Source organism: Medicago truncatula, chromosome 4 (assembly GCF_003473485.1).
Source record: "Medicago truncatula cultivar Jemalong A17 chromosome 4, MtrunA17r5.0-ANR, whole genome shotgun sequence".
Classification (NCBI taxonomy): Eukaryota; Viridiplantae; Streptophyta; class Magnoliopsida; order Fabales; family Fabaceae; genus Medicago; species Medicago truncatula.
In genome coordinates, this window is record NC_053045.1 from 50696822 (window position 1) to 50841000 (window position 144179).

At 33.0% G+C, this 144179-nt stretch overlaps 15 protein-coding genes across 16 annotated transcripts; 5 read left to right on the forward strand and 10 right to left on the reverse strand.

Annotated features, from left to right (window-relative positions):
- Positions 1–4374: 4374 nt before the first annotated feature.
- Positions 4375–9227, reverse strand: LOC11426368 (subtilisin-like protease SBT5.3). The gene is made up of 11 exons (XM_039833880.1): positions 9122–9227; positions 8820–8929; positions 8639–8736; positions 8330–8491; positions 6869–6983; positions 6176–6710; positions 5990–6087; positions 5603–5848; positions 5388–5502; positions 5085–5298; positions 4375–4999 (listed from the first exon to the last, which is right to left on the reverse strand). The coding sequence occupies exons 1-11, from the start codon at positions 9212–9214 to the stop codon at positions 4452–4454; spliced, it is 2334 nt and encodes a 777-aa protein (XP_039689814.1). The 5' UTR covers positions 9215–9227; the 3' UTR covers positions 4375–4451.
- A 5347-nt stretch (positions 9228–14574) lies between these two features.
- Positions 14575–18997, reverse strand: LOC112421166 (subtilisin-like protease SBT5.4). The gene is made up of 11 exons (XM_039832800.1): positions 18917–18997; positions 18648–18757; positions 18453–18550; positions 18169–18330; positions 17345–17459; positions 16590–17118; positions 16250–16347; positions 15865–16110; positions 15642–15756; positions 15341–15554; positions 14575–15255 (listed from the first exon to the last, which is right to left on the reverse strand). Exons 1-11 carry the CDS (start codon positions 18995–18997, stop codon positions 14708–14710), a joined length of 2316 nt encoding a protein of 771 aa, XP_039688734.1. The 3' UTR covers positions 14575–14707.
- A 2462-nt stretch (positions 18998–21459) lies between these two features.
- Positions 21460–26388, reverse strand: LOC25493667 (subtilisin-like protease SBT5.4). Its single transcript, XM_024781566.2, has 11 exons — positions 26169–26388; positions 25945–26054; positions 25763–25860; positions 25488–25649; positions 24131–24245; positions 23461–24001; positions 23145–23242; positions 22798–23043; positions 22561–22675; positions 22260–22473; positions 21460–22183 (listed from the first exon to the last, which is right to left on the reverse strand). The coding sequence occupies exons 1-11, from the start codon at positions 26262–26264 to the stop codon at positions 21636–21638; spliced, it is 2343 nt and encodes a 780-aa protein (XP_024637334.1). The 5' UTR covers positions 26265–26388; the 3' UTR covers positions 21460–21635.
- Positions 26389–34577: 8189 nt separating this feature from the next.
- Positions 34578–39696, forward strand: LOC11426370 (probable inactive purple acid phosphatase 27). Its single transcript, NM_001421256.1, has 12 exons — positions 34578–34820; positions 34924–35015; positions 35466–35535; positions 35626–35748; positions 35886–35978; positions 36195–36324; positions 36987–37068; positions 37155–37287; positions 37839–38044; positions 38139–38264; positions 38356–38665; positions 39269–39696. The coding sequence occupies exons 1-12, from the start codon at positions 34608–34610 to the stop codon at positions 39572–39574; spliced, it is 1884 nt and encodes a 627-aa protein (NP_001408185.1). The 5' UTR covers positions 34578–34607; the 3' UTR covers positions 39575–39696.
- An 8194-nt stretch (positions 39697–47890) lies between these two features.
- On the forward strand, positions 47891–50499 carry LOC11413559 (exocyst complex component EXO70B1). Its single transcript, XM_003608787.4, has one exon. It carries the CDS (start codon positions 48130–48132, stop codon positions 50209–50211), a length of 2082 nt encoding a protein of 693 aa, XP_003608835.1. The 5' UTR covers positions 47891–48129; the 3' UTR covers positions 50212–50499.
- Positions 50500–52147: 1648 nt separating this feature from the next.
- On the reverse strand, positions 52148–54856 carry LOC11407941 (SNF1-related protein kinase regulatory subunit gamma-1). Its single transcript, XM_003608788.4, has 6 exons — positions 54649–54856; positions 54195–54367; positions 53796–53975; positions 53421–53696; positions 53038–53201; positions 52148–52777 (listed from the first exon to the last, which is right to left on the reverse strand). The coding sequence occupies exons 1-6, from the start codon at positions 54854–54856 to the stop codon at positions 52480–52482; spliced, it is 1299 nt and encodes a 432-aa protein (XP_003608836.1). The 3' UTR covers positions 52148–52479.
- A 13341-nt stretch (positions 54857–68197) lies between these two features.
- On the forward strand, positions 68198–71769 carry LOC11407454 (uncharacterized). Its single transcript, XM_003608793.4, has 6 exons — positions 68198–68510; positions 68995–69040; positions 69795–69879; positions 70062–70126; positions 70757–70860; positions 71497–71769. The coding sequence occupies exons 1-6, from the start codon at positions 68409–68411 to the stop codon at positions 71539–71541; spliced, it is 447 nt and encodes a 148-aa protein (XP_003608841.1). The 5' UTR covers positions 68198–68408; the 3' UTR covers positions 71542–71769.
- A 3630-nt stretch (positions 71770–75399) lies between these two features.
- Positions 75400–79434, reverse strand: LOC11405569 (SWI/SNF complex component SNF12 homolog). The gene is made up of 2 exons (XM_003608795.4): positions 77755–79434; positions 75400–75862 (listed from the first exon to the last, which is right to left on the reverse strand). The coding sequence occupies exons 1-2, from the start codon at positions 79278–79280 to the stop codon at positions 75802–75804; spliced, it is 1587 nt and encodes a 528-aa protein (XP_003608843.1). The 5' UTR covers positions 79281–79434; the 3' UTR covers positions 75400–75801.
- A 2611-nt stretch (positions 79435–82045) lies between these two features.
- LOC11405570 (conserved oligomeric Golgi complex subunit 2) lies at positions 82046–89230 on the forward strand. Its single transcript, XM_003608796.4, has 12 exons — positions 82046–82617; positions 83451–83657; positions 84131–84467; positions 84736–84897; positions 85226–85325; positions 85412–85627; positions 85710–85818; positions 86112–86312; positions 86471–86575; positions 88317–88439; positions 88537–88671; positions 88807–89230. The coding sequence occupies exons 1-12, from the start codon at positions 82162–82164 to the stop codon at positions 88918–88920; spliced, it is 2265 nt and encodes a 754-aa protein (XP_003608844.1). The 5' UTR covers positions 82046–82161; the 3' UTR covers positions 88921–89230.
- Positions 89231–90282: 1052 nt separating this feature from the next.
- LOC11407137 (uridine kinase-like protein 1, chloroplastic) lies at positions 90283–95806 on the reverse strand. The gene is made up of 14 exons (XM_024782005.2): positions 95505–95806; positions 95309–95400; positions 95130–95199; positions 94928–95046; positions 94193–94289; positions 93112–93191; positions 92254–92448; positions 92078–92161; positions 91938–91998; positions 91719–91779; positions 91246–91336; positions 91069–91141; positions 90696–90778; positions 90283–90612 (listed from the first exon to the last, which is right to left on the reverse strand). The coding sequence occupies exons 1-14, from the start codon at positions 95611–95613 to the stop codon at positions 90463–90465; spliced, it is 1365 nt and encodes a 454-aa protein (XP_024637773.1). The 5' UTR covers positions 95614–95806; the 3' UTR covers positions 90283–90462.
- A 1483-nt stretch (positions 95807–97289) lies between these two features.
- LOC11412028 (putative calcium-binding protein CML19) lies at positions 97290–98051 on the reverse strand. Its single transcript, XM_003608799.4, has one exon. The coding sequence runs from the start codon at positions 97782–97784 to the stop codon at positions 97362–97364; it is 423 nt and encodes a 140-aa protein (XP_003608847.1). The 5' UTR covers positions 97785–98051; the 3' UTR covers positions 97290–97361.
- A 5936-nt stretch (positions 98052–103987) lies between these two features.
- LOC11413560 (putative calcium-binding protein CML19) lies at positions 103988–104937 on the reverse strand. Its single transcript, XM_003608801.4, has one exon. It carries the CDS (start codon positions 104588–104590, stop codon positions 104168–104170), a length of 423 nt encoding a protein of 140 aa, XP_003608849.3. The 5' UTR covers positions 104591–104937; the 3' UTR covers positions 103988–104167.
- Positions 104938–106982: 2045 nt separating this feature from the next.
- Positions 106983–107934, reverse strand: LOC25493669 (putative calcium-binding protein CML19). The gene has a single exon (XM_013602239.3). The coding sequence runs from the start codon at positions 107575–107577 to the stop codon at positions 107155–107157; it is 423 nt and encodes a 140-aa protein (XP_013457693.1). The 5' UTR covers positions 107578–107934; the 3' UTR covers positions 106983–107154.
- A 12467-nt stretch (positions 107935–120401) lies between these two features.
- LOC11426371 (putative F-box/LRR-repeat protein At4g15060) lies at positions 120402–122688 on the forward strand. Of its 2 annotated transcripts, none has more exons than XM_024782262.2 (4): positions 120402–120728; positions 120987–121893; positions 121978–122112; positions 122294–122672. In XM_024782262.2, exons 2-4 carry the CDS (start codon positions 120991–120993, stop codon positions 122378–122380), a joined length of 1125 nt encoding a protein of 374 aa, XP_024638030.1. In that variant the 5' UTR covers positions 120402–120728; positions 120987–120990; the 3' UTR covers positions 122381–122672. The 2 variants fall into 2 exon arrangements, with proteins under 2 accessions (XP_024638030.1, XP_003608851.1); XM_003608803.3 differs by having other exon boundaries at positions 120403–120728; positions 122263–122688.
- An 18-nt stretch (positions 122689–122706) lies between these two features.
- On the reverse strand, positions 122707–127319 carry LOC11426372 (argininosuccinate synthase, chloroplastic). The gene is made up of 10 exons (XM_003608804.4): positions 127132–127319; positions 126917–126969; positions 126768–126807; positions 126028–126169; positions 125748–125796; positions 125398–125580; positions 125014–125088; positions 124742–124927; positions 123825–123913; positions 122707–123453 (listed from the first exon to the last, which is right to left on the reverse strand). The coding sequence occupies exons 1-10, from the start codon at positions 127196–127198 to the stop codon at positions 122901–122903; spliced, it is 1437 nt and encodes a 478-aa protein (XP_003608852.1). The 5' UTR covers positions 127199–127319; the 3' UTR covers positions 122707–122900.
- Between the last annotated feature and the right edge of the window lie 16860 nt (positions 127320–144179).

Here is a 144179-nt window from a genome sequence, read left to right on the forward strand (position 1 = left end):
ATGAAAAGCTATTTGAAATAGCTTTTTCTTGTAGGGATTTTTTCAAAATTTTAGTATAAAAAAATATTAACAAAATGATGAAATACTTAGAATTATATTTTAAGATAAGTTATTCAAACGAAATTTTTAGTTGAAACTTTCCTTAAAAATTTCTTTGCTAAAAAAATTATAGCAAAAATATATTACACAATAAAAATCTATAAAAAAAAAAATTAAAACAAACGGGCCCAAAATCTCTAAAAAATAATCTCTAAATTAATGTCAAAATCACTTTTATTTTAATCCGTAACAAACGAACTCTAAAACTTAAATATAGTTTGAATTAGAGTAATTTTGATATTATTCAAACAGTATGATCACGACCACAAGGTGTGCCACATTACAAGACTAGCTATGAACAACAAAGTACGACTCTTCTTCCATCTGTTTTTGCTAATTCCCGTCAAAATAGTAGAGCGTCGTTAACTCACGCAGGTGTATTCTCAGCGTGAGTTAACTCACGCATGTGTATTTCTCAGCGAAAGTGAGCAAAACCAGATGGGAGAAGAGCAATTCTCTGAACAACAAGGTACAAGCCCAACAAGGATAAACTCATATCAGAAATACAACACCCCTAAAATTAGCCACACTAGGTAACAAGCAAAGAAAATTGCCTTACTCCCTTTCCATTTTGCTCATTCCCATCTCAAACTTTCAAACATAACCCCACAATAAGTTAATTCACGTTTGGTAGACCCATCAACCAGCGTGACTTAACTCATGTTAATATCTAACGTGAGTTAACTCACGCTAACCCCCATCATGAGTTATCTTGTGTTAGCTTCATGTCTGATAACAAAACAACAATTCTCAGAATTGTTGTTTTTTTAAACACCTAAACACCACATTCATTTTCATCCATTCATTCAATCATTTTCATCTATTCATTTGACCATTTTCAAAATCAATTCTAACTTAAAATATGCAAAATCAAAAGCAGTTCAAAAACTATTCAAATGTTAGGAAAAAAACACAAATGCTCATATGTCATAGAAATGTCATTACTTTACATCAAGAGACAAAATGCCATAAAAAAATTAATAATATACAATAGAAATAAACACTAAAAAACCATCAACTATTACCCCCTCCTCTAGACTATGGCTATCCCCCCCACCCCGCCCCACTCCCCCTCCTCCGAACAATCAGTAGCTCAGCCACCGGGTGCATCTCATCTTGGATCATCATCATCATACTGTGATGGTATGGATGTGGGTCGAGATAACGCAACGCCTCCTTGGTAATGTCGTAAATGTTCCGAATAACTTGGAGTGGCTCAGGAAGCTCTCTCGCATAATCCTCCTGAATAATGACCTCCTGATTAGGAGGTCTAGTAGGTGGCTCCTTAATAACCTCTGTTAGATGGCTCGTCACCAGATGAGAGACACGGTAGAACCAAGTTGCGTACCCTGATCTAGTCTTTCACGAATCTCTTTCCACCCGACCCCGATCAGCCAACTGTATAACATGGATCATATAATCTCTGAAGGCCTGGATTATCTCCTTTGGATCAAGAGGTGCTACGTCCATAGGAGGTCTGGAATGCCCTGCACACGCACATACTGTCTCATCACCCTCTTTGACAAGTGACGACCACTTTGTTTTAGTGTTAGCCATGATCTAACTCGAGTACCAAAATATATCATGAAAAGGTATGACATCCCGGTGATCAACGTACGACCTCCATATGACATCCTCCTTCACCATTCGATCTAGGAGGCCTCGATAGTGACTCGTGGAAGCATGACCCATTGTCAGAAAATTGGTTGGCATGCGAAAAATGATGCTCATAATTCGCATTAGCATTCCACATATATATTTTGGTGAAGTGCTCCATAACTCATGCCTACAAATACAAACAAACAATCATATCAACACATGTATATACAAACAAATATTTCATCATCACATACATATACAAACACAATCATATCAACACATTTATAATATACTATATAAAAGATTAATTACTATCTTAAATAGAGACATGTATCTTGCAATGGAACCCTTTGCAGGGTCTGTAGTCTCCGAAAGCTGGGTGTAGAGATGAGCCAGTGCCATCCCGCCCCAGAACTACTCGTGTACCCCGTACAAATCCTGCATCCCCTCCAATCATATCAAACTAACGTGTTTGTTGCTCTTGTTGGCGAAAATGGTGACACCAACCGAGAACAACAAAAAGGCCCTCAAACAATACTCTCTAGTCTGACGAAGCTCCTCCTCCTCAGCCGGGTCCTCCAACTCATTGCACTTACTAGAGTGTCTCTCGTAGAACTTCTTCAGTGAAGGAATACTCGCATTTCCACCTCCTTGTGCGACTATCTCCCCTTGTAGCCTCGTCATTAGTAACACCCAACAACTTCACCATCAGCTGAATGCCTAACTCGTAACCAAGTCGCCAAACGACATCTACTTCCCTTTAATGGGGACGTGTAGAAGACACGTCACACCATTGAGTGTGACAGTCATCTCCCTAACAAGTAGATGGAAGTTGTTGGTCTCCTCGTGCCATCTCTCTGACAATGCGGTGATGATGCCAGAGTTGATGCTAGAAAACCTAGTCTGAAGAAGTGGGGCAAGACCGAATCCATTAATTCGATCCCAAAACTAATATGCACCCTCTCCTGGGACTTCCAACTTGTTAGCCTTAAGCTTCTTTCCGTGCAAGGAAGGGGTCGGCTTATACGTCCTCCGAAATTGAAATACAAAAAAGAAAACAAACAACAAACCGTTAAAAAAGAAACATTTGAATAATTAAAAAATAAACATAACATAACGATTAAATCGTAAATAAGATATTCAAACAAATTTGGGCTCGTGGCGAGGATTGCTCAACGATCATCAAAGAAACTTGGTTCACCAATACCAATCAATTCATACCATTATGAGCAGACTATGAATGCTTTATCTAATTGGGGCAATACGAAGTTTGGTCACATTCCTAAAAAAAAAATAAAGAGCTCCAAAATGATATTGAAGGTCTCTATCGAGTATGAAACCCCTAATTTCATATGGATACGATCAATAGTGTTAGCAAGGAGCTAGATGATACCTTGAAATTGCAAAGAAACGTGGTGGCATGCAAAGAAACGTGGTGGCACCAAAAATCCATAAATCTTTGGATCTAACATGGAGACAAAAATAAATACGTAAATAAAATTATTCCGAGAAAAAGAGAAACATTGAAGCTATCAAAAATTACCATTTGGGTATTATCACTGAAAACCCTGGGATATTGAACAAATTTTTATTAATTATTTTAAAGTCGTCTATTATAGAGAACATCGAGGAAACAATGGCTGTGGTGAAAGATAAAGTTCCTAACATGCAGAATATCCTCCAAGCTCATTTAACTAGTCAAATGTAAAGTTTGGCTTCACCAGGTCTAGATGGCTTTCCAACAATGATTTACCGTAATTATTGGGAGATTATTGGTAATTATGTTTCTAATCTTGTCCTTGATGTTCTGAATAACAATAGGGACCCTGGTGAAATGAATAAGACTTACATATGTCTTAATTCGTAGATTAAACATCTTAAGTTCTTTTTGGTGGGAGAGTAAAGACTTTGAGGGTAAAGTTCATTGGATTATGAGGGATCACTTATGCAAGCCAAAATCTGACGGGGAAATAGGGTTCATGAATCTTAGGGGCTTTAATGAAGTCCTCCTTAGATGGCAGCTCATGGTATTGGTGTATGTTGGTTCCATTATGGCCAAATTTTTAAATGATAAATACTATCCTATGTCATTGAACTAAGATCCTTAATGAGTTTTAGTTATTGTTGAGTCAATTGAGAGCATTCGAGTTTCATCAGTGAAACAACTATTGACTAGATACTAACTACCAACAAAACTTTAAATTTCTGTTAATAAAAATAACTTCAATAGACATATGCTTATGCTCTAACGGTAATGACTGTTAGAATCATGGTTGGAAAGTTTTTTTCTTCAATTCCTTTGTGTCTAATTATTTTATATTGTTTCTATTAACATGTTGCTAAATACTTATACCAACATAGTCTTTATACAAAAAAATTCAATGTTATTAAAACATATTATTAATCTCTTTTCCGTATAATCTTGCGGTATTAATTTCTAATGTGTTTGTTTTTTGACAAATCACAATATTTTTCTAATGTTAATACGTTATAGGAATTTTTTTTTTTTTTTGAAAAGGAATAAATTGTTAGAGATTGGTTGAACATTATTTTAATTCATATTGTTTTATCTTATTCATATTTGATTCCATTCATCATAAATTACCATTCAAACAACATTGAAATATTCACTTCACAAACTTTAAAGAACTTGTACACAACAAAACATGTCCCTTTATTGAAAACGGGAGAAAAATATTGACACTGTCTTAAACAATTTGTAGAAAATGCAGCAGTAACCTAAATAAATACCACTAATGTGGATACTTTATTGCAATAGGAGTCCCAACTTGATGTTTTCCATCGGTCCAAACCAATTTTCCAAAGACGTAATCAGTCTTATACGTAGTTCCTTTCTTCAAGGTTAATGTAACCTTGAACTCTCTTTTTTCACCCTTTTTCTTAAAATTTAGTCTCCTAGGCTCCACTGAAACTAGAAATTCTGCGGGTGCTTGGATATGCACTCTATACTTGCTTGGAGACCCGACATTGGTTACAGTACGAGTAACGTTCAAAGGCTGTCCAATTTTAAAGTCAGGAATTGTGATGGCTGGATAATTGAAATCAATTAAATTGAAGGATTTGGGACAAGTGTAAGGTCTTCCATAGAACAATTTAAGTTGCGAGCTGTTGTATCCACGACCACATAAAAAGTTCAAATAATCAGTTATATTTAGGTCATACACAAGTCCAGGATCTGCTGCAAGATTAGGTCGAACGTGCCCTGCACCATATGCATGAGGAGTTGCTTCTTCTTGTGATGAATCCAACACATGGCCTCCGATGTTGTCTTTTGTTGTTGCTGCAAAAGGTTTGAAATTTTATGATTAATAAGCATAGAAAATTGAGTTACACAATCTTATATGTGTATAAGTAATATACTTTACCTGTAGTCATGATTGCTGACTTGATAGCAGCTGGACTCCAATCAGGATGGATAGATTTAAGCAGCCCAACAAGTCCGGCAACATGAGGACATGCCATCGAAGTGCCTGACATAATATTAAAATGAGTTCTTCGCTTATCAGATTCACTTGGTGAAGGAGGTATAGCTTCGCTATAAGCTGCAATTATTTTGATTCCTGGTGCAGTGATGTCAGGCTGAAATAGAAAATAAAATTTACAATTACATGGTCACCTACAATTTTTTTTATAATATTGCTTAAAGATTGATTAATAATTATCGCAACCTTAAGGATTGAAGGGGCAAGGATATTTGGTCCTCTTGATGAAAATGCAGCTATAGATGGAGATGCCTTTACACCCAATTGTGTTTTAACTCTAGTAATGTAAGCTACAGGAGACCTACATAATGTATGTATGAAATTAAGTATATGAGTAATGAAAACTATAAAATCAAATCATGGAAAAAGTTATGGAGCCCATATCATGGGAGAAAAATTACTTGGTGTAATTGACATATTTTAAAATGACGTTTCCATCTTTAAAGTTAACATGTGAAGCGGGAAGCACATGAGCGTCAGGTATAATTTCACCGCCTGAAAAATCGTCATTAGCCAAAATCATTCCAACAGCACCTACACGAGAAGCTTCCACACCCTTGTCAACTCTACTATTGTTACCTAGAAGACATACCAATATTTTTCCCTTTGCTTTATGAGAATCAAGAGACCCATTAATGCAAAGGAGGCTGCATAAAATAAAATAATCATTTGAAAACTATCTCTGAAGAGATTGAAAATTTGTTACTTTAGGTTACAAGATCAAGCCGATGGACAACTACACAAAATTTATTTGAGAAGGTGTCAACTTAAAATGAAAGTATTCTTACGCTTCTCCCGCTGACACATGATCAAATTTGGCATCAGCAGCACTAATCAATGGGTACAACTTATGAGGCGGTAATTCATGCTCTGAAAGGCTCTCTCCCTAACAATGACAATTTCAAACAATTAATTAAACTTACTAAATTAAAGAATTAAAATAACAAAGGAAATTAGAGATATAAACAATATACCTTGAATATTTTCTTGTTACCAAGAATAACATAACTTGTGAAATCTCTATCTATTGTGCTTGCAGCAACTGTGAGCGTCCAAGGTTCCAGGTTTGCTACAGTGTTAGGAGAAGGTCCTGAATTTCCTCCAGCAGCCACAACAATGATGTTGTTGGCAACTGCATGGAAAGACCCTATGGAAATACTGCTATTGTGAAATTCAACAGGAATATTTCTACCCAAAGACACTGAAAGCACGTCGACACCATCACTTATTGCAGCTTCAAAACCAGCCAAAATATCTGCATCTTGACATCCATCGTCCCAACAAACCTTATAGGCTGCAACTCGTGCTTTTGGTGATCCACCACTTGCTGTTCCATTTCCATTGCCAAATACACTTGCATTGGCAACGAAATTTCCTCCAGCAGTTGATAAAGTATGTGAACCATGACCTTCAAAGTCACGTGCACTATTGAATGTTTCATTTGGGTTTCTAATAGGAATTGGCACTGCCAGATAGCCTTTGTTAAAATATCTTGCTCCAATAAGCTTCCTACAAAGATGTAATAAAAATTCAAAGTATGAGCATATAGAATAATATAAAAGTATGAGCATAGAAAATTATGAATGATGTAATACCATTTTAAGGACTTAAAGCTACTAGATAAAATACAATTAAATATATGGGGAATTATTTCGAGAGTAAAAGACCTGTTGCAGTGAAAGTGATCGGGATTTCTTTTACCAACTTGACAAGTTCCATGCCACTTTTTAAGGATTGGACCATATCCTTCATCGCTAAAACTCTTAGATTCTGGCCAAACACCTATCATAAGTCACAACATCAATAAAAAAGTGGGAAAATACTTGGGTGACATAGAGTTGGGTGACATTGGTGACATTGACCAATCACAATGCCACAATGCTTATGTTTCTCTCTCTTTCACAAGCATTGGGACATTGTGATTGGCCAATGTCACCAATGTCACCCAACTCTATGTCACCCAAGTGCTACCCAAAAAAGTGGGTTGATAAACATGGATTCCACCTGTGGTACTATAATGGTATATACCATTGCCCAATTAGAATGTGCCACGTGGCATATTCATTAAAAAAATATATTAAATAAAATATTTATAAAGTAACATCGGTAGGTGGCACATTTTAATTGGCCAATGGTATATATCATTGGTACCTTAATGGTACACAAGTGGAATCCGATAAACAATGGTTATAAAAATCTAAAAAAAATATTGAAAAAAAATTATATAATGAAATATTCAATCATGTTTCAACAAAGATATTTGTCGAGGTTAATTATGATTTTTTTTTTTTTTAAATAATTAACCAAAACAGTAGAATTTAATCTACGGAAAATGCTTAACATCGCGACAAAAATTTCACGAATATCACACGAGAAAAGCTCAAAAGCGGTGATTTCCTTGTTTTATCTCTTTTTGGTGATACCATTTATCTCTCCCCTTGTTTCCTGTTGTTCCACTCAATCTCCGGATTCTCTTCATTGTATTATTTTATTGGTTCTCTTCAATTACCAAAGTTTAGAGACGTGACAAAGTTGCCTTTGCTTATTGTCTTTTTCTGAGCATACAGTGTTTGCTTCAGCCTTCATGTGTCTTCATATGTAGTTGGTCGCCAAGTTTTGAGTGGAAAAAAAAAGGTAGAGAGTAATAACTGTGAAATGGAAAGCGGCAAAAGCTTATAAAACATAATTCGTGGGATATTCGCGAGACTTTTTGTCGCTACATATAGCATAGCCCTTAATCTACGTACATTTGTGTAAAGTTTTTTTATACACATATCAAATCACTATGTGATGTCAAATTTATATATTTGTTTCTAAAATATCTGTACACAGTACACATGTATCCATTAGATTACCCTTCAAACACATGATCATTTAGAGCAATTTAATTGATTGCACATGTAAAAATGTTTTACACCATTTGTGCATAGATTTTTTTTAAAAAAAATTAAAATAAATGAAAATAATTGAAGTAGCTAAGATAATAAAGTTTCACGTAAATCAAATAGTTCAATTAAAGTTTTACAAGAATCTTATCATAAAAAATAAAAATAAAAAAAAAGTGTCTTTTGAATTAGATCGCATGGGACAAACATAAATAAATTAATACTTTATTTATATTTCTATACCGGTGTCTAAATTTCCAATAATAACGTCTTCACCCAATGATCTCTTCCACAATGAATCTTTTGGAAATCCACCACCTCGCTCTAACCCAAGAAAATCCCACGATCGGGTTGTGTATAGTTCATATTTTTCATTTAAGAAAATCGATACAACATTCGGATGCTCTGCATTCACCAATAAAATAACACCAATTAGTTGACAAAAAAGAAAAAAAAAACCAATTAGAAAAATTATATAACAATGTATAACAATATTCATATATATCATACAAAATGGAAGATAAATGTAAGAATTAAATCAAAACTACATACTTGAAAGCTGAGCTGCTTCATCTTCATCAAGTATTGCAGCAAATCCATTAATGTATCTATTATAAGAGTAAAATATTGCTTCTTTCGCCTTTTCGGTGCTGTGTAACAAAAAAAATATATCATCATTTCATAATTTAATTGACCACATAATTTTATGCATTTTGGAGATTGAATTTTATACCTTCCAAGGTAAGATCCAAGTAAATCATAGTGAGAGTTTGTGGCAGATTCAATATCAAATGATGAAGGATTTGGACCATGAGAATGTGATCCTAAGTATACAATATAGGACTAACAAAAAAAAAAAAAAAAAAAAACATGATTGATTATTAGACCAAATAGTTAAACATTAAAATATAAAAATTAGATTATGATGAGCACCATAAGTTGTCTACAGTGACAGAAATTTTGTGACCATTTTTAATTTAAAAAACAAAACTTTAGTGAGCAATGAATAATGAAAATTTGAGAAAATAAGCTTGCCTGTTTAATTGCAAGGGTAGGTTCCTGCAGTAAAACAAAAAGAAGAAGTGACATTAACACATGAGAAATGGATGAAGACATTGTTTCTCTCATGAATGATGTTTGTTTTTCAAAATAAATTTTAGGGATATACAAAGTGTATGTGCTCTCCTTCGCTTATATACTATTTTCTGTGATTAATTTTTACCAAATTCCCAATGTGAACAACCATTATTTGTAATGAAGTCAACTATTGTGGTTAGGGATGGCAATGGGTACCCAATGGGTAGGGTACTACACTGCCCGTCCCCATACCCTCATTTATAAAAAATACCCGTACCCGTGCCCGTACCCTCGTGGGTAACAACTTTAGTCCCCTTCCCCATACCCTATGGATACCTAAGTGCACATACCCGCACCCATTACCCGCACTTTAACTATGAAAAAACAAAAAAAACATCACAAATCAAATAAAACTACGATCCCAAGTTTTTAAAATTAACTCATAAAATAATATGAATCGTGGTATTTAGTCAAATAAAAAACATCCAAAATATCCCTAAAAAATTATACACCGGCATGATGGAGTTGTTATTGTATTAAGCAGTTGTTTGGTTTAAATTTAGATTTAGGCTTAAATAGCTAAATTAATTAATTAATTATACATAAAAAATAAATAAATAATTTATGATACTATATAAATATGTATATGCGGGGTTGCGGGTCTGGGCAGTATAATACCCTTACCCGTGCCCATACCCATTTAATTTTGTGGGTATTACCCGTACCCGTGCCCAGATCCATAAAAGCGGGGTTTTACCCTACCCATTGTGGGTATTTTTTGCGGGTATCCATTGGATCTGGGTCTAATTGCCATCCCTAATTGTGGTTAAGTTCATTCTTCATCTTTTAGGCATTTATGTTAACAAAATAAATTTAATTTAATTAATATCGAAAATTGCATTTTTGTTTTCATGGTAAGAAACAGGTACTATTATTTCCAAACAAGGAATTTTCATGGTAGGAAACCGGTACTATTATTTTCGAATAAGGAAGGTAATAAATAGATTTTTATTTATTTGAATAGGAAGGTAATAAGTAGAATTTTTTTTTTTAGTGTCTTAGATTCGAATCCCGAACCTTGCATATATTATGCATTGTCCTTATCAACTGAGCTAAGTTCACAGGGAATAATGTGTGTTATAAGGAAAAAAAGTAGTTTGTATTTTGTCCGTGGAACACAATGTCATAAGTAGCTTTTTTTTTTTCTTCTATTTCACAAGGTTTTTTTTTGTTTTTTTATACACTTGTGGCATTGTGGTTGATCAAAGTCACCAACCACAATGTCACTCAAGTGTTTTCCGGAATAGAGTGACTTATTGGTAATTTTACGGGTTAGTTGAAGCACTTGGAGATTTATGAGTAGTGTTTTACCAAAAAAATAGACACAAGAAATAAAGTGCCACATCATTTTAAAACGTCACTTTGTCAACCACATCATTTTCTTGTAGATGGTAATGCAACCCTTTTCTTTTATCTGGGATTGGGGCCATAAGAATACCGTAAACAAGATTAAAGTTCAAAAGTTGAGGTATTTGAAAGAAAAAAGGTTGAATAAAAGCAACCGCATGAAAGTGAACTACACCCAAAAACTTATATTTAATATAAAAAATTAAGCAAAGGACAACCAAAAACTAAGACAACAATTTATCATAATGATTGGAGCTCCGAGGGAGCCTGTAATGACTTGAATCATCACATTTGGCTTAGAGAAACCCCATAAGTGAGATTGACACCACATCTTCATCCAAAACCTTAAGACTTTAGGTATATTTGTCATTTAACTTATATGTTGCTCAATATATAGTCTTGCATCCAATGTAGAAGTTTTACTCACAAATGACACATTAACATCTCTCCCTTAAGTGTGAGATTCTCCGTGTCTATGATATGGTGAGATAGAAAAATAAGATAAGAGGAACAACATGGTAAAAAATGTGAGTTGGTGGCTATTTCATAGAGAGGTGGGTGTCTTTGTTTCTTTCTTTAGTGAGAAGATAGAAAGTAAATTAGAAAAAGAAAGAAGATGAAAAATGAATTTGAATAAGAGATGAATGATAAGAAGAAAAACTAAGAAGAGTGTGTTTTATCATTGACAATATAATTAATAGAATGAGTTGCTGATAATTTATGATTTTGTGAAGGAGATGGAAATTACTGGAAAATCATGCTACCAAAATAATAGACTCAACCAAAAAAATGTCGCATCAAATTAAAATGTCTAATACACATGTATGTTGTCAACTCAACACAAACAAGTCTACATTTTTCTACTGTCATGTCATACGAAAGACTAAAAGTGAAGAAATTTGAAATAACAAATATGCATTAAAGCGAATGACATCCTAAAGCTAAAATTTAAGATAAAAGAATTAAACAAATGACACTAAAAAACTAACAAAACAAATCATTATAATGTTGTGACTTATATGGAAGCCTACATTGATTTGTATCATCATATTAGTCAAATAGCAACAACACAAGTGAGATCGACATCACCTTTTCACCCAAAGTCCTAAGACATTAGGTATATGATAATCTCCCTCATATGTTTTTCAACATCTACTCTTGCATATCCAATGTTAAACTTTTACTCACAATTGACACATTAACATCTCTCTATTAAGAGACTCTCCGTGTCTGTGATCCACCACCAAGAAGCACCCCCTCCCTCCTCATAACGTTGAACCGAGATATAATACCACCGTTGGGCCTTATAGAGGAGTGAACATTGCTATGATTTGACACATTGCATAAAGTGAAACCACACAAGTGAGAATGATACCACATCTTCATTGAAAAATTGAAGACTTAAATATGAGTTTTATTAATTTATTTGTTGTTCAACCTCCACTTTTTTATTTAATATTCAACTTTAACCGACAATTCATACATCATCAGAACATTTTCTTCCTCGAATATATCGAAATTCTAGCCCGTGCTTGGCACGGGTGTCCATACTAGTTGTTACAAAAGAAGAGTTTCTTCCGTGGATGAATTAATTAACAACAATTTGAAATTTATGCTTATTTTCCCTAAACGTCGAAAATAAAGGAAAAAAACTCAACACAAACCGTTTTAGTTTTTTTTTCTTTTTTCAAGTGGTCTAGTGGCTATAATTCATCTTTTTGAAGGTGAATAAGTGGGGTGTCCAGGGTTCGAACCCGGCCCCTGCATATAATAATGCATGTCCCTACAAACTGAGCTATGCTCACATTGACAGTTTTTTTCTCCAAATTAGTTAAAAACATCGAAGAGTTTTATTGAGTTGTCGAGAACTCTTTCTCTCTGCTCCCTTTCTTGACTTGTGTTGACGAGTTTTTCTTCTCTTCATCTCCTTTTTTCTGTCCCTTCGGAATTAAGAGTGTTCTTAAGACCATAGTCCATTTTTCGGTATAATGTCCCTTCGAAAATTAAGAACGATCTTAAAAATAAATTCTTCTTCGATTCTTCAAGAAGTTAGATGTTAGAATGGTGGTAGCGCCATATTTGAGTGATTGAAATACCATATTGACATTTGGAGATGTTAAAAGTTAGAATGGTGGTAACACCATATTTAAATGGTCTCAGTACCATAATAGAATGGTCACAGTACGATATAATAGTGGGGTCAGTATCAAATTAAAGTGGCTTTAATAGCCATATTTGAGGGTGTAATTCTCGAACGGTTTTCTACAGTGCAGTAGTTAATCGCACAGTTGTTTTTGGACTAGTTTTATTCTGGAGGCGACGTGGTTGATAGTCTGTCTTGCACAATTTTGGGCAGTGCCACGAAACATCTTAAAGAGAGCGACCTGGTCGTGACTCAACCTAGTAACAACTTCGATGAAAAAAATTTCAAAATAGATTTAGAAATCCAAAATACAACCGTTTGGAAATCCAAAAACAATAGGATATAAATCATTTTACCTGATATAATTGGTTACAATTATAGTGTGTTTGTGCCAAGAAGATTAATATCTAAAACTACCCTCAGCACTTTTTACATTTTTCGTTGTGTGAAGAATTGTAACAAGAAGACAAATTTTGCGGTATTAAAATTTGATATGGCCAAGGCGTATGATAAGGTGAAATGGGAGTTTTTTCATTCATTAAACTTTTCTAGTGATCGGTTTTCCAATAAAATTGACAAAAACTATCATAAAGTGTGTTTGTTCTAGTTCCTTCTCCATTCTTTTCATCAACGAGATATCATTTCAAAGTTTTGCCCCTCAAAGCGGTCTTAGACATTGAGAACCTCTTTCCTCTTGCATTTTTTATAAAAACAGTGATCCAAGCTATCCCTACCCGAAGGGTTTTGCCATAAAATGGTGGATATAGTATGAAATTTTGGTGGGAGAGTAAAGACTTTGAGACTAAAGTTTATTGGATTATGTGGAATCATTTATGCAAGCCCAAATATGATGGGGAAATAGGGTTTATGAAACTTAGGTTTTGTTTGGGAGTTTGGAGGCGAGAAATGAAGACTCTCGAGGGTTGGAAATATATGGGAAAATTGTAAAATCTTTCACATTTTTTGAAAGAGTAAATTTTTAGAGAATGATAATTAACGTTTATGATTAATATATTTTTAATTTTAAGAATATTATAACTACTTAGATTAAATTTGAAAAATTCATGTAAACCCTCCAAGATCCCTCAAAACCCTCCTCTAGTACAATTTTTGAGTTCCCCCAAATGAGGAGGGTATAGAATTATGAAGATAAATGAAACCCCAAAGCCTTCCCCTCTCAATTTCCACTTACTCCTTCCTTTTTTTACAAACTCCTCCCCTCCCTTCCCCTCCAAACGTGCAAACAAAGCCTTAGATGCTTTAATGAAGTCCTCTTTACAAAACAAGGATGGCAGCTCATGGTGTATGTTGATTCCCTTCTGGCCAAATTTTTAAAAGATAAATTCTATCCAATTGAGAGCATTCGAGTTTGATCAGTTAAACGGTTATTGACCAGATATTAACTACCAACCAAACTTCAAATTGTATGGAACTTTATTTACTGGTACTAGATGAGGCAAACACCATATCGATAGACATATGCTTGTATTCAATTTGTTTATGCTCTAACGGTAATAACTGTCAGAATCATGGTTGGAAAGTTTTTTTCTTCAATTCCTTACGTGTCTCTAATTATTTGATACTGTTTCTATTAACATGTTGCTAAATACTAACAGCAACATAGTCTTTATACAAAAAAATTCAATGTTATTAAAACATATTATTTAATCTCTTTCCCATATAATCTAGCAGTATTTTTCTAATGCGTTTTTTTTTTTCTTTTATAAATCACAAATTTTTCTAATGTTAATACGTTATAGGAATAAATTGTTGACAGAGTGGTTAAACATTATCTTATTTCATGTTGTTTTATCTTATTCATTTGATTCCATTCATCATAAATTACCATTCAAACAACATTGAAATATTCACTTCACAAACTTTGAAGAACTTGTACACAACACAACATGTCCCTTTATTGAAAACGGGAGAAAAATATTGACACTGTCTTAAACAATTTGTAGAAAATGCAGCAGTAACCTAAATAAATACCACTAATGTGGATACTTTATTGCAATAGGAGTCCCAACTTGATGTTTTCCATCGTTCCAAACCAATTTTCCAAAGACGTAATCAGTCTTATACGTAGTTCCTTTCTTCAAGGTTAATGTAACCTTGAACTCTCTTTTTTCACCCTTTTTCTTGAAGTTTAGTCTCCTAGGGTTCACTGAAACTAGAAGTTCTGCGGGTGCTTGGATAAGCACTCTATACTTGCTTGGAGACCCGACATTGGTTACAGTGCGAGTAACGTTCAAAGGCTGTCCAATTTTAATGTCAGGAACTGTGATGGCTGGATAATTGAAATCAATTAAATTGAAGGATTTGGGACAAGTGTAAGATCTTCCATAGAACAATTTAAGTTGGGAGCTGTTGTATCCACGACCACATAAAAAGTTCAAATAATCAGTTATATTTAGGTCATACACAAGTCCAGGATCTGCTGCAAGATTAGGTCGAACGTGCCCTGCACCATATGCATTAGGAGTTGCTTCTTCTTGTGATGAATCCAACACATGACCTCCGATGTTGTTTTTTGTCGTTGCTGCAAAAGGTTTGAAATTTTATGATTAACAAACACAGAAAATTGAGTTACACAATCTTATATGTGTATAAGTAATATACTTTACCTGTAGTCATGATTGCTGACTTGATAGCAGCTGGACTCCAATCAGGATGGATAGATTTAAGCAGCCCAACAAGTCCGGCAACATGAGGACATGACATCGAAGTGCCTGACATAGTAATAAAAGGAGTTCTTCGCTTATCATATGAATTTTCTGTAGGAGATATAGCTTCACTATAAGCTGCAATTATGTTGACTCCTGGTGCAGTGATGTCAGGCTGAAATAGAAAATAAATTATACAGTTACATGTCACCTACAAATTTTTTATCATATTGTTTAAAGATTGATTAATAATTATCGCAACCTTAAGGATTGAAGGGTCGAGTCTATTTGGTCCTCTTGATGAAAATGCAGCTATAGATGGAGATGCCTTTACACCCAATTGTGTTTTAACTCTAGTAATGTAAGCTACAGGAGACCTACATAATGTATGTATGAAATTAAAATTCTATGTATACGAATAATAAAAACTATAAAATCAAAATATGGAAAAAGTTATGAACCCCGTATCATAGGAGAAAAATTACTTTGTGTTATTGACGTATTTAAAAATTAAATCTCCATCTTTAAAGCTAACATGTGAAGCGGGAAGCACATGAGCGTCATCTATAATCTCACCGCCTGAACCCTTATCATTAGCCAAAATCATTCCAATAGCACCTACACGAGAAGCTTCCACACCCTTGTCAACTCTATTACTGTCACCTCGAAGACATACCAATATTTTTCCCTTTGCCTTATGTGGATCAAGAGCTCCATGATTGCAAAAAAGACTAAAAAAATGAAATAGTCATTTTAAAACAGTCTCTGAGGAGATTGAAAATTTATTACTTAAGTTACAAGATCAAACTTATAGATTACTATAAAAAAAAGATATTTGAGAAGGTCAACATAAAGCAAAAGCATTCTTACGCATCCTCTGCAGACACATGATCAAATTTGACATCAGCAGCACTTATCAATGGGTACAACTTATGAGGTGGTAATTCAAGCTCTGAAAGGCTAGCTCCCTAACAATAAAAATTTCAAACAAGTAATTAACCTTACTAAAAATATTAAAATAACAAAGGAAGTTAGAGATATAAAAAAATTGTTCCCCAAATTTTACATTTCTAATGCTTAGCGATATAATCAAAAATACAAATTTTGTCTTTTCCATATCTGAATTTCCTTACTTATTTTAACTTTTTCTATCATATATATGATGATCGTTTTCAAATAAAATATAAGGTGTAAGTAATAAACAATATACCTTGAGTATTTTTTTGTTACCAAGAATAACATAACTTGTGAAATCTCTATCAATTGTGCTTGCAGCAACTGTGAGCGTCCAAGGTTCCAAGTTGGATACAGTACTAGGAACAGGTCCTGAATTACCTCCAGAAGCCACAACAATGATGTTGTTGGCAACTGCATGAAAAGATCCTATGGAAATACTGTTTTGGGAATATTCTTGGGCTAAACCACCACTACCCAAAGACACCGAAAGCACATCAACACCATCACTTATGGCAGCTTCAAAACCAGCCAAAATGTCTGCATCATAACATCCATCCCAACAAACCTTATAGGCTGCAACTCGTGCTTTTGGTGATCCACCACTTGCTGTTCCATTTCCATTGCCAAATACACTTGCATTAGCAACGAAATTTCCTCCAGCAGTTGATAAAGTGTGTGAACCATGACCTTCACTATCCCGTGCACTATGAAGCGATACATTTTTGGCTCTATAAGGATTTGCCAGAAAGCCTTTAAAAAAATATCTTGCTCCAATAAGCTTTCTACAAAATTGTAATAAAATTCAAAATAGGAGCATATAGAAATATATCAAAGACAATTAAATTGGTTTTATTATGTATTATAATCCAAATCATGGTTATATACTAAGCTCAATTTAAACTTGTATATCTTCTGAAGCTTAAACGTTTACCATCATAATTTGTAAAGATTAGTTTTTAAAAAACCATAGCAAATTCTAAATGATTTAATGTCGTTACAAGGAAAGACCTGTTGCAGTGAAAGTTATCTGGATTTCCTTTAGTAACTTGACAGATTCCACGCCACTTTTTTGGGATCAGTCCAAATCCTTCGTCACTAAAACTCTTGGATTCTGGCCAAACACCTGTTAAAAGTCAAAACATCAATAAAAAGAGGGTTACTAAACATTGGTTTTAAAAATTAAGAAAACAAATATACTATATAATTAAGCAATCAATCATATTTCAACCGAAGATAATTTTAGATTTCAACTCAAGATATTTTTAGAGGTTAATAATGAAAAAAAAAAACAAAGATATTAAGCATTCAATCATATTTGTAAATTTAAAAAAAAAAAACTGAAGATATTTGTAGAGGTTAATTATGAAATATATTTTTTTTAAATAATTAACCAAAACGGTATAGTTTAATTTGTATACATCAATGTAAAGTTTTTTTTTACGCATATCTCAAGTCAAATAACTCTATGATGTCATGTTTATATTTTTTTTAGAGGATTTCACGTTTATATATTAGTTCCTAGAATATCTCTACACATATTCTTTTAGAATAATTTGAATGGTTGCATATGCAATTTTTTTTTACAGCATTTGTGTATAAAAACTAATCTTTTAAATTAAAGTATATGAAAAATATTAAAATAACTATAATTATAGACCAAAAAAATCAAGTTAAAGTTGGCTGCCTAAAATTCATAATTTATGTGTTGATTCATGTTGTTTAATTTGGTCATGAAATCAAAATCATGATCGTCTAATGCATTAAGTGCAATTGATAATTGATAGGGTTTGATATACTAGACAAACAAATTAACTTCATTCATCTATTATTACCGGTGTCTAAATTTCCGATAATAATGTCTTTGCCAAGTGATTTCTTCCACAATGAATCCTTTGAAAATTCACCACCTCTCTCTAAACCAAGGAAACCCCATGACCGAGTTGTGTGTAGTTCATATTTTTTGTTTAAGAAAACTGATACTACATTTGGATGCTCTGCATTTACCAAAAATATAGCACCAATTAGAAAAATTAAATAACAGTGTATACAAATATTCACACACACACACACACACACATATATATATATATATAAGAATTAAATCAAAACTACATACTTGAAAGCTGAGCTGCTTCTTCTTCATCAAGTATTGCAGCAAATCCATTAATATATCTATTATAAGAGTAAAATATTGCTTCTTTGGCCTTCTCGGTGCTGTGTAGTAAAATTAAAAAAAAAAATATTAAATATCATCATTTCATGATTCAATTAACCGCATAATTTTATGGATTTTGGAGATTGAATTTTATACCTTCCAACGTAAGATGCAAGAATATCATAGTGGGAGTTCGTTGCAAGTTCAAAATCAAATGATGAAGGATTTGGACCGAAAGAATGTGATCCTAAGTATACAATATAGGACTAACGAAAAAAAAAACACATGATTGATTAGTAAACCAAATATTTAAACATTAAAATATGAAAATTAGATTATGATGAGCATGAAATTTAATAATATCATAAGTTGTCTACAATGAGAATGAGCAACGAATAATGAAAACAAGAGACAATAAGCTTTGCCTGTTTAATTGCAAGGGTAGGTTCATGCAGCAAAACAAAAAGAAGAAGTGATATTAACACATGAGAAATGGATGAAGACATTGCTTCTCTCATGAATGATGTTTGTTATGCAAAATAAAATCTCAAGGATATACAAAGGGTATGTGTTTTCCCTCACTTATATAACTAAGTTATGTGATTGTTTTTTTATTCAAATTCCTTTTGTGAGCAGCCATTATGAGTTTGTTATGGAGTCAACTATTGTGGTTAAGTTCATTCTTCATTTCCTTCAACATTTATGTTAAATAAATATTTTTTTGTTCAAGGTAAATAAATCAATTTAATTAAATTAATATCAGAAATTGCTTTTTTGTTTTTAAGGTAAAAAATCGGGTACAATTATTTTCAAACAACGACGACAAGGCAACATTGATAATATGTTAATTATATTCTTAAAATAAAATCAAATCGTGTTATTTATTGCAACATGTATGTGTCTTATCAGATTTTAATTCTTTGATTCTTTAGATAAAATGTAGTAGAAGAAGTGATATTAACACATGACAAATGGATGAAGACATTGCTTCTCTCATGAATGATGTTTGTAATGGAGTCAACTATTGTGATTAAGTTCATTCTTCATTTTTTAGGCATTTATGTTAAATAAATAAATTTAATCTACTTAATATCAGAAATTGATTTTTTGTTTTTAAGGTAAACAATCGGGTACACTTATTTTTGGTCAAGAGGTACAATTATTTTCAAACAACGAAACAAGGCAACCGTGTTATTATTTTTAAGGTAAACAACGAAACAACAAGACAATAAAACATGAGATTTTATTTTTTAGGTAAATAATCTCATTTTTATTTTATTTGTATTCTCAAAAATAAAATCAAATCGTGTTATTTATTGGATACCATGTACGTGTATTATCGGATTTTAATTATTTGATTCTTTATCTTTCAAAAAAATTTATTTGATTCTTTAGATAAAAAGTCGTAGTAAAGAAATTTTGATATTAAACGTTTGATCTTGACCAAAGTATATATAAAGGTGACAACTAAGGTACCCATGGAAGAATGGTGGGTAATTTACCCCAACCAATACACATTAGCCACATTAGCACATTTTTAAGTGGTATCATGAACTATCTTGACCCCACCAACAAATTGCTCATTTTCATTGGTTGGTGGGTAAATTATCCACCATTCTTCAAAGGTAATCTAGAAAAAACCATATATAAATCATTTCTGGCTAACCATTTTTTTTATAACAAACAAAAATGAGATATATTACATAAGGGAAAAATTCTACTCTCTGACAGAAGATGTGCAAAGAAGATCATAACAAGTAACAACCAAGTATTCTCAATAATTACAAAAAAGACCATCAACCAATGCCCAAACTGACAAGAAGTTGCTGCCACCACAAATGGTAACCAAAAGTAAAACAAATATTTTTAGCTTTCAGCCAATTCAAAGAAGTAACTTTGACATTTTCCAGAAGCTGCATAATAGATTTAACTTTATTAGAAAACAATATGCGATTCATTTCATTCCAAAGCACATAAACACCGCAGAGCCAAATAAGTTGCAAAAACGACCGACGCGGTTTGAAACCTCCCGAAGAGTAAGCAAACTGAAGAAAATTATCCAACATATGTTGGGGATCCACTGATTCAAACAAATCCAAGTGTTGACATGTTGCCACAACACACTGAAAACACGACAATGAATTAAAATGTGATGTGTTGTTTCATTGTTACCACATCTGGACACGCACAATTGAGAATCAGGATGTCATGACGCACCAAATTATCCTATATAGGCCACCTGTTGTGGAGGAGACACCACACACAAATTGAAACCTTCAGATGAACATATTTATGTCAAACTGCATCAACAACTTCATCGCGACTATGCATCTCCTGCATTTGATACACATCGCAGACCATAACCATCAGCCACATTTGGGCGCCACTGCCAAACATCTGTGATAGAAGCAACATTAGAAAGTAAAGACATACAATCCCCCACTAGATCCTCCTCCCAAACTAACAACCGACGCCGCCACCCCAAGCTTCACCTCCATCCCTCCAACCTAAGGAAAATATTTCCGCCACCGTCTTATCCTTGTGGCTAACCGTTAATACTTACGAATGTAGATTTAATTAATTGTAATTTTGATCTCTTAAGTTTTATTTAATCGTGAAATTAATCTTCCACTTTTAAAATTTACCGGTATGAATCATTTTCTCAATTCTTAGATTAAAAAATACAAGCTGATAATGTGTAAGTAGAATTGTCAAATGGTCTCTTGACTATAATACTCAAATGCATAAATGGTCCATATCAAACAGACTAGTTAGTCGTTTGTCACGAAGAAAGTAAAAAATACTCTCATTTTTTGGTTTATTCATTTACTATTTTACTTCATTGTTTACGCCACTTTGATAGTAACAAAAAATACTCTTCCATGTGTTTAAGAAGAAATCGAGCAGAGCACAGTGACACACCATAATCTAATCTCAAACGTGAATAATCAACCCAAATATAATCTAAAATTTCATTTTTCTTTTTCCCATTTGAATAGGCAGTATGATGCATTTACAAGAGTATTTCAACCACAAACATGTAAGCCGAACGAACATTTATATTGATATTGATTTAATCATCAATTTATCAAGTTTCAAAGAGCTTGCACATCTCAAAACTGCCAGGAAAATAAGAAGGAAACCTCAGTTTTGTAGCTTAATTACAATAGAACTCCTGACATGATGCTTGCAATCGGACCAATCCAAACTCCCAAATAAATAATCAGTACTATTATTAGTTAGAGTCTTCAAACTGAAAGTCACTCTAAACTCTTTCTTTTCACCCTTTTCCTTGAAGTTTAGTACCTTAGGCTCTACGGAGACTAAAACTTCATGAGGTGCTTGAATGTGAACTTTATATGTGCTTGGAGACCCAACGTTGGTGAGAGTACGAGTAACATTTAGAAAATCTCTAATCTTCAAGTTGGGAATTGAGATTGAAGGATAATTGAAATCTAATAAATTGAAAGATTTTGGACAAATATATCGCTTGCCGTAGAATATAGTAAGGCGAGAACCTTTGTAGCCACGGTTGCACAAATAGTTCGTATAGTCGGTGATATTTAGGTCATAAACAAGTCCAGGGTCCACGGCATGATTAGGTTGGACTTGCCCCGCACCATATGCAAATGGATTTGCGTTTATGCGTGTTGAATCCAATATAGGCTTTCCTGTATTATCTTTTATTCTCGCTGCAAAATATTTGAATTTGTTTTAGTATTATAAAGATTAAAATTAAAATTAAGATTGTATAAAGTTATGCTTTACCTGTGGTCATGATCGCGGACTTAATAGCAGCTGGACTCCAATCAGGATGAAGAGATTTGATTATACCAACAATGCCAGAAACATGAGGGGTTGACATTGAAGTTCCCGACAAAGTAATGAAAGGAGATCTGCGTTTATCAGATTTTTGTTGAGAGGGAGAAGCAGCTTCACTATAAGCAGCGACTATGTCGACTCCCGGTCCTGTGATGTCGGGCTGAAACATAAAACCAAAATTACTTGACACAATCACTACGAAGTCATTTAGATATCTTTGATAAACTAATTCAAAGAAATAATAAACCTTGAGGATTGATGGGTCAATGATATTAGGTCCTCTTGATGAAAATGAAGCCATAATTGGAGATGGACTTTGCCCTAATTTTGTTTCCACTTTAGAAATTGAAGCCTTAGGAGACCTGCATCATATATGTATAACATATAAAATAAATTGTTCTGTAGGAATCTTATCCAAATTTTATTCTGTATATATGAACTATGAAGAAGCATATTAATAAAAAAATAAAAAATAAAAAATTACTTGGTGTTGTTGAGGTAACTAAAAATGTAGCTTCCATCATCATAGCCAAGGTGTGAAGCAGGAAGCACATGAGGATCAGAAAGAACATCATTCCCTGATTCAATGTTATTAGCCAAAATCATTCCAACAGCACCTGCCCTAGCAGCTTGCACACCCTTGTCAGTTCTATCATTGTCGCCTCGAAGACAAACAACTATTTTTCCTTTAGCCTTTTTTGAATCCAGAGTTCCTTTCTTGCAAAGAAGGCTACAACAGTGGAATAGATTGCAATTAAGAGATAATTAATATACAATTAACAAAACTTAAAACTCAAACAACTTAGTAGAAAAGTAAGTAAGTATTCTTACGCATCATCTGAAGATGCACGATCAGCTTTGGCATCAACTGCACTTATTAATGGGTAGAACTTATGAGGTGGCAAGTGGGACTCTGAAAGGCTAGCTCCCTATCAATTAAAAGAATGAGAATGATGTAATGATATTTGATTTGATGTATGGTTTAAGCTCGCGGGGACAAACAAAAAAAATTAAGACAAATGAATAACAATGACCAAAAACAGACAATAATATAATCTCGCAAGGACTTCAAAATTTTATATATTCCTTGTGACCAAAAACATATTTAAATCATTATCTAGTAAAGAAAGTTTTCTTAATAATATACCTTGAGTATTTTCTTGTTACCAAGAGTAACATAACTAGTGAATTCTCTATCCGTTGTACTTGCAGCAACTGTGATCGACCACGGTTCCAAGTTGGATGCAGTTTTGGGTTTAGGTCCTGTATTTCCAGCAGAACTAACTACAACAATGCCATTAGCAACTGCATGGAAAGACCCTATAGCAATACTGCTTTCATAAAATTCTACGGGATCACCACCCACAGACGCCGAAATCACATCAACACCGTCAAGTATGGCAGCTTCGAAACCAGCCAAAATGTCTGCTTCATAGCATCCACCGCCCACAGCAAGCGGTGGCCAACATACCTTATAGGCCGCAACTCGTGCGTTAGGTGATCCACCACTTGCTGTTCCTAGGCCATTGCCAAATACACTTGCATTTGCAACAAAATTTCCTCCCGCGGTTGATAAAGTATGTGAACCATGACCATCAAAGTCGCGTGCACTATGGAATGTTACATTTGTGGATTTACCAGCATCTGCCAAATAGCCTTTGTAAAAATATCTTGCTCCAATTAGCTTCCTATATATCATGAACAAATAATATAAAAATGGAGTTAGAGTGAAAAATTAGGTATTATGTGTAAACTATATATGTACTTTTAACAAAAAGATGCTCATTAGATAAATACGAGTATATAACAAGATTAACCTGTTGCATTTAAATTTATCAGTATTATCTATGTCAACATCGCAAATTCCACGCCATCTGGTTGGAACTGGACCCACTCCTTCATCGCTAAAGCTCTTTGATTCAGGCCAAACACCTATCATAAGTCATACAATATTCCATTAGAGTTTTTTTTTTTGGTAGTTACATATTAAAGAAATGGAAGAAAAAAAACAAGCCTAAGGGCTTGTAGAGTTTGCTAGCAAAAGCACAAGAAGACCATAGTAGGATCTCCATGACCATCACTAAAAGAGAACCTACTAATCCTGTCACCCTTCAATAGTACCATTTGAGCAACTATCATTCACATTTAGCTTCACAAAACCACATATATAGCATCATGCAGTAAACAAAAACTAGCATTTCGATGGGAGAAAATTTTTTAGGCTACTCAATAATAGAAAACAAATTTGTTTCTCATGCAAGCAAAAAAATATAGAAAACAAAATAAAATAAAATATTTGTAACAAAAAAAGAATAAAAAGGAAAATTAAAGCATTAATGTAGATAGCTGGACATTCTCGGACTTATTTGCAATTTGCTCTATCAATTAATTATAATTAACTTTTCTATTATTAGTACCAAAAAATTAGTTGCAGGAATAATGTTTTTTTTTTGTAAGAACGGAAAAATATCAATTCCAATAAATTTATTTGAATTAAAGAATCTTTCCATTTTCTTGATGGGTTTTATTTACTGTGTAAAATGTGATACTCTAGATCTCTACAAGTCATGAGAGTAGTCACACAAACACCCAAATAATTTTGGGAGAAAAGCTCAAAACAGTAATTTGTAGTTGAAAGTAATTGATAATTTTTTTGACAAAAAATTTATTCAACTTTTAATCAATTTAAAAGTGCTATAATTTTTTTTTTTAATGATTAAAAGTGCTATATATTATATACAGTATAATCTTATTATTTTATATTTTAATTCATTTCTAATCTCTAATCCAATTGCATACATTTTTTGTTGGTTCCAGATATATCTATGAATAATTTTAGCTACATATCTTTAAAAATTGGTAAATGGATGCTAACTTATACAATTGTAATTCTCCTTATAAAAAAAAATAAAAAATAAAAAAAAAAAAAAAAAAAAACTTATACAATTGTAATTTAACCCTTCTTTTACAAAAGGAATTAAGCTTTTTACCCATTATACATCATGAAGTGGTGGGTGAAAACATGTATTAAATAATTGAAACGTGTATAACAATAATAACATCTATCAAATGGTTTTAATTTGTCAAAAAAAACATCTATCAAATGGTTCAAATCATGTCTCATAAGGCACATTGCATTCAAATGAAAGAATAAATAAATTCAAAATTAATTACCAGTGTCTAAATTCCCAATAATGATATCTTCTCCTTTGGATTTGCTCCACAATGAACCCTTTGGAATAACACCGTTTCTTTCTAATCCGAGGAAATCCCATGAGTGAGTTGTGTGAAGTTTTCGTGGTTTGTTTAAGAAAATTGATGCCACATTTGGATGCTCTACACCAATAATACAAATGGTTAATTAAAATAACTATATTATTTTTTTAAGGAAACTATATGTTAAAATGTCCATATATATAAATCATATGCAAATCTATTAAAATACGTACTTGCAACCATTGCAGCTTCATCTTCATCAAGCACTGCGGCGAATCCATTAAAATATTTACTATAAGAATAAAAGATTGCTTCTTTGGCCTTGTCAGTGCTGTTTAAGAAAAAATAATCCTAAAATTAATTCATATTGATTTTACTACCAAAGAATTTCATGGAAATCGGTTAATTTTTTTACCTTCCAACGTATGATCCAAGCAAATTATAATGAGAGTTTGTCACAGATTCAATATCAAGAGCTGTAAGACCTGTCCCATAAGATTGTGGTCCTAAGTACACAATGTAGGACTAAGAAAAGAAAACAACATAAATAAATTTTATGTTAAGAAAAAAAAATAATAACACTAAAGAAAAAACAATTTTTAATGTTATAAACTTAACAAAATATATTATGAAACTTACTTTTTTGCTTGCTTGGGTGGGTTTTTGGAGCAGAAAGCAAAGGAGAAGTAACAATAAGGTATGATCAATGGATGAAGAAGACATTGGTTTTCTCATTTGAAATTATTGTCTTAGAAACAAGTTTCAGAAAAATATAAGCATTCCTTTGCTTTTATAACTTTTTTGTAACTGTTGTAAAACTAAATTCACCCTCTCTGTTACTTTGTTAATAACAATTCAGCATAAGCGTTGTGGAAAGGCCTGTAATTTTGTCCAATCACGTTTTTCAAAGGTGCATTAAATAGATTAATTGAATAAATTATGGCGAAATATGTTTTAGAAAAATTAATAGAATTATTATTGGCAAATATATATGGACTATGATAGAATAATTTCGGAAGTAAGATGCAGATTTCATTAACTCTCAGATTTCATTGATTTATTCATCAATATTGTTAACTAATAACAGGAGTTGATATTTAATTCGAACGCTAATTTTGGCACAAATGTTGCCTTTTATTTATACAATGAACGAGCAAAATTCATGTGTATTATTCACATGAGTGTGATTTTTACTCGATGGATAGTTAGATCATCTACGTCCCCTTTTAGCATTTGGTTTGCAAAACAATAAGAGAACACTACGAGATAGAATAGTACAAAACAGCAGAGGATAATTATTTATGGCATTGAGTAATTTTTTGTTTTATATGATTTTTGGAGGAAAAAATGTTATTTTGGTATTTTAGATAACTTATACGTGGGACAAAAAGTTTTTTTTTTTAAGGACGTGGGACAAAAAGTTGTGTTGTGGTTTGGTGAAGGACAAAAATATGAGTTTTTGTCTTGTCTCTTGCCTCAAGTTTGTCATGTACCTGAAACAATTTTACAAATCAAACACTTGAAAACTAAAGTTGTTATGTCATGTCATTCATTTTTTAATGAATCAAACGCACCTTAAATGTTAGACAATCTATTGTGACATCAATAAATCAATAAAGTGTCATAGTGAGCATAACTCAGTTGATATGGACAATACATAAAATATGTAAGGTTCGGTGTTCAAATTTCAGCCACCAAAAAAAAAATACAAATCAATAAAGTGGGTATTTATAGACATGCTGGTTTTACAGACACCCTTCATCTCTCTTATTCGTGAGTCACACATGCGTAATTAATTATAATTTTTTTCACTAATTATTTATGATATTATTTTAATTTTAAAAATAAATTAAATAATAGTTGTCAATGTTATATTTAATCGATCAACGTTGAGTTTTTAATGAAATGCCATTTTTTACTATAACAAATAATTTATCCAAATTTCTTCAAAAAAAAAAAAATTATCCAAATCTTGAGGAGTTGGTTGTTATTTTGGAGATCAATAGGCTAATACCAATAACAAATATCCTTTTAGTTATCTCTTGAGCAATGGGTTGATTTGAGATTTTTTTGAATTGTAACAAAATAGTGAAAAAAAATGTTACAGCGAAGTTGCACAAAATTGCTATAGTGAAAAAATTGCACGTTTTCTCAATTTTCTCTGATTCTCTCTCACGTGTTTTTTTCCTTATAGCTTGTTTGATTTTTTTTAAAACCCTAATTAACCAGTGTTATATAACACTAAGGGCGTGTTTGTTTCAAGTTTACCAAATTTATTCCTAGAAATAACATTCCTTGGAGTATAAAGATGGGAATTTTATTCCAAGGAATTTAGGAAAAATATGTTTGGTTAGCTTTATAATATTCCTAGGAACCATAAAAATAGGGATTATAATAGGTAAACTATTTATGAATTTATTCCCATCTCCATGGGAACTTTATTCCCACCCTTTTCCTTGGGAAATTTTTTTTATCCCCAGGAACATTTTATACCCGGGAATAAAATTTAGTAAACTTGTAACAAACATAGGCATATACATTCCAATCATTTTATTCCCAGAAATCAACAATTATAACTTGAAACAAACACACCCTAAAAGCTCAATGGTACACATGTGGGATTCGTAATTGGCCTAGAAAGAACCGGCAAAAACCGCCAAAACTCGGTGACCCGGTTGGTCTTCTAGTCAAACCGGTCAAACTCTTTTCTTTTTTCTCTTTTTTTTTTTGTTTTTTGAAAGGTATTTCTTTTTTCTCTTAATTTTACTAATTTAATACTTTCTAATGCTCATTAAATGACTTGTCACGGTTTTCCTCTATTGTCCAGCAAGAGGTTTGTAAGAGTAAATTTAGGATGTGAGGAAGCATTACCACTCGACCATAAATTTATGATTGTAAGAGTAAAGGATGAGAGTTTAACCATGTACATGGAGTTGGATGTGAGGAAGTCTTACCTAGGCATGGCAATGGGGCGGGGTAGGGACGGGTTTTACCTTCCACGTCCCCATATCCAATTCTCATATACTTATATGTTATCCTACCCATACCCAATGGGGATGAGAAATTCAATCTCATCCCCGTCCCGACGGGTTCGGGTATCCCAACCTCATCCTCATCCCCGTATCGAATAATTTTTTTTAATAAAAAATAGAAATTTTTTTGCATCCCCAAAAGCAACGTTGTAATACATTATCCAACAATATGTTCATTTTAACATTTGTTAGAAGGAATGATTTAGTTGATCCTTTAAATATCAATGGTAGTTTTTATTAACATGACAATTATCAAACAAAATAACATGACATATCAACATAAAGTAATTTTTTACATTTTGGACGGGTATGAGTTCGGGTAAGACTCTTACCACATAACCTTTTTTTTTTTTTTTTACAAAACCACATAACCATAATATTTGTTGCGTAACAATCTCAAATATAATATGCATAATATATGTAAGTGTATTATATTTACATATTACATATTATTTTTTAAAGAACATATATTATTTTATTTTTTTAGAAAAAGATGTTTATAGCATTTCATTAAAAATAATATTGTTTATATAATGTGGGGGATTAAAATAAATAATGGGACTAGCTGATAAGGTAGCCACTCCGACCAAAACGTGAGCAACCTCATTTACTTGTCGTCGAGTAAACTCAACTCAAAAATTTGTTAAATGGTTGTTGAAAAGAGATCGACAAGGGGAGATGATATGCTCGAATTCAGAAACATCATCTTTATGAGCATAATAGTGATCATAATATACATGTTATATTACCATAGATGTAATTGTTTTTATTTATTTGCAAATTAAATGATTTCTGACATTTTATAATTGTTAATTTTTAAATATCAAATCACATAGTCGTAAATACAAATTTTATAGAGACCGAGTTATATGATCGAATTATTCAACTCAATCTAATTTAATTATATGGTTCGAACAATGACTCAGTGGTTCAACCAATAACTCAGTAACTCAGTATCTTTACTGAATCGATCACCGAACTGATTTTTAAAACTATGCAAACAGATGAATAACAAGCCACCAAATTTGCTTTCTACGTTTCATACATTCATATATGTTCCATATCAAAGTCAATCAAAATGGATTTAACCGTTTCTCATGTTCACAACTACAAGTCAAAACCATCAACTAAAACATCACTTCAAACTTCTAAATTCCCTTAAAGTGTGTTTGGATGGGGGAATGTTTTGAGGGAATTCAAATACTTTGAGGTGAATTCCATTGTTTGGATAATAATTTAAATAATTTTCAAAATAATGGAAATTTATGAAGTATTTTTTTGTTCAAGTTAAATTTAGAGAATTTCAAATGACACCTAAGAGTGTGTTTGGATGAGGTAATTGAGAAATTTTAAAGAATTTAGAATTCTAGGAAATTTAAATGATTCAATTAAATTACTTTCATTTCTAAATACTTTTGTTTGGATGGAGTAATAAAAAAAATTAATTGTCATTATTTTTGGGCAACTTTTATAAATTTTTTTTTTGGGCCAAATTTGAAAATTGAAATTAGGGGTCAAAATGTAAATTTCAAAAAGTTGAGGGGTCAAATTATAATTTTTGAAAAAATTGAGGGACCAATTTGCAATTTTTGGGGTCAATTTGAAATTTTTGGAAAATTTGAGGACCAAAATGCAAAATATAAAAAATAACAACAATGAAGAAATTTAAAATTCTTAGCTTTTAGGTGTCATTTGAAATTCTCTAAATTTAACTTAAACAAAATACTTCATAAATTTCTATCATTTTGAAAATGCTTCAAATTATTATCCAAACAATGGAATTCACCCCAATAAATGCTTCAAAGTTAAGAATTTCAAAATTCTTCATTGTTATATATTTTCAAATTTTGCATTTTGGTCCTCAAATTTTCAATTTGACCCCAATAAATTTTTAAAATATTGAAAATTGACCCCTCAATTTAAAAAAAAAATATAATTTGGCCCCTCAAAATTTTTGAAATTTACAAATTGACCCCTAATTTTAATTTTTAAATTTGGCCCAACAAATTTAAAATTTATATAATTTGCCCAAAAATGACGGCAATGAAATTTTTTATTTCTCCATCCAAACAAAAATATTGAAAAATGAAAGTAATTGAATTGAATCATTTAAATTGCTTAGGATTCTAAATTCTTTAAAATTTTCCAATTACCTCATCCAAACACACGTGTTAAGAGTGTGTTTGGATGGAAGAATGTTTTTAGGTTATGTAATGTTTTGAGTAAATTCAAATACTTTTAGGTGAATTTCATTGTTTGGATGATAATTTGAAGAATTTTCAAAATGATGGAAATTTATGAAGTATTTTGTTCAAATTAAATTTAGATAATTTCAAATGACACATAAATTTCCATTGTTATAATTTTTCAAATTTTGCATTCTAGTCCTCAAATTTTTCAATTTGACCCCAATAAATTTCCAAAAATTGCAAATTGACCCCTCAAATTTTTCAAAAATTATAATTTGACCCTCAAAAAAATTTATATTTGAAAATTAACCCCTAATTTCAATTTTCAAATTTGGCACAAAAAAAATTATAAAAGTTGCCCAAAAACGATGACAATGAATTGTTTTTTATTACTTCATCCGAACAAAAGTAATTTAATTGAATCATTTGAATTGTTCTCAATTACCTCATCCAAACATACTTTTAAGCTTTGTTTGGGAGTTTGAATGGGAAGGGGATGGAAGGCTTTGGAGGGTTGAAAATATAGAAAAAGTGGTAAAAGCTTTCACATTTTTTTAAAGAATGATTTGATAGAGAATGATAAATTAATGTTTATAATGAATATATTTTTAACTTTAATGATATTATAACTATATAAATTAAATTTGAAGAATTCATGTAAACCTTTCAAAACTTCCTCCAATACAATTTTTGAGTTTCTAAAATGATGAAGATTTTGTATTATGAAAAAAAAAAAAAAAAGAAAAAAAAAAAAAGAACATCTAAAACCTTCTCCTCGTTTTGTCATTTATTTCTTCCACTTACTCCTTTCTTTTTCCAAACAACTCTACTCTCTTTTCCTCAAAACTCGCAAACAAATCAACGCTACCTCAAGAGTTTGTTTTGGTGTCTTCTTCATAACGTTGGAAGTGTTGAAGTTGCATTATAGGAGTTGTGGACAAAGCCACGTGCTTAAAACACAACGTGTAGTCTTACTTTAAAATGTATGAGTAGCTCGCAAATGAATCTTACCTTAAAATTGTGTTTGAGTATATATCTTTTTTTTTTTTTTTTTTTGAACAAACAAAAATGGAATTATAATAATCACCAAAAGCAACTCTTCTAGCACAAGGTGTGCCAAAAGAACTACTCTACAAATAAAGAGTCATACAAACCACCAAACAAACCATTACGTGATGCCCAAACATTGTAAGGGACTTGAGCACCACATCTCAGAACCAAACCTAAAAACAACCTTATTGGCTTTCAACCAGGCTAAAGACATATATTTGACTTTGTCTAACAACCTGGGAATAGAAGTTACAACATTATTGAAAAGCCTATTATTACGTTCGTTCCGTACCATCCAAACGCACAAAAGCCAAATAAGCTGAAGAAAGTCTCTAGTAGCTTTCCCTCCACCTGTCAAATTCACAAACTGAAGAAAATGATCAAGAAGAACATTGGTGTCAACCCCTAGAATTCCTAGCCAATGGCGCACCAGAGGCCATAACGATGAAAAAGCATCACAAGATAGAAACAAATGTTGCGCTGTTTCACTCATGCCACAATCTGAAACACACAATGAAGCTTCTGAGTCAAGCACCCGTCTTTGAACCAAATTAGCTTTAGTAGGCAATCTATCACGAAGTAGCCTCCAAGCAAATAAAGAAACCTTCAACGGCACCTGGTTATGCCAAATCAAAGATGTTGCAGGATCCCTCGGAGGAACGTCTCTAGAAGTCAGCATATGATATGAACCGCGAACAGAGTAACCCACAATAGGATCTGGCAACCAAACCCACCTATCTGAAACAGAATCTTGCAAAGAAACATCAGTCAATAAGGCCCTACACTCCTCTAACTCCTCCTCCTCCCAAGCCCACAACCTCCTCCTCCACTTCCACGCCTCCCCACCCCGCTCTACACCAAGAGAAAACAAATCTGCCACCGAAATGAATTTATTCACAGAGAGATCGAACAACCTAGGAAACCGCTCACAAAAAGACACCGACCCTAACCATTTATCAAACCAAAACAAAGTGTCTGAACCATTCCCCAACTTCTTAGACACACACTCTCCAAACCAACCTCCACCTATAACACCTCCCCCGTCTCTAATCCGCCCTATCTCCCTCCACCAAGAAGAACAACTCCGGCCCCCAACCTCCAACCTCCCGCCTACTTCGCCATAACGGGCGACTAAGACTCGATACCAAAAGCCACTCCTATCAATTAGCATCCTCCAACACCACTTTCCTAATAAAGCCAAATTGAATTCTTTCAACCGTCTCACCCCCAAACCTCCAAACTCCCTATGAAGGCACACATCATGCCAACCTATCCAAGATATTTTCCTATGATCCTCACTCCCCCCCCCCCCCCCAAAAAAAAAAAATTTAATAAATAAAGAATCAATGGAAGAGATTATACCTGATGGAGCTTTGAAGAAGGAAAGCGCATAGACAGACAGAGAGGTCAAAACAGACTTCAACAAAACCAGACGGCCGCCAAAAGATAGAAAACGACTATTCCACCCAGACAACCTAGCTTTAATGCGATTCACAAAAGGTTCCCAAAAACTCAAACGCAGAGAATTTCCCCCAATAGGCATGCCCAAGTACAAAAACGGCACCTTACCCACTTTGCAGCTTAAAACAGACGCCGCCTCACTTAACCAAGAGGGAGCGATATTCACACCAACCAAACTACTCTTATGAAAATTCACCTTCAAACCAGACATGGCCTCAAAAATAACAAGAGCAGCCCTAAGAGCACGGATGTGATTGATTTGGTAAGACCAATACAATTCCACTCCTTTTTTTCCTCATAAATCCACACACCTTTTCTTATCTTATATGATGTAGTATGTGTGTGTGTATTGGTTTATGATTGAAACTTGTTAGACTAAAAATTTATGGCTAAATTGTATTTTCGGTTTCTTAATTAAAATTCGATTTATTTTAATCCGTTAATTTATCTTTGTTACACATTTTGGTCTTTTCCGTTAGTTTTAATTCAAAAACGTTAGATTTTCTTCATCTTTTTCATCTTCATATCATCTCCATCAACCTTCAACAACAAAAATTCCAGAAAAATTCCAAAAAAAAAAAAAACAAACACATTACAAAGATAACTGATTCTTGAGTGTATATATGTATGTGCACGCGCGCACGTTTAACACAGTACGAATTGAGATGTTGCAAATTATAAAATAAAAAAGATAAAAAAAAATAAAAAAAGAGAGACGAAAGAATTTAAATTAGGAGAATCCATTCCTTATCTAATAGATATGCATAGAAATTCATAAAATGAGATGCTGCGGTTGATAAAAAAAAATGAGAAAATTCAAATCGAGAGAATTCATTCCTCATCTAAAATATTTATAATTATGCGTTATAAAAACACAACGTTTTTTTTTTTTAGATGAAGTGTAAACCACTGAAATTAAACTTACATACAACTTTGTACCAAAAAAAAAAAATGACTTACACACAACTGTGAGCCTGAGTTCGAACTCAAGTTATGACATCCGACCTTACAATTTCGGCATTTATCAATTGAACCATAACTTCTAAACCACAACTTGTGTATTTATTAAAGGTTAAAAACATTATTTCATCTAAAAGTTGTTCGTCCTAAATAGATTGATTATTTCTTTAAATAAATTGAGAGAACACCCTTAAAAAATAAAACATAAATTGGAGTTTCTTCATCAAATCGTAAGTCGTAATAATTGATTATTTTGAGTTTCACAACACAGAAACAATCATAGTAAGAAGAAAGTCGAAGTGGAATATACTATATAATTATAGGCATCTTTTAACTCACATATTAATTCGATCCCAGCCAAACTAACCTCTCTTGAGTTCAACGAAATGAAACAAGAGAGCATAAGGCACAGGCACAACATGATTATTCTAGTAGCAACCTTAGCATGGTTGTTACTCAACTCAAACATCGTTTTGTGTTCTGCTCATGCTAATGGATTTGGTGAACAACCACTCTCCAAAATCGCCATTCACAAAACCATTGTGTCACTTCACAGTAATGCTTCACTTACAGCCACTCCTTCTATCCTCGGCGTTAAGGTAACAATAACATAACATCCTTACTTGAACTTGGTAACATTTTCAACTGTTGACTTTCGTTGTTTTTTTTTAGTTGACTCGTTGTTGTGTGCTTTGATTTCAGGGTGAGGATACTCAATGGATGACCGTTCATATTGATTTTCCTGATCCGTCTGTTGATGATTGGGTTGGAGTTTTCTCTCCTGCAAATTTCAAGTAATGCATATCTATCTAGTGTTGAAGTATGCACATGTAATTAATGCTAAAAGATAAAGTAAATCGGTATTTTCATTCTCGAAATTGTAAGGATCGAGGCAATTTAGTCGATCAAATTTGTGAATTATGTAGCAATTTAGTCTCTTAAATTGAAGACAGTCAATTTGGTACCTCCGTCAAAATATCTCTTTAGTAAAACATCCATCAAAATTCAAAACCAATGAAAGACCTGCATATTGACTTGAATAGTCTCTTGCAAACATAAAACTTTTAGTAACATTCTGGTGAATTTGAAAAATGAATAAATTGACTAACATTGTTCAATTTAAGGGACTGAAATGATATTTTGCCAATTTGAAGAACTAAATTTACTGACTCTAACAATTTCTATGACGAAAATGCTGATTTACTCCTAATAGAACTAAATGACATTTATTTTCACGATGGCAGTTCATCATCCTGTCCACCTGTAAATGATCCAAAAGAACAGATTCCGTTCATATGCTCGGCCCCAATAAAGGTATATGTTGTTAATCAGTCTCTGTATATCTTTGATTTAGCTTTCTAAGTTGTGCGTTACTCATTTAATTCATTTGAATCTTTGTACCAGTACAAGTTCTCAAATTACTCAAACTCACGCTATACCAAGACAGGAAAAGCCTCTTTGAGATTTCAGTTGATCAATCAACGTGCAGATTTCTCCTTTGCGCTATTTTCAGGCGGAACATCGAATGTATGTTCGGGACTCTTACATTTGTTTACATATTTGTTATAATATGCTACTTGATGTCAAACTAGCCTATCTTCATTCAGAATATGCGTGTGATGATATCGTTTGCTAACTATTAATCATATGACTAAGCACTGCAGCCTAAACTTGTGGCGGTTTCCAATTTCATATCATTTGCCAATCCTAAAGCGCCTTTATATCCTCGCCTTGCTCAAGGGAAATCTTGGGATGAAGTAAGTTTGTTTCTATACTTTGAGGTCCTTGATATTATGCTCACCAAAATAATTGTATTCCTTACTATGAGGCCGTTCTGTTATATGAATCATCAATTTAAAATTAACCAATTTCCCAAGACAGATAATCTATGTTACTTCGTTTTTTGAACATTCTACCATGTCTATTAGAGCCATGCAAGTGGGTTCAGGTATTATTGTTATTGTCTTGTGCAGATGACAGTTACATGGACAAGTGGATATGACATTAAGGAAGCTACACCGTTTGTTGAATGGGGTCCTCAGGGAAAAACGCCTGTGCAAAGTCCTGCTGGAACATTGACATTTGGTCGCAACAGCATGTGTGGTATGGTTTATTAATTCTCTTAGCATGGCGTCACATTGGATTATTATTGCATATACAGCCTAATCCAGTTAGTATTTAATATATTTGGTATTTTTGTTGCATGACATGATCAACTGAATTTCGGTGTGACATTCTGCAATTTTATGAACTTGCTAAGAGTCATCATGATCATCAATTGATCTAAAACTGAATAAACTGATATCAGGAGGTTTATATACATTTTCCCTGCTCTCTAAGGCCCCTATAATGTTCCCTATAGCTTATATATGAAGGAGCAAAAACTTTGTTCAGAAAATTATACTAGAGTGACTCCTTATGAAACAGAATGTGCAAAGGCATAAGAAACAAAGAATCAAAAATCTAACTTGTTACAGAAATAGGCTTGAGGCTTCACTAAACAGAAGTCATCCCATGGCAGTAATGCTTTTCCCATCGTCATCAAATCTTGTTTCTCTTTATTTTTCTTTTTTGTGTTTAATGTGTTTTGACGATGTTTTATCATAAACTATTTCTTCATTGTTCCCCTGGATTCAAATGCTGGAATGTTGATCATATATTTTCTATATGTTAGAAACTCTGTATTCCTAGAAACTGAGAGTAGGCTCCATTTCATTTGTAGCTATACTTCATAATATGGTTCTTTTGCAACCCTCACTCTGCAGGTTCACCTGCACGAACTGTTGGTTGGCGTGACCCTGGTTTCATACACACAAGTTTTCTCAAAAATCTGTGGCCAAATTTAGTGTATGCATTCAGAAATCCATTTATGTTCATAACACAATGGGGAACTTCAGAGTCTGTTCTATAGCTTTCTTAAATACATTTTTCAGGTATGCATACCGATTAGGTCATCTTTTGCCTGATGGTTCGTACATTTGGAGCAAGAAATATTCATTTAAGTCATCGCCTTATCCTGGACAGGACTCACTGCAACGTGTTGTCATATTTGGTGACATGGGGAAGGTAACATTAATCGTTTCAAAACACAATTTATATAGTAGAGAAGGAAGATTGTCTGAAATTGTCTTTGAGAAAGAATCTAATATGCTACCAAGTGCAATCTTTTGCCAAATTTATGATTCGGCAAAGTAAGGATTTTTACCACTGAATATCTCAACCTTTTGGTGTAGGATAATCAAATATCACTTCGGACAAAAGATTGCACCTGTTAGCATATTAGATACTAGAATCTTTGGGCATAGAATAGCTCTATGTATATTTTTGATTATTCTACCCGAAAAATGTATTCAGAATCTCTTCAATATATAATTTTGAAGATCAATTGGCTCAACGATACTATCAACTGATTGATCGATATTGGCTTACAATATTAACATGCCCATTATATATATCATCCACTGAATAAAAGAATATTAGAAAATAAATAAAAATGATAAAAATAACGTGATTGCGATAATTCAATAAGTAACTGTGCATCTCAAAAAGTCATAAAGATAAGCTTTAAATAAATTTACAATGATTTCAATAAATTTCTTTTGCTTAATGTGTTTCAGGCCGAGCGTGATGGTTCAAATGAGTATAGCAACTACCAACCTGGGTCACTTAACACCACTGACCGGCTTATCGAGGATTTAAAAAATATAGACGTTGTTTTCCACATAGGAGATATAACATATGCAAACGGATACATCTCACAGTGGGACCAATTCACAGCTCAAGTGGAACCAATTGCATCAACAGTACCATATATGATTGCCAGGTTTGTTTTTATTGTCCATAACTTGTAACATCGGCATGTGAATTAGATTAAGTTGTTACTTGCATATTGAATAATGATTGCAATCATCCTGCAGTGGTAATCATGAACGTGATTGGCCCAACTCAGGATCCTTTTATGACGTTACAGATTCAGGCGGCGAGTGTGGAGTTTTGGCTGAGACCATGTTTTATGTTCCAGCTGAAAACAGAGCAAAGTTTTGGTAAATTCAGTTTCATGAAAGATTCGAATAAGTATGTGGTTCTAATATTGTATATCCAAGTTGTAGTATGAACAAGATTCTGATCTTTCAGGTATGCAACGGATTATGGCATGTTTCGCTTCTGCATAGCTGACACTGAACATGATTGGCGAGAAGGATCTGAACAGTACAAATTCATCGAGCATTGTCTTGCAACAGTGGACAGACAAAAACAACCCTGGTTGATCTTTGCTGCGCATCGTGTGCTTGGATATTCCTCTGACTTTTGGTATGGAATGGAAGGGTCATTTGCAGAGCCAATGGGAAGGGAAAGTTTGCAGAGACTTTGGCAGAAATACAAAGTAGATATTGCATTTTATGGCCATGTCCATAACTACGAAAGGACATGCCCCGTTTATCAGGTAAGGACAATAGTCAAATATGCAATCAATTTTTTATTTTATTTTTAAAGTTCAACCAACTTGCATGTTTGGTAGGTCCACAATTTATCTTATGGTGTGTTTTTCTCTGTCTTGTAATTGTTGAAGTGATCTATGGATTGATGCTAGTTCATCTTGCATAAACTATTATAATTCCTTCGAGTAAATGAACATTTTGATCCTCGCAATTGTGATGGTCGATCAATTTAGTTCCTGAAATTTACGAAATAGCAAATTAGTCCCTCAAGTTAAAGAAATTCAATTAATTTAGTCCTTTTCACTAAAATATTTGTTTATAAACATCAATAAAAACCAAAGAAAGACCTACATATTGATTTAAAGTGTCTTGTTACATCAAGACAAACATAGAAGATAGAACCTTCAAAATGAATAAATTGACTGATGTTGAAATTAAGGGACTAATTTTGTTATTTCACAAATTTGAGAGACTGGATTGATTGGCACTTACAATTTGAAGGACTGAATTGCCTATTTACTCTAATTCCTTCTGTTTCATTGGTGAGTTTTTATTTTAATTACTCCCATGCTAGTGCTAACTTTCTGATGAACCAAATACATATGCAGAATCAATGTGTGAATAAAGAAAAGTCACATTATTCCGGCATTGTGAATGGAACAATTCATGTTGTTGTTGGAGGAGCAGGAAGCCACTTGTCCAATTTCAGCCAAGTAACTCCAAGTTGGAGTCTTTACAGAGACTATGACTTCGGATTTGTCAAGTTGACAGCATTCAATCATTCATCCCTCCTCTTTGAATACAAGAAAAGTAGCGATGGAAATGTTTATGACTCTTTTACCGTTTCAAGGGATTACAAAGATGTCTTGGCATGTGTACATGACAGTTGTGAAGCCACTACTTTAGCATCTTGAACTGATGCATAGGTCTTTATACACTCTAAATTATAGTACTACTATATAGAGTTCTCAATTTCTCATTCTTTGACAAATAAAGAGGATGTCTACCCGACAGAAACAACGCCTCTATTGTTATACTCATAAAAGTTTATACAGTTTTCCTTTTTCTCTCGGTTTATTTTCAAAAATTATAGCCAATAAATAACATTTTATTATAGATGAAACATTTACAATTTGTGATTATGAGTTACACCTATTGCAAGGAGGAAGCTTATCCTGTACATTTCATATTATAGTACATGTTAGATTATTTAGTTGCAATAGTAGAGACCAACTAGTATGAAGTAATATAAACAATGGTTAGCTGTATGGGATCATGATCTTGTGATTATCTAATAATAACGCGTTAAGGCTTACAACTTTCAAGGGCAAATAGCTGCAGGATTAAACACATTCACATGTGAATATAAGCAATCAATTACTACTACACAATGCACATAAGAAAATGACACCTACCAAGAGAAACAACCATGATAAATTATGTCAAACGTCACAGTGATGTAAATAGTTTGAGAATTTGTGCAGGGCTTGATATAGAACTATCTCATCGATGTGAGGGAGTTTTCGATATCAATAAAGTGAGGTTCCTAGGAAATACCGATTTGGAAACCAAGTTTTTGGCTTTTAGTAGCTAACCTAACCAAAAAAAACCAAACATGTGAAAAGTGACAACTATAGGGAAGTTCTGGAAATAGTGTGGAATATGATGTTGCCTGTTTGCCAAATATGCAACCTTATCCATAATTACAAATTTACAATTTTTAAATCATGTTAGAATTGAAAACTATTCATTGACTTTGTTAAAAATACTAATCTATAGACTATGTTGAGATTTGACTGTTGCAGTTTAGAAAATCCATTTAAATCATGGCATTATGTTAAAAGAGTCTCACATTTGATGAGATGGTTTGAACATGTGTTTATATGTGGGGGCAATCTCACTTCACAAGTCACTAACCAGTTTTGTAGGGTTGTGTTAGGCCCAACCACAAATTCTAAAACCGTATAAAATTTTGATTCAAGATTCATTCTGCTATTAGGTTTTTGTATCATTTATATTCACGCGTCTCAATAATGTTGGGCGTGAGAGGGTTTATTAAAGTCGTATTCCATAATTAGAAAGCCTTTTTAGGGGGTGTATTGGATCATGATTCTAAGGGATTTTAAAAGACTTTTTTTATCATGAAAAAGTCTTGTGGTATTCAATCAAGACTCTTAATCATTTAAAAAAAGTCTAGTGGTATTCAAAATCATTCAAATTTCGAAGGATTGTTTAATAAATCATATTTTGATGGATTTTGTGGAATTTTCTAGTGAAATTTTATCATAAAAAAGTCTTTCATGAAAACATGAGATTTCTTATGATTGTTTTTTCTTTTAAGATTTTACTATCTCTCCCTCTCTCTCCTCCCTTCTCTCTCTCCCTCTCTCTTCCTCTCCCCTCTCTCTCTCACTCTCTCCCTCCTTCCCCCCCCCCCCCCCCCTAAAAAAATAAAGTAAAATAAATAAATAAAAGTGTCTTTATTGAGATTTTGTGAAAGAGAATGTGTTATGATCATTCTTTCCAATTATTTCTTAAAAGTCATAAAATCTCTTGAAATCCACAAAATCATTTCAAATCCTTTAAAATTTTATAAATTAAATCCATTGAAATCCTTAATAGTCTTTTAAAATCATCAAAGTCATAAAAATTCTGCAAAATCTTTTAAAATCTTCAAGACTTTTTTAAACAAAAATTGTCCTTTAAAATTCTAATCCAATACACCCTCCTTAGTTAGTGATTATTTTGAAAATTGAGATATTCATTCATCGCTTCATGGTAGTTGATAGTAGTAGTATGTTTGATAGCCAACGGCCAGGACAATGACCTCAAGAATGCACGTCTTATCTAGGGGAAGAGATGTCATGCCCTTGGACTGCTTCGAATGGGAACTCCTTCGTTATGATTACTAGCGTAAATGACCCTTTTTCTGTTTACAGTAGTATCAGGAAGAAAAAAAAAAACTTTATCAACTTTTTTTAGTTCTAGGCTTCTAGCCAAAGAAAAAGATGTTTAGAAAGCTTATAGAATAACCTTTTCTATTTATAGCAGTTTTACATCACATTTTTTTTCTGTTTATATCAACAATAAAACGTCAATAAGTTTTTCTTTTTTTTTAACTAGAACTTCAGCAATTTTCGGATTTTTATGATTTTATTTATATTGTTTTTATTTATGTATGGTCAAGAATTCATTGTTATTTTTAATTTTGTTGGGTTTGAAGGGGTGAATTTAGTCTCACATCGTTTAGAAATATAACATGTATAATGTTTATAAAGCATGCACATTCATCACCTTATAAACTAGTTTTGTGATATTATTTTAGAACCAATCACAAATTTTAAGATGGTATTCAAGACTATCCTCCTAGATTTGCCGTTGGGATTCCCACATCACCCACGCTTCAGGTCCATTGGTCCAAGCTTCCATTGGTCTCAACTATGATAGGGTGTGTTGTAGATTCCACCTTTACTGCGGTCCGCCCCTAGTCGCCTAATACGGGCATTTGGGCTGGAGACTACCTTTGTTGCAGCCTCCAACACCTTCATTGGGTTGGATTTGAAGGGGTAGATTTAGTTCGGCGTCTCTTAGATATTGTAAGGATGAGTTAGATCCAATATAAAATCTAAAATTTATTTATATTTATATACGCAAATGATAGTATATTAGTGGTTATATCAGTTTTTGGCGTTCAAACCATGTACCATTGTACGAGAATTTATTATTTGAATGTTCTTCCTATATGTTTCTTTTATCTCCACCTTTAAAACTCAATTCTTTTTCCTAAAATCTCTTTCTATATTTTTTTGCAATGAATCGTAGAATTTCAATTAACTCTCTTATCAAATCATATTCATTCTCCATTGTACTTCTGTTATAAAACGCATTCGGTGTGTTATTTAGGTCACATATCAAACTAGGGTGCGGTTATGGTGCATAAGGACTGCATAAATTCAGAAATGGTTTATGTGAGTTATACTCCAAAATGATTAGATGTACTTAATGGTTTTCAACACCCTGCATAAAGATTTCCAGCACCCTGCATAAAATTATGTCAAAATCATTTTGCTGTGAAAATGGTTTCTATGAGTTGTACACCAAAACTATTTCTTGATTTATGCAGGATGCATAAGGATTTCCTTATGCACCATAGCTGCATCCATCAAACTATTCATGTGAGAAGCGTATATGTTAATTGTTGATATTACAGTTATTTTAATTTTTTTAAATATTTAATTTACAATAATTTTTTTGTGAAAAGAATTTAATTTAAAATCATATAACGGCAACTTTTAGAAATTCGAATATGATTTCCACTTTCTAGCTTTTTTTGTTCCTTTTGGTGAATATATATAATTCTTTGCTAGTGTTAGTGTGAAACAATTTACTGGTTTTTTTAATTGAGAAACAACTTACCGGTTGATTAGAATAAAATTGCAATTAATGCGGAATATAAAAACGAGATAGACATTCACCAGCAAGTTGATTGATTAATGAGAAGTTTAATAAAGAGATCGAATGAAAAGCCTTCAATCAATCAGTGGTCAACTCTATATAAACATAATATGATTAAAATTTAAATCTGCATGTTTCGTTCATTCGTTGGGTGGTCAATCTGTTTGACTGAATCAACTTGCCCCAAAATTAGTTGGGGTGTCATGTCAATGAAAGAGGTTTCAATTCACACTTCAAAATTTAGAATATGATTTCGAAGTTTCTAAACTGGAATTGATTCCAAGAATTAAATCTATTAAAATATAATTTAGAGAAATAAGCTTATAGCATTTTAATAATTAAAATGTGTCTTCCTTCAAAAAATAATTAAAATGTGTATTTTTCCTTAAAAAAAATAATTAAAATGTGTCTTTTAAAAAAAGTAATCGAAATGTGTCTAACATAATCTATATATCAATCAGGATCTCAAAACTAACTCTTGTATAAAAAAAAAAATCTCAAAACTAACTGATAGTGTGATTGCCTTAAATTAACTTACAAGTTGCTTCATTTGCTTGTCTCTGAACAAACTAAGCACTTGAGTTTATATAATACCGTGTGAAAATAGTTTTATATTTTTGAATAATCATCCCAAACTCGATGATATCATGTTTAGAGGATGACAAGATATTGAATTTGTTTTTGGCATCAAGCTCAAAGTCTATAGGTCCTAAATTCATCGCATCAATCCATTATAAAGTAGTTAAAAGTCTTAGAGCTTCATCAACATGTACCTTGCAATTTTGTTCAAACAATTCAGTTTTAGCCAACATAAATTTCAATACCAACTTTATTGGTTGGTCAGTAATGTGATTTTGTTGAAATTTTAAATCGTGCAACTTTTATCAAAATCTTGAATATTAAAGCATTTTAAGGGGAGATTGTTTTACACCACAATAAAAAAAATGTTTTTAGATGGTATAAGAAATGCATTTTGTTTAGGGGTGTTTACGGTCCAACTGACCCAATCAATCCGGTCACCCAAACCAATTTGTATTTTACCTAAACTCGTTCAAGTTCAGGTCCAACCTAAACCGATTCATTCAAACTCAAAGTAGTTTGAGTCGGACAGTAAATTCAAGTGTTAGAATTTAAATTTTGATTGAATTTGTTGTTGCTTGGTTGTTTAGTTTGATTTCCATTATTATTTGTTCTATTTTTTGTTGTTGCGTTAAGTCTTTTGGTAAAGATTTTCAACCAATTAACTTCTCAAACAAATATTGTCTTTTAAAACTTCAGTCAAATACACCCCCTTACAATTCTTTATTTATGCTTTTTTTTAACCAATTCTTTAAGAATTTACAAAGATACTTTAAAACATGTAATCTAAAAAATAAAAAGATATATCATGGTTAGCGGCTTAGCATGTTCACTTTATTAGGAATAGGCTAATTGTTGTGTTGTGCCGGGTTGTTTTGTGGTGAAGGCTTTAGCCTTGTATGTAGTCTTTTTTATTTGTATCGACTTTGAGGTTTTTATTCCTTGGCACGCCTTGTGCTAGGAAGACCTTCGTTGTGGTAATATAATTCATTTTAGTCTCTTAAAAAAAAAGATTTAATTTAGTTTATTATTTTCATTGAAATAACAAAAAATTCATAAACGTAAATTGGATGAAATTTTGATTGATTATGGATGGTAGCATTTAAAATGTTGGAAAAAACTTTGTGCTGGTATAAATTAATTTTAGGGTTAAATAATTTTTTAATCACTAAAAAATTATCAGATTTTCTTTTTCGTCCTCGTAAAAATAATTTTTTGTCACCATTCTGAACGCCCAGCATCCTTTTCCTTTTATTCAATTCAGAACCAACTTCATCTTGTGATTCACTACTGCGAACATGTTGGAAAGAAACAGTAGGCAGGACAAGCACCAAAGGTCGGTTGGGCAGCAGGTTGGATGACGAGTTGCATGTTGAAGAAGAAGGTAGAAAGTGCATTTGACAAGATAAGCTAGCACATGTACCTTGTTTTGCTTTGGCAGCGTTATGGGCAGCAAGAAGATCATGTTTGATAGTTGTTATATGGCTCTGGACAACAAGCATCATGTCGTTGAAATTCGGCACAGTTTCGGTACCTACATTTGTTGTGTTTCGAGCAGCAGAGGCACCATCAACAGTGTTGTTTTGACGCGGCATAGTGGCAGGGATAGGGTCCTGCAGCCAACGGTTAGTTGCAGCATTACCTATCCTTTGTGAAGCGGGGTTGAGATAGACACCTTAGTTTCGAACACCATAATCAGATTCCAATTCAAACAGCTTCGGGCACACTTTTTCCGTATGTCCGAGTAAACCACACCTGTGACAAAAGACACCCAATTTTTCACACTTCAAATTAACAGTCACAAAGGAACCATTACTAGCACGGACACGCCATTTTTTTTCAAGGGGACATTAACATCAATGGCAACTTTGATATGCATATAAGCGCTATGGATTGTATTACGACCATCATAAGCTTTTAGGGTACCTAAAAAACATCCTAGACCTTGACCTACTTTAGGTTGGATAAAACCAAGTGGCAGACCGTGGACTTGAACCCAAAAATTGATATGATTCAAGGGAACAAAGCTGGGAACGACGCCAGGAGCAATTCGGTCCATAACAATATGAAAGTTATCATACAACCACGAACCTTCATCTAGAATGCGAGCCGCATCAACCTTATGGTGGAACTGAAACAAATAACGATCAACAACGAATTTCGTAATCGTAACATGTTTGTCTGGCTTCCAAGCGCGCAACATACGCTCACTGAAATAGGCAGACTGGATTTCACGATCAGCAAGGACTCGACCAATCAAACAGTGTTCAAGGATGGCAGAGGAAAACAAGGAGACTCAATTTAGAAACAACATAACGCATACAGACGCATGAAGGTTAGGGTTTGGATGCGATGATCATAAGTAGAGAAAATAGACGATATATAAAGGCTACCAGGAAACATCTAGATCATGGATCAGATGTAGATCAACTTCTCACAAGGTGGATCTGGCCCAAGGTGCGGCGGTAGCCCAAGAAAGGGGAGGCACTGGAAACCCTAGCTTTGGAAACCCTAGAAGACCATACGAAGCATGATTTTTTATTTCTTTTTGGTTAGACGAAACATGATTTTGAATTGTACACTACTAGCAAATATCATAAGGGTGCTCCTATTTTTAGTTACTTTAACATATTGCACATGTTAGACAAACTATTTTATTATATTAATTTACAAAAAATAAATAAATTATAGAATCACTATTTTATAATCCTCTTTTTTTTTTCATAAATGAGAAAATATATAAATAATATTTTTTATTCAAAACAAAATCCAAAAAATTAATTTATTTCCTTTTTTTGGTGAAATTTAATTTGATTCCATATGCACATCAAAAAAATTATTTTATTTAATAATACAATCAAAGTAAGACCTGTATATCTTTTTTTTTTTTTGTTTAGGAAAAAGTAAGACCTGAATATTTGTCACCCATTTTAAAGCAAAATCTTGGAAGAATATTCCGGCGCGTGACTCGTAAGGTAACTTTGTCTTACTATCCAAATGACAAACCAAAACGCACATCATCTAAGAGCGACTCTGAAATAGGATAATTTCCAAATAAATTTAATTTGAATACATACATATAACTGGTAAAATTTAAAAAGGAAATTCCACCAAAAGAAGTTTAAAAAACATGATCCTTCAAAAAAAAAAAGTTTTAAAAAATGATATTAGATGATTGGTGGATTCTAGGGTGAGGGTCCAATTAAGTCCCTCACCGATGGATCACTTTTTATTCATCATCAGATTTGATGAAAGGTTCGGATTTTTTAAAAATAAAAATAGAACTTTGAAAGATTGCTACACACAATCATGCCCCCCATATCTTCCACAATACTCATAGGAGATCTGGATACTTCATATGCAGCTGTCGCGTAAGTTAAGCATACAGAGAAGATATTGTTCCGGCTTGAAAATGAAATTGAACCTTCGTAAATTGAACTTTGTGTTCGTGTCCTTGATGCCTTGGCATGTGGCAACAATGGAAAACATATACATACATAATTTCTTTTAATGATTTCAGTGAATTAGAAATAAAATAAAGTGAGCAGCAAGCAATTATTCTCTTTTCTTTTGATTTCATTTCATTGCAACATCTTTTTCAATTCTATTTTTTTTTTCTTAAACAAAATTGAATGGAAAAATAAAGGTGTGTCGATGAACCAAGAAGTTATTTCTTTGCATTGGTCCAAACGATATTTTAAGATCTTTCATTTGGGAAATACCTTGATTCATCTTCTCCATGGCTGCCATCATAACCAATTAAGCACCCCAAAAAATGTTAAATGCAAGGGCAACATTGGTGGACATGGACGTTTGGTAGCAGAGAAAGGAGAGGAGGAGGGTATTGAAAAAGATGTGTGATCTAGTGTATACAATGTATAATATGATGTATATGTTTGATTAATCTAATAGTTCTTATTTGTTATTATAAGTGATCCATCGGTGAGGGACTTAATTGAATCCTCATCCTAGAATTCATCTAGATGATTTGATTAATTTATTTTTCATTTAAAAATTTATTTGAAATTGTGACTAGAATTGTTTTTTTGTCTAGATGCTTCTACAATAACAAAAATTAATTAATTATAAATAAAATAATTTTTTAAAACAGATTTTACTTTTTTAGAGGTAAAACTGATTTAGTTGTAAGATAGGCTTCAAATTCCAAGCAAGGTAGCCGGCCAAGCCAACACAAAACAACACAACACAACACAACAGCTTCTTTCTCTTCCTAAAGTTTTTTTCTTTCATCCCATTTCCAAACAACACCTAACCACCCCAATCATCTCCTACAAAAAAATATATAAATTAAAATTATAAATAAAAAAATTCTGACATATCCGAGAATAATTCTCACAAACATTTCTTCCATTCTATTCTATTTTCATTTCTTACACATTCATTCATCACACACAATTCTTCTTCTTCTTCTTCTATGACCCAAAATCCAATACAAAACCCTAATTCGATTCTTCCCATGGCCGCCACCACCAACCACGGCGGCGGCGGCGGAGCCACCGGTGCCGGTGGAGACGATCGAGTTCTCGCAACAGCACAACAGATCCTCAAAAGCCTAAAAGCTCCCAAAGAAGATCGTGAAGACATGCTCTTAATCTTCTCCACCTTCGACAACCGTCTCTCCGGTATCACCGACCTTATCAACGGCGACGATTCCAAATCTTCCAAATCCGACGACGACGACGACGACGACGAAGACCTTGACCGATTCGAAGCTGCGGAGAAAGTCATACTTGACGATTCTTCCTTATCCACCGAGTCTTCTCGTCAATCCACTTCGCTTTTCGATCCTCCGAATGATCCTGAAGTCTATTTCAACGCTGTTGATGAGATTATTCAATGGATGGAACACTTCACGATCTCGCCGCCGATTAATTCCGCTGTAAAAACCGGTAAGATTATATTGGATCGTGCTGATAACGCGATCCAAGTTGCTATGTCGAGGCTCGAGGACGAGCTTCGACATGTGCTGATTTGTAATACTGTTCCGCCTGATGCTGTTAGCCGGTGTAGTACTAATCGGAGGAGTTCGTTGTCTTTCAGTTCGCACGATGGTGCGGGTGGGTTTGATGATAATTCTGGGAGTTTTGGTGATGCGGGTGATCCTGGTTCTCATAGGTTTCATGAACGTGGTGTTAGTCTTGGTGATGATTTGTTTGTTGATTTAGTTCGTCCGGAATCAATTTTGAATTTGAAAGATATTATTGATCGGATGGTTAGGTCTGGTTATGAGAGGGAGTGTTTGCAGGTTTATAGTAGTGTTCGTCGTGACGCGTTGGTTGAGTGTTTGGCGATTCTGGGAGTTGAGAAATTGAGTATTGAAGAGGTGCAGAAGTTTGAGTGGAAGAGTTTGGATGAGAGGATGAAGAATTGGGTGCAAGCTGCTAAGGTTGTTGTTAGGGTTTTGTTGAGTGGAGAGAAGAGGCTATGTGATAGTCTTTTCGGTGAATTGGAGGATGTGAAGGAGATGTGTTTCAATGAAACAGCTAAAGGTTGTGTTATGATGTTGTTGAATTTTGGTGAAGCTGTTGCCATTTGTAAGAGGTCGCCGGAGAAGCTGTTTAGGATTTTGGATATGTATGAAGTTCTGAGAGATGCTTTGCCTGAATTGGAGGATATGGTTACGGATGAGTTTGTGATTACTGAGGCGAAGGGTGTGCTTAGAGGACTTGGGGAGGCTGTGAAAGGGACGTTTGCTGAATTTGAGAGTTGTATTCGGAATGAGACTTCCAGAAGGCCGGTTATAACTGGGGATGTTCATCCTTTGCCTCGTTATGTTATGAATTACCTGAAACTGCTTGCGGATTATAGCAATGCTATGGATTCGCTTTTGGAAATCAGTGAAGAGGCTCTTTACCACTTTAAAAATGATTTGGGTGGTGATGAGTCCCAGTTAGAAGCTTTGTCCCCTCTTGGACGACAGATATTGTTGTTGATGTCTGAACTTGAGCACAATCTTGAGGAAAAATCAAAACTTTATGAAGACCATGCATTGCAGCAGGTGTTTTTGATGAACAATCTACATTACCTGGTGCGTAAAGTGAAGGACTCAGATCTTATAGAGGTTTTGGGGGATAATTGGGTTCGTAAGCGCCGCGGTCAGGTACGGCAGTATGCTACGGGGTACCTTAGAGCCTGTTGGAGCAAGGCCTTGGCTTGTTTGAGGGATGAAGGGGTTGGAGGGAGCTCTAATAATGCATCAAGGATGGCTTTGAAGGAAAGGTTTAAGAATTTCAACGCGTGTTTTGAAGAAATATACAGGGTTCAGACAGCTTGGAAGGTACCTGATGACCAGCTTCGTGAAGAGATGCGGATAAATATATCAGAGAAGGTGATACCTGCATACCGCTCGTTTATGGGGAGATTTAGCGGTCAGCTGGAGGGAAGACATGCAGGCAAATACATTAAGTATGTACCAGAGGATCTAGAGACTTATTTATTAGATTTATTTGAAGGATCCCCTGCTGTATTACATCACATAAGGAGAAAGAGTACATAGAATAATTATAAGATAATATGCTTTTGAGTTTTGACAGGTGAACTCATTTTATCAGGATTAGTTGAAAAAGTTTGTGTCATGCATATCTATCTTGTACCTGGATAGCTGTTTATTTTACAGGGTCTTAATGTTAGAATTGGATTTTGCGCCTGCGAATACTGTAATATCTTTGTATATATTCTTAAGTCCAGTGTCTTGCACAACTTATTTATGCTGTTATCGGCAATCATTATACTTGTTGAAATAGTTCTCTCATACAGTCACACTAATAGCTGCTGCCTTGAACTATGATCCGATTCTCATGTAAATTACATATCTGCAATTTGCATTATTTTCACTTTTCTATATGAATGAACTTGTGCTTTTCTTACCTGACCCGACAGATACCATGTTGTCTGTGTATATCTTATGTTTAGATGATAATAATTGAAGTGAGGAAATAAGACATAGGTGTACCAGAAACTGGATCCACTCAAAACATTAAAATTTGCTCATTTGAAAAGGCTTAGATGTTAGTCAAAATGATGTTGATTGTCCAAGAATCATTGAAATAGATCAACAGTTATTATGGCATTCGAATTATTCGTCATATTGATTGTCGGAAGCTGTGTGCCCATGCAAAAAAGATGTTATTGTTTATACGTTTTCTGATCTTGCAATCTTCTAGCATCTACCATCCCCTTTGTTAGATGCCACTTCTGTGCGTCTTTTGCTGCAATAGTTCGTGTGCCTTTTGTTGTTTTGTAATTAGTAGTTCCAGCTATGTGGATATGCTAATTTGCTGTGGCTTACCATGCAATAATTCTGCAAGACGAACAAACTTATGATGATTTGCGTTTATTTTGGTCCCTCGAATTCAGCTCTCTAACAAGCATACTCCATACTCTTTTGTCATATGTATGTGTTGAGAAACCATGATCGGTGATCAGACAGACACATGCTGAAACTATATCAATTGTAAATGTTATTTGTTATTATTTATATGATTTTTGGGTATTGTTCATACAACATTAGTGAATTGGAATGAAAGTCTTCCATTTCGATTTGACTCGATTTTTAATTATTGAAATTCTTATCATGTTTGCTGGCAACAGATATTTTGATTCAGGTATTACTTTGCACTTACACTGTCCATAAATGACCAAAACAGAAATGCTAATTGTCTCTTGAACATCTTTACACTTTAGGCTTGGCCAGCCTAAACTGGAAGAGTTGCTTTATTTGAGCATGTGATGAAACTTCACTTTTGGCTAAGCACGCTAAGTAACTGGTTTTCAATGTGAGTACGCCGTACGCTAGTGTAGTTTTCCTATATTTTCCCTTTGTTTTCAACCTTTTCATTTTCTTTGTTTTTGTCAACTTCCTACGTCAAACTAACAAGTGCAAAACACAAGTTCCAATTGGGATACGTTCCAAGCCGACCCCCGAGAATAATGGGTCTCTTTTTTGTCGTGTTGGGACTTGGGATATTATCTTTTGTCTGTTTCCATAGCCACCAACAAAGACTACCATTCAACTTAAGCCTTTTCATGCACCAGGTACTATTTCAAAATTTATACCATTACTTGTGAGCATTTTCCGTTAGTAGTATATAAAAGGAACTCGAAAGTTAACTAATACTACCTCCGGTCCTATATATAAGAGAAATTTAGGTCAACAAAAGTGAATGTATTTGGACTGAATTTTTAACTAGATACATCAACTTTTGTTGACCTAAAATTCTCTTATAAATAGGACCGGAGGGAGTAACTTTTGGTCGGAATTTTGCTGGACAAAATTACCTTAATAAATTAAATTCTCTGCAAATTTAAATCTTAATAGTATGTCAAAATTATAGAAAATCTGAAAATTAACTATGTTGAATATTTTAAAGTGAAAAACACATAAATTTATTAAACTGAAGTAAACATATTTTATAATACATAAAAAAACAAAATACAAAAGAAAAATGTGGATAGACACGTGTCGCTCTAGTCATAATAAGGTGAACAGAAACACGAATCGAAGACAACGAAAACAACCCAAAATTTGACAGAACTTACGGTTACACCAGAATTTACAGTACATAAAAGTCCCATTCTAAAATTAGTTAAAACAGGTGCAAGTAACTTGCAAACTGCCTACACATTACAAAGACCTAGGTACACATCTTCAACCTGAAGATAAATACATATTTTTTACTTTTCCTCTGAAGAATTATTTCAAAAACAAAAACAAAAACAAAAAATCTCTGCAAGAGCAAGTTATTCTTTCTTGATGCCTTGTCTGTTAAACCCTGCTGTTAGCAGGTAGAGGGAGAACACCATCAAAGAAATCACCAAAATAGCCGTGGGGTTCATGTACTAGCCTTGAGATGATATCTCTTAGTGTGATTAGTCCTTCAAGGTTCCCATCATCATCCACAACATAGACCCTGTGAATTTGCTCTTTGTCAAGCAATTGAATCAACTCTTTCACTGTACAGTCCCTTTTGCATGTAATGAATTCACTTGACATTGGGAATGCGTTTTTATTCTTCTCTAAGTAGCTTCTAACGGAGGTCAGGAAGTCCTTCACTGTAATAGTTCTGTCAAAATGTGAACATCCAATGAGTATGTAGTAATGAAACAGATAGAACAACTAAAGAAAGAAAGATAGAAGATATCAGCAATGCGGTCTAAACACAGTTTTAATAAAAGGTCCGCGTCCACAGTTCAGGTCGTGACACAAGGTTTTTGATGTCTCTGACCGTGATTGAGGTCGCATCAGCCATATTTGACAACATTTCTCAGCAATATCAAGGACTGTGGCGCAACTGCGAATCACAATTTAAAACCTCTGACATACCTATAATCATGATAGATTTCTGGAGCAGTTAGCAAGAATTGAACATCTCGCAAGCTTATATTACCAACTGCCGTGGTGCCACCTCTTTTGATTACAGGCACCCCTCCAACCCTCTTTTTCCTCATCTCTTTAAATGCTTGAAGGACTGGTTCATCCTCATAAACCTGAAAAGAATGAAACGATCCATTGTCAAGTTCATCAAGATCGACAAGTTTACTTTACTTGAAAGGGGAAATGAAATAACTATTTTGAAGCATTTTCCATATATGCACACACATTTAAGAAATGCAAGATAGCATTTTACTCTGTATGCACTAGAGTTATGCAGAATTCATACTTGACAAGGTTCAATGCAATGAGAGCTTATATGATATAGTACACACCTTGATGATCTGTTTTGGTGTCACAAGGGGAAGACCAACATCAGATAGTTCCTTGGTTCCCCAACTTTCGAACCATTGAAGTCCGGCACATTCTGCCAACATATGAATCACGGCGGGTTGTGTGATGATGTTATCAATTGTACCAGAACCCAAGTCTACCACAGGAACACTCTTCATTTTGTACTTAGAAAGCAACAAGAGCATGGTTAGAAATGAGTTTGATCTCTCCAAAGCAAGAAACGGAGCCCATCGAAATGTTCCTGAAATATCTTGAACCTGTTTGCGAAAAAGTTAGCTACTTAAATAACTAAATACAAACTCATTAGTAGCTGGAAGAAGAATCACTTGAAAGAAATTTAGACATCGCAAAACAACCTTCGTGTTCTTATAAAGTTCAGAAGAAGTAAGATCCTCAAAAAAGTTTCCAGAAGTTGTCGCTGCAGATCCGAGGCCTAAGGCTTCGAGTTCTCGGGCAAAAGTATTTCCGTTTGCTGCGGCTGCAATAGCACTTGCGCTAGTTGGAGTGGATGGACTCCTGGGGGATGGAGGCTCAGACTGTCAACAACATTATCACATTAGCTTAGTGTGAAATTGAAGCATCTAAGAAAATCACTTAAATAGAACAGGTATCATATCATTTTTAGATATGAAAACACTGTAAATATAAGTACAAAAATTGATTGTAAATTTTAGATTCATATGTCTTTTGATCTTTTCCTCATTTTTATTCTGAAAGTGAAATAATTGAATTGACAAGTGACATATGTATCTAACCTGATGCAAAATCCATACAACAATTCCAGCAAACTCAACTATTCCGATGTATCTATCAATCCAAGTAGCATCTTCAGGTGCATCAACATCCACAACAGGTGCACTCAGAATATTGTGACGTGCTAGTATTTTCACAGCTTCAGCCAAGGTAGCATCTGATTTTATTTCAATTTCTATACAAGCAAACATAAAATTCACACTTTTAGAACAAACCCAATAAAAACACACCACAAAAAAATTATAACACACACACACAATAACACATCAATTGGTCACACATGCATGTTTGGTACCATAGTTGGTTGGTTTGTCAGAATCACGGTGAACCACCATGATTCTGATATACTATCGTGATACCAAACATGCACATAAATTTTCATCTGGGTGTGATCAAAATCACTTTTTCTTTTATTCAATCAAAATCAGACACATACATACATAGACACTAAACTACCTTGGTTTTTAGCAGGCAAAGGAAAAGCAGAAACAGGTATGCTTTCAAAACAAGCATTAAGTTTGTCATTAGGACTTAATTGTGCCTCTTGAACATCCCATAGATCTTCAACTCTCATCCCAAGTTTGGCTTCAGGGCTCCTTGGCATCTCTCTCATTGTAGCCATTGCCATTACTCCCTCTTCTTTTCTCTCTCTGTGTAACTGCATGATGAATTGATGATGATGACAATATTATAAGATCTCTATGTTTTTGTCTTTTTCTCTTTACTACTCCCAACACATTGTTCCATAATAATAAACTGAAAAATGGGATCTAAAATCTACTAAAACATTTGAAACTAGTGTCCTACACTACACCTGAATTATTCACCTTTGATTTTCATATTTTGGTTATATTAAGGAAGCGTGTACGGTTATGATGATGTAACATGTTGTGTTTGATTTTACTACAGTGGTCAACGTGAATGGTTACGTGCTCCATACTATTCGGTATACTTATCCAAATTTGTAATTTCATTATGGAAACACATTCTTATCCGGTTTTTACTATGGGCCACAAGGGTGTGCTACACTAATATGAGCCGGAGAGTGTTTTGCGCAGCACATAGAATTGATTTCATCATGCTACTTGTATGTAATAAACTATTCATGATTATTGATTTTGATAAAGCAATTATGCTAAAAAATATTTGTTATTCTAAAAGATGATAATTATTGGTTGCTTTTTATATCTTACACCTCATTGATTACATGTATCAACTCTGAGTTTTTTAATGACATTTTTTATTTTAAGGGAGTCACGTCCCACTTACATAATCCTTAATATTTAAGTGAGTTGGGTGGAGTAAAAATGAAAATAAACCTTAGGTCTTATATTAGTTTAATTAATTATATTATATTAATATAATAATTCTTTTGTCACTTTGGCACTTTCACTAAACTGAGCTTAATGACTCAGATGTTCACTTAAACTGATTCGGGAATATTTGGGATAGGAATTATATAATTAACCTGAATTTGACCGTAAAATTGAAAGGTACAAATTGTTTTAGATACAAAATTAATTTAAAGGCACAAGACCAATCAATCTGGAAATAGGGCCCTTTGTTAGGTTATGCTTGTATTTGTTTGAGCTGAGTACATACATAATTATTGATATCGAGTCACTGATAACGCTCACTCTCACTGTGATGTGGAGATGGAGATGGCGTGTCAATCTATTATATTGAAGATAGAAATAATATCATTATCTAGTTTAGACAGTCAAGTAACATTATTTTTAATTTTTAATTCAAATTGAGACAGGTCAGGATAGGAACAATACGTGACTCTGCCTTTGACCACCACTCCTTCCATGATTATTCATATTGTTTTGCTTTTTTTCTTTTACCCACAATAACTCATACCAAAAAATTAACTCATACTATAATTTTGGCACATTAGTTAAACTATCGACGACATAATAAATGTAAGAGTCTTATTAACCAGTGACCTTATGACACTAATTAAGGAAGTTAATTATAGAATTTTTTTATTGGAAACAACAACTTTTTTTTTATTTTCAAAAAGTTGAATATTCACTTTTTCACAATCTTTTTAATTTTATATTCTTAACTAATATTTAAGAACATTGGTTAACATTTTCCTAAATTTAATATATGATAGACTCAAATTAAAGATATGGTGACAGGTATACAATTTTGACACCTTCTTTACACTTGGGCAATACAATTTACTTGTTTTTTTTTTAATAAAACTTGTCTTAACATTTGGAAAATATCGTAATAGTGATCTACATCAAAACGTAATATTAACAAGGGTTAATGGTGTTTTATCCCCTTGTAATATTACACCCCTGTAAAAAAAAAAAAATTGGAATACCTCCCTAATAGGTCATAAAAAAACGACTTTATTTTTTTTTTGCATAATTTTTTCGTTTTTTTATGACCTATTAGGGGGTATTCCAAAAAAAAATAAAATTTACAGGGGGTAAACCAAAAAAAATATTTTACAGGAGGGAAAACCAAAAATGACTTATATTACAGGGGGGTAAAACACCATTAACCCTATTAACAAATTCAGATTGATTATTAGTCTATCAGCAATGATGTCTACCACTTACTTACAATCTAGCTCAATTTGCATATTTGATAGTCCCAATTGATCAAGCTAAAAGATGGCACCACACAGTCTAATGCCTCTGCTTTTATCGGGGAGGAAACCATCCTACCATTTCGTTAAAGCTTTAATAAAATGGCCTCGAGAATTCCAATTCACATACTAATACCGAAGCACCGTTGATCAGCAAAAAAAGCTTTGTCAACATTACACTTAATAAGATTTGGATTGTTTTTTATTATAACAATGAACTTCGATGATTCGGATGCACTTTCCATCATTACATATTTTTCATAACGCGAACTGACTGCCATTGAATAAGAGCATCTCATGCAAGCTGGACGACCTCGGTAATAGGATTAAGTTCACCCACCCACACTTTGTTGTTGCATCGTCGCCACAAACACCACAACATCATGACAATATCGTGACTACTAATATTGTTTAGGAAAGATACAAAATTTACTCTTTTTTTTTCTTAATAAGTGTTACATGGATACAGTTAGCGTGACTTTTTTTTATGAACCAAGTGTCAAATCTGCGCACAGCTACATATATTTATATCTCAAATCGGGTACAAAACTCTCTCTAAAAGTGATTGAAGACTACTACATTTTAAGTATTAAAATCGAATCAAAGATCGGTTGTTAAACTGAAAGAAATATCTTACCATTTCAATCAACCTTACTTAGAATCAGGATAATTTTGTCGATTTCTTTTCATGTTTTCCAAGTCATGAGATCTTAGCATCTCTTCCTTCAAACAACGTGAGCCATTGTGGGAAATCAACGCATTCTATGAGAATGCCACTTTCCGAACTACCATATCGTTGTATGAATCAGATGGACGTAGTTTATAGGCTAAATCTTGTTTATGGAAAGATCTTGCTTGCTAAATATCTAAATCTTCTTTGTGGAGAGATCTTGCTTTTTAAATAGAATTATAGTGTGGTTGTTAGAACTTGGTTAGCCAAGTTAGATTGACTTAAGCACAACAAGATCTAACAATCATTTATCGATGTTATCAATGAAGGAACAAGAGTTGAAATTGATAATGTGAATATTGAAAGATCTTAATTCACTAAAATTTTCGGCAACCTACCGATAAATGGAAAATGAAGGTAAGTCGTTGGAATATAAGGTTAAACAAAACATGATAATAGCCAAAGACTTTTTTGGGATGTACTAATGGGTATTCGAGCTTAGTGGTCATTATCAATAAGGTTAGCAATGGGAATAAGTAATCTTGTTAATGAGGCAATTCTTTCTTACTAGAGATAGAAAACAGTAGTGAATATCTTATCCTCAGACATGCATTTTCGAGGTAAAAGGAAGGAATAAGATTTGGATTGTTCCTTACAACAATGAACTCCGATGATTTTGATACACTTTCCATCATTACATATTTTTAAAACAAACATCAAATCATTTTCCAATCATCTTGCATCCTTTATGAAATACAAAAAATACTTTATTTATTTGCACACTTAGGAGAATAAAAAGGCTACCTTGATATTCACAAGCATATGTAGGGTCTATACTTTACTACAACATAAAAATCGTGCACTTATGTTAATATCAATTATACTACCTCCGGTCCTATTTATAAGAAAAAGTTAACTTTTTAGATTCATTCAATAATTGATGTACCTAATTTAGAAATAGACCAAATACATCAACTATTTAATGAATCAAAAAAATAAATTGTTTCTTATATATAGGACCGGAGGGAGTATAAAATAAAAGTTAGGCAGGTTAACATGTCAACCTGTAAATTTGTGGATTTAAGTCGTATAACTCACGCTTTAAATGGTTCAACCACACGGGCAAAAATAGAAATGGACCGAATTAAATTGGAATTATTATTTTTAGCAAAAAAATTGGAATTAAATTGTATATGAAACAATTGGTTCACTTAATGAAAAAAGATTCGGATAGTAACACAACAATATTTTTAAGTTTTTGTTTTGAATTAAAAAAAGTTAAATCAATATTTTCAAGATACAATTCCTTGAGTCGAGGTATCCGGGTAACTACGATCGAAACCTGATCCTTATTTTTAAGAATCAATATTTTCAAGATAAGCAAGCAAATAAGCAACATCTTTACCTTATATTACTACGATCGAAACTTGATCCTTATTAACAACTCAATTTGCCACCCTCAACGTGGAAATTTGTTAGACTTGTCCAAGCACATAGACGAATTGTTCGGAGTTGCGTTTTTACAAATGCGTTTATGAGTCTCTCCGTCTTGTCCATGCAAAAAGACGAACCGTTTAAAGTTGCGTTTATGAGTCTCTATTTTGTGAGAGTAATTGTTTATGAGTGACCACGTCGTATTTAAGGGTAACCAAACCTTTTTCTTTTTTTAATTAATGGATTGGGTGAGGTTATGGTTCTGGTGAATAAGTTTTTATGCGTTACCCCTAAACATGATGGAGATGAACTCTTAAAGTTAGAAGACAACCTAAATCATCCTTATTTGAGTTGTTTCATGTTTGTCATTGTCTCTTTGAAACATAAAAAGTTCATAAGTAAAGTTGGTGTAAATTAACAAATATTCTTTTAATAAAGTTACAAAACTAGCCCTCATTATTAGTTTTTAGCAATAAAGATGAATGATTTTTGTTCAAATGAAAAGGTGCATATTTGCTGCATATCCCTTCGAGTTTTTAGGTGAGTGTAAATTAGCAAAATTCACACACACACAAATACAAATATAAATATATATATATAGACACACACATATAGAAACACTGTATTTTCACAATGTTGTTTGTGTTACATACATAAAATTAACACATATGGATCCTACATCCATTGTCACTCAGCTTGGGGTGGCCTTATTGGAGATCATCACTGTCAATTTGTGAAAAGGTTTTTGGTGTATCTTGGAACATGAGATGTCTTACTTGAATTATGCATCTAACTCATTTTTTATTTTTTTTTGCTAAACCAGGAGCGTAGAACGACATCAAGGGGAAGCAGCGACACCCAACTAGGTTGGCACCCCGCAGAACTCCCATCCTATGCCGGCCAGCTCAAAAATATTATTAAAAAAGGGAAAAAAGATGTACAAGACGGGGTCTAGGCCAAAACCCTCAAAGAAAGCACAGCAAAAAAAAGGAAAATAAAATATGAAGAAAAACCAACACCATCTAAGGAAACCGGATGTTAGGCAAGGCATGGCGGTCCCTAAAGAAATGCGGAAGCAAAGCATGCGGCAACACCGAGTACCACACTGAATCATGAAGAGAGTGACCCATATTAGCTAGCAAGTCGGCGCAACAGTTACCTTCCCTGAAAATGTGAGAACAAATGACCTGAATTCCCTGATTGCAAGCATTATGCAAACGGTTTCTGAGGAGCACTAGAACAAGAGACCTGATCTTAAAAACCGCTAAAGCACTGGTGGAATCATTTTCTAACCAGATGTTTCTCCAACCGTTACTGGCTGCATATTCCATAGCTAGAATATAGCCATAAAAACAGAGGAGTTTCCAATATTAGCAGCGAATGCTCCAAGGAAAGCGCCCGAATGGTCACGAAACAAACCACCACAGGCGCCTAAGGACCCAACCACCGAGCCATCCATGTTAACTTTGAACCAAGGAGCTGAAGGAGCCTTCCAAGTGACCGTAATAATATCTCTAAAATGGCGGTTATGGGGACTGATAAAGAACGAATCAAGAACAGTGGTATCCGAAGTAACACATTTACCAACGGAGAGATTACCACTCATAGAGGTGGCTGCCTGAACACGCAGCTTCACCGCCTGAAGAGAAGAAGCATTCGAACTCAACTCGTGTTGTTAATATGATTCACAATCGGTTTACTGCTATCCTTCATCTTCAATGTCTATGTCAGGAGGTTCTTTATTTTATCCACCTCTTAGGTTGGATTATTCAGGTTAATCACATTCATCTGAAAGCAAACTCGTGTGTAGCTCTTGCTCTTAGAGGCCAAGATGTTGATTTTTCACTTGTTATAAATAGATCTTATTCCTTAAGGGGTATTGGTTCCTTTATAGTCATGTCTTATTGTGTTCTTTTCTAGTTCCTTTATCAGTTTTTTTTTTTTTAATGTTATGTTTTAATGGATAGAATGAAACAATGGCAACTTCTACGTTGCACGAGCGTCTGATATCGTGAACCGTACGTGAGCAAGTGAACGGTCAGAGTATTAGAAGGCCGCAAGTATTATTATGCATCACAGACATCTTGCATTTTGATCTTTTCCCTCAGTTTCTCGCTGTCTTCCATACGTTTCTCTCTTCCATGCATTTCCACTTTCTCCAAGCAGCAGTCAATCTGACTTTCTTTTAAAGTTGAATGCCAACAAGATTAAACTTCACGATCTCATCAAATTGAGACTTCTCAAAAACTAGAACCGTTGCAATGGCTAGTAAAGCAAATAAAATAGGAATACAAATTTGAACCTACGCTTCTTGCCATTACAATTACAAGCCCTAGTTCTGGGTGTTCAACCATGGAGAATGATTTTTCTGGCTTGGTTTTTCACTTTAATTAGGATGTTATTATATCACTTTGATGAATTACAATGACTTCAGGTGAATAAAATTTTCAAGTTTGATCACAAAAAAAAATATTAGAAAAAGAAAACCAAACGTTTTTAATGGTTGATTTCCATGTGAAATTATGTCATGCACCACTCTATGATTAATTAATTATCTATCAAGTATATAAATTAAAATGGTGTTTCTTTATTGAGGTGGCATGACAGCATTGTTTTTAATACTTGGTATATAAATTTCAATTCGATCATTCACTAGTTCTAGCCACATGAAATATTCTACGTCCTGAAAAAACAGACATGGTATAGTTTCCTAGTTCTAACCCAAAACATTCAATATACCACTACGAAGACCGCAGTTGATGTTACACAAGAAATTAGTCAAGTGTTCTCGGCTCATTTTACCATTGTATAATAGGAGATGAGAATTGATTGATGCAAATATGGTTAAGGGACTGTTGTAACCAGCCAAGCGTGATCAAAATCTTGAGTCAATGTACACGACTCCGGGTACTCAATTCCAAAAATGAAGGATGAAAAGGTGCATACTTGCTTCTTACACCTTCAAGTTTTTAAGGTGAGTGTAAATTAGCAAAATTCACACACACACACACATATATATATATATATATATATATATATATATATATATATATGGATTTGCTAGAACACACCCACTAGTTTTTATGTGGGAGTGTTTTAGCAAGTTATAACTAAAAAGTTAATAAATACACCTTAAGGTGTATGTTGCTATAACACACCTTCTAACAAAAATAAGTGGGTGTGTTCTAGCAAATCCTATAGGCATTTGCTAGGATACACCCACTTAGTTTTTAGAAGGAGTATTTTAGCAAGTGAATAACTAAAAAGTGGTTAAATACACCTTAAGGTGTAGCTTTGCTAAAACACTTCCACATAAAAATTAGTGGGTGTGTTCTAGGCTACTTCTAGCAAACCCCATATATATATATATATAAATATAAATATTAATGTTTGTGTTATATGTATATTATTTATTAAAAGTTCATATAACTAATAAATCTTAAAAGAAAAATAAATTACTCATATTATAACCAGTAATTTATTAAATAAACCATCACATCTATCTCAAATATAAAATAAATAAATTCTAACTATTTAAGTTGAAAAATACCTCTAAAATAAGATAAAAAAAATTATCACGAGTGTGTGTTTAGAATGAAAATGATGAGCGCATGCATGAAAACAAAATCATTGCCTTCTAAATTTATAAATTGATTAAAATATGTAATTTTATCAAATTATTATTTAAAATTTATCTATCAATTTATTGTTTAAAAATGAATAAACTATCTATTAAATTTGACAAAAGTTGTGCTAAATTAAATATAATTTAAAATGAAATTTAATGAAGGAGAAGACTGAGAAACAAACAAATGGTTAGAATTAAGGATAAAACTTATGTAAATTTCTTTTTGTGTTTTTCGTATATTCTTAGCTCGAAATACATTTTTTGTGACTATAGCAAACTTGTGTGTTTTTCGTATGGTTCATAACTCAATACATTTTTCGTGACAATAACAAAAAATTAATTTTATGTGAAGAACCATAAAAAAAAGCATTTAAGAAATGCACATAAGTCTTGTCCTTTAAAATGAAAGTTTTTTTTAATGAAAATAAATTTTATGTGAAGAACCATCACATGCAATATGTAATGAGGGGTTTACACTCAAATCTCGATGGAATGTGTTAAATAAGGTTTTTTCTAACTTGCTTTGGGAAAGAGGTGGGTAAATTACCCATCTTGAGGTGGCATCACTATAACATGGACAACTGTAATCCACAATAAAAAATGGACTAGGAGATGGATTTGATATATTGACCTGGTATACTTTTGTTATTAGCAGATTGACCCATTAATTAACTAAAAAAAAATAAAAAATTCCAGATTATTTTCTTCTTCTGCATAACTGCTTTCTTCTCCAATATCAAATAACCGCTTTCTTCTTCTACCTTTTCTTTCAATTTTTCAACCCAACCATTACTTCCTTCAATCCATTTGTAATTTGGGAAAAAATTGATTCATCAACATCAAATTCATCCATCATATTTACTCTCCACTCATACCGTTTCTTCTCTCTCACCTTTGGGGAAAATGCCCTAAGAAACTTATCTCAGTCACGAAACTCCATAATCTCTCACGGTTCCATAATCTCAACTTATTCCTCGCGGATTTGCAAGTAAGTAAGTTTTCTTGTTTTAATTGCTATTTAAATGGTTCAAATTGTTTTGTTTGATTTGGGGGTTTAGGGTTCTCCATGTTTTAATGAAGGAAAAAGCTATTTAAAGCGAAAACTTTCTTCACGATTGTACAGCGACATGTATTGTAGTCTTTCTCACCGTTGGATGTTTATATGGCACAATACAAAAGTGGTTGTAACAATAAATGAGTGGGTGAATACAAATTAGAAAAGACTACAATACATGTCGCTGTACAATCGTGAAGAAAGTTTTCGCTTTAAATAGCTTTTTCCTTCATTAAAACATGGAGAACCCTAAACCCCAAAATCAAACAAAACAATTTGAACCATTTAAATAGCAATTAAAACAAGAAAACTTACTTACTTGCAAATCCGCGAGGAATAAGTTGAGATTATGGAATCGTGAGAGATTATGGAGTTTCGTGACAGAGATGAGTTTCTTAGGGCATTTTCCCCAAAGATGAGAGAGAAGAAACGGTATGAGTGGAGAGTAAATACGATGGATGAATTTAATGTTGATGAATTAATTTTTTCCCAAATTACAAATGGATTGAAGGAAGTAATGGTTAGGTTGAAAAATTAAAAGATGAAAACGCAGAAGCAGAATGTAGTCTAGACAATTGTTTTGAGAAGATAAAACTTAATTAATGCTTGGGTAAATCTGCAAAATAACAAAAATATATGGTTACAATTTATAAAACTAAATAATAAGTATTTCAAATACAATGAGTATACATGGCTGCTTTTTATTATTATTAACTTACATGGGTAATTTTAAATTACTCATGTGTTTGTAAAGGTAGGCTAGACCTCACCGTTAAATAAACATTGTCAATCATTTTGCGGTAACTACGAACTAACCGATGCTGACAAAAAAATGGAGGGATCAAGACCTACATCATCATGGATGATGCACATAAAGTGTTTATACAATTACATCAATATCCTTTCGCATTGAATCAAAACCAATTACAAGTTAAAAAAATATAAATTAGTGGGTTAAATTTGAGTTCTTAAAAAACAACCGCCATTAAAATAAAAATTACTAAAATCAATAATCAATCTCTTAAATTCCCCCACCCATAAAGTTTTTCTAGTCTCACACCATGTAATTCTAGTTACATCCAAATTTACTTCTCACCCTATATAATTCTAGCTACATCCAAATCAATTTAGGAGTTTTACAATAATATCAAAATTGTCTTCTCCATGTAAATTTCTAAGAACCATTTTTCCATGGTCATTCTGAATCTTCACCCCTCTTTCACCCACAAACCACTATAGATGCGCAACTAATATCTGCCAAGATTAAATATTGAATCAACATTTTTTTCATTAATTTTTACTCTATTCATAAAGGTTAGTGAATTTCAAGAATTTATTTATTAAAGAGTCTATATTTAGGTTTTGTTCATTGTCGTGTTTTTTTTTTTTGTGAGCGACATGAAGTGTAGATGTGCATTTAGATTAAGTAAGGTAGCGTTATTTAAGATTACATAGCTCACTACTTTGATGTTAGTGTAAATTTAAATTACGTATTAACTGTCAAGGTAAACAAAGTTTAAGTTAACATAGACACTATTACTTACTATGAGAATTATTGTAAATTCAATTTACGTATGTACAACTTATGTAGATGACACTCATGAACTCCTTATACATGTACACACATAAACTAAGTTTACTTAATTTCTGTAAACTTAGTTTACATTAACTATGTAAACATGTTTTACATAGTTTGGAAAACTACTATCTTTCTCTCAATTTCACATTTTTCCACCTTATCTTTCAATCAATTTTACATTTTTTCCTCTCTAGTTAATGGACCTTGAAGAAGAATAAAGTGATGCCGTTGCTAACAACAAAGTGAAACTTGAAAACCCACGATTAGTAGATTCTACGGTTGTATTTACCATTGATAAAATGTTTTCTATTGAAGAAGACATGTGAAATGGAAAGCGATGAAAGAGATGAATGAGACGACGACGTTCGGAGAGGGATCAATACGCGTGTTGTTTTTGGCTTTGACATGATTTGGGAGATGATTACGTGATTTGAGGATGATGAATACATGAACCGGTTTCTGTGAGACGTACGATGAAAAAGTTTTGAATTAAATTGAAATTTTTATTTCAATTAAAGAGTATATTGATCATTTCGAAGCATAACTTGAATTTTTAAGGTGTAAGTAATATCTATCCCCGTTAAATATGTTTTTACAACATTATAAATTAATTCAACCGTTAATTTTATGAGATATTATAAATTCAATAAACTACTTCATCTGTCCCATATTAAGTGACACGGTAGACTCTACCATACATATCAATGTATATTTTTTTATCTTTAATATCTTGAATTCTTTATTAGAAAAAAATATGAAAATTTAATATTTTAAAAATATTCATCAAGACGAATCTAACAACCTCTTATATGAAATTGTCCATCTTTGTATATTAGTAGAAAAATATGGTCAAAATATGTTAGGTCAATAATGCACATTATCAAATAAGTTATCTATTGCGGGACGAAAAGAGTAAGATATTTGCTATGTCAACCGAGGAAGAATCCTCTCCATTTGGCAAAATAAATGGAGAATGCAATTTGGAGAGAAATAGACACATAAAATATATAGTAGGTCATACCATTAAGTGGGTCCCATCATCATTAATTGTTTTTGACTTTTTTTATAGATTTTTTTGTGTCTTCATCTCTCTAAATGGAAGAAACGGAGAGGATCATAAATGGAGATGGTCTTAACTCATGTCAACTAAGAGTTGGGATGCTCTCCATTTTCTCCATTTGTAGAGATAAGGACATAGATAAATTATAAAAAAAAGGCTTATTAGATCCATTGGTCCCTCAATTAATTTTCATTTTTCATTTTCGTCCCATAATTAATAAAAAGTACTTTTTGGTCTCTTAGGTTTTCCTCCGTTTGCCAAATAAATCCTTCGTTGTTAAGTTTAACCACAAATGTCTATGGTGGATCAATTTTAAGAGTAGTCCACCATAGACTTCATTAATTTTTTAAATTTTAACTGTTTGATCTTTAAATAAAACACCTACCATTAGATTAAATGGACCATGATTATCTTACAATGATCCAACAACAACTACCATTGGATTAAAAAAAGGCTACCATTGAATTATGATTAAATAAATGGACCATGGTTTTATATAAAAAAATAAAATAAAATAAAATACAAAGGTCCGCTCCTTCTTCTTCTTTTCACACATAAGCTCCTTCTTCTTCTCCCTTAAAACCACCACCGTCGCCGCCCCTTCTCGGCGTCGCACTGTCCACCATGTGCACCGTTCGGAAAAAGTAAGACCATTTTCTTTATCCTCTCGACGAGGGCTTTCCATTGGTCCAACTAATTTCATGAAAGGAACAACTTTTCCGTCGACCCTTTTTTTCCTCCGCCGCGGGAAGGGGCTTTTCCGGCCACCATACTTTGTATTTCTTCTTCCTGTTATTGGGCATTTGCGAATTCCACTTCTATCTCTCTCAACCGGTGCGCCACCCAGTACAACAACCACCAACCTCCTCTCTCCGATCCGCCGTAAACCTCCTCTCTCCAGATCTCGTTCTTCTCTTCGTGGGTTCTTTTCAAAGTTATGGATTCCATGGAAAAATGAATGTTACGTGGAAGAAGAAGAAGAATATTGAGATGAAGGAATGAGTAATGTTACAATTATGGAAATTCATGTGATGTTGATTTTTTATTTTTATTTTTGATTTCTGGAAATTCATGTGATGTTGAAATTCTGGAAATTCTGGATTTTTTTATTTTTTATTTGCAGATGGTGGTGGGTTTGTTCTTGTTGTTGCAATTGTAATGATAAAGATTGATTGTTGTTTAAAAACTGGAAATGCAGACATTCAAAAGAAGAGAGAGAAACTAGAAGGAGTAAGGAAAGATCAAAATGCAGTGTTTGTGGTACATGATAATATATGTGTTTTGATTTTTGATGTTGCAGTTCTGGAAATTTGTTTCTGAAAATCATGTGATGTTGTTTCTGGAAATTTGTTTAAGATGATGGTGAAAAGAAGGTGAAGAAAGGGAGAAATAATTAGATGTTGTTGACTCACCGTAAGATAAAATACACCTGTATAATTGAATGGTCATCTTTTTTTAAAAACATAACAACGGTTTAAATTAAAAAATTTAATAAGGTCTATGGTGGACTACTCTTAAGATTGGTTCACCATAGACATCTGGGGGTTAAACTTAACACCAAGGATTTATTTGGCAAACGGAGGAAAATGTGAGGGACTTAAAAGTACGTTTTATTAATTGTGGGACCAAAATGAAAAGTTGAAATTATTTAAGGGACTATTGGATCAAATAAGTATAAAAAAACATAATTAATTAAGGAGAATCTTAACCGGTGCCCCGGGACATTGGTTAAGTAAGATTAAATTTTATTGAAAAGTGATGTAATTATTAGTTTGTCAAAAATAACAGTTTATATTTCTAAGACAATTTTTCTACTTTTGAATTCTTTAACCCGTATCTTTAGGCACGGACATTGATTAACAACATCCATTAATTAAATTAATTAACGGTGGTGGGACTCACATATTGATATGAGTTCCACTATCTATGTTTTACTAGTATGTATATCTCTCCAAATTACAATTTTCATTTATTTTAAGCAAATGAAGAGTCCCTTAACTCTCGTCAACTAAAGCAATAATCAAGGTTCTTGAAGAGAGGAGTCCACACCATTTCTTCTTCCATATATAAATAGACTTGAGAGGGAAAAAGTTCAGTCTTCTGCCTTCTCTTCTCTTCTCTTCTCTTCTATGCGCCGAACTGAACCTAACCAAACCAACAGTTGAAACCTCTCCTCCCTGGCGATGGATTCAACTTCTTCTTCTTCTTCTCCCGGCGCTTCTCAATTCCTCGCTAATCTTCCCCTTCGCGGCACCTTCACTTCCACCGCCATTTCTTCCAATCCGGTACATTCCCCCTTTCTTTCAATCTCATTTTATCGATCTTCCATTTCTATTGAATTTACTGTTATAAGTTTTATGTGAAATCCCCTTTCATTCACGTGTATGGAATTTCGTAACCCTAGCTTGCTAGTTTAGTTGCTAATGTGTATGCGATTGTAGATTTCATTTCTGAAGTGCCAAAATTTATTACTTTACTTCAAAGAGGGCTTAAGAAAGTGTCAAAATTTATTAGATTTCGTTTGTGAATTGTCAAATAATTTCCACCGATTGATCTATCCTGGTAATGGCATAGGCAATAGAATAGATCAATAGAGTCCTTGTTTTTGTCTCGTAAACATTGTTTCTTTTGGAATGAATGGCTAGTGATTCTTTTACTGATGTACATTCATGTTTTTTATTTTAAGCTGTTAATTGAAGTAGTAGCCTTTAATGTTTTAATGAGGTTATATGAGAGTTTATGTTTGCATTTTACCTTATGCTTTTGCAGGATCGGATGCGGGTTTATGTATGCGATCATGAGACCACACCGCCAGGTCTTATTTACTATCTTTCAAGTATTTTTGACATGTTTTTGCGACTTATAAAGCCTATATAGTTGCTTTGGTGCTCATATATTACCCTGCCCTCAAGCAGCGACTTTGGGGAAGAAACAAAAAAAAAAAAAAAAAAACGTTTTTTCCTTTTTATCATTGTGGGAAGTTTACCTAAAGTTTCATTCTTGTCACCAGAGTTAGAAGAATGATTTTTTTCCGGCTCATAAGGAACAAAATATTTGACCAAATTCAAATCATGTTAATATGAATGTTACTTACAGAAGCATGACTAATTGACTGTTGACTGCAATTTTTTCAAGGAAATAATTTACACATTGGCACTTTGATACATTGCATTGAAGTTTAGTTAGTATTTATGTTGCTACAACGTTTCACACTATTTTAGTGGTCTTAATCTGGATTAGTGCAGGGTGATTCAGTATTCTTTAAACTGTAAAATTTGTGTTTCAAAACATGTTTTGTCAAAGCTATCAAGCATTCTAAATCTTTATCTCCTTAGCTCCCCTAACTTGAAGGGTTGAAAGATTCATTTTTTAAATGGATCATGTTATTGAATATTTTGTTTGTGTTTTGTAGATATTGTGGAATTGGTTTTTTAACACTACAAACTCCTTCCACCCACTTGGTCATAATGCCATGACATATATTTTTCTGAACTATTGTTTCATCCCATAAATTCTTGCTATAAGTAGATAATTGTTGTGAAGTGATTTTGACTCCCTTATTTATCCAGAAGGGCAACATATTAAGACTAATCAACAGAACATACTGATCAGAGCACTCAAATTGAAGAATGTATCTGACAGTTCAAAAAAGAGGTATCATTCCCACACCCCACCTTTTGTGGAAGAGTCAAGTGTATGGTATAATTGTTGGGTTTTTCACTATTTTGTACTGCCTGGTAGTTTTTTAATGCAAAGTAGTTATGGCATGTCTTGAATTCATTTATGTCTATATTTTATCCTGGTCTAGTTTTATTAATTTTTGAACTTTTTGTCAGAACTGCTGAAAAGGTTTTGGGAGCTTCAGCCAAGAAACTAAATAATCAAACCACCCCTCAACAAGGTGTGTTCAGATGATCTTTATGATGCATTAGCCATTAGGATCGAGCTCATACCTCTTTTTTTGCTGGGGACAAGAGTAGTTATTTGTTTTCTTGAGATTGCTATTTCGTCTTCCTAATTCTTAAATGTGTCTAGCATCACTTGTCTCATGGTTCCTCTTGATGCTTTGATGTTTAAACACGTCATTAATCTTATGTCTGTATTTTGCATATACATCAATAACAGAATTCAGCCAACCTCTTTTTTTCTCGAGTGTGGATTAAAAGATAAAAAATCATGTTTGGTACTATGTATCCAGATTCCAGACTGCGTTCTCAAGATGCCTCTGTTTTTGGTATAAATTTTCTTATTAAATTAAACAGGGTTTCCATGTTTGATTGATTTATATGATCACAAGTCACTAGTTGAATCTAGAGTGAACCAATAACAGTTGCATTGGACATTAATAACCTTTTCAAGGCCAGTGAGCTTGTATCTAACTTAGCTAGGGCCGATTCTTTGAGACTTTAGTCCAGTGATGATATTTTCCCTAAGATCTGTAGTAAGATGGCTGGACATTTTTGACCACTTTTATTCTGTAGTATTATCTCAGTATTTCTCATCTTGCCTTACTTGGTTTTTAAACATGCAGAGGGATCAAATGGTCAAACATCCAGTAGGAACTTCCAGAGCTTGACTGTAGAGAGGCTCCGAGCTCTTTTGAGAGCTAAAGGTCTTCCAACCAAAGGAAAGAAGGCAAGTAGCCCTACAGTTAAACATACATTTGTACATAAGTTGCATTGAGACAGCATACACATGCACGCATATGGTTGATCATTCACGAGTTGGTTGGTAGTTTTTTTTGTTTGCTTTTGTTTCATGATAGTTCATATATATCCTAAGAGAATCTAGAGAAATGATATTTTGACATCAATTTGGATGGTTCAAATATGTGGTTAATTACATTTAGTGGATGTTTAATTAATATAACAAGGTATCACAACCTCATTGATCATCCACTAAACATAATTAACCATGATTTTCAATGTCATTAACCGGGTGTTCAAATATACATTTATCTATTAATCATGCAAATTGTGTTCAAATATACACGTGGGAATTTTGGTTAATGGTGTTCAAAATCATAGGTTAGTTTTAAAAGATGTGGCACCTGCATTATATTCATTATTATCCAGTGAATGTAATTAACCATCTAACTGATCATCCACATTGATGTCAAATACTCAAATTTATGTTTCAAATAACAATTATTCATGATATAATGGTTGTGAACTGGTTTATCATTTATCAATGACTGATTATTGTCAATGTCCCTGCTCGTGCAACTTTTATACACATTTTCCATTCTAATTAGTGAAATAAAATGTATAGGAGGAGCTTATTACACGTCTAAAAGATGCTGATGGGCAAGCATAGCATGGAGAGTGGAATTCCTGGTCATTCAGTGTCCAATGTAAGAGTAGTTTTTATCCGAAGAAGCACCAATGTAAGAGTAGTTAGTTTATATTTTTATGAAACTTAGGATCTGGGACTGGAACTAATATACATACAAAGCTAGTGTAAACTGGAGCAAAATTTGAATATTATCGTTTTGACGGCCATTTTGCAAAGTTTGAATATTATTTTTTTGGCGTTGTTGTTTCATGAGTGTCAGTATTATGTATTGTGATATTTTTTGTTATAAATTAAAGCTTTGATTTTAGTTCTTAATCAGGAAAGGAAATGACTTCTCAAATACTTTCAAGTCAAGTAGAATCACAGTGCAATTTTATTCAACATTGTTCGATCAAAAGTCATGGATACAAGTAAAATCCTCTCTTACTAATCAATAAAAACAAATTTTGATTGGATGATGGACGAAAGATATATTAAGGAAGGGACAAAAATAACGGATTAAGAATGGGAGGGATGACACTAATGGGTTAAGAGTTGGGTTTGACTTGTGTCCACGAAGGAGAAAGGGAGATAGCCAAATGGAAGGAATTTAACAACATTTTGAAATCCTATAAATCTGTAAAATATTTTGAAATCCTAGAAGTCTTCTTTATTAAAAAGTTATTTAAATCCAAGCTAAAATCCTCAGGATTTTTTTTTTCTTCTCAAAATGATGTCTGATTATCTCAATCCAATACAATGGACACTTTACTCTCAAAACTTTATTTTACCTCTTCCGTTTGCATCTTGGTATTTTCTATTTACTCTCAAAACTTCATTTTTACCATTTCAGTTTGCATCTTCTCACTTTCTCTTCCACTTCTTGTTAAGTCCGACATCATGTTACATGTATCCTTTTCCATCAATTATCATTGTATCGATATTTGTTTGATAATTACGTATGTTAGTTAATTGTTGAATAAGTCACTCAAACTGCACACATTTAAAATAAAAAATAAAAAAATCATCGGAATTTGGACCTGATCAAATTGTATACACACAAAAAAAGTTCATCAAAGAGTTACTATCCCATCGGTTGAGTAATTTGAGAGACTTATAGAATGGTCACCACTACATATCTGTCAATATTGTGATCAAAGGACTTTCATTGAGTTGAGATTTTTTTATAGGAAAATGCTAACCGGTGCTCTGGAGTACTGGTTAAGGATATGAAAAAGGAAATTATATCATAGTTAATGTATTGAAATTATGTAATTAATTTATAATAAAGTCAAAAACAGTTTCTCTTTTATGGTATGTTTAACTAGCAGAACCCTTTATATATATATATATATATATATATATATATATATATATATATATATATATATATATATATATATATAAGCATTGGGTTGAGTTGATTAAGAGTCCGTTTGTTAAAGGTTTTTTTCTAAAAAAAATCACTTTAAACAAAGAGAAATGATATTTGTACAACTATTTTGTAACAACTTTTGTGACAACTTTCTCTCTCATACTCACATATGTTTTTACTTTATCTCTCTATTGCTTTGATTTTCGTGCAAAAACCTACTTTTCCTTTGTAAATTTATGGTTGTCAAATAAGTTGTCTATCAAATGGTTGTTCAAATAACACACCTCATTTCAAATGAGAAATTGTTTTCCTAAACAAATATTTTTGATAATTGCAAAAAAAAAAAATATTTTTAAGAATCTAAATAAGCCCACACAAATTGGCATCAAAGTGAATCGAACATGAGACCTTAAGGAAGAACACACTCCCAGATCCTTCATCACGGTAAACAACAACTTATTTTTATTTATAAAACTTGAAAAATGAACCTCTAAATTATTGAATGATTAAGAGCCCTTTTGTTATAGCTTTTTTAAGAAAAAAAAAATATTTTTTTAAGAAAATAATCACTTTTAAAAGTTTTGCACCCGTTTGTTACATAATCTAAAAAAAACTTCAAATGAGAAGCTGTTAAGAGCAACTTCCTAAAAAAAAAAAAATTTTAGAGGAGAGAGAAAATATGATCTAAAAGATCGAACTAATTTTGTAAAAAAAAAAAAAAAATCCTTTTATGTAGTTGTATCTAAACAAACTAGATTATTTGTTTAAAAAAAAATTATTTTTATCACGGTAAACAAACACAAAATAGATTCTGATTTTTCATAAAATCTCTAAATTATTTTACGTCAAAATCACTTTTATTTTAATCCGTAACAAAAATCATTTTTTTATAATCTGTAACATACGGTCCTGATTGTCCATTTTGGTTTATTCTATAGGAATCAAAATTTACTCCATTATATCATAATAATTGACATATTTATTTTTTCGCACGAATTAAAAAATACTATGAATGAAATAAAGGTAATATTAATTTTATCAAATGCATGGACGAGTTCAAAATATTAAAATCAATTCATCACTTAAGATAATTGAGCTAATTTTTTAGCTTTGGCTTTCATGCTTGGCTTGAATGGAACACGACAACCAAGAACATTGGAGCAATCAACGCCAATTGGCCTACACTCTTTGGTGTTTCGGTTTAGGCTCTCTAGATAAAGATCTTAATAACCTTGTGTTCTTTAGAGAGACTGAGCTTTGTAGCCACGCTACTTCTAAGGTTATCAATATGGCTTATCAAATCGAGAAGGAGGCAGTTTTCCTCTTGCATCTCACGAAGAGAATACATCTAGACACAATTCTCAATGTATAAAATCTCCTTCTGACTTTGTTAAAATTAACACATATGGATCCTACGTCCATTGTCACTCAGCTTGGGGTGGCCTTATTGGAGATCATCACTGTCAATTTGTGAAAAGGTTTTTGGTGTATCTTGGAACATGAGATGTCTTACTTGCTGAATTATGCATCTAACTCATGTCATCCTATAATCAGACTCAACTAGTGTTGTTAATATGATTCACAATCGGTTTACTGCTATCCTTCATCTTCAATGTCTACGTCAGGAGGTTCTTTATTTTATCCACCTTTTAGGTTGGACTATTCAGGTTAATTACATTCATCTAAAAGCAAACTCATGTGTAGCTCTTGCTCTTAGAGGCCAAGATGTTGATTTTTCACTTGTTATAAATAGATCTTATTCCTTAAGGGGTACTGGTTCGTTCTGTATAGTCGTGTCTTATTGTGTTCTTTTCTAGTTCCTTTATCAGTTTTTTATTTTTATTTTTTATGTTATGTTTTAATGGATAGAATGAAACAATGGCAACTTCTACGTTGCACGAGCGTCTGATATCGTGAACCGTATGCGAGCAAGTGAACGGTCAGAGTATTAGAAGGTCGCAAGTATTATTATGCATCACAGACAGCTTGCCCTCAGTTTCTCGCTGTCTTCCATACGTTTCTCTCTTCCATGCATTTCCACTTTCTCCAAGCAGCAGTCAATCTGACTTTCTTTTAAAGTTGAATGCCAACAAGATTAAACTTCACGATCTCATCAAATTGAGACTTCTCAAAAACTAGAACCGTTGCAATGGCTAGTAAAACAAATAAAATAGGAATACAAATTTGAACCTACGCTTCTTGCCATTACAATTACAAGCCCTGGTTCTGGGTGTTCAACCATGGAGAATGATTTTTCTGGCTTGGTTTTTCACTTTAATTAGGATGTTATTATATCACTTTGATGAATTACAATGACTTCAGGTGAATAAAATTTTCAAGTTTGATCACAAAAAAAGTATTAGAAAAAGAAAACCAAACGTTTTTAATGGTTGATTTCCATGTGAAATTATGTCATGCACCACTCTATGATTAATTAATTATCTATCAAGTATATAAATTAAAATGGTGTTTCTTTATTGAGGTGGCATGACAGCATTGTTTTTAATACTTGGTATATAAATTTCAATTCGATCATTCACTAGTTCTAGCCACATGAAATATTCTACGTCCTGAAAAAACAGACATGGTATAGTTCCTAGTTCTAACCCAAAACATTCAATATACCACTACGAAGACCGCAGTTGATGTTACACAAGAAATTAGCCAAGAGTTCTCGGCTCATTTTACCATTGTATAATAGGAGATAAGAATAGATGAGAATCGATTGATACAAATATGGTTCAGGGACTGTTGTAACCAGCCAAGCGTGATCAGAATCTTGAGTCAATGTACACAACTCCGGGTACTCAATTCCAAAAATGAAGGATGGAATAGAAAATTTAGCAAGGCTGGAACAAAACTGATTGATGTCAGAAAATTAACCAAATTAACCACTCAACTTTTGACGCAATTTTCCATCAAATGCTTCAAGGAGCATCAGTTCGGGCACTTTTCCGGCTCAGATAGCGAATTACAGCATCCTCAACCCTGCAAATATTCATAAAAGAACACAAACCAATCAGGAACACTTTTTGATATACATCATCGCCAATGGTACAGCAACAAAAAAACATGTTTACTTATAGAATGCACACACAATTAGGGCCCTAAACCTTCAGTCCTTAATACTGCATCTAGACGAAATCACTTGCTGTCTTTTGCCCCAAGTTAGACTTGAAACACATTGCTGTCTGAATAATGTTCGCATAATTTCAGAGTGCAATCAGAACTTCACAGAAGCCGTAATATACAGTTTTAGGGAAAAACTTCTCTAAAGGGAGTTTGCTCCAAAATAACTAACTACGGATGTATGCGCCTTTAAGATTAGTGATTAAGAGAGAAATGTGCTCTACAAAAATGAAGGACCTATTAGTATTCAACAAGGCCCTTGTCCATTTACTGTTAGACGCCACTTAAGAACACAGAACAAACCAGTGTTTTAAAACACGGACCGCCCGGTCCAACTGGTTTAAACGGACACATAGCCAGTCCGATCCGACTATTTGATCGGTTATGCATCGGACTCGGTTCTGACGTCATTAACTTGAACCGGTTGACTCACAAGTTTTAAGTGATTGCAGAATTTAGAATTTACGTTATTTTCTCTGACATTCAATGCACATACATTTCTAGGCGAATTAAATGTGCAGCACATCTTTTCTGCCTGTAAATTAATCCTGCTTCTAAAATTCACCAAAAATACCATGACAGGGTTCGAACCCTGCTTCTTTTGCAAAATTTTGCAGCCTTTACCACTACACAAGTCCAACATGATAAATAGCAAACAAAAATATATATAACACAATAAAAGGGAACGGGAGCATATCATGTGAGAACTCTTGTTTATCATGAGAAACGAGAACTTTCAATGATAGTCGTTGGATGTGAATCAACGATTCAGATTAAAAAAAAAAACTAATTAAAGGACCGCGTGGCCCACTAATAGTTGGGAGTCCGTCAACTCCTCCGCAGGCGTTGTGCGGTGTCTTTTCACCACACCTCTCACATCATAAAAGCTCATTTGGAAGAGGGAAATGGTGAGCTGGCAAGTTCGTTAGAGAGTGGAGGGGGAATACACATGAGACAGAGTATAAGAAATGCTTAGGAGGGAAAGAGAAAATGATTCTGCATCATTCAGTTAGGAACCCTATGGTTTAGGCTGAGAGAGAAATGTCTCTTCTCTGAGGAGCTCTTGCTCTGGGATTATAGGGACCTAGTATCTGGAATAATAGTTGGAATCAGAAAACGTTAAAACAATAAGGTTAGAGTCGAATTGTCCAAATAAGGAAGAAACTATGTGGTCTGCAGAGTGCCGACAAAATGGGTACGCAGTTGGGCGGAACCAAAGGGAGGATGATGTTCATTTAGCTATTAGTTGGTCACGCGACCCTTTAATTATTTTTTGTAATCTGAGCCCTAGATTCACATGCTACGACTATTATTAAGAATTCTTGTTTCTAATAATAAACAAGAGTTCTCATCTGATACACTCCCTACAAATAAATGTACAATTTTATTATATTTTAATCTATGCGGTCTGGCTAGTGACCCATTGGTCTGACCTGTAACCCAATTCAAGGCCTCGACCGAGTAGGCGGCTGTTACGGGCTTTAAAACATGGATACTGCAAAGCAGCATTAAATATGCTTATGAAGTCATTTAAAGTGTTGCATTCATCCCTAAAATTAGTTCCCAATACAGGCAAAGCTGCTTCTTCAAAGTGCAAACTTTAAATGACACTTCTCTCGTCAACTCTCAATATTTAGCAAATAAACACAAACATTAAAGTCATAGCTAACCAAGATGTAAATTAAAATACCATTCTTGCATGCCTTTTTAGTCAAAACATAACAAATTATTTTTAGTAGCAAAATGCTTACCATGGTTTATTGTAGAATTCAGAACGTTTTTCATTTTCGGCATTATGGCTGGCATCTCCGGCAACAAGCTTTAGATCCTTGCTCTGCGAAGCTATCAATGCATTAATAAACTCTGCTGGAGACTGACTAAAGCCAAGAAGGAAAGACCGTCTCTTAAGATGCTCATGGATCTTCTTTACCGAAGCGCTAATCACTTCATCAAAAGCATCAATTTCTTTGTGCCTCTCCATACTTGTTAAGAATGCAGACATGTCTTTCTCTAGCGAAAGAGGTACATCAACCTGCACATCATAACATGTAGTTCCAGCAGGAGAATTTCCAGAAAGCTTGATTTTATGCTCCAGGTGTATATGCTGTGGTTGTGATAAATGCTGTGATATCTTCTGTGAAGCCATCGAGAATTTCATCTTTTCTTCCCCGAACACTTTTTGGAGAGAAGCATCACACATGAAGAACGAAGGGTCATTTGGACTCTGCAGCTTCCTGAACTTCACATAGTTCCAAAGAGCAGCCATTATCCTAGGACGGGTATCAAACTCAATCCCTAAAACTTTAGCCAACGGTGTCGAAACCATAAACTTCTCCGGCGAGTAATTCACTCCTAACCTAATAACTGCAGTAAACTCTTTGTCCCCTTTCCTCTTCACCTCAAAACCATCTTGCTGCACAGGCGAACGAGCACTATCCCACACAATAACATGCTTATCCGGGTAAAACCCCTGATCCAAATACACCGTAATCTTCTTAAAGAAAGCCGAAAACTTCGGATATACAATACTTCCCCTTTTCGAAATCCCTCCCACCACGGGATCCTTACCACCTTCTTCCAATATCCTCCCAGTTATCCTCAGCGACCAAGACGGCAGCTCAACACCACCAACCTTCCCAGATTCCTTCGTCTGATTCGAAAACGTATTATACACATAAACCCTAAGCGTCTTCCTAACCGAAGTTGGATTTTTAACAGCCTCCTGCACATCAACCTTTTTCCTATTCAAAGCAGCATCTATCTGCGCCTCAAGCTCAATTAACCTTGTATAAATCGCAGACTCGGGCACAATCTTAGCCACCTTTTCCGGTATTAAATTCTCCGGTAAAGTCCTCTTTTTTCTCAAAGGAGCAGGTGTTAACTCCATAGTCTTGAATGCAGATGTCTGGTTACCACTAGGTGAGCCTTGTGGACGTGAATTTGCTTTGTGATGTGAACGCTTCACAGATGAAGTAGTACTTGCAGTTGCAGGAGAAGCCACATTTTGCTGCTGCTGCTGCTGTTGATGTTGCTGATGGTGCTGTTGTAGGGTTTGAGGATGAGAACGAGGGTTTACAAATTGTGATTGTTGTTGTGAAATTACATGGGGTTGGGGTTGGGGTTGAGAAAGCTGAAAATGACCGGGGAATTGAGAAGGATTTTGCATTTGAGGGTGAGATTGAGTGAGAAGATGAATTGGTTGTGGGTTTACAGGAATCGATGAAAACGACGGTGGCGCCGGTGGTGGATTCTTGGGTGGATTATTGCTATTGTTCATCGTTGAAATTGAATGAAAAACCCTAATTTACAAAAACGACGATACCGCGAAAGTGAAAATGTTGCTTACTGTTGGGATTCACTTGGTAGTTTGCGCTGATGCTCTCTTGCTGTTATTTCACTTCGTCACCTGCTCTTTTCGTTTTCAATTTCTTTTTCACTTTATTCACTTCATAGTATTTTTTATATTCTTCTACATAGGTTAATTTTTAAGTTTTTTTCTTACGGATTGGTTAATTTTTTTTAAAGTTGTTTATCAAAAATAAATATTTAAAATAACTATGTTTTTTTTTTAGGGAAAATAAATATTTTTTTGAAGATTTTAATCAGTATATTGTAAAAGTTACGATTATTTCACTCATATATTAAATGATATTTTATTCGTGGTGGTCGGAGTTCGAATCTCATACATTGCCTATATTATATATTGAATGATATATTCTCACATTAGTTGATGAATATGACAGTTTGTGTATTTCTATATTTATTAATTGACGTGATAACACATAAGTATATGTACATTAGTAAAACATTTTAATCGATATACATATATTTTACATATGTATTTAATTATGTGTTATCACATTAATAAATATGTTTTCATATCAATTGACGATGCAACATATTATTATATACGTATGTAAAAAAATCTATGTAAAATAATTATACATTGATTGCTTTTGATATACACAAATAAAATTTGTGACGAGCACAGTGCATATATTTAATGGATCTTTAAATACTTCATCCCTTAAAAAATATTGTTACATTTCTCAATATTATCAATGTAATTGTTATTTTTTTTATATAATTAATGGAAAATCTTTTACCAGTTAACTTATGAAAAAACAGGTTGATCATTTTCTTTTAAAGATCTTAAGCATTCAAAAATTTGTTTGGATGGGGACACCCCATCTTGTACGTCCTACATATTATGACGGAGATTAACCATATGCAGACAACGGTAAAAGCTTCACAACTATAACCTTAAAATTGACTTTTAAATTGTGGAGAATGTTTGTAAAAATGAAATAGTAATTAATAATGGATGACCTATGAAATTCACATACAGTACATAATATGAGTACGATACAACACAGACACATGTTGATACACAATTTTTAAAACTTATGATACGATACGACTAAAATATATTAACAAGTTTATTTTTTGTTGATCTCTAAATAAGTTTTTTATATTTTTTTTAAACAATCAAAAATGGAATTATATAAATCACCAAAAGCAACTCTTCTAGCACAAAGTGTGCCAAAAGAGCTACTCTACAAACTTAGAGTCATACAAACCATCAAAACAAACCATTACGTGATGCCCAAGCATTGTAAGGGATTTGAACACTACATATCTGAACCAAACCTAAAAACAATCTTATTGGCTTTCAACCAGGCTAAAGACATATATTTAACTTTATCTAACAACCTGAGAATAGAAGTTACAAATTATTGAAAAGCTTGTTATTACGTTCGTTCCATAAAACTCAAACGCACAAGAGCCAAATGAGCTGAAGAAAATTTCTAATAGCTTTACCTCCACCTGTCAAGTTCACAAACTGAAGAAAATGATCAAGAAGAACATTGGTATCAACACCAAAAATACCCAACCAATGGCGCACCAGAGGCCATAAAGATGAAAAAGCGTCACAAGATAAACAAGTTTTTTATACTAAAACTTTTATACACGTATAATATCTGAGAGGAATATGCATTGAACATTTTTCATTAATATATAATTATAAATATCATAATTTACTAAAAGGAAAGTATTTGTGATCAAAATATAGGTGCATTCCTTATGCAAGCATATCAATAAAAAAAAAACCACTAAAAGAACTCAAAATAAAATTGGTTTAAAGATGAAGAATTGCACCATTCACAAAAACGTACCGTTTAAGTCTAATTCTTGAATGAGAAAATTTTGCATATTTCATTTTCACAAACTTTGTCTCACTTTTTTTATCCTCATCTTTCTAAAATATGTAATGTGACATATCTTATGTATTTTCGTATATCTATAAAATATCTGATATATATTCTTTAAATGAAAAATTTTAGGCTAAAATATGATTTTGGTCCCTGCAAATATGTCTCGTTTTGGTTTTAGTACCTGTAAATTTTTTTTGTTGTTTTTAGTCCCTGCAAAATATTTTGCAGGGACCTTTTTAAAAATTAAAAGATTTTGCAGGGACTATTTTTCTAATAAATGAGTTCAGTCATCATGTGTCACATGTGCAAATCATCACAAAAATGGGGCCAGAGACCAAAATCAAAACGAGACATATGTGCAGGGACCTAAAACAACAATTTTTTTTTACAAGGACTAAAATCAAAACAAGACATATTTGCAGGGACCAAAACCATATTTTAGCCAAAAATTTAATTATAATGCTTATGAGTACATATAATCTTAATTTTAAGAACGGTAAATTTGAACATATCAACTTAAAATTAAACGTTCACATAAACGTCGGTAAATTTAAACATACCAACTTAAAATTAAACGTTCACATAAATATTCTTTTAGTGAGATTGATAAAAATAAGTTCATACACAGATATTTTCTTACCTAAATACCAATTTGTAACAAACAAAAAAAAAACTTCAATGATTAAATTGTTTTTGACAAATAGACCAAAAAAAAAATTGTTTTTGATAAAATGATTAAATTAAATTGTTAAAAAAAAAAAATCTAAAGTACTTGTCAAAAAAAAAAAAAAAATCTAAAGTACTCTAATCAACAAAACATAACGTAATTGATAAGTATCTCCGTGCGAACAGTTACAGTTATGTTATAAGATTTTCCAGTTCTAAGTATAAACAAATCAATTTTCTGAGCAAATCTCAACAAAATTTCTTAGAATTCTAACAATGGCGGATCCAATCCCAGCGCATCACAGATCCACCACAAACCTCTTCTCCGACCCACTCGACTCCCATCCTCTCTGGTTCAAACCTACCTCCTTCCTCTCCCCTGACTTCGATTCCGAATCCTACATTTCCGAACTCCGAACCTTCGTCCCATTCGACACTCTCCGATCGGAACTCAACAACTATCTCTCGTCGCTAAATCACGAGCTCATTGATCTAATCAATCGCGATTATGCTGATTTCGTTAATTTGAGTACGAAGCTTGTTGATGTGGATGCGGCGGTGGTGCGGATGCGGGCGCCGCTTGTTGAGTTGAGGGAGAAGATTGAACAGTTTAGAGGTTCTGTTGACGTTTCGCTTGTTGCTATAAAGAATGGTTTGAAGCAACGATCTGAAGCTGCTTCTGCCAGAGAGACTTTGGAGCTTCTTCTTGATACATTTCATGTTGTTTCCAAGGTATCAGTTGCGATTTTTATCTTTCATGCTTAATTGTGATTCTAATTACTAATTATAGTTAGATGAATAGTATTGGTGATTTTTTTATATTAGATCTAATGGCATTTTATTAATTTGCTTACGCAGCGATAGTGTAATATTACTGCCTAGTACTATGAATCATATACACGCACACAAGACACAACACTGACAGGTAGAGTAGAGATTGATAGTAATGTAATAAATAGAAGTGATTGAATGTAACGATGTGTTGTTACGTTCGATGCCAGACACACCTTCAATCTGAAGTGCTGGTGCTACATAGACTTTACTATGATGCAGTGCAGACACCAGACTCTCCTTCACTCTGAAGTGTTGGTGCTATATAGATTTAGTATTATGTGGTGCGGACACCTAACTTAACTTCAATCTGAAGTGCAAGTGCGACATAGATGTACTATAATGTGGTGTATTTGTTTGAGTTGGAAGGTTATTATGATATTCTTTTTTAGGTTAACTTGTGTAGTTTTAGGGTTTAGTATCAATTCCATTGCTAGGTTTAAGTTTAGGTTGGTTGTTGTTTATTTCGTCAATGAAGGTTTCTAAAATTGAGGGGATTTTTCATCATCTGTACATTATGTTTGATAAGATTTGGAGCCCGTTTGTTATGGGTTAAAGAAAAGTGATCTTGATATCTAATAATTTAGAGATTTTATAAAATAGCAGAAGCTATTTTGTGTTTGTTTACCATAATAAAATTCACTTTTTTGAAAGGCGGTTTTTATCTTGCATTGATTTTGGAAATTTGGGGTTGAGAGATAGGGAATTGGCTCAAGATTCATTCACAATTGCAGGTTGAGAAACTAATAAAGGAGCTGCCTAGTGTACCCTCTGACTGGTCAAATGGAGATGTGAATTTGTCGGAGAAAAATCCATCAAGCAATGGGGTTTCTGTGCAGCAAGTTGAAAATGGGACAAGTGTCAGAGAGACTCAAAGTATGCTGCTGGAAAGAATTGCCAGTGAGATGAACCGGCTAAAGTTCTATGTTACACATGCGAAGGTTTGTTTAATTTTTTTTCCCATTTTTGTTGAATACTTGAATGCTGTGTTTGTGTGTCTTGACAATTTCTAGATCAAATTTATAAATTATTTGGCATTAATATTTTAGTAGAAAACTGAGTTGAAATTGTTTGCTGAAGCTTGGTGAGAGGCGAAGGGTATATACCATTTTGCAAGCTACGGGTGGGTGGGTGTTTTTCGGGTTACTATTATTCACACACACACCACTGATTAATTAGCATTCTGAAAGTAAAAAAAATAAAGGAACCTGAAAGGGACAAAATTGACAAAAAGATAGCCATGCTCAGGAAATTTATAGATATGACTACTCAAATTATAATATTTTAGGATTTAGTTATTATGCATAACCAGGCATTGAATGTCCGTAATTTACTGTTTGTGTTTACTGTGTGTATTTGTTAAGATATTAGTACATTCTGTGCTCATCTCTTTTTCTCTATTCTGCCAGTACAGAACCTGCCTTTTATTGAGAATATGGAGAAGAGGATTCAAAATGCAAGCCTACTAGTAGATGCAAGCTTGGGACATTGCTTTGTAGATGGTCTAGAACACCGGGATGCAACTGCAATTTACAATTGCTTACGTGCATATGCTGCCATTGATAACACCAAAAATGCAGAAGAAACTTTTCGAGTGACTGTTGTGGCTCCATTGATACAGAAGATTATCCCACATGGGTCATCGGCTGTGGCTTCTGGATCATCTGGGGATGGGCTTGAAAATGATTATCAATTAATTAAGGAGTGCGTTTATAAAGACTGTAAATTTTTATTGGATATTTCTTCAGCTGGTACCTCATCTAACTTTTTCTTACCACTTTAGGATCCATATGAGCCTTAATCTGTCATACGGCATTGGTTTCTTGGACCATGTCAGTCCTTAGTCCTTCTTGGTCTTTAAATAAAAGTTAGAACTTATTAAATCCCTTTTCACATTTTTTTACTACATATACTGTTAGCTAGGTCATTTATGGTCATGCAGGTGGTTGTGCCAACATATATCATGCTTACATATCAAACCATTTGATTTACATATCTAACGGTTGGTACTTGGTGCAGAAAATTCAGGTTTACATGTCTTTGACTTCTTGGCCAACTCAATCCTTAGAGAGGTTCTCTTTGCTATTCAGAAGGGAAAGCCAGGTGCATTTTCTGTTGGAAGACCAACAGAGTTCTTGAAAAATTACAAATCAAGCTTGGAATTCTTGGCTTATCTTGAAGGTATTAGTCATATCTCCTTTCCGCTAATCTTACTTTTCACCTTGAGAAACAAAAAAAATGAAAGTTAATTGTACTTTGAGCTGGCGATTTTTATCTTTCTCGCTAAATTGTGATTCTAATTACTAATTATAATTCATCAAATAGAATTGGCGATTTTTCTATGTTAGATCTAATGGCATTTCATCCATTTGATTATCAAGAAAATGTGGCCTTTGTGTCAAACAATTTTGTTGATTTAATAAATGATTTAACAGTGTATTTGCTAAATTTATTGATACATGTCTAAGAGTATATATTCACTAATATATGTCATTTAATTTCATGCAAGGCTACTGTCCGTCTAGATCTGCCGTTGTTAAATTTCGATCTGAAGCAATCTATACCGAGTTCATGAAACAATGGAATCTTGGAGCGTATTTTTCTGTGAGGTGATTCTCTTCTTTACGATGGTCATAACTTTATAAGAATACCTGAATTATTAGCGATATGGGTCTCATATCTTCAATTGCCTCAGGTTTCAGGAAATAGCAGGGTCTTTAGATTCTGTGCTGACAACATCCAGTCTTGTCCCTGTCCAAAATTTAGATCCCGGCGAAGCAAATTATCAAGACTTAAAACTAAAACAAAGTGTATCTCTGTTGGAGAGTTTGGGATTGTGCTGGAGAGAAGATATTCTTGCCCTTTCTTGTTCTGACAAGTTCCTTCGCTTATCCTTGCAGCTTCTTTCTAGGTCAGTTTTAGGTGGAATGTTAACTATTTATGTTTCTCTTTTGCTGACAAAATAGAAGCCAACCTCTTTTTTGAATTTACAGATACTCAACATGGCTGTCATCTGGACTGACTGCACGGAAGAGTCATAATACAAGCACCGGCACTGGGCGCGGATGGGCTGTTTCAGCTGCCATAGATGACTTTATCCTTGTATGCATTATGCCTTTACTTTGTTTTTGTATGTATCTTGCTCACTTAACCCACATCTGTATGCTGAAGACTTGAAGTAAATCTAGGAGATATACTACTTTAAATGCGTCATACGCATACATATTATGTTGTCTTTTACTAAACTTTTTCCAAAGTTCCGTTTGAGGATTTGGTTCAAAAAAATGGTACTATGATGAAATAACAATTGTGTTGCTTGCAATATTACCCGATATGCAAAATGAGGATATGATTGCACATCACCTAAATCATAATAGACGTGGAATCATTTGTAGGTTATTCATGATATAAGATGTTTGGAGGCGCATGTTCGTGGTGATTACTTACAACACGTGGTTCAAGTTTTATCTTCATGGTCCCCAGATGTCCTTGAATCAGTAAGGCAGAGCATTTTACAGAGTGGTGAATCCTTGAAATCTTTAGAACCTTTAGTCATCAAAGCAGTGGTGGAGTCACTGGTGGAAAAATCAGTCGAGGTAGGTTGTATTCTACAATGAATATTCATTAAATTGGTTGCATTATTCAGATCCGGGGATGCATATATTTTTTATTTTCTAGACTTTTTTTTCTACCTTTGCTTCCCCCTGGTTGCCTTCCAACTTATTCATATTTTTGCTTGTACGAAATAATCTAGGACTTGAGACAGATGAAGGGGATAACAGCAACTTACAGGATGACCAATAAGCCTCTACCTGTTAGGCACTCACCATATGTTGCAGGAGTATTACGTCCTCTAAAGGTATGTGATATCGATTAAGTTTATGGTTTATATTATTTTCACCCTGATTACTTCTTTTCGTGGTTACTGGTTAGCTGGGTTTAAAGACAACGGGATGTTGATATAATTCTGGTAGGATGTTTAGTTTGACAGCATGATCGTAGAGAAAGCTTTAACATTTATGGTGATTGGTTCATCATTACTCCCTCCTGTCCTATTTATAAGAGACACTGAGTTTATTTATAGGAAACATTGTGTGTTAATTGATAAATTTCCTTCAATCCCCCTATATTAGTAATAAATTTTATTCTCACAAAATTTTCATGCTCCCTGTACAACGAGAGTCATTAATGTTATACACTCCCTTATTTCCACACCCATCCCCATGCACGAGGCGCAAAAAAGGTAGTCACCATTGAACCATGGGACAATTTAAATCAAACTGGTATTCAGCTGCTGATGCTTCACCAGTGTTTGTGAAAGCAGTGTTCTAGATTGTATCTAGTGGCATTTTTAATCTTTAAAGAAAGAGGACCCAGCTAATGCTATTTATACGAAGAATGACTCTTAAATACCCCAAATATAAAAGGAGTAGGAACTAGAGGGGCAGTTAATATGCAATCTACGGATTGTCTTTCTTTTGCATTTGGCGGAAAATCCTGATTCGCAAAACTTTTGAATTTTGATTTAAATTTAAATTTTCCGTTTAAAACAATTTTTGGCATTTAAAGTACACTCAACCCAAAGAAAAATGGAGTAAGAATCTAAAGGGAGACTTGATATGCAACCCACACAAATGCTTTTTGTTAAATTTTGGTGGGAAATCCTTGGCTAGGCATTAAAATTTCACTTTTTGGATACTCGTATGAAGCACCTTTAATTGTCTGCATTTAAATAATTTTTTGCAATTAAAAAAAGAAAAACATTTAAATCATTTGTTGAATAACAATGGGTATTTTTGGAATATAAAGTGGCAATAACTACTTTGATGTACGAGGTCTATGTGATTTTATCATTTTTTTCTTAGAAAAAAGATCGGAGGGAATATTATGCATGTACTTGACACAACTAATTGAGTAATGCAAGACACTTTCAGTTTTTTCTGCTTCTCGTTATCAGAAAAAAGAAGTTTTACTTTTGCTCCATAAACTGACTACTGTATTTTTGTTTTCTAATCTGAAGTCAATCCCAAGTTTTTTACAGTATTTAACAACTATTGTTAGGTGGGCTACTTTTAGGAAACTGTTAAGTTATGAACTGTTGATTGCTACATGTTCATTTAGGTACCACTGCTTCTGTGGGCATTTGGCCTCACATTTCAATTTCAACCCAAATTTTTATAATTAAACAACTATTGCCGTGTGGGCTACTCGTTATTATGATCTATTGGAAGTCCGACAGGATTATTACATGTTCATGTAGGTATCACTGCTTCCGTGAACCTTTGGCCTCACATTTCAACCCAAAAAGAAAGAAGAATCATTGCTTTTGTGCTTAGCTTTTTAGTTAGAGGCCAGGGAAACTACACTCATGCAAATTGAATCCAAACTGATATGGTGGGTGGCATTTCATGTGCCCAATTTTGAACACGTGTATAATCTGCAGCGCTATGAAAAATGGAAAGATAATATCTAATTCCCCTCTTAAAATAGGAAACCAAAAGATTAAGATGATGAACCTCCCAAAAAAGTTGAGTTATGTATTATTTGTGAGAAAGATGATTTGTTTTCATTAATGTAGTCTCTATATTGGTGACATGCAGATGTTTTTGGATGGGGAAAGAATCTCATATTTGGCAAGCGAAACCAAAAATGAAATACTCCTTTGTGCAGCAACTGACATTACTGACCGTTATTATGAATTAGCTGCCGACCTTGTTACTACGGTAAGAATCCAAACTACTTTGATAAAATTACTATGTTAATGAAATTTTTATCTCTTGGATTCTCTGATAATGCTTAAGAAATTTTGGTTGTGAGTAGTCAAGAAGGACAGAATCTTCACTACAGAAAATTAGACAGAGTGCACAGAGACGAGCAGGGACAAGTTCTGGCATCTCCGATAATAATGTGTCTGACACTGACAGAATGTGTATGCAGTTCTTCCTTGATATTCAGGTAGGCATGATACTTGCACATGCAACATGCAAGACATGGATGCCATGATTTTGAAATGAATTTTAAAGTCAATGTCCTGCAAACCGTGAATGCTTTCTTTTAGATAATAACCTTCCTCTTACATATTGTCACCAGGAGTATGCCCGTAATCTCTCTGCGCTAGGGATTGAAGCAAGCAATATTGCATCCTATCGTTCATTATGGCAGTGTGTGGCTCCAGCAGATAGGCAGAACAACATTAATTTTTAAGAGTTTGCACGTGTGGAGTCAATGTGGCTTGTAGATTGATTGCTTTCTTGCTTGGTTAAGATTTTCTTGTGTAACTTAACCATGAAATCTATAATACACAAATTAGTTGGCCTATACACAATAATCACAGGTTACCATAGTTCTTGAAGGGGATCTCCCCCCCTTTATATTTTAGGTTCTCCTTTATCACTAGGATAGGTTCTCGGTTGTTATCTCTGGTTTTTTTTCCTTCATATCATCATTCTTTTAAATTGCATTTGCGAACCTGCTTTTTTTCAGTGATCTTGCAAATCTATATATAACTTATATACCCTTTTCCCTCAAAAAAAAAAAAAAAACTTATATACCCTTTTTATTTTTGTTTGGTTTTGGTATCAAATCCTAGTGTAATTTGCCAAGTGGTAGAATAATGTTTCGAGTGAAATTTGATACATAGAGATTGTAAATCCTATATAGGACGATCTCTCCTACCGGATCATAGGTTTCTAGAGAATGGGAGAAGGAGAGGATCCATATCTTTGAAGTTTGGTTTGGGACTGCAGAATCTATCCTGTCTTTTCTCGGTAGTTTCCAACATCACTTGTTAAAAAGCTAATTTTTTTCTTCCCCAAGAATCATTGCCTCGATTTATTATATTGATTTCTGAAAAATTTACGTCTATCCGTGATAAAATGTGATTTTATATGTGATGTTATGCGTGTAAGTTTTATATACTTACTCTGCATATTCGTCTATTGTTTTAAACCTTACATGTTTTTTGTTTCGATGTCCATTATCAAATTACTAACAATGGCTGATTTGAACTCTGTTCTGCACTCAAAAGCATCCATTTTTACCATAGGGTAAAAATGATGTATCTACAAGCGAAAGTCTATTTTTTAATTTTATTCAACAAATGATGTATCTAGTTCCTAATATAAACTAAATCAGTCATTTGTTGAATGAAATTAAAAAGTGAACTTTTATCTTATAGTAGCAGAGACCAAAGTAGTATATCGTTATTACTCGTGTAATTTATACCATTTCACTATTATACACGTACGATGTTATACAGCCAGCAAATGCAAAATGAAGCAGGAGCACGTGGCAAGCCAATAATTATAAGAGGAAATGGTCATACTCATGGGGTAATTGTTGGCGGTGTATCCATTGTGGGGCAGGGGAAAATGTACTTGGAGTGAGGAGATGTACTTGAAATCTGAAGTATTTGCCCAGGTTATAGTTACTTACTGGATACACCAGCAGAGTTAATAACTTTATTTTTTTTAGAGGAGCATAGTTAATAACATTCTTGCTGTAACGGAAAAAGAAAAAATAGAGGCAAAGGCAACTAAAAAAAGATCAAGTGGTGTGATGCCCGAGTCTGATCAAAATTCAATTGAATAATCAATTTAATCTGGGAGAAACTTCTCCTTCCTTGTGATGTAGTTGTTCATGATTATAAAGCCTTACAGGCAGATATTAGTATTATACACAGTAATAAATTCCATCATCTTTTGCTAGCTTTTTACCCCTTCATGGAATTTTGAGTTTTTTTTGCCTTTAGGAGTCATCTGTACCAAAATATCGGTCACCAAATTCTCCTAGCCCAGGCACGACACGGAACTGATCATTTAGTCCTTCATCAATCTCGGAAGTAACAACTTTCAGGTGCGGAAAATGTTTACATACACAATGTATTCCCTCGGGAGCCTGAAATCAGTTTAGAAGTTAATTATGTTGGTATTCATTAAACATAAGTAGGGTCTTCACTAGTATTCAATTGCATAACTTACGGACACAAGGTTGAGGAATATTATCCGGGACTCTGGAACTCCCTTCTTTATAAGAAGCTCAATTGCTTGGCTTGCAGAGTTACCTGAATAAATCAATACAGTAAGGTGAATGATGTCAATACAGTGTTAAAAAAAAAAAAAAAAAAATCCTATTGTGGAATTATGGACGCATGATGAATGAAAAGTCGTGACTTTGTAAGTTATGTAGCACCGACACTTTAGATTGAAATCATGTTCATTGTCCGATACATGTAAATATCCGACACCAATCACTTCTATTTATTTAAATTATTACTTTTGTTCACATGTGTGTCAATGCTTCATAGCTCATAATTGTAAGAAGATCGATGTACAAATGAAAAACATAACTGACCTGTACCAAGTACTGGGTCCATGAGAAGAACATGTCTCTCTGAAATATCTTTTGGGAGCTTCTCATAAATAAGCTTATAGAATGAAAACATTGTGATAAATTACATCTGAGTGGTATCGTCTTACAAGAAACTAACATATTCAACAAAGAAAAACAGTCAAAAAGAAAACCGGTTACCTGGGTTTCATCACCTTCACGATGGATGAGAATTTTTCCTATTTTTATTCCTTTACAACATGCACGCAAAGCATTTTCCATGCTTTCACCACTGCAAAGTAAAATTATATGAAGTTATAAAAATTGCTTTTTTTTATATATGTAAGTAAACCAACTGAAGTATAATTCATAAACAATATGGCATGAAAATTCCATATCAACACATCAGATTCGGGTTCAAATATATGCATGTAACACATTTGAAATTGGTTTCAGACAAATAAAACTGTAATCAGGCGCAACAAGGTTGGAATTGAATTAAAATCTATGTTACGATATCTCAATAATGCTCGCATGTTTTTCCCCAATTTAACCATGAGATTAGAACATTCAATAGATCTAATATCTTAAAAATAAATGACAATTGAGTATGGAGATAATAAGTCTATGAAGAATACCAGTGTCAATTAACCTTTTGAAATAGAAAAGTTTACCTTCGAATAACAGATACTCCACACAATTTCTTACAAAAATCAACACCAATATAAATTGATCCTGAAATGAGATAAAATATAGAATTTAGCACTCTCTCTGAACTTTGAAGCCACATTCTAGCAAAGTAAGTATTTCATAGTATGCTAAAACATAGATAACTGAAATACTTGCTGATTGATTTAAACTATAGAATGATATTTCCTCTTCCTTAGACAGACCTGTAGGTGTTGTAACTTGCTTCTCTGTAAATGGCAAGTAACCAAGACCATGTTCGACTACCTGTGAAGTCCAGTGATAATAATATTAGTTTGTTAGCGGGGACTGTAAATCATGATATCTTGTATAAGGCATTACCTACCAAACGAATTAGTCGATCTGAATAAAAAACAAAGTCATGCTTCGATATTTCCTTATCACGAATAAGAGTGTGCATGCCTCTAGTCTGCAAGAAAACTCCAACTTTAGAACTTAGCATGAAAAATATCTCCTTAGAGCACAAAAGCAGACGAGGGATCGACATAAGATGAAAATCACCTGGAAAGTAGACTGTATAACATTCAAATTTGGATATATCTTACAGAGGCAATGTTGGCCAAGCTTAGTGTGGATATGTTGAACGATCAAGTCAATTGCTACACAATTGTCTCCCCCACGAGGTATGATAATATCAGCATACTTTTTGGATGGAAGTATAAAATCATCGAAGGCAGGCTTAACAAATTTCGCATACTGAAAATTTAGTAAGATATTTCCATATCAGCCACGGTATTGGTCCACAATATGAACTAGTGTTTTACGAAGCCAAACCAAATTCAGAGCGATAGCAGCAAAGTATTTCATGCATGCTCTGACATTAGCATAGCACCAATGAATTATGAGACTCAATCTATCCAGTTCCTAGTTACTAGTGCCACCCTAAAAAATAAAAATGCTTAAGAATATTGCTTTCTCGCCTCAGTGTCATCCCAGAGAGGTATAGGAATAGGATCACAGCAAGAAAAATATTATCTTTACGCTAAAAAACAGACGATATGTTTTTATTTTCTTTTTAAGAAAGAAGAAAAAGCATTTGATGATTTTATTGCACTGTTGTACATTTTGCTTTTATCTGGGTAAGTAAACCTGCGATTTTGGCTCAAAGCATATGTCCTTCACAATTAGTGGGGCTGAAATGTTGTATCTGGCACTAGTTTGTCCCTACCGCAACTATTCTTTCAAATGAACATTATGATCATTATTTATTTGTTGTCTCTCTATTAAAAATTATCCTATTCATATCTTAACTATTGTAAGATACAAGTATAAATCAACTATTAGTTTTCATAAATTATAATCCTGAATTCCTGACATATGTCAGTCTGGTTATAATATACAAAAGACTACAAATCTTGCCTGTTCCAGTACAGAGTGCACATCTCTACCCCTCTCGACGGTATCTCGTCTAATTCTGCGGCCAAGCCTTACATCAGGATCTACATAACACGCAATGCAACATCAGTATGACTTAAAGAATAAGATAATATAAAACCAACCGACAATTTCTATAGAGAAACCATGATCATAGAAAATTGTCTCCATGTATCATTTAAAAAATTCAGAGACAAACAGAACATGGAGCACAGTCTCCTCACTTTACTAGTTCACATGATTCCCCATTGCTACGCATTCTATTTATGTTGAGTAGTCTTACAATCAGGATGAAGGTTTGAAAATTAAAGTGTTGGTTTGTACTTAGAAACTTACATTATTATTCCCATACACATTAAAACAGATACACATTTGAGTTGTGTGCAATGGGCGGTGCAGTCAGTCTCATCTGAACTATCCGATTGTAAGACTAGATAGATTAAGGTTCAAGATTAACTAATCATATCCTACTGGTTCATCAAATTCTAGATTGAAACAGGATATATGATAGCTTATCATAATATGTCTCTCTTATCCTGACCATCAAACAGACCCTTAGGCATATAGTCCACGATTTATAACTAAGTTTGGTCGATTATAGCCATAAAGGATTCTAGTTCTTCTGTCATCGTTCTCTAGGAACTCAGCATCAGTGCTCAGCTGAGACAAAAGAATTTTCCAAAACGAAGGAAATTTGTCAATAGTGAATCACATAAAATAACTTTTTTTTTTAACTCTGCCGTGCTAGAGTGCTATAACTGATATTTGACAATACTTAACGAAGGTTGATTAATAAAGTCACTGTGAATTGTTGCAACATTTTATACAGGAGGTACTATATTCGTGGATCTGAACTATAGACAGAAGACAGAACAAGGCATAGCACAACTACACATACTAGACCTAGCTAAATGATGTAATATGTAGTATGTACCATTTTATTCCTTGACTTTAAACATCTCCTTTTCCCTATGACAAACAAAATTAAGTGCATTTTAACCCACTTAGCCTGTAATAGATGGGACAACAACTTGAAACGATAGACAAAATTGAAAGATCAATAGACCTGCATCGACAAATATCTTCATGTTCATCATGTCACGGACACGTGGTTCATGAAAAACCAATATACCCTCTAGGATGATTACTTCAGATGCATTGACCTGCCAAAGGTGAGTAGTAGTATTATCACTAATGATAAGCACTTGCCTATATTTTCATTTTACATGTATACCACACCACCAATCATATTTTTTAAAACAGCTAGCTACTTGGTTTCGATGATAATCATGATTCATGATGAAGAAAGAGTGTCTAGCTTTAAAACAGATTTGGATCCTCTCCTTTTACTCCCTCATTTTCTCCCTCGTGTTGAGAGAGAGATAGGCACAGGAGTGACAAAAAAATAATTTTGTAAAATCCTACACACAAAAACAAAAGTTCTCTTGTGGCTTATCTGTATATCTCTTTACACGAGGGTAAAAACGAAGGAGGAAAATGAAAAGATATAAATCCTTTTAAAACAGCCAGCTAGGCTGAATCAGAAATCTATGTGCCTATGTCATCTCTTCTTCAAAGTAGACAGGTACAAATCAAATCAGGTATATATGCTTAGATAGATACATTTACATGGACAGGTATACAATTAAAGGGTATGAGAAAATACTATCTACCAATGGCTCTTGCGATGACAGATTATCTATTTACTTGCATAATTGATAAGATTTAAACATGGCAACAAATTCGATAACAACTGATACTAACACCACACCTACTTTGAACCTATCAGAAAGGTACCTACCTGTCGGTATCTATCAGAAGCTCTTTGGTGGAGCTTGAAATCATAAACAGGAACCTGAACTGACTGTCCAGATTTAAGTTTGATGAGTGTTTCTACAAGTTGTTCTGTATCAAATGCATCTAACAAAAACCAAAAGATTTAATTTAATCCAGATCACACATAACTGCCATTTTTCGCGCATAGTAAATCTTAATTACCATACCAGGATGATCAAAATTATACTCATGAACACGTTTCGACTCATCATTCGTTAAACCGCGGTAGAAAGAATCCTACAACAAGAGTAAATAAATTAGTGATCAATGTGAATTGATTTGTATTAACTTGATGATTTCTCCTATGATCCATTTCACATAATTAGAAGTAGAAAATGGCAGTGACCTGATTGACGAGAACAACTCTATGATCTTGCAATTGTTGAATGATCATATCACACACTGTGGTTTTCCCGGATGCAGTACCTCCAGAGACTCCTGATTTAACAAAAGAACAATGCAGATCAAATAAAAACAAAGCACATGAAACAGAAGCCGAAGCAAGTGAAGAGATAAAGAGGAAGATTGTTGTGGAAATTTACCGATGAGGAAGACGTTGTTATGAGAAGAGGATGAGGTGGATGAAGAAGGGTGGCAACCGGAGAAATGCGCAGCGGAGGAGGAGAGAGATTCCAATACAGCAGCGTCCATTGCGCTTTGTTTGTCTATCACTCTTTCTTCCAACGCTCTTATATACTTACGCTTTCTTGTTTTTTTTTTTTTGTATACTCTTTTTTCCTAACCGCCTTTTTTTCATTCGTTTTCCATAGATTTCATGAACATATCGAAGTTTGAATCATGATTGGCTACTTTGTAGATAGTATCTAATTTGTTACGAGTAAATAGGTAAAAATACCCCCAAAATTGTAAATTTTATAGAGAAGAGACAAACGTTCTTGAACTTGTTAAACAATTTTCCCTTTCATCAGTTTTCGTCATTAGTTAACATGATGTGGTCGTTGGTTGTCTACTTGACATTGTCACGTGGTTGATAAGTAATGTAATGTCACACTTGTGTCAAATGCCCATCGAAATTGACAAGAAAGAACGGAGAAGAGATAGACTAAGATTCAGTTGATTGTGCTACTACCTATCATTATATATGAAGATATGTTTTTTTTTTTTTCATAATATATTTATTATGAGAGAATCATAAATTTCATGATCAATACAATTATGATAAACACAAGACATGATAATGTGCGGCTTCCGATACCTTCTATACAAACCTAAATTACATCAGAATGAGAGGATCCTGAGACTGTGTAAGTATGAGACTACATAGTTCAAGGAAGACGTATAAAAATTGTTTGGTACTACCTATATCAACAAAATGCATCTTTCTTTTTCGATAGTTCATTCCATAAGAACTTTCACAGTTAAGCGTGTTTGACTTAGAACAATAATGGAATGGATGACCTTCTAAAAAGTTTCCCAGAAGACATGTAAGTGTAGACAAAACACGCTGAAAAGATTTGTGTTGATTTATGGGGTCGGTCGGCAGTGTGGGAACTTACAATTATAACATGATATGATATTATTTTAAAATTTGTGTTAGGCCTAACTTAAGTTTGTTAGGTTGAATTAGACCCGATATAAATATTTGCGACATGAAAATCATGATGTTTGTTGTCTTTCATGTCATGATTCTCAACACAATGCAGTCCTTAATGCGGCTATTAGCATGTGCACATGGCTGGTTCGCAATAAAACGCATATGGGAAGAGTTGATTGAATTTGAGAGTACTTTTCAAACTGTTATGCGTGGAAAGGCGTTTCTGGAATATTGGAGGAAATATTAAAGTGCAATGGTTGTGTCCAGGTGACGTGAATGTTATCCTTCCTACAATTGCTCTCCTTCCTAACGAACACATGTCCTAAATTTGATGCCTGATTTATGGAAAATAGTAACATATAAATAAATATCTTTAAAATTCATATCTAATTGAATGTTTTATACTCATTTCCTTTTTAACTGTCTTTTCCGTAGAAAAGTTTTGTTCTATTTACCTGTTATTTTTAAAGTTTAATGTAATATTAAATGTTTTTTTAGATAGCAATATTAAATGTTGTTTCTTAATATTACTTTTATAGTTATTTATTATAAAGAAGGAAATAAATGAAATAAGATAATAAACGAGACTATTATTAGAAAAAGATAAATTATGATTATATGAAAAATAGTAACATGTATTGATTGTTTTTAATTTATATAAAATAGAAAAAGTGACAATTAACAAAAATAATTTTGATCTTAATATCTTTAGTTATATATAAAAAATTCATAGCATAAAAGCAATTAGTCATAAACAATGTACAAAAGAATGAATGAAACCAGAAAGACTATAATAAGCACATCACATAATCAACACATATATACATCATAATGACATAATCATTCACTCCATCATGATTCTGAACTCTTCAAAACTAAGCACACCATCACCATCCAAATCAAATCTTTTAATCATCACTTTACATTCTTCAATGGACTTAGAATCCCCCAACTTTTTCAACATCCTCTTCAAACTCTTTGGTGTTATGTACCCACACCCTTCATCATCATACATTTCAAAAGCTTCCCTCAAATCCTTCAATTTTTCTTCCTCTCCCCCTGATTCCATTAGCGCTATCAAATCCTCCAAACTCAATAACCCATCACCATCAGAATCCAATGCCTCAATAGCAATCTCCACTTCTTTCAATTGAAACTCTCCGCTAATCTTCGCCATTCGACTCCTTAATTCGTTCGGGGAAATCTTTCCGTCGCCATCTTCATCAAAGTAACTAAGAACACGCTCAAATTCCATGTTACTCCTCATGTTAATTATATATTTATATATTGGTCACAACCAAAAACCTAAAAATTGGAACAAGTTAATACAAACACTTGCCTCAAGATACGTCAAAGTATAGAGAGTGAAATTCAATTACAACAAAGTGTAGTGTTATTATACTCCAACAATTTAATGAAATTAAATAGGATATGTACTATGTAGAATATTATATATGAATGTATAGATAGGACTAAAAAAAGATAGGACTATAAATAAGGGATAGATACATTAGGAGTTATGGACACACTTATTTTTCTGTTGGCTACATGAAACAATGGCTGGTGTGTTATGTAGTATTTATATTTTGTAGTATGTGAATTATGAAGACGTGTTAATTAAATTTTCTGGAAGAGAAAGACGGCATAAACGTCACGGCATATGTAGAGAGAGTGGGGATAACGCGGGGCCTAAAATGAAATAATTTATATTAACGGTCAAATGGGTTCGTGACTTAGTTAGGAAATTTTATTTTATCATTTTTAATTTGTTGGTATAGCTGTAGGGCGGAGTAGTTAATGGCAAATGGCAGAGCCGCCCAATATGTATCCAAACGTGTCGGATGCCACCGTAGTCACACGGTGGATACAGACGGTGTGTCGTGCATTTTAAATTAGATTTTTTGCATTTGATGCTTAAAAAAATTAAATTAAATTCTTCTTTTGTTTAAGTTTAGGATTTAAGTCGAGACTCCCTCAAAAAAAAAAAAAAAAGGATTCAAGTCGAGACAAAGAGAAAAAAATTAACATAACAATCAATATACTTACATTTGTCATTTATAAAACATTAAAAAATTTAAGTTGACTTAAATCAAAAATTATGATTGCGTACAATATTTTTTATTGGAACCAAAAAATGATAAAAACAAATCTATTGAGATTAATTAAAAATAAAATTCAAAATTTTATAGAGATTAAAATTATATGTAACAATTTTCCTTATATAAATAAATTGTCTCAAAAAGGCTGACCAAAAAAAAAATTGTCTCAAAAAGGAACAGCTCCAAGGTTACTAGTTCATTAAGTTCCATACCGTAGACGCGCTTTAGAGGCACCACCCAAACAGGTTTAGAGATAAAACCATGATCACATAAACCAAAATATACCATGATTGTCTACAATTGTCATCCAAACACAACTTGGATGACAACTTTTTGATTAGGGCTTTCGTCTCAAGAATCATAATCCTCATCTATAAATGTGTTAACTTATATCTCGTAACACTATTCATAAACTTTAAAACCTCAAACTCATGATCCTTAACAACTTACTTGATCTTCATAATATCGTCCTCAACCACTTGTTTCTCTGGCCGTCGATCTTGGATCAATTCAAATGATATGTAAGTAGTCATGTGTGCACGGAGTATTTTACATTTTTATCTGACGTTGATCACAAATTCCATGTATATAAGACATGACTCTTTCTCTAAAAAAAAAAAAGACATGACTCTTAAAAATCGTGGTTGGACCCACTGGCTGATGTTGAGTTTATTTTTCGGGGGTACCAAATATTTGTAGAATATATACTAAAAAGTTTAAAAAGATATACAATATTGTAAACTGGTGTGATGACACAATTGTATGAATGTAACATTAACATGAGGGATGCCATTTCGAATCCCACTAGGACCTTTTTTTGGTATAAAATGTGAAGAGTTCGCTAAAAAATATAAAAAGAGGGTCCCTTGGGGTTCAAACCAAAGCGACCTTTAGTAGATTAAAATACTGTATAACTGCTGCAACACCAACATATTACTTGTAATATCAGGCCTAATATGATATTTATATAAAAGCTGGGGTGCAGTGGCACTTGCGGGTCTCTAAAGAGATCCGTCCCTGGTTAACATGTTTGTGAGGGGAGGGTGATTGCTCCCACTTATAAAAACATATTCAAGCCATATTTTGTCTTATGTGAGACTCTTGGGCTTGATGCGTGGATATAAATGGTTGGTGGTCGGATAGCGGAAACATGATAACATGTGGTCCAATGGATCTTAGAAAAGGCTATGATATCATCTTAGATATTGTGGTTGAGTCTAAGACAAACCCACTAAACCAACTTATAATGTGAAGATTGCCCCCACATAGAAATACATATTCAAATCATCTTTCATTTGATGTGAGATTCTTTAACAATAACATGCGTAACGTCTGAAGTAGGAAAACATTACTTTTAAGTTTAAGCACATTAATTTTGTCAAAAAAAAAAAAAAAGTTTAAGCACATTAATGTAGCCTACAATATTACTGTTAACTACCCAATCCCAATTTTTAGAAATTGCTAGTGTGGTGACTAATAACGCAAAGGAAGGAATGTATACTTCTAATATTGTTATTCTCATCCAAACACTATATTTTTTTTTTTTTTGAGAGCAACACTATATCTTTGTTGGTTTTTGTTTCTCCATCCTAACATTTTTTTTAGAATATAGTTAACAAATCTATAATAAATATTGTCTTAAAAATATAAATCAAAACATTTGACAATTTTATCCACTCTTTATGCAAAAAAAAAAACTTTTTTTTTTTTAACATTTTAAAGAATGTTTTAAAGAAATTTGTTAACATTTCTGTTTTTTTACTCAAAACTATATCATTGTTGAACTTCTATCGTCTTCGCAATTCTGGAGAAAAAAAAATCCAAAGGTCCCACATAATCTCTTCTTTCTTGTGTATCAAACAAGAGAAATTAATGATAGTTTATCTCTTCTTTCTCTTTTTGAGTATTCTTTATGGGTCTTGTTAACAAGTGTCTTCGGATATAGGCGGTTTCACCGTCCAGCGACCCCGGACACTCGCTTGAACTTGGTCGATACTTTCTTCACATTAGACCCAACCATAGTTAGTAATTCCTTGTTGTCAATGGAATTCGTGCGTACCGTTTGCCGTTTCTTTCCGTACCAAATTTGTGAAAGCAGCGATGAATATGGATGAATAGCTGTTATGCCATTCTTTTCCGACGAACCGGCGATGAATATCGATGAATAGCTGTTATGAAGTTGGAACCGGTGAAAAAATGGAGTGAAACGGTTTTGGGTGAAACAGGGGAAGGTGAAGTAGTTTTGGAGAAAGATGAAAAGAGAAAACAATTATCTACCGGTGTATGCTTTTCTTTTTCAATGAAAAAATAATAATAAATTTGTTAATGTGTTGCTACCTGGTAGAGCAAATTTCTCTCCCCGACCCACATCACCTTATAATGTAAAATATAAATTAAATTAAATTTTGTCAAAAAAATAAATAAATAAATAAATTAAATTAGATCGTCTTCTCTTGTGACCCTTTATAATATTTCTTTTTTATTTAATCTTTGTTATAAAAAAGTTTTATCAGATTGTATTTTTTAAGTATACCAAACTTTGTTGATAATATAGTTATTAGTATATCAATACCCTTCACGTATCGAATACTTTGTAGATTGCAAAGTGCGTAACATGTATCGAACGAATTACGAACTTGATTATTAAGACTAAATTGTGCAACAAGATCAACAATGTGTGGTTTAATGAGTTGATGATATGTTATATTGAGTGAGAGATATTCAAGTCACTTGATGATGTTGATATTAATCGAACATTCACCACAAAGAGGAGGTCTCGGGGAGGGCATTGACATCCTAATTTTATTTAGCACGTTATTGGTGAGTTATATTTCATCTCACTTGTTTTAAATTGTACTTTTGTTGAAAAAATGACGAACCTCTTTTATTTCGATTTATGACTATTTATATATATTACGTCACATGTGAATTGGCGATAAATTTTTCGCCCAGGCTCTATAGAATTCCTGGCTCCGCCACAGTCTCCGGGACACTCTTGAAAGATTTCAAAAAACGAAATTATTTTATAAAAAAATCAAATATTTCGATTTTCGATGCATTGATTACACATATTTTCATAATAAATTACCCTTTAAAGGGCTAGGATCCTCTCCATATTATAAAATAAATAGAGTTAACAATTTGGAGATAGATAGACACATAAAATAGAGAGTGTGTCCTACTATTAAATGGATCCCTCCATCATTAATTATTTTTTACTTTTTTTAAACTTTTTTGAATCTATATCTCTCCAAATGGATGAAATTGACAGGGTACAGACTAGAGAGGATCTTAACTCCCTTTTAAAGACCTTAACTAATGCCCAGGGTGCTAGTTAACATTTCTCATTCTTTATTAACAAACAGACCTCAAAAAATTAGCCTTAATACAATAATTGTATAAGGATGACTGAATTTTGGTGTTTATTTTGATTTGTGTAGCTAAGGTCAATGACCAAATTTTAATTATAAGAGTGTTTCCATTCAAAAAACTATAAGAGTGTGTATAGATGGGGGAATGTTTTGAGGGAATGTAATATTTTGAAGGAATTCAACTACTTTGAGGTGAATTCTATTGTTTGAATCCACTTCAAAATAATTGATTTCCCTCAAAACATTACATTACCTCAAAATATTTCCCCATCCAAACACACTATAAGAGTGTTTGTTTCAAGTTACCTTTGTATATTTTTGAGAGTAATATGGTAGAAATATGCATTTTGTTAAAAGTTTATTGTCAAGTATAAAATATTTATTGTGACTAGGAAAAAAATTGAAAAAAAAATGTTGGGAATCATGAAGATGAGAATAAATTTATGTCTAACTATCTATTAATTTCTCTATTATAAAGTTTATCGGAAATATTATAATATTAACCAATATTTTTTTTTTAAAGCATGGAATAAAACTCTTATCCTTATTATATTCTAAAGAAAGTTATTTTTAAGAATAAATCTAGCAAATCATTTTGTTGTCCTCGTGAGCTTAACTCAGTTGGAAAGGACAATGCATAATATATGCAAGGTCCGGGGTTAAAACTCCGACCACCACAAAAAAATATATATATAAAAGCAATTTTCGTGTTGCTAGGTTTGGAATCTGGTATGGAAGGTTAAAGCCCCTTCTAAGGTAAATAACTTACTTTGGTGCAGAGGTAGAGAAAATATGTGTGGATTGTCCCACAACACAAATTGTGTTCTAATTGTCATGTCTTTGTTTAAGTGTGAGTGGTTAGTTTCACCTATTCATAAAGGAAAATGATTCATAAACACCCTTTTCCCATACCACTTTTCTATATACCCCTATCTAGCAAGGTATTTTGGTAATTTCGCAAACACTTTTTTTCAATCCTTCCAATCCTCTTGAGTCTGCAACGTGAAACACGCACTCATACTTTCTTCCTTGTTCCTTCCTTCTCCTCACTGGCCATGAACCACCGCCGTCACCACCACCATCTCTGTTGTCATTGACCTCACTCAAACGTTCCCCAACGACAACGATGACGGTGGTTGTGGGTGTGGATATCGATCTCGCTTTCTTGGTCGACAACAACGATGACGGCAGCGGCTGTCGGTGAGAATTCCAAATCTCGTTTTGAGGAGGGCAATTACGACGATGGTGGTGGAAAACGATGTGAATGATGAAAGGTGAGAGAACAGCGTTCATGACAGAGAGAAGAAGTATTTGGATTGATTTTTGGAGAATTAGAATAGGTTTTGTTGTTGATGATGTGAAAGTGAAGAAAAATGCATTGTTGTGAACTTTTAGTTGCGGATGTTACAACAGAATTTGGAATTGAAAGAGTGAGAACGATTGGTGTGGTGGTAGACTGGTGTGGTGGGACATGGGAGAAGAAAGAAGGGGAGCGTGTTCTGTGTTGTGATACACTAAAAAACTTGTGTTTTTTTTAATTGATTAATAAAATAAATAAAACATAGAATAAAGGCACTTAGAAAGATTATTTTATATTAGTTTTTTTTACATGTGGAAGGGTGTATAGGGTGGTATGCCACGTAGGGTGGTCCGCCTATCACCACTCATTCAAAAATATATGAGAAATGATTCATATACCCAATATATATTTTAGCTTTAGATGAAGATGCAATGCTAATGTCTCTTTCTCTTATAGTCCTTGAGGCCGGAGTATTGATTCATTGCTTCCGGCGGTCTCCCGGACTCTAAACACTATGCATGCAATGGTAGGGATGAAGTTAACGCTACGCAAGAATGGACGGACTATTGCGAGGAATGCAAACCATGATGTTTGTTGTATTGCATGATTGTAAACCCAATGCAGTCCTTATTTTGGCCATCCTAGTACAATTACTCTTCTTCCTACTGAACGTGTCCTAAACTTTGATGCTTTGTTTTTAGCCAAATTATTTATCATCCCATGTCCTCATTATTATTTACTAGTAAATTACAAAAACAATGATTTATATAAATTTACATTGCATAAAAGCAATTTAGTCATACAATGTACAAAAGAATGAATGAAACCAGAAAGACTATAAGCACCTCACATAATCAACACATATATACATCATCATCATTCAATCCATCATGATTCTGAATTCTTCAAAACTAAGCACACCATCACCATCCAAATCAAATCTTTTAATCATCAATTTGCATTCTTCAATGGACTTAGAATCCCCCAGTTTTTTCAACATCCTCTTCAAACTTTTTGGCGTTATGAATCCACATCCTTCATTATCATACATTTCAAAAGCTTCCCTCAAATCCTTCAATTTTTCCTCCTCTCCCCCTGATTCCATTAACGTAATCAAATCTCCCAAACTCAATAACCCATCACCATCAGAATCCAATGCCTCAATAGCAATTTCAACTTCTTTCAATTGAAACTCTCCGCCAATCTTCGCCATTCGACTCCTTAACTCGTTTGGCGAAATTTTTCCGTCTCCATCTTCATCAAAGTAACTAAGAACACGCTCAAATTCCATTTCCCTCTTCATGTTAACAATATATTGTTCAATACCACAAAATATAATTACAACAAAGTAATATACTATTATAGTCTTACAAATTGTTTCAAACAAAAAGTATAGTAGAATGTAGGAATATGATTATTATGAATATAATATTTGTGTTGGAAATATTGGATGAAACAATGGTTTGTAGTTTATGGAGTATTTATAGTGTATGGGTTTATGAAGGCGTGTTAATACCATTATCTGGAAGATTACTAGAAGCAAGTTGGTACGAGTGTTTGAGGAAGAGAAAAAAAAAATGGCATAAACGTCATGGCATATGCAGTTGGGTAGTGGAGAGAGAGAGAGAGATGAGTTTGAAGAAATAAAAGAGAGAGATAGAAAGTGGATAACGCGGGCCAGGAGGACTTTCTCAAATAGCCTAGAAAAAAATAACTTATAATAACGGTCAATTGGGGTCGTGACTTAGTTAGGACATTTTCTTTTATGATTTTTAATTGTTGTATAGTTGGCGGAGCCGCCCAATATGTATCAAAACGTGTCGGGTGCCACCGCAATCACACGGTGGATACAGACACTTCCATACCTTGTCAACATTTATTGTTTATTTGTTCGTCTACAGACTGTGGGTCGTGTATTTTCTTGGTTTGTTTATAGTGAGAAAATATCAAAATACGATATGTGATGGACTAGTTTCAATTTTTTTTAAATTAAATTAAATAGCAATGTGTATTTGTTCCATGAGGTATTTTACATTTTTATCCAACGTTGACACCGAATTCCATAAAAATAGGACAATACACACATGTATGCAATGGGAAAGCATTATTTTGAACTACATTAACCTGGTCGTGTTTTACAGAATTTTGCAACCAAACACTATATCATTGTATTTTTTATTTACTCAAAACCATCTCGTTGTTGTTGAACTCTTTGCAGCGTTCACACTCTTGATCAAATGTGTGTCTGGGTTTTAATATGTGTTTAATATGATACATATAATTACATTATATTATATCATTTTTTAAAGGCTAAAATATGGTTTTGGTTCCTGCAAATATGTCTCGTTTTGGTTTTAGTCCCTGTAAAAAAAAATTGTTGTTTTTGGTCCCCGCAAAATATTTTGTTTTTGGAAATGGTCCCTGCAGGGACTATTTTCAAAATCAAAATATTTTGCAGGGACCTTTTTCAAAATCAAAAGATTTTGCAAGGACTATTTCTCTAATAAATGGTTCAGTCATCATGTGACACGTGTGCAAATTATCACAAAAGTGGAGTCAGGGACCAAAACCAAAATGAGACATATTTGCAGGGACCAAAAACAACAATTTTTTTTTGCAGGGACTAAAACCAAAACGAGGCATATTTGCAGGGACCAAAACCATATTTTAGCCATTTTTAAACTATTGCAATTATCGACGTATTAATGACTGTGTCGTCTTCGTGTTGGTGCTTCATATATAGGTTGAACTTATATTGGCTTTCTACACAACTATAGAGAGAGGGGGCAAAACTCCGACATCAATTTTGTCTATCGATCTTCTCTCCAGTTGTCTTGCAATGCCAATTTAGGGCACCAAACAAGAGAAATTAATGATAGTTTCTCTCTTAGGTGTGTTTGATATGACAACTTCATTTGTATAATATTTGATTATAAAATGGTTTCAAGGATATGATAAATTGGTGTGAAATTCTTGTTCATCATTAAACTATAACACAATTTTTTGTCTCGAACATAAATTGTCTAAAATATCAAAATAGTTTTTTTTTGTCCACAAAAAATTGTTCAATAACATAAAAATTTGTTTTGTGTTGTTATGTACGGTACTTATTTTTTAACTTATCAAATGCACCCTTATTCTCTTGTAGGGAAAATAGTTCTTGTTGTTCCTGTATCTTTCTGAACCCTTAAAGTTTCTCTCTCCCTTCATTTCCAAACTCCCAAACAAAACTTTAATATTTTAGGTGGTTACGGAGCATTAACTCGTTGTTGCTTTCGGCTCTCTCGGGACACTCAAGACTACACAACAAATGAAAGGGATGAAAGTATTCACTAATTTTTTCACTGTCCTTTCAGTAGACAATTTTGGGTCAAGAAAGGACTGTTGCGCGTAATGCAGACATGCAAACCATGCTGCTTGTTGTACTGCATGAATGTCAACCCCATGCAGTCCCTTTTGTGGCTATTATCATCAGGTGGAGTATATCTATATGGCTGGCTGGCAACAAACTCAGCCATGTTTCATATTATTATTTAATTAGTGCTAGCAAATTACAAAAACAATGATTTATATATCCTTTTGCATATCATAAAAGTAATAAGGCACAAGCACAATACTCTATAATATAGTAATTAACTGCTGAACATGTCCCGAAATATGATGCTTGTGTTTTATCCAAGTTAGTATTCCATGTCTCATATTAATTCCAAAAACAATGATATTTATATTGCATAAAACAATGATTATATAAAATTATATTGCATAAAAGCAATTTAGTCATACAATGTACAAAAAAATGAATGAAATTAACCCCGCAGCCTCTGGCCAAAACACATGATATATATAATCATAAACATATCATCACACTCAATCCATCATGATTCTGAATTCTTCAAAACTAAGCACACCATCACCATCCAAATCAAATCTTTTAATCATCAATTTGCATTCTTCAATGGACTTAGAATCCCCCAGTTTTTTCAACATCCTCTTCAAACTTTTTGGTGTTATGAATCCACATCCTTCATTATCATACATTTCAAAAGCTTCCCTCAAATCCTTCAATTTTTCTTCCTCTCCCCCTGATTCCATAAGCTTTATCAAATCCTCCAAACTCAATAATCCATCACCATCAGAATCCAATGCCTCAATTGCAATTTCCACTTCTTTCAATTGAAACTCTCCGCCAATCTTCGCCATTCGACTCCTTAACTCGTTCGGCGAAATCTTTCCGTCACGGTCTTCATCAAAGTAACTAAGTACACGCTCATATTCCATGTTACTCCTCATGTTAATTATATATTGTTGGCAATCAAAGGCTACAATTGGAAATCACTACAAAAAATATTTCCAACTATACAAAGTCAAATTCAATGAAATCAAATAGTTAGGCCTACAGCGGTTTATAGGAGTTATATATGCACACACTTATATTTTTATGTTGGCTATGAAACAATTGGGTGGTTTGAGTATTTATAGTTTGTGAAATTTGAAGACGTGTTAAGTAAATTTCTGGAAGATTGAATATTTATGATTGGGATGGTGCAAGCAAGTTTCTTCGTGTGTTCGAGGAAGAGAAGAGAAAAATGGCATATAAGTCACGCCTTGTGTATTTTAGTAAAAGAGAGAAAGTGGACAGAACAAGACATTTTGAAATGTCGTAGAAATAACTTATATTAACGGTCAAAGGAACATAACTTACTTGGTTTATTTATTATTATTATTTTGGTGCAAGACTTTTATTTTCTTATTTTATTTTAAATTTTTAAGTAGTTAATGGCAAATGGCAGAGCCGCCCAGTATGAAACAAAACGTGTTGGGTGCCACCGCAATCACACGGTGGATACACTTCCATACCTTGTCAACTTAATTGTTTTATCCATATACAAAAGGTATGTCGTGCATTTTAGTGGTGTATTTTGTTTAAGATATATATTTAGGCCTTTTTCTTATGGATAAGATATCAAGAGTTCTTTCAAAAAAAAAAAAAAAAGATATCAAGAGATTTTGATTAGTGTGAACATTTTTTTTTATAAAAGATTATTGGTATACAAGTGAGTCAAAATTATACATCATAAATAGTAAATACAATATAGTTGACATGCATAACTTTTTTTTTGGTAAGACATGCATGCATAACTACAACTTACTATCGCCGTTCTTAAATATAAAATCATTTTGATAAAATTACAGGAATTAAAAAAGTTGATATTTGTATTGTATTCACTGTTATTTTTACAATTTTATTCTTTAAAAAAAAGAGTTAATGTATAATTTTAACTTGATATTTATTGCTGATTGAAAAGAAAAATGTTCTTTTTTTTTTTAGTGATAGAAAAATGTTCTCTATGATATGTAAGCAACATAATTTACCGATGTTACGTTAAGTTGTTCATTTTTTTTTTAAGAACGTTAAATTGTTCATAAATCTTTTTTTTTTTTTTGAGAAAAAGTTGTTCATAAATCTTGAATAAATAATTTATTTGAAATCTAAAAAAATACGTCCTTGTTTATTGCGTGACAATATTTTCTATTTTTATTTTCTAAAATTTATCTTCATACTAAGAACAAATAAATTGGTAGTTTTTTAGCTATCATTTTTATCTTCACTCTATACAAATGAAAACATAAAATAATTTCAAAAAAAGTAAATGGACCCTTTCCCTCGAGTTAGTAATTGATTTGAAATTAGACAAATATAACTCTTTTGTAACAAGTTCAAAAAGCAGTTAAACTTTAGCGGTTAATTTTTTTATTCTAGGTTGAATTGGAAGTCTAAATTTTGGATGTAATAATTAGGGATGGGCAAAGTTCAGTTTAGACCAAGACTGTGTCAAAACTGAACCATAATGCAATAGTTTGAACCAAACTGAGTTTTCAAAATAGTTAACTGTTTTGATTTAAAAAAAAAAAAACTGAATTGAATTACTACTTTAGTTTCACCTTTTTCTTTTCTTTTCTGGTGATAGAGAAAGCAAGACAGGAACAAAAACCAATCAGCAAGGCAACAACTATGGGTCTGAAATCTAATAAAACTAACCAAAATTCAAGCTCCTAGCTATGCCTAAACCAACCCGCAACAGCCCCATCACAGCTCCCAAACCAGAAAACAGCTATTGCAGCCAAAACACCAACAAACAGATGCACAGCTGACAGAAAACAACCCCTATAGTTGATGTTCTGTCATGACAGTTCAGTTACAGTTAGTAACTGATACTTACAATACAGTTCAGTTTTGAACTTTTACACACGGTTCAGTTTAATATTGGTTCAGTTCGGTACAGTTCAATAGTTTGGTTCAGTTTTTGGTTTTTATGCCTACCCCTAGTAATAATATTTGATTTGATGAGACTTAAAAAATATCTATCTTTAATGACTTTCTCTCCTCTATGTGGGGTCATTAGGGGAAGTTTCAGCATGAATGAATCAATTGTTCGAGTTTGAACTCATGATCTCCAACTTCTTATCTATTAGTTTAAATCAGTTGAGTTTTCTAAGATCCCTCATTCATTACATTGGGCTGGTAAGATCAACCACATAAATGAGATTGAATGTCACAACTTTAAGAGAAATTATATGTCCCCGAAACCTCTTCTTTGTCCCCCATTGATAAGTGTCAAAAAACAGTTAAATAGGACATACATTTTAGGCACTTTGATTACTTGGTTCGCAAGTTATCTAGTGAAAAGCTCATAAATATTGAAGAATAATTCATTTATGCTTTTTACATCTAATGTCAACTGTTTGTGTAGGAAAATGCATGCCTGGATACTTAAAAAGCAAGAAAACACAAAGAAATGAAAAGATCAACTCGCCACGGCGAGCCCAAGGCAAGTTCATGGCGAGCTGAGGCAGAAAGTCCATTTCTCACTCGCTCCCAACTCGCAATGGCGACGGAAAGGCGAGCAAGGGGGTCCAAGAGCTCGCAATGGCGAACAAAACTACTCGTGAGGCGAGCTAAGGCGGCCTAACCTTCTCAAAGCTGACGTGGCAGAAACCCATATGGAAAGAAAGCTCAACTCGCCATGGCGAGAACACCTACTCGCGAGGCGAGTTGAGTCAGAACAGAACTATATAAAGGCCATTCACTCATATCAGCAAGAGAGGATCCAGATAGAACTTAAGGAGCAAGGAGCACAAGGATTGAACGGATCTCCAAGATCATTAAGACATCATGGCTTGCTTCCATTCCATCTCTTCTTTTCTCCTTGTAAGGTTACCATGACAATGTGTAGCTAAACTCTTTTTGTTGGGATTAAATGTAATCAACTCTATTAGTATGTATTCCCTTTGATTATGTTGTTGTTTGTTCTTAGTTCCCTTTGATTCCCATGCCTATCGCGTTACCCCTAAAACCGAAAATACATAGCAATTTTGGAATTTTAGAGTCTGAACCATGTAAAGGATAGGTTGAATATTTATGAAATTGCATTTTTTTTTTTACAAGAGGAGTTTGAAACATATAAAGGGAAGAAAATCTCAAACTTAAAAGGCATAATCTCAACTCTTCTATCAATTGTAAGATTTAACTCGTACTTACACAAAAGTGTGAGATTCTTTGCATCCTTGATCCAATATTATAAATTTTTCCCGCTCTTCCATTAACTCGAATCATACTCTAATATCACTATTGAACCACGAGGAAAAGCCTCCCTGAGTTGAATCATCACATTAAACTAACACACACAAATGAGATTTAACACCACATATTTACTCAAAACTTTATATTAAAGTTATGTATTCTTTCACTAATATTTTGTTCAACTTGAAATTTTCTATTCAATGTACAATTTTAACCGACACTTTACACATCACAAAATCTCATCAAAACAATTTCATTTTAATCATTATTAATTGAGGAATGATATTTGAACAATAATTTTTTTACAACTTTTGTAACAATTTTATCTCTTATACTCATATTATGTTTTCACTTTCTCTCTCTATTGCTTTGGTTTTTGTGTCAATACCTCATTTTCTTTATAAAATTTTGATTGTCTCAAAAATTGTCACTCAAATGGATGTTCAAATAACACAACTCTTATTAATTTTCCATCCTAAATATACTACCAACTTTTGGAAAATTCAATAAACAATTATGTGTGCTGGTTCCACGAACACAAGTATTTTACCTGACTTTGACCGCAAACTCCATGTATATAGGACAGGACGCGCATAACGTCAGTAGTGGGAAAGCATATTTTTAAAGTTTAAATTAAGAGAAATGATATTTGTACAACTATTTTTTGACAACTTTTAGACAACTTTCTCTATCATACTCACATTATATTTTTACTCTCTCTCTCTTCCTTTTTCTCTCTCTATTGTTTTTGACCGATGAGAAGAGAGAAAAATGAAGTTGTCATAGAAGTTGTTAGCACATGGTTGTTCAAATATCATTGCTCTTAAATTAAAGACATAGTAGCCAACAGTATTAACTACCCCAACCCCAATTTTTCAGAATTAGGTAATATGGTAATGCATGAGTAATGACGGAAACTGTGTACAACTTTTAATATTGTTCATTCTCATCAAAACACTATACTATCATTGTTGAACTTTTCTTGTTTTTCTTCGCAATTCTGGAAAGAAGAAAACAAACGCAGGCCCCACATCAGTTTAATATGGATGATATAGATCTCCCATGGTTTAGAAAATTAATTCTAATACAACGAGACTGAATTTAATTTGGTGTTTATAATATTGGACTTGGATCGATTTGAGTGTTTCTTTTCAGTTTTTCTCGCATTTGATGATATATTTAAACCGAACAATTCGATGTTGGACAAAATTGTTCAGGAAAATTCTACGTACACCAACAAAATTTGAGTATACTGGTATTTCAAATTTTTTTTTTTTGTTGTCCAAGGTTCGAACCTGAAGCTTACATATATTATATTTGTCCTTGCCAACCGAACTAATCTCACGTGACGGTATTTCAAATCTTTAAATTAATAGGTTTTTTTTTTTTTAGGGAAAATCTTTAAATTAATAGTTAAATAACTTATAACTTGTTTTTTGAAGGAAAAAACTTACTTTCCATCATTTATAATTATAATAATTAAATCTTATTTACTAAAAGTATCGACAAAATAGAATTTATTTTTTCTAAATTTTTATTACTCATAATAGAGAATAATGATTATTTTTTACGATAAAATGTAAAAAATTTTGTATGTTTCTTTTAAATAATTAATTGATGTTTTTTTATGAAATGATTTTTTTAAAATATAAATGTCGACAAATTTTATGTCTTAGAAATGATCATTAAATATAAATGTCGACAAATAGCTCTTTATTTTATAAAAATTAATTATTAAATTATAGATTTAGAAAACAAAGTACACACTATACCTCAATTTATGAGTCTACCGTATAAGTTCCCAATTGTCTCATTTGTCTCAAAGATTTAATTCAATTAACAATGTTGTAATTGAGGTGGCATTGTAAAACTTGTGTAGCATAGGCAAATTCAAAAGTTACCTGCAGCTATGGGTTTGTAACCTGCTATTAATAAATACAATAAATTAATCAAACATTTGATTAATGCAGAATATTGTTTTTGCTGGATGCCCATGCACCCCCCTCCTAACTCAAACACTAGCAGTAGTAAAACATAGGCGTAATTACCTTTTTGGTCCTCTAACTATTTAGTTGGTATCGGAGTGGTCCTCTAACTAAAAATTGATTTATTTCGGTCCTCTAAGTTTCTCACCGTTACTACATTTAGTCCTTTCTGTTAGTTTTATTCAAATAAAGGTTAGGGTTTGTGTTATGTGGGTATCTGACCTCCTGTTTCACACATATATATGAACCACAACAGTTACCAATAATATCAGTCATTATTTAATCATAATACCTTAACGAGGAATAGGACCAAAATGATACTAATAAATAAAGTTAGAGGACCCACATAACACAAACCCTAACGTTTATTTGAATAAAACTAACAGAAAAGACTAAATGTAGTAACGGTGAGAAACTTAGAGGACCGAAATAAATCAATTTTTAGTTGGAGGACCAATCCGATACTAATTAAATAGTTAAATGACTAAAAAGGTAATTTAGCCTAAAACATAACATATCAGAAATTTGGTGCTCATGTTCAGATCTTCATTTTTCAGCTTTAAACACACATGTATCTCCACAAAACTCTTTCTAGAAACACCATACTCCATAACTCTCAAAGCAAAATAAATTTTAGATCTAGATTTGAATCAAACTCAGATTCACGAAATCAATCCCATACCTTTATCCTTTTTGTCACCTTAAACAAACCTGTTTTAATTTCTGGAAAATAAAATCTAGGACATGATTGGTTCATATACATTTTGTTGCTCATAGGTTTGAATAAAATCATTAATGTGTTTATTTTGTTACCCTTTTCCATCAATCAATGGGTTTTACTAATTCATGTGGAAAGGTGTCAAAAAGCATCGGCTTTATTTTCAGATTTGGATACTCGAGTAATGCATATTCATCCTTTTTTAAATAATTTGAGCTTTTGGATAATGGTTTAGGATACAATTATAATCAGTATATTGGTTTTACTCGAATTTATTTTTGTGTTTTACGTTCGAAGAGTTTAGTTTCTGCCTTTTTTAAATTTTGAAAAAATTTGAAGATTGATGAAGATAATGGAAGTTGAAGAAGAAGAGGGAAGAAGACGATGAATAGTAGAAAAAGATTGGTTGGTGGAGGGTTTTTATTTTTTATTTGTTTGAGTTTTGATGATTAATGTGATGAATTTTTTTGGGTTTATTGATGAAAATGATGAATGTTGTTGGGTTTGATGGTGAACATGAATAAAATATTGACATTTAATAATTATGTGAGGTCACGATCCAGAAGTCCTAGCTCAACTGGCAAAATGCCGAAATTGTTAGGCCGGATGCCATGATCGGGGTTCGAATTCCGGTACCTCCACTTGTGTGTGTGAGTTTATAATGGCTTTGCCATTTCGTCTATCTACCAAAAAAAAAAAAAAATTATGTGAGGTCATGTTTACTGTTCATAATATCTCAGCAGCAAGTCGCAATAAGTTTCAGGTAACATATCTCAACCGTTGATATATAATAATATTAGGCAAAATTACACAATTAGTCCCTTAATTTTATTTTAGGTAACACTTTCGTCCTTTATTTTTTTTGGTCACGATTTAGTCTTTTATGTTATAAAATAACAACATAGTTATCATTTTTTATGAAAAAAATAATCAAAACTCCAAAAAAAAATCATCAAACTCATAGGCAAACGTAAATCTTCATCATACAAGCTTAGAAAATCAAATTTTTTTGAAAAAAATCTCATAAAAAATGATAAGATATTGCAATTTTATAACATAAAGGACTAAATCGTGACAAAAAAAAGATAAAGGACGAAAGTGTTACCTAAAATAAAATTAAGGGACTAATTGTGTAATTTTGCCATAATATTATATCAACCGTCCAAATAAATTTTCAAAAACACATTACTCAACTTGTGTATGATACACAACTCTTTTGCTTGGGTCCCGTAAACGCCACCAGTAATTGATAGCCTAAACACATTTTCAAACATGAGATCTCACATGGTGTATGAGTTTTATACGATGTTAGTCACTTCATAATATATTCAGACAAGAAGAAATTGTTGCATTTTAAAACTTATTTGATTTAGTATTCAGACAAGAAGAAATTGTTGCATTTTAGAACTTATTTGATTTTACTCATTTCCAAAAACAATTATTAGTTGGGACTATTTTGCAAGGTTAGTGACCAAATCTTGACAAAGGATCTTTTTTCTTATTGCCTTGACAATAAGGGTGTGTTTGGTTAAGAGGAGAAGTTGTGAAGAGAGAAATAGGTGAGAGAGAGTAAGAGAAGAGAGAAATATGAGAGAAATAGAGTAGATTTGATGTATTGTTTGGTGTAAGAGAGAGATGAGAGAAATAGAAGAGAGAAGTGTTGATTATTTATAAAACTACTAAATTACCCCTACAATAAAAATATCTAATATTTACTTAATACTGTATTCAAATTTATGTTAGTTAAGTAATTAAATTATTTAATATAATTTTATAATGAATAAATTATTCAAATTTTATATTCGTTTTATGTTTTTTTTCTGAGGGAATATTCGTTTTATGTTGTTAATAATTTTATTGTGTCGTATGGCAAAAAAAAATTGATTGTGTCAAAAAGATAAATTAATTCATTCGCTGTTTTATTTTTAAATTAATTAAACATTCAACAATTACATGTTTTAACATATTGAACTCTATTCTACCATTTCATAGAATAAAATAAGAAAGCCTTTCACAACTTTTTCATTTTCTCCACCAGCAGCCTCCTATTAACGGAAGCGTTGCATTTTTTGTCTTTTATGATGCAATGAAGGATAAAAATGTAAAACTGCATAAAAGTTGCAACTCTTTTGTGTTTCTTCGCTATTGTGCGAAGAGTCTGAAAACCATGGGGCCTACATGTATAAACTCTCTCTTTCCTCTTTCTCACCTCAACCAAACAAGAGAAATTTGTATCTTCTCTCCTAACTCTCTCTCCCTTCAACTTCTTTCTCTTCATCTTCTCTTCTACCAAACATAGGCTAAGGGATTATAGTTTGACTATTTTGATTTTTGACATGGTGATTTACTTTGAATACGCCCAAGTGACATCAGGTTTTTTTGTCCTAATATTTACGGTTCTTGACCTAAAAAAATCCGCAAACTTAACCAAAAAACAACATTTACAACTAGAGTGCAATATCTTGACATCATGGTTTAATTTGAATACGCCTAAGTGACATCAGATTTTTTTGACCTACTATTTACAGCTCTTGACCTAAAAAAATCAGCAAACTTACCAAAAAAAACAACGTTTACAACTAGAGTGCAATATTTTGACATCAAAATATGACAATAAATTTTGATATTAACTTAAATAATTTAATGGTAAATTGTTAAGTACTTTGGAGTTTAGTTGGGTACCGATATTTTTAAGCAAAATTAATTTAAAATTTGATTTTCTTTTTATAAAAATTATACAAAAATATGGCATAACATTAAATAATTGGATGATAGTCCGCGGGAGCTTAACTCAGTTGGTACAGTGTATAATATATGCAAGGTCTGGTGTTCGAATCACGGACACCACCAAAAAAAAAAAAATTGGATGACATGTATATACCCAACCTACTAAAAACATATGATTAATCATGTTAAGTGATACCAAAAAAAAAAAAATGTAAATGTATTACACATACATTTTTTTTTTTAAAGGATGTATTACACATACATGACTTGAGTAAAAAACGCACTTATTTCACAACTAAAAAAAATTCATTCAAAAGAAAAACTGAAATTTTCTTGTATTTAAAGAAGTAAAATATATAACTTTGTTTATTAAAAAGTATTAACCAGCAAAAGAAAAATGGTTTACATCCAAAGGAAAATTATAAACCAAAGAGAAGTTATAAATCTAAACTAAATTGCATGGAAAATAACATTGTCTTCAGGTAAGTAATCTAGTAAAGAGAAAATGTAAATTAATGACTTCAATTGAATGATGATGCTCTTCTTGAAAAGAAAGAGGGCATCTAGTAAAAAGTGGTTAGGCCTAAAATACTCTTCTTGAAAGAAAAGAGCATATTCATAAAATAAAATAAAATTGATAAGGTTTGCAATTTAACATATATAGTGTGCAACATGAATTCCTATTTTCAATTCATTTAAAAAGTATTCTTGCACCAATGAAAATTGAATCTAATAGAAGAGACTAGACTCTAATAACATGAGGAATCAATATTTAATGTTCTAGGTTGAAGAAACCTACGAGACAAAGAAGAAGAAAAAAAGAATTCCTATTTCTCTAAGGTGTTAAGGTCTCAAGAGGGACTATACGTAGAAAAGAAGTACACCAAAATCTTGAGTTGTGCGAATAGGAGAAGTGAGGGAGATGAAAAAACTGAGGTTTTTTTTAATTATTCTATCGTATATCTGTCTTAAAATATAAACATGTTTTGAAATATTGATTTCAAAAGACGGCTCGGTCTAGTGTGGGAGACCTTAATAGGTCTCCTACCGTGAGCAAGTGAATGTAAAAAATTCTAAGCATTAGATTGTGAAGCTATATGATTTTTAGCATACACTCTCGGTACCCAATACTTTTTTTTAATTTTATTGTCACTTTTCTCATTCTCTTTCCTCTCCATCCCCATCCTTCTTTCCACGACAGATCTCCATAAACACTCATATTTGTCATCTCCTTTCCGTTGTATCATTTATAAATGTTTTTTCCTCTTTAAATTTTCTTTAAATCATTGAATTGAAAATCATGATTGCAAAAGATTCAAAGAGTATGCTACCTTCAATTTCAATTTACAACAAAAAAAAACCTTTAATTTCAATTTTCAACATGTTGATTGTACCATACATATAATTTCATTAACGTACAGTCAGTCAGATCTTTAGGTTATTCCATATATTCGAAGAACTATTATAGTCAAGCCACATGTCCCAACTATAATAAACGACAAGAACCGTTCCTATGGCCATATATGTTTTACAGTCCATTTTCTATTCCCTTCTCAACGAGATTCGATGAAGAAAATTAGTGGGTTCGTTGCTTTTTTCAGCATAAGGTTTGGTTTTGGGTCTTGTTGAATCTCTGTTGGGGTTGTTAATTATGTGTTTCTCAATTTCAAACTGGTCTCATTTCACTCTCTGTATTTGAGTTTGTTTCAACTTCCCCGTGTTTTAAAACCAAATTCAAAAATATAATAATAATGACAATAATAAATGGGTAAAACTGAGTGCAGCAAAGTATGTAGGATAAGGAGGGAGACTATATCCATAGCTAATCAAACTAGCAAAAATAAACAAGGAAGAAGATGCGAGAGAGGATTAAGAGTATAGATTGATACGGTGTGGTTAGGTGTACCATGGACTAGCAACTTTTTAACTCACTCACGGTAGGAAACCTATTAAGGTCTCCCACCCTAGAAGGCGCCTCAAAAGACGGATAGTTTAGTCTATTTATAAGTTGCTTATAATTAAATAGAGTCTTTTACCTCATTGTTTGATATCATTAAAAGAGAAAACTTTTAGAGAGAAAAAATAATTAAAGGACGAGGTTTGAGAGCTTTTGGATGAAAAATTAGGGTTGAGAAACACATTCTAAACATCTTCAATAGAGGACTGATTCAAGCTTTCTCTCGTGTTCTTGATATATTTTTTGTGGATTAAGAAAAGAAAGACAAAGGGGGTAGACATTAAGGTTTATTATTGAAGTCGGTTTATTGTAACTTAATTGTATCTTTTATAAAAATTCATTGATAGTTGAATGAAGATATGCTCTCTCTCTCCCTCCTACATAGATAATTTGGTGGAACTAGACAAATAGTTTTTGTGTGTTTGTTCCTTGCTATACACTTAGATTGCTATACTTTTTTCTTGGTTGACTATTATTGTTTGGATTGTTCGATTGTTGGTTGTCATTATTATTTGCTCCACCTATCGTCTTGTTTGTTTTGAACAAGAGTTAGAATTCACAACAAAATCCCTTTAGAGAAAAAAAAAAATGTCCTTAAATATATGTTTAAATGCAAATTATTAGATATATTTATTATTATTTTAAAATATATCCCAAATTATTAGATATATTTGTTATTATTTTTTCTTTGAGGGTTAATGGTGCTTTACCCCCTGTAATATATTTTTGGTTTTCCCCCCTATAAAAATATTTTTTTTGATTTACCCCCTGTAAAAAAAAAAAAAAAAATTGGAATACCCCCCTAATAGGTCATAAAAAAACGACTTTATTTTTTTTTTTTTGCAGATTTTTTTCGTATTTTATGACTTATTAGGGGGGTATTCCAAAAAAAAAAAAATTTACAGAGGGGTAAATCAAAAAATATTTTACAGGGGGAAAACAAAAAATGACCTATATTACAGGGGGTAAATCATCATTAACCCTTTCTTTGAAGACTTTTTTGACGCAATAATGTCTTTGAAAATGAAAGTCAATATTAAGTACATCTATAGTTCCCGTGAGCTTAACTCAGTTGGTAGGACAATGCATAACATATGTAAGGTCCGGAGTTCGAACCTCGACAAAAAAAAAAAAAAAAACATATTTATACACAAATGATAATTTAGTGATAATTATATACAAAATTGACACATTAATTAGACTGCAAAATTTTTATAATATATGTAAAAAAATGACAAAGAAATCCATAAATAGAAAAGTAGTATAAAGTTTTGCTAAAAAAAGTAGTATAAAGTTTGATAACTGGAGAGAACTAAAACAAATTAGTATACAGAATAACCTAAAAAAAGTTGTAAGAAAAATAGAGGGCATGTGGTCAGAGTAGGTCCCCTGTTGTCTCTGGTATTGGTTATAATAAGGTGTTATTACGTGATCTAGTTGACTATATCACATATATTAATGGATAATTTTAAATTTAAATATCTTTAATAATATATTAGAAAAAATTATGAAAATTTTATATTTTGAAAATATTCATCGAGGCAAATTGAACATCTTATATGTTATATTTTATCTTTATATATTAGTAGAAATATAGAGTCAAAACATGTATTGTGAACAATACACATTTTTAAATTAGGTCATTTAAAATGGGACTAATGGAGTAATTTAATACAATTAACAATGACTTTGAATGTTATTAATCATGATTTCTAAATACAAATTAGAGGAATGCTAGCAACACTCTCTTTTGAGCACTATATCTAGCACTCACTCTTTTATTGGGTGAAATCAATTTATGTTTCACACTTTGAAAATGGAACCCACATAAAGTGGTGGGACATACATTGATTTCACCCAATAAAAAAGTGAGTGCTAGAGAAAGTGCTCAAAAGAGAGTGTTATTAGCATTCCTCTGCAAATTATTATGGTTAATAGATGTCGTGAATATTTTGAATATATGCAAATCATGTATATTTGAACACAATTTGAATAGTTGAAAGATCTAATATGTATTTGAAGGAAAAAAAATATATGTTTAATGGTGTTAAAAAATATGGTTGATGACGTTAAGTGAAGTGAAACATTAATGAGTTGCAACAACTTGCTATATAATTTATCCATCAAACGTAACTAACCACATATTTAAATCACATCATATAAATCATGATCGATAAATATATTTTTTGTTAAAAATGTAAGCAATACAGATTGCAGAGCCAGTTCCATTATGCTTGGAATAGAATCACTAAATTCCTAAGCAAACCAACCATATTAAATGTCAAAAAGAAAATAGTAAAAAAAAGTAAAAGGTAACTTGAGTTGAGGTTCATCAATCATCACCAACGGAGCATACTCCGGATCTTCTTCTATCCAAAAAAAAAGTACAAGGTTATTCTTTGAAGATCACAACAATTACAAGGTTCTTCAAACAGTTCTCTCATTCACAAATCACAAAGAGAACATAAAGAGGTAACTACTCATTTTCTTGCTTTCTTCGCCATTTTTCATTTTTGTTGGATAAAGAAACTTGTTTATTTTAATTTTCAGAAACATTTGTGTTTTATTTACATAGGATGTATAATTTGATGACATATTGACAAAATTAAGGAGGTGTCATTTAGTTATTATCATCAAAGTTTCTTCCTTAGATAATATCAATGAAATTTTCTTAATATTAAAATTGTAATTTTATGTATTAGTCTAATTTCTTATCTTGATAAAATTTAGGATCATGCAAGATGGAACTAGCAAGGATGGTAAACAAAAGAGAGCAAAATCTAATAATGAGAAAGACTATGAAGAAGATATCATAAACCAATTACCAGATGGAATCCCTATAAACATTTTAGCAAATTTACCAATAAAAGAAGCTGCTAGAACAAGCATTCTCTCAAGAAAATGGAAAAATCTATGGACATATTTTTCAGGAACCTTAGAATTTGAAGGTTCGCCGATTATGAAAGACATGATAAAAGATCTTAAAAAGGTTACAGGAGGGCGTTTACAAATGGCAATGGAAATCATGTATGATGCTGAAAGACAAACATATACAAGTTGGATCAATGAGTTGTTAAGTTCACTTCAATGTTCCACTTTACAAGGATTGAAGTTTTGGTTTCCTATGAAAAATGTTAGTGATATTGATAACTGGATTCACTTTGCAGTTCAAAAAAAGGTTCAAAAGCTTGAACTGTATTTTGGTCATACAATTGTTTATGTTCTTCCATTGCACATCTTTAAGGTGGAAAGATTTAATTCCTTGTGTGTTTTGCGTATGAAATCGATTACCGTGACCGACGAAATGCTAGAGTATTTAATGTGTAACTGCCAATTACTTGAAACATTGAGTTTAGTTGATTCAAGAGTTCCAAAAACTATGAAGGTTTCAGGTTCATCATTGAAGTTGAAATGTTTAGAATTGGTAAGATGTTGGGAACTGACAAAAATTGAAATTTTTGCTGAGAAATTAGTATCATTCAAATACTATGGATCACATTTGGAGACAGAATTCAAGAGTGTTCCATGCCTTGAGGAAGCCTCTTTTGGAGGATCCTTTGTGGAGTTTGTTAGAGAAAGCTTTCTGCCACAAATAAAAGTGCTTAAACTGGATATCACACAAAACTCACCTGAAGTGGTAAACTTCCCTACCTACCTTTCTTTTCTTAGGCTGGTTTGCTTATTATCAAGAGTGATATCTATTTAACTGTGTTATTTTCAGATTTATTGGTTAAGTCAACTTCCCAAGTTAAAAAATCTCAAGCATTTGGAGCTGGTTGCTTGTGCTGATGATGGCATTAGTGCTTGTGTTATGTTATTGAAGGCATCACCTTCACTATGGAGGTTAAAAATCAAGGTGAACATCCTTGTGTCTTTAGCTTTGTTAATTTCTGTCAAAATACCCTAGAATTTTTGCATACTTCTAGTTCTAGCACCTTACATTATGTAAGGTGCGTCAAGGCTAGGATAGTTGTGAATTTGAATATGCATTTTTTATATGTTGCAGATGCTAAATACCAAACCAACTTATATTACAGAACATAAATTCACAATGGAATGTCATTATAATCTTAAGGAGTTGGAATTGGTTGGGTTTTGTGGAGCAGCATGTGAAGTTGAATTAGTTATGTACATTCTTGAGAATACAGATGAACTCCAGAAAATAACCATTGATACAAGGTTACCAACTAAACCAAAATTGAGACCTCTGGATGAGGAGCACTTCGAAACTTGGGATCTCGAAGAAAAAAAAAGGTGTGCTTGGCGACTGAAGGACAAAATACCACCTTGTATTGAATTTGTTTGCCTTTGACAATAATTGTTCAAGCATCATAAATTTTTTTTATTGAGAACACAAAATTATTACATTAGCAGAGTTTCAGCTCTTACTTATTGAACGATAAAACATTTAATTAATGATAACATTCCTTAATCAGTGTACTATTACAGGTACTCAGTTAACATTTGTCATCCTTTTATTAAAGTTGAGGTGATCCGCTAACAATTCAAAATTACTATCTAGTTACAATCCAATTCCTAAACAACAAAACTTAAATAAATAACAGATAAAACATTTTTGTTGTTTTGTGAAACAAAACATGTCCTTTTAAGACAATCAAATATGCTTTGAAATGAAATCAAGGCTTAAAGGCCCTGTTCAAGCATTGCCCGGACCTTCAATGGAAGACCGTAAAGCCGGATAAAACCAGCAGCATCAGCTTGATCATATATCTCACTACCCTCAAATGATGAGATATCTTGCCTATACAGGCTAAAAGGACTCTTCATACCAGCTACAGTAACAGAACCTTTGTACAATTTCAAAGTAACGGAACCTGTTGTGGTCGCAGTAATCTTCTGCATAAAGGCGTCCATCGACTCACGAAGTGGATCAAACCATCTACCAGCATACACTAACTCTGCATATTTAAGGGCTAATGTATCTTTCACCTGTATTGTTTCTCGATCAAGTGTCAAAGACTCCAACTCCCGTGCTGCTTTAAAGAGGATAGTCCCACCAGGAGTTTCATAAACTCCACGGCTCTTCATGCCTACAAGCCTATTCTCAACCATGTCGATCCGGCCAATTCCGTGCTTTCCACCTATCTCATTGAGCTCAGCGAGTAAAGTTGCTGGTGAGAGCGTCTTGCCATTGAGTGAAACGGGAAGTCCTGACTCAATACCAATTTCCAAATATCTGCAAGAAATAATGTGTGCTTTAAAAAAATGTAAGGTACAACGTCCAAAACCAATAGTAAGCACCCTTTTTAAAAGCATAACAGAAACTTGAACCTGTATATATAGTTGGGCCCTGTTTGGATAAACAACTTAATTTAATACTTATAGCATAAGTGTTTATCAAACTGTTTTTATATAAGCTATAAGTTGTTTTCATAAGCTATCCTTGAGAGCTTATGGAAGTAAGCTAAAAGCATCTTATGGACATATCATAGAATGTTTACATAAGTTCTCCCAAAGAGTCTCAAAGGTGTTTATGCCAGTAAATAAACTCAAACAAGCCAATCCAAACAGATCATTAGTTAGTAGAACCATGAGAAGGAAGCTTACTCTGCTTGATCTGGAGCATCCTCCGGGTCTACAGACATCATGTACATATCCTTCTTGGGTTCATTAGCCGGGTCTTCCAAAATATCACCCTTTAGTGACACAGATTGCATATATCAGAGAAACAGTAGCATCTCACTCCCAAAGATAAACAATTTTAGACAATAGATAAGCAATTTCATAAAGCACAATCCTAGATCAAACCAAAGATAAGCAATTTCGAACGATATAGCATAGAAATGATGCAGTGCCTTCCCTTTGAGGATTTATATGATCTCTTGAGACCGGTAACAAATGATAGGATTTCTTTAAATGGTTCTAAAAATATATTATGTTACACACATTTAGAAACAAATTACAGTGAACCATAATTTTTTGCCTTCAAAGATTCAAGTGTCATCACACATAAGATCTTAAGAGTTTTGTTGTCACCAATTTAGTGACCCCATGTCATTTTGGTCTATCTGCTACAGAATGAATGAAGGCCATCTAACAAACATTAATGTGGCGAGTAGGTCAAACCCATATGTGCTTCCAAACATGCAGACACGGGTATATTAGCATCCTTTAGACGGCCTTCCAACAAAGGATAATTAAAGGACAAAATTAATAAGGAACTAAATTGATGACTAAAATATTAGACTAAAGTGAAGATATTTGTGTGGATAATCACAGGATTTTTTGACATTTCCCAGAATCTATTGATCTCTTAGGAATTTGTATATCTTGCTTTGATAATATTACGAATATGTGTTCTTATAGACCATTCTTTAAAGGACCAACTCTATTACTTTGAAAGGATCATCTGACCTTGAATTCAATAGCAGCCAAGACCCAATGAAAAAACAAACAAATCATTAAACTCGGTCAACATTCAACACTACAACTAGAGCTAGATTGAGGATAACCACAAAGCATACCTCATGGCTAAGATGCCATAGGTTCCTATCCCTGCTATAGATGGATTTTTTTGTCACCGGAACAGGAACGTTATGCTTTTTAGCGTACTCGATGGCATCTTCTCTCCCTGTAATATCCCACTCCCTCCATGGAGCCACAATGTTTAGCTTGGGGTTCAGCGCAAAGAAAGTGAGCTCAAATCGAACCTAAATGTTTATAAAAAATAAATAATTCAGTCAGAAATATAATTGACATGACAAAGTACAGTAACTATAATAGTAAGAAGACATGCCTGATCATTTCCTTTCCCTGTACACCCATGGGAGACAGCATCAGCTCCAACTTCTTTAGCAACATCCACCATGGCCTACCAGTCAGCACGGATCAATCAGTACAACAACCACAGACACGGGGATAAGTATGTTCCACTATCATCGTCAATTACAACTACTATGAAGCAATGGCACGGACACCGGACATAACATTGACATGTCAACCGATTATTATTTGAAGAATGGAAGAAACTGAATATAAATACATGTGCCAGTGTCAGTGTAAGACACTGGCACGTGTTGGACACCGGACACGCCTTTAATCTGAAGTGTTGGGTGTACATATTTACAAGCAAAAAGGTTTTACAAGTTGAAATGAAATATCAAACTTCAAGCCGAAGTACCTTTGCAATTACAGGACGGGCCATTGAGGTCCCAAGCAAATACTTCCTCTCATAAATGGCACCAGCACGCAGGCAAGGAAATACGTAATCTTTAACAAATTCCTCCTTCAAGTCCTTTACGACTAATTGGGAGGCTCCACTGGCTTTTGCTTTGGCTTCCAAACCATCCAATTCTTTTATACCCTATAGGAAATTGATTTTGTTACCGGACATGTAGCACATCAACAATAAACTAAGTAAAACAAATTCTCCTGGCCGGATATTTACAATCTTATAACGCCTCTTCCAATAACCAATTTAGACAGCATAATCATGATTAGAAGAAATAAATTTGAAAAGTAACAACGTACTTGGCCAACATCAGCAGTGAAGCACACAACATCACAACCGTAATTCTCTCTGCAGCACCAAAATCATTAAATAAGATAATATAACAAGAAAAATTTTACAACAATAGGTAACTTCTAAATGGTTTCTAATCTTTATTTACCCATTCCACTCAAAATTAAACTGCATCTCTAAAATCTAAATTACTGAGCATTCTTTATTCAGAATATACAAAGGAGAGGATTGTGAACTTGTGATGGAAATCTAGTTGAAAAATAAAAAAGAACAAGGCAACATATATACCTCAACCATGGGACAATGACTGATGTGTCTAAGCCACCACTGTAAGCAAGTACAACCTTATTCAATTTTCCACGCAAGCCACTACCCTTCTTGGCTTCGGAAACTTCAACATCTGTATCACTGTGCGATACTGCCTTTACAACTGCATGTCATGAAAACTTCTATAGCATTACAAACATTAAACTTAACTATCAAACGACATCTAATCAATATAATCAACTGGTGAACACACAGTTCCTCCACTGAATTTATCCACTTTCAACATCGACGCAAATTACACTCTCCATAAATTTATTTGTTTATTGCTTTTATGTCAATAATTATGTTAAGAAAATGATCATTTTCAAAATCCAAGTGAAAACAGATGAGTCGGTAAATTTCCAACATATAAAGAATAAAAATGGAGAGACACGTCATTTTAATACCTGATAAGGTCTTAAATCTTAATTAAAAGATTCAACTACAAAGAACAATAGAAAATACCACATGCTAATGAATAATTCTGTTTTAACTTAAAAATATGGTTTTAAATTGCGGTCCACAACCGCAGTATAACATATTTTGAGGTCTCCGCAACGGCGTCACAACTCACAACCACAATTTCGACCAAATTTTGCTGCAATACAAAGGTTCACAGCGAATGGAAACTAAACTGATTCACCATATTTATAAATCAATCAAATAAAGGCAATGCAAACTACATACAGCTTTCAATGGATCTTGAGGCAAAATAATCTCACCTTGAAGTCTACCGGCAGCAACACCAGCTCTTGGTTTCAGCTACACAAATACCAACAAAAACATATAATAAAAAAAAGGGTCAAAAAATATGAAATAAAAGCATATATCAGTAAACTCTAATAATAAAGTTTGAACTTTTAAAGATCACCTTTTTGAATGAACATGGGTTAGCCATCCAAACCCGATTAAACAGAATATTCTCTGCAAATAACAATCAAGGAAACAAAAAAGATAATGAGATGTTGAAATGTAATGAAAATCAATAAAGGGTCATGATAAATTGTTAATAACATTCAAAAAATGGGGTGTTTGAAATTGTTAATAGCATTTTTGAAAGAGAGTGAAATGAAAACGAAGAAGAACCTGTTGCATGAAGGGAAGGAGTAGGAGTAGCGCATGGATGTGAAGGAAATGCTTTCAACTGAGCCATTGGTGAAGTGAACAAGAACAACTTCACAACCTTTTTTTTGTTTGAAAGAACAACTTCACAACCTAAGTGCTTGCGTGCGGCTTTTGTCGAATACTGTGTGTTTGAGCTGCGTCGCAGTGTTTACAAGGGTTTTACAATTTTCATTTCGTGGAAATGACCAAATTGGTCCCAAAAGTTTCAACTTTTTTTTTTTCGAGGGGACCAAAAGTTTCAACTTTGTTCACGGGATGTGTTTGGTTTGCAAAACAGCAAGTACTCGACAGAACAGTACAAGATAGAACAGTACAACATAAGGATAGAACAAATTTTTTATGGCATTGAGTAATTTTTTGTTTTATACGATTTTTGAGGGACAAAAATGCTATTTTTGTATTTTAGACAACTTATACGTGGGACAAGTTGTGCTGTGGTTTGGTGAGGGACAAAAATATGAGTTTTTGTCCTGTCTCTTGCCCCCAGTTTGTCCTGTACCAGAAACAGTTTTACAAATCAAACACCGGACAACTAGAGTTGTTATGTCATGTCCTTCATTTCTTAGCAAATCAAACGCACTTTAAAATAAGTTTTTTATATGAGCTTCGCTTGTTATTTATTCATCTGTAACTTTATTTTTTAAGTAGACGAAGTGTCAAATATCGTTCAAACTCACATACACAACATGTTGATAGTTGAAACTCGAGTGACGATATTTAACGTAATTATATCAGCTGATAGTTGAAACTCGAGTGACGATATTTAACGTAAGTATATCAGCATCGTTAGTTGAACTAAATATAATGATCATTTTTCAACTTGGTTTTATACAAGAAAAATCTTTATTTCCGGTTGATCCCCTCTCTCTAAAAAACAACTTTCCAGCCACCGCGTTATCTCTTCTTCCCTCAAATCCAAGCTTTTTCTTCACACCATGTAGGATTCATAGATGGTGGTGCGATTAGCTTCAACATATGCACCACTAATGGCCCCCTCTTTCTCTGACAGTGCCTCGTTCTAGCTTTTTCTTTGTTCGTCGCTTCGAGATCTATCGTTGTATGCAAGGATTTGACTATATTTTGGTTGGATTCAACTTTTATTGGGTGGTTGCAGACGTACTGTCCATGGTTCGCCTCTTTATGTTACTACAGGTTATGGGATTTGCCTCCTCCACGCATAAATATTGGGGGTTGCAGTTGTAGGTGGAGTTGTCGTCGTTGTTCTTCAAGTCTCGGGTTTGGGTGGTGGTTTGCATCGGGTTTTCTGCATTTTTTGTTTATGTGTTCATATTGTTATATGTTCGTACAATCTTGTTTGTTTTTATGTTTTTGTGTTTCTGATCAGAGATTTGGTGGTAACAAATGTGGCTTCTTTTGCGGTGGTTCGGTTTTTTAAACTCGAAAAGGTATGGTTTTATTAATCTGGAAAGGCTGCTTGGTTACTAATTGGTAAAGGTCAGAAATCTTATTGGGATAAAAAGTAAAATAAAGGCTTATTTGATCCAATGGTCCCCTGATTAATTTCAAATTTTCATTTTGATCCCACAATTAATAAAACGTACGTTTTGGTCCCTCACTTTTTCCTCCGTTTGCCAAATAAATCCTGACTGTTAAGTTTAATTCCAAATGTCTACGGTGGATCAACATTATATATAGTCCACCGTAGACCCTATTAATTTCTTTAATTTAAACTATTCGATTTATTTTTTAAAAAGGGGAGTGTTAGATCATGAATGTCCATTATATGTTATGGTATACCATCAATAACTACTATTTTCTGCATTTGTTCATCTTCTTCCTCCATCAACATATCATCTTCATCATCAATCTTCATAAAAAATCTCAACAAAAAAAATACCAGAAAACACAAAATCAAATTAACCCACGTCAAACCCCATTAATTAACCAATTCATCAACAATCTTCATGTTACCGTCACTTCCGCCACCGTCGTTGGTTTACAGGATTTACAGAATTACAGGATTTTCCACCATCATCAATCTTCATGTTACCTTGATTTATAGGAATGAGACATCGTCGTCGTGTTCCAATTTAGTTTGTCTGATGTTTTGGTTAGTTTTTGTCATCGTGCGGTCATCGTTGTTGTTGTTGTGGTAACCGTAACCGTCGTTGCAGTAATCTTCCCCGTCGTTGAGTTCATCTTCAACGTTAACGTTGTTGTTGCGTTCCCCATTTCCCCTCTTAGCGCGTTCCAGATCTTTCTCATCCTGCTTCATGGCTTTCTTCTTTCCCCCACCTTCCACCATCAATTCCGGCAAAATCCACAACCACCAACAGTTCCGGCGAAAGACCCAAATCGTTTTTTATTGAAATTTTTTGAGGGGAAGGATTGAAGAGTAAAGTTTTAGATAATGGAGGTTTGGGAAGATGAAACGTGAGGATGGATAGACAAGTAAACGTACATAAGTTGTTTAAATGTTAGGGTGATTGTGATACAATTGATTCTGGTTTTTTTTTTCCTTTATTTTTTGGATTTTTTTTAATGAATGTTGATGAAGATGAAGATGAAGTTGGGGGAAGAAGATGAAGAAATGGAGAAAAAAATCAAGTGTTGTTGACTCACTGAAGATACAGTAGATATGCATAATCTAACGATCCTCTTTTAATAAAAAAGATCAAACGGTTTAAATAAAAAAAGTGAAGGACTGTCACTAGCAGAACTTTTATTGTTTTGACAGAAAGGAATTATTTGGCAAACGGAGGAAAAAGTGAGGGACCAAAACGTACATTTTATTAATTATGGGACCAAAATGAAAAATGGTAATTAATTAGGGGACCATTGAATCAAATAAACCTAAAATAAAAGATGGATTTGGGGAAAGGAATGGTAAAAGAACGCGTCACATTCACTTCCAATCCAAGAAGGAATGATAAGCCTTGAGGAATCGCCACAATGGTAAGGAAGCCATTGATAAGATTCGATAAACTTGGTTCAATCCAGAACCAAAAAGAAGCAAAGCTTCACAACACACAAAGTGTATTTTTTTTATCAAAATTCTACCTGTTATTCATTATTTTCGCCCCCTTTATATAGGTAATAGGCTAGAATGCTGAAAAACTTACAATTATATCAAGATTAATGAAATAACTCTTATGTGGCTAATTATTGCAAGGAAATGTTACAAATTTATTGGTTTTGATTTAGGTGGCTGTTACTTTTGGACAATTTTCAGTGTCCTCTCTCCTCCACTTTATGCTCTTCAACTACATTAACTGTGTTTCACCTCTTTTGCTTCAGCTCCTTCATTTAATCACGTCCTCCAGTTTAATCCCATTTTACACCATGATATATGCCGATTTTGCTTATAAGTCCAACATATGAAATGTAGATGAATTTGTACCCTTTCCAACGCTTCAAAGATCACCTCAATCGGGATTCCAGAGCTCTAGATATGATGAATACAAGACATATACATAATGACCTACGAAAATAACAATTTGAACCAAAAATAATTTGATTCTTTTATTCCATAATGAATTTATTATTCTTGTAAAGGGAGAACATCTTAGGATCACATCACTAATGTGTTGATCTTGTCCCTTGATCTGGGTTCAAACATGTTTTTTCTTGTGAAATTAACTGAGTTGGTGATCCTATGCTTGATTCTATGATGTTCAGGTATGTTGAGATCTGCAAGTCTCAAAGTGTCGTGTCTACCTCCACTCATACACCGACTTATTATTTGTCTCAATCTCTGCAACTGTCTTGGATTGTTATGCTCGAAAAATTTGTCATGTACACTGCTTTGATCAAGAGGTTAATGGTACGTGGATCTTGTTGTTGTGTTGGTGGTCGATCCACCCGCCTACTGATAACCCCTTTTGACCCGGAGGAATGCCCATCAAAATCTAAGTTGCCATTATTATTTTTTTTGTCTGAAGAAAGATATTTTGATCGAATCTTAGTCCCAATAAACAAAACAACTAAATTTATTTTTTTGTTTATATGTAATAATCAAAAAATCAAGCAACTTGAATTTTGCTAAGAAAACAACCATTAAAACATTTAATGTTGTTGCAATTTTTTTTAATTAATGTTGTGAATTGATTCACAACTTGCTTGAATCAATTTTCAAAGGGAAACATTTGAGAATCCAACCAAACCTTATTGAATGTATGATTTGTTAATTATATAAAAAAAATCCTCAAAGTTTTTATTATATAAAAATACAATTAATATATAATCAACTTTAATATTTTTTTAATATTAGATACATCACACACAAATTAATTTTCTTTCATTTTCATGAAGTAATCATGACTCTGGAGTAATACATTTCAATCCCAAACACTATCACAAAATTCATGCACGAACCACTTATATATCTTGCAAATGATGCATATCCATCTCATTCTCCATTTATATTAAATATGACTTTTAAAGTTATTGATTCAATCACAAACAACACCATCAACTACATACATGAACTACCAAAACATTATGCTAAGAATATATATTTTCTTAAGCATTCATGAAATAAATGTGTTTTTTTTAGTCATGTATATTATGTGAGAATAAATATTATATAGGTTAGAAATACAAAGTGATTGTAAATTTTAACCCTTGTTACATTTATAAATTTGGTATCTATTATCTTTCATAACAAATTGAATTTGCTTTTTTTACAAATAATTGTATAAAGTTTTGTAACGTATATTTTATGAATAAATTATAAATTACATAATTTACCACTTTAGAATTAGACCGAAAACATCAATATCATTAATTATTTATTTGTACCCTTATCTTTTCTCATTTGTTCTTTTATACATTTTTTCTTTTCCCATAAATACGTAAAATATAAGATTAACTGTCTATAATCTATTTTCTACAATGAAGAATCAAAAATCCATTGTCTTGTTGAGACCCTTAAAATCTATTGTCGATAATGAAAAATTGAAAATTCAACTATTTAATTATAATGTTTATTTTGGTAAGAGTGGAGATGGATTTAACAGGTGGATGACAACTCAACAACTCATGAATGACAACTCATCAACAACGACTTTGATTCGACAATGCAACTTCGACTTCTTAATCATGCATGTGGTACCAATCCATGACATCAATCCCCCAATATATCGAGCATAAATACACTCCCAGGGCATCAAACCCTCAACTTAAAGAGCAAAAGCTCACAGGGTATCAAGCCCTCAACGTATTGAGCATAAATACACTGTCAGGGCATCAAGCCCTCAACTTAAAGAGCAAAAGCTCACAGGGCATCAAGCCCTCAACGTAAATGAGTATCCATGGACTCAACAACTAATGCAACGACAACCAACAACTTCAACGACATTGACACCAACTTACAACTTTAACGACATTGACAACAACTTACAACTTTAACAACTTGACCAACATATGCAACTTAATGATTTAATAATCAATATAACAGAGACAGCAACATACAACAACTTCACAACATAGCATCATTAATAATAACAACTTGAATGGTATAACAACATTATTTTCTATATCATACTTTTTCCACATAAATATATGTAACTCAAATTATTCAACAACAACATTCACATAATATATGTATTTCAAATTATCCAACAAAGATATTCATGTCAAACCAAATTAGATCCATCACAACATAGGTTAAATACTCCTAAACACCCTAGTTGAACTCATAGTACTTCTAGTTTTGAGGTTTGGAATTATTCATTAAGTTTTGGATTAACTTAGAAACAGTTACGCTGAATTTTCATAAGATTTCACTAAGACCTCCTTGGAGTATTTTCATCATATCTCAAGAACCAAAAATTATTTTCACGTCAAACCAAAGCCACTGGAAAGCTAACTTAATTATCTACAACTTTCATGTTTACACCAAAGCCAATTCAAAACAGAAACGTGTGAAAAAGACGCAAGAACATAAAATAGGCGTGCTGTCAGAGAGCAACTCGGGAAAAACCCACTTTTCACCCCAAAATCCCAATTTTAACTTCCCTATGCCCAAATTTGATCCAAAAACTTGTCTAACCATTTATATACATGTTAAGGCACTCAAAACCATATAAAACATTGCACTAAAAATAACCCATGATCTGAACATCAATTCTACACAAATTCAACGGATTTTCTACTCTATTAACAATCAATTACAACTTCAAAACCTATTTCCCAAATTCCCATAACTACAACCTACAACATGCTAAACTCAATTTCAGAATTATACAACTTAGAATTATATAAAGTTAGTCCCACCCTTACCTTAAATTAGATAATCAGACTCTACAAAATTGCTCCTCTTCTCACAAGATTCTTCTCTTCTCTGACTTCTCTCTTCTATTGGTTTTCTCCCTTTTTCTCCAAAAACAGGTTTCACGTAATCCTTATTTTCTAATTTTAACTCTCCCCTTTTATATAAATCATTAACCTACTTATTCTCTCTTATTTCCAAATCTGCCCTCCAAGTCTCAATATTCTATTTTAATATATATATATATATATATATATATATATATAAAATATAAAATATTTCTATAACAAATATATCTCTATAACAAATATATTTCTATAACATATATATTTCTACACCAGATAACATATATATTTCTACACCAAATAACAAATATATTTCTACACCAGATAACATATATATTTCTACACCAAATAACATAATATTTCCACTTATTCCACTAAACTCTTCTAATTTCCAAAACAACCCCCACAACTTAATCTTATTTTATTTTCAAATCTTATGCTATTAAATAATAAAATAAGCCACTTAATAAATCAACAACACATCACAAAAATCATATAAATCACATAAGTCATAAAAATAGACTCTAAACTCAATAAAATAAATAAATATTAATTGGTGACGTGACTTGACTCTCTCACGCGTCGTCTTAGGGTCGCTTTAATACGTAACGGGATGGAGATCTTTGCATTGTTTTCCATTTGTTACGTATATTTTTGAATTATGTTGATGAACCATCTAGAATGAAATTTTAATAAGTTGTTTATGTTGAGGTCGTAGTGTCATTTTGTTGAATAATGAAATGTTTTTCCGCTGCGATGTAATTTAAATTATTGATGAAAGATGTTTAAATAAACAATAATTCTACTCTATTTATTTTAAAGTATTGTGACATCCTGTTTAAGTTGAATACTCTGATAAGTTGGGAAAACTGGGTGTTACAAATTGGATCTGAAGCAAGCCTACAATTTTAAACCTGCTAAAGATTTAAATTGGGCAAAATTAATTTGGAACCCTGACATTCGACCGTCAAAGTCTTTGATGGTATGGAGACTCATGTTAGACAAAATTCCCACTGATGATAAGATCATTTCTAGAGGTTGTAGTTTGGCATCTGTTTGCAACTCTTGTTTTAAAAGTTCTGAAACCACCTTTCATCTTTTCTTTTCTTGTCCTTTTGCTGTTAAAATTTGGTCTTGGCTTGCTTCATCTCTGAATTTGTCCCTGCACTTCAATTCTTTAGATGACATTTGGAAAATTTGTGATAAGTCTTGGTCTCTTCAATGTAAGCTCGTCGTCCTTGCAGCCATAATCAATCTCCTCAACATAATTTGGTTTGCCAGAAATGAGATCAAATTTAATCACAACAAAATCACTTGGAAATCAGCAATTGCTAACATTATAGCTTGCACTTCTCTTTCAGGTAATCACACGAAAAAAATTTCCAACAACTCTATTAGAGATTTCTCTATTTTAAAAGCTTTTAGGTATCTGTCAGTCACCCAAAACCTCCCTCAATAACTGAAGTCATTTGGTTACCTCCTCCTCTGCTTTGGATTAAATGTAACACTGACGGTGCTTCCTTAGGAAATCCTGGCCCCTCCTCTTGTGGTGGGGTTTTTAGAGACTCTGAGGGTAACTGCATAGGTTGTTTTGCGGAATTCCTAGGTGTTTCCACACCCTTTCTCACACCCTTTCTGGCCGAACTTTGTGGTGTTTTTAGAGCAGTTGAGACTGCTTATGCTCATAATTGGAGTAATTTATGGATTGAATCTGACTCTTCCTTGGTTGTGCAAGCTTTCAACAATTCTAGTCTTGTTCCTTGCCAGGTCCGTAACAGATGGGACAATATTTTGTTTAGACTTAGGCATATGAATTGTATAGTCACTCATATTTTTAGGGAAGGAAATCAAGTTGCTGATTCCCTCGCAAGCTTTGGTTTAACTTTGGATACTTTTGTTTTTTGGCCTAGTATCCCCTTGTTTGCCAAGGAATCGTTTGTTTCCAACAATCTTGGTTTACCAAACTTTAGGTTTTCTTCTCACTAAGGGAGTTTTGGTTTGGTCCCCTCCCTCTTTTGTATATCTCTCTACTATTTATAAACTTTTTGGGGGTTGTTAGCATCTTAGCTACAACCTGTTTCTGCTTAAAAAAAAAAAAGATAATTCTTCAATGGCTTGAGATGAGTATTATCATGAAATGCTTGAAGCATCTTCAACACCGCTATTTTGTACTTGTTGATGATGGTACATTTCATTGCAATCTTTGAAATCTTTTCTCAGACACGTATGGATTGATAATCCATATGGGAGAGGATTCTCGCATAAACTAAGTTTTGTGTATTAAGAATACACTACTTCTTGATGGTGTTTTGTTGTTCGATTTTGATTTCAGTGAAAATGCTTCAGGCCAGCTAGTGAAGTTCTTGAAGAAAAAAAATGGCAAAAATGTTGTTGGGAACCCTAAAACCTATTTCTCAACAATCATGGGTTAAAGATTTAACCTTTTGACTACGGTGTCGATGAGAAAGAGAAAGGAAGTGAAGTACATGATGTTTTTATAAGCAACAAGTTCTAAAACAACTTCAAAAACAACGTTGTTTGTACGTTGCAACAACGCTTACACTTATGTATTCACTCGTATATCAACAAAGTATGATTTTCTTTACAATACAAGTGTATTTTTTCGGCGTTGTTCGGGTTACATACTAATGTTAACATTTGTGTTATATACATAATATTTATTAAAAGTTTATATAATCCAAAAATAATAAAAGAAAAAAGATTACACATATTATAATGTGTACTTTATTAAATAAACTATCAATATCTGCCAAAAATATAGAAATAAATAAAGAGTTTAATTATGGCTGTTTTGCACACACAAATTAAAACACTAATAATTGTCACGTCAACTGTTTTTAAAACAATTAAACTAAATTAAAATTAACAAAAAAGAAATAGAAAATTATTGTGATGCGCCAATGAAACTTCAACCTAAGAGGTGCTGGGAACACTTGAAAACGCAATTGCAGGTGTTACATGATAGAAGGAAGACGGCAACAAAAAGAAATTAAAGAACTATAGACATGGCACAAGAACCTTTCTGCAAAGTATGCAACTTTTATTTTCTTTCGATAAAAATGTTGAATCCTCCATTACAGAGCATGCATGAATTTATCTATATATTTTGTTTTCTTTGGAAAAACTGCACTTGAGTTTGTGTTAGGCAAAAACAATATAGCAGAGTTCTTGGAAGAAGAATACGTGCATCACGATAATTTTCTATTTCCTTTTATTAATTTTAATTTAGTTTAATTGTTTTAAAAACGGTTGACGTGACAATTATTAGTGTTTTAATTGGTTGTGTGTGCAAAAGAGTTTTGTACTGTCGACCCACTACAATTAAACTCATAAATAAATTATAGCTATCTAAATGAGTGAATCATCAACTTCGTCCCTGAATTTTTACGGGTCGGCCAACTTCGTCCCTCAATTATGCGAAATATCAATTTAATCCATGAATTTGTTAAATGTCAATCAAGTCAGTCCTTCAGTTCAAACGGAGCGTTAACGGGGCTGACGTGGCCGACGTGGCCGTTAACCTCTCACATGTCAGACGCCACGTAGGCAGGGACTAATTTGGCCGATAATGACCTAAATTTTCAAGGACTAAGTTGATTGAATTTCAGGAAATTGCTCTTCTTCCCCAACGGCTCTCTTCCTTGTCCAACGACTATTTCTTCCCCAAATATATAAAATTGGAACCCTAATTTTACAATGTGTAATCTACACTCCAAAATCTCCAAATTTTCTTCCAATAATTAAGGGTCACGTTCTTCCCCAAATCAAAAAATTGCAAACCCTAATTTTTTTTAATTGAATCTGAAAACCAAAATCTGCAAAATTCATTCAAGCAAAACTGTTGAAATTGAATCTAAAATGATGGGAGGTGGTCATATGGGCAAAAAGAGCTATCAAAGTCAAGCTTCATCTTCATCCTCCATGTTTAATGGTGATGTGAGAGTGATTGAATGTTGTGTGGGTTGATGAAGCTGAAGAACTAGGTTACTTTAAAAACAATGGAATTTGTGCTGCTCATGGAAGAAAGACAAGAATGATGGAGAAGGTTCAGTCCATGCTTAAGGCTAAGGAAAGTGGCAATGACGAGGTTTGGAGGGCAAAGTTGATGGAAGTGAGCTTAGGGTGATTAAGTTTATGATAGTTATAATCTGCTTGTTTGAGTTTTGCAACATGCTAATGTATATTTCTAAGGTTATGTAGAGTTGTAATGATTTTACCGTGAAAAGAGGTTGAAGATGAATGAAATGTTGCATATCTGTTATAATTTTACCATCAAATTAGTCCCTGAATTATTTGTGTTACTATCAAATCGATCCCTGAATTATTTTAAAAACCATAAAAAGTCCATAAATTATATTAACAGAAATCAAGTTGATCCTTGAGGCATAAATTTGCAGAACAACATAAAAAAGGCAGTAGATACCAATCAAAATAGTAATAAGTCATAACTAAATGATAAAAACATGAAAACGAAAATCATAAAAACGGAAAAAATATGGGCGAAAATGAACAGAGAAAAAGGAGAAGAAGATGAACGAAGTTACCTTCAAAACAGACGAAATCTTCCTTCAAAAATGCAATCTTGATCGCCGGAGAGGATGATGATCTTGGAGAAGTGAAAATGGAGGGAAGAAGAACAGAAAGGGACTTAGTTGATGTGTTCTGTATGAAATATGAGGATGTATGGTAATGGCAAACATAGGGGTAAAAAATGAATTGGAGAAAAATGAAGTTAAAAAAGTGAAAATTGAAATTTTCGTATTTTCCATCAATTTAGTCCCTGTACACGTGGCTTTCTTTTTCCCACGTGTACAAGTCAACACAGCACACTAACGGACCTTTTAGGGACGAAATTGATGGACGTCAAACAAATTCAGGGACTATTTTGATATTTCGTTAAATTTGGGGACGAATTTGGCCGACCCCTGAAAATTCAGGGACAAAATTGATGGTTCACTCTATCTAAATTGAAATATTTTCAATAAGAGATATGATCTGTTGACACCAGGTGACAACAGATTCGTTGACACCAAATCATGTCCATTCATTTGTATTGATCTAAAGACTCACATTTATTTCCTTGAAAATCTCACATGACCTTTACTCACCTAAATTTTTTGGGAACTTCTATGGTACACTTGTAAATTGTGGTGTACCGGTACTTTTACTTCTTAAATCTATAAATTAACAATCAATTTTATGAAATAAATAGTTATTTATCGGCATTTATATTTTAGAAAATATCTTCTCATAAGAAAAACACATCATTCATTGTTTATAAGAATCATAGTAAATTTTTAACATATTATCGTATACAATAATCAAAGTTCTCTATTATGAAAGATAAAAATTCAATTTTATTTCATTGACGTTTTTGGTGAATTACAATTAATCATTATAATTATAAATGATAAAAAATAATATTTTTCTTCAAAAAATAACTCATTTAACTATAAATTTTAGACTTTGGTGTACCGGTACACTCAAATATGTTGGGTGTACGGTAGAAATTGTCTTTTTATGTCCATTTATTTAAATAATAATTCTTCTCTTTCTCATTTTGGTTATCTTTATTATTGTCCTGATTTTTGTTTTCCCCCTCTATTACAAATGAAAATTAACAATTATTTCTAATTATCTATCGTTTGGTAAATTGTTTGAGTGAAATCTAACAATGGTAGATTATTGAGTGAAATCAACTGTGATTTTTCTTTCTACGTTTGGTAAATTGTTTTAGCCACAAAAATTCCTTTAGCGGTTTATTTTATCATTTTTCTTTCAACGTTTGGTAAATTGTTTGGTTATCATTATTATTGACCAGATTTTTGTTTTCCCCCTTTATTACAAATAAAAATTAACATTGGATATTATTATATCTAATTATCTATCGTCATTTCATATACTAATCAGGGCTTCTTCTCCATTTCTAGTTTTTGACAAAATCTACATTACAATGTTATCATGTCATATCGAAATTTAATTACGAAGGGATATAGGGTTTGTTTGTTATGGATTAAAATAAAAGTGATTTTTTTCATAAAATAATTTAGAGATTATATGAAAAAATCAGAATCTATTTTGTGTTTGTTTACTATAAAAAAAAAAAATCATTTTTTTTTTAAATAAATAGTTTAGTTTGTTTACATTCAGCTATATAAAAGCGATTTTTTGTTACAAAATTAGTTCAATCTTTTGATCTATATATTCTCCTAATAGCTTATCATTTGAAGCTATTTTTAGATTATGATTTTTTTAAAAAATTGTAACTAACGGATGCAATACTCAAAAGTGATTTCAGTGGTGAATTTTCTAACACTTTTAAGTGACCAACAAAGGAGGTTTGATATGAGATGGCGAATTTTTCCGATGCAAATCAAATGTAGGACAAAAATCAAAGAGAAAAAAAAAACACATGTTTTTTAACAAGTCTGGCCAATAAAAGTAATAATTAATTCCTTCCACAAAAAAAAAGAAAAGAAAAAGGTAATAATTAATGCCCAAGGAAGAATAGAGAAAAGAGGGTCTACATGACATTTTTCCGGTAAGAGAAATGATATTTGTGCAATCATTTTATTACAATTATTTGACAACTTTTTTTCTCATACTCACATTATATTCTTATTTTTTCTCTTTCTATTGTTTTGGACTAATGAGAAAGAGAAAAAATGAAAATTGTCATCAAAGTTGTCACACATGGTTGTACATATATCACTACTCTTTCATTAAATAATATGAACTTTTAGATAAATACAAATGAATGGACATGATTTGGTGTCAACGAATCCGTTGACATCTGGTGTCAACGGATCCTAACTCTAACTCATAAGGGGATATGATCAAATGACACCAATGTGTTAAATTAAATTTGACACCAAATCATAACCATTAATCCAATTTTAATCTAACGTCCCTCATCAATTCATTAAATGTTCCCATGCCTGATCAAATGATCAAAAATTTAATTTTAGAAATAATTTATTTTTTCTTCTATTGGTTAATTATCTTCAAAGGATTGTCATCCTTTTTTCTTTAAAGTCTTATCATCCTTATTTCTTGATTTATTGATTCCTGTTAATCCTTTTTTATTTTTGTTTTTTTAAGAACTCAAAGAAAATTTATTTATAAAGAGTATCTGGGATAATGAATGAACGATTGCACCCAAAATTAAAAATAACATATGCCAATAAACGAAAGCAAAGCACGAATGCTAAAATATCCGATACAAGAATATTAGCAGCATGAACTCAAGAATAATATCATCCAACAAATGAAAACTCAAGAATAATATTATCCAAACAAATGAAAGAGTGGCCAATACAAACAGGATGCAAATAAGATCCAACAAAAATTAGTAAATCTAAAAAAAAAACTGTAGGGAAAAATCAAATGGCAATCATCTTCCTAATGCAAAATATAACGAAAATGGTAAATAGTTAACTAAGAGAAGAAAGAATAAATTATTTATAAAATTAAAATTTGAATCATTTGATCAAGCATGTGAACATTTAATGAATTGATGAGGGACGTCAGATTAAAGTTGGATTAATGGTGATTTGACACCTTAGTGTCATTTGATCCTATCCCATATATATAAGAGGCTGTTCAGTGGCTGAGCTAGAAAAAATATCGAGGGTGGGCCAACAAAATATACTCTAATATATGAACATAAACTTTTTAGTTGTAATAAACGCTAAGCACAAAGTTTCATCAAAAAGTAAAGTACATACTTTAGAAAATTAAAATAAGTCGTTATGCGATCCAACTAACTTGAAATTATCAATAACTAACTCAGAACTAATATTTGCACTAATTTCCCTTTCGATATAAACCATCGTGCCATCATTTAGAAACCCACTTTCCATCTTATCTCTCAACCTGGTCTTGATAACTTTATCAATATAACATAACTAAAGTAAGCAAAATATTAATTCAGAGCTATACATATTTAAAAAACAAGTTTACAGAAAACTGTAACACATATTTTCATTGTAAAGGGATTTTAGAAAAACACCAGAAAGAAAAATCATTGATGGCTGATGCTTCAAAAGTTTAACTGGAAACAATTAGAACATATTCATTGAAAATGAACACATTTACCAAGAGTATAAGTAACAAAACCCATCCTTTATAGCTCAAACACATGAATCACAATTGAAGCACCTATATCATGATTTTCCATATGTAACCTTCATAGCATTGCTACTGTACGCATGGCATGATGGCATAACAAAAAAAAGATGAACAAAATAACATTGCTAATGCTAGTACAAAATACTAATTTCTCTATAACCAAACTAACATTGCAGTTTCTAAATTCAATTACCAGTACCAACAATTAACAAAGAAGAACAACAAACATGAAAATTAATTAACATTCAAACTTAATAATACTAGCAATCATCAATCAACAATATCAAACAACAACCAATCTTAGCAGAAAACAGCAACAAACAAACAACTTTAAATTCTAAAATCAAAAAGAAAATCAACAATAGTCAAACAATTACCTTTCTATTTGGATTGGAAAAACAAAGAGTGAACAAGAAAAAGGGTTTTTGTTTGATATTCTCTGAATGAGAGAGAGAAGGGAGTGTCGGATTGAGTGGTCGGCGCCGGCAGTCTCGCGGTGGGAAATCGATGAGAATCGACGGTGACACCACTGTGATTTGAGTTGAAGCTAATGGGTTTGTTAGGTCACGTTTTGAAAGAGGGAGAAAGAAGGAGTGTAACGTGTAACAGAGGAAGGGGAAAAGGCTGGAAATGCTGGATGGGTCAGTTGAAAATAATAAAATAAGCTAAGAGTATTTTTGTAATTTCACTTTTTTTGGGGGTGGGCCATGGCCCACCTTAGCCCATACAAACCTCGGCCACTGAGGCTGTTAATTTACACTCACTTAAAAACACTAAGGTGTAAATTAGCAAATTACACCCACCTAAAATCATTAAGGTGTATGTTAACAATCTACACTCACTTGATGATTTACACTCATTTTTATCAGTTTTATCCAATTGGTTACACCCACCTCACTAATTTATACCACTTTTATTATTCCAGACTTGATTATTTACGCTCATTTTTATAAGTTTTATCAAATTGTTTACACTCACCTCACTAATTTACACCCACTTTCATTATTCCAAAAATTGTTTCCTTAAAAAATGTCTCATGTTACACCTTGAAAGAAGAGAGAGTAATAAATAGTTTAAGGATATAATAGGAAAAGTAGCATGTTTCATTGGTACTGTAAATCAACAGATAATTCAGGACAAATTATTTTTTCAATGCGACATATAATTTGAGACAGAGGGAGTATTTTTTGTCGTACAACAACCTAATTCTATTTTTTTCTAAGAAAATGAAATTAATTAAAATTACGATAAATTGGCCAAAAATAAAAGTATAAATTTTAAGCATGTTTATTATCCGGGCTTTTTAACCCTCCCATTTAAAACCCCAAAAAACAAGAAAATTGCTGTTGACACATGCAAAGGTTGAGAAACATATGTAAATTACCTAAATACCCCTCAGCAGTTAACTGTTGAATTCTGAAGAAATCGGCTGTAGTTAATTACTGAGGAAAACCTCGGCAGTTAACTGCCGATGATCTTCTGCTACAAAAATCTGGCAGAAGCTCTCTCATCCATTATTCATCTCATCTTACAGTTTTTTTTTTCAAATCTCTCTAAAAAACTCAACCAAATCCAACCAAATTAATTCAACAAAATCACAAGTAAGTAATTATAATACTATTAACTTACATTTTAGTTGTTATAAATGTTTTTATTTTTTAGTTTTTGAGTAGATTTATAATTTTTTAGTTTTTGAGTAGATTTACATGCTATAATTCATTTTTAGAGTAGAAGTTAATTGATTAATGTTGTTAAAATGTTTGCATGATGTTTATGTTATAATCTAGAATTTTAGGTTTTTTATTTTATTTTGGTGTTTTATATTTATTTTTTTATTTTAGTTTTTAAGTATATTTACATGTAAGAGTATATGATTTATTTTAAGAGTATATATTAGTTGAATAATTTTGTTATACTTTTTTTCATTTTTATGTTTTTTTTAGAGTTTAGGTTTTTTTTTTATTTATGATTCGTAGGGTTTATGTATAATTTGCACATAAGTTTTTGATGAAATGTTTGAATGAATTTTTCATTGATTATTTTTAATTTCTTATTGTGTAGATTTGAAACAATGGCCGGGTGGATCGACGTTCATGCACAATTCAACGGCTGAGAACCTCAGAGGTTGAAGGTTCGGTGCTTTGGTGTAACGTTAAGAGGTCTCAAGAATGAACTGACTGAATTCAACCAAGGAGTCAACCCGGGAGACACAAGGAGGGTGGAACACGTTCGTTATAAACTTCCAACGCTCGACGAGGGGAGAGTACTATCATTCACTTGGGTGGAATTAACCAACGACGAAAACATGACGAGCATGCTTTGAGAGCACAACATTTTCTAGTGGATCGATACGCGGGTAACGTTGCTGAGATCAACTGAAGATATTATCAACAGTCTGATTCCGCCAGAAGATCATCATTAGGTACCGATTTAATGTACCTTCCAGCTACAACAATTGTATTCCTCTGGATGGGGTAATTTAAACTTACCAAACGGCAGGACTCCAGCATACGTCCGACATTACCATTATTCCTTTCAAAAGATTAAATTCATGTTAGGCG

Excerpts from the sequence above, each read along its gene's own strand:
- LOC11426368 (XM_039833880.1), bottom strand. The coding sequence starts at position 9,214 with ATGAGAGAAACAATGTCTTCATCCATTTCTCATGTGTTAATGTCACTT. Across the intron at positions 6,088-6,175 it reads GTAACAAGAAAATATTCAAG|GGAGAGAGCCTTTCAGAGCA; the intron begins GTATATTGTTTA and ends TGTCATTGTTAG. Across the intron at positions 5,000-5,084 it reads GTCAGCAATCATGACTACAG|CAACAACAAAAGACAACATC; the intron begins GTAAAGTATATT and ends AACCTTTTGCAG.
- LOC112421166 (XM_039832800.1), bottom strand. The coding sequence starts at position 18,997 with ATGTCTTCATCCATTTCTCATGTGTTAATATCACTTCTTCTTTTTGTT. Across the intron at positions 18,758-18,916 it reads CTACCCTTGCAATTAAACAG|TCCTATATTGTATACTTAGG; the intron begins GCAAAGCTTATT and ends TTTTTTCGTTAG. Across the intron at positions 18,551-18,647 it reads CTTGCATCTTACGTTGGAAG|CACCGAGAAGGCCAAAGAAG; the intron begins GTATAAAATTCA and ends TTTACTACACAG.
- LOC25493667 (XM_024781566.2), bottom strand. The coding sequence starts at position 26,264 with ATGAGAAAACCAATGTCTTCTTCATCCATTGATCATACCTTATTGTTA. Across the intron at positions 24,246-25,487 it reads TATTGGGAATTTAGACACTG|GTGTTTGGCCTGAATCAAAG; the intron begins GTAATTAATTTT and ends GACTTATGATAG. Across the intron at positions 24,002-24,130 it reads GATAAATTTAAATGCAACAG|GAAGCTAATTGGAGCAAGAT; the intron begins GTTAATCTTGTT and ends CATGATATATAG.
- LOC11426370 (NM_001421256.1), top strand. The coding sequence starts at position 34,608 with ATGAAACAAGAGAGCATAAGGCACAGGCACAACATGATTATTCTAGTA. Across the intron at positions 35,016-35,465 it reads TTCTCTCCTGCAAATTTCAA|TTCATCATCCTGTCCACCTG; the intron begins GTAATGCATATC and ends TCACGATGGCAG. Across the intron at positions 37,069-37,154 it reads AATCTGTGGCCAAATTTAGT|GTATGCATACCGATTAGGTC; the intron begins GTATGCATTCAG and ends TACATTTTTCAG.
- LOC11413559 (XM_003608787.4), top strand. The coding sequence starts at position 48,130 with ATGACCCAAAATCCAATACAAAACCCTAATTCGATTCTTCCCATGGCC.
- LOC11407941 (XM_003608788.4), bottom strand. The coding sequence starts at position 54,856 with ATGCAGTTACACAGAGAGAGAAAAGAAGAGGGAGTAATGGCAATGGCT. Across the intron at positions 53,697-53,795 it reads AACTTTATAAGAACACGAAG|GTTCAAGATATTTCAGGAAC; the intron begins GTTGTTTTGCGA and ends TTTCGCAAACAG. Across the intron at positions 53,202-53,420 it reads CACCAAAACAGATCATCAAG|GTTTATGAGGATGAACCAGT; the intron begins GTGTGTACTATA and ends CATTCTTTTCAG.
- LOC11407454 (XM_003608793.4), top strand. The coding sequence starts at position 68,409 with ATGGATTCAACTTCTTCTTCTTCTTCTCCCGGCGCTTCTCAATTCCTC. Across the intron at positions 69,880-70,061 it reads TCTGACAGTTCAAAAAAGAG|AACTGCTGAAAAGGTTTTGG; the intron begins GTATCATTCCCA and ends ACTTTTTGTCAG. Across the intron at positions 70,127-70,756 it reads TCAAACCACCCCTCAACAAG|AGGGATCAAATGGTCAAACA; the intron begins GTGTGTTCAGAT and ends TTAAACATGCAG.
- LOC11405569 (XM_003608795.4), bottom strand. The coding sequence starts at position 79,280 with ATGAACAATAGCAATAATCCACCCAAGAATCCACCACCGGCGCCACCG. Across the intron at positions 75,863-77,754 it reads GAATTCTACAATAAACCATG|GGTTGAGGATGCTGTAATTC; the intron begins GTAAGCATTTTG and ends GAATATTTGCAG.
- LOC11405570 (XM_003608796.4), top strand. The coding sequence starts at position 82,162 with ATGGCGGATCCAATCCCAGCGCATCACAGATCCACCACAAACCTCTTC. Across the intron at positions 83,658-84,130 it reads TCTATGTTACACATGCGAAG|AACCTGCCTTTTATTGAGAA; the intron begins GTTTGTTTAATT and ends CTGCCAGTACAG. Across the intron at positions 84,898-85,225 it reads ATTCTTGGCTTATCTTGAAG|GCTACTGTCCGTCTAGATCT; the intron begins GTATTAGTCATA and ends ATTTCATGCAAG.
- LOC11407137 (XM_024782005.2), bottom strand. The coding sequence starts at position 95,613 with ATGGACGCTGCTGTATTGGAATCTCTCTCCTCCTCCGCTGCGCATTTC. Across the intron at positions 91,780-91,937 it reads GCAAGTTACAACACCTACAG|GATCAATTTATATTGGTGTT; the intron begins GTCTGTCTAAGG and ends ATCTCATTTCAG. Across the intron at positions 91,142-91,245 it reads GTGAAGGTGATGAAACCCAG|CTTATTTATGAGAAGCTCCC; the intron begins GTAACCGGTTTT and ends TCATTCTATAAG.
- LOC11412028 (XM_003608799.4), bottom strand. The coding sequence starts at position 97,784 with ATGAGGAGTAACATGGAATTTGAGCGTGTTCTTAGTTACTTTGATGAA.
- LOC11413560 (XM_003608801.4), bottom strand. The coding sequence starts at position 104,590 with ATGAAGAGGGAAATGGAATTTGAGCGTGTTCTTAGTTACTTTGATGAA.
- LOC25493669 (XM_013602239.3), bottom strand. The coding sequence starts at position 107,577 with ATGAGGAGTAACATGGAATATGAGCGTGTACTTAGTTACTTTGATGAA.
- LOC11426371 (XM_003608803.3), top strand. The coding sequence starts at position 120,991 with ATGCAAGATGGAACTAGCAAGGATGGTAAACAAAAGAGAGCAAAATCT. Across the intron at positions 121,894-121,977 it reads CACAAAACTCACCTGAAGTG|ATTTATTGGTTAAGTCAACT; the intron begins GTAAACTTCCCT and ends TGTTATTTTCAG. Across the intron at positions 122,113-122,262 it reads TATGGAGGTTAAAAATCAAG|ATGCTAAATACCAAACCAAC; the intron begins GTGAACATCCTT and ends TATATGTTGCAG.
- LOC11426372 (XM_003608804.4), bottom strand. The coding sequence starts at position 127,198 with ATGGCTCAGTTGAAAGCATTTCCTTCACATCCATGCGCTACTCCTACT. Across the intron at positions 126,170-126,767 it reads TGCTGCCGGTAGACTTCAAG|TTGTAAAGGCAGTATCGCAC; the intron begins GTGAGATTATTT and ends CATGACATGCAG. Across the intron at positions 125,797-126,027 it reads GTCATTGTCCCATGGTTGAG|AGAGAATTACGGTTGTGATG; the intron begins GTATATATGTTG and ends TTGGTGCTGCAG.